Consider the following 138,891-nt stretch of genomic DNA (forward strand, 5'->3'; position numbering starts at 1 on the left):
CCTCTGCTCCCACAGCCGAAGAGCCAGGGCAAAAAACTTGAGCTGTGCCTCTTCTGCAGAAAGTCAGCTTTGCAACGGTGCCATCCGCATTGCTGTCGCTCCTCCATTTCCCAACTCAAAGTCCATTACAATGGAACCTCTTTGGCACCCGTGCTGGGCTGCCCAGCATCCCAGGGAGTAGAGCACGAACGGTTGGCCTCTGCTCCCACAGCCGAAGAGCCAGGGCAAAAAACTTGAGCTGTGCCTCTTCTGCAGAAAGTCAGCTTTGCAACGGTGCCATCCGCATGGCTGTCGCTCCTCGATTTCCCAACTCAAAGTCCATTACAATGGAATCTCTTTGGCACCCGTGCTGGGCTGCCCAGCATCCCAGGGAGTAGAGCACGAACGGTTGGCCTCTGCTCCCACAGCCGAAGAGCCAGTGCAAAAAACTTGAGCTGTGCCTCTTCTGCAGAAAGTCAGCTTTGCAGCAGTGCCATCCGCATTGCTGTCGCTCCTCGATTTCCCAACTCAAAGTCCATTACAATGGAACTTCTTTGGCACCCGTGCTCGGCTGCCCAGCATCCCAGGGAGTAGAGCACGAACATTCGGCCTCTGCTCCCACAGCCGAAGAGCCAGGGCAAAAAACTTGAGCTGTGCCTCTTCTGCAGAAAGTCAGCTTTGCAACGGTGCCATCCACATGGCTGTCGCTCCTCGATTTCCCAACTCAAACTCCATTACAATGGAACCTCTTTGGCACCCGTGCTGGGCTGCCCAGCATCCTAGGGAGTAGAGCACGAACAGTTGGCCTCTGCTCCCACAGCCGAAGAGCCAGGGCAAAAAACTTGAGCTGTGCCTCTTCTGCAGAAAGTCAGCTTTGCAACGCTGCCATCCGCATTGCTGTCGCTCCTCGATTTCCCAATTGAAAGTCCATTACAATGGAACCTCTTTGGCACCCGTGCTGGGCTGCCCAGCATCCCAGGGAGTAGAGCACGAACGGTTGGCCTCTGCTCCCACAGCCGAAGAGCCAGGGCAAAAAAATTGAGCTGTGCCTCTTCTGCAGAAAGTCAGCTTTGCAACGGTGCCATCCTCATGGTTGTCGCTCCTCCATTTCCCAACTCAAAGTCCATTACAATGGAACCTCTTTGGCACCCGTGCTGGGCTGCCCAGCATCCCAGGGAGTAGAGCACGAACATTTGGCCTCTGCTCTCACAGCCGAAGAGCCAGGGCAAAAAAATTGAGCTGTGCCTCTTCTGCAGAAAGTCAGCTTTGTAACGTTGCCATCCGCATAGCTGTCGCTCCTCGATTTCCCAACTCGAAGTCCATTACAATGGAACCTCTTTGGCACCCGTGCTGGGCTGCCCAGCATCCCAGGGAGTAGAGCACGAACGGTTGGCCTCTGCTCCCACAGCCGAAGAGCCAGGGCAAAAAACTTGAGCTGTGCCTCTTCTGCAGAAAGTCAGCTTTGCAACGGTGCCATCCGCATGGCTGTCGCTCCTCGATTTCCCAACTCAAAGTCCATTACAATGGAACCTCTTTGGCACCCGTGCTCGGCTGCCCAGCATCCCAGGGAGTAGAGCACGAACGGTTGGCCTCTGCTCCCACAGCCGAAGAGCCAGGGCAAAAAACTGGAGCTGTGCCTCTTCTGCAGAAAGTCGGCTTTGTAACGTTGCCATCCGCATTGCTGTCGCTCCTCGATTTCCCAACTCGAAGTCCATTACAATGAAACCTCTTTGGCACCCGTGCTCGGCTGCCCAGCATCCCAGGGAGTAGAGCACGAACGGTTGGCCTCTGCTCCCACAGCCGAAGAGCCAGGGCAAAAAACTTGAGCTGTGCCTCTTCTGCAGAAAGGCAGCTTTGCAACGGTGCCATCCGCATTGCTGTCGCTCCTCGATTTCCCAACTCAAAGTCCATTACAATGGAACCTCTTTGGCACCCGTGCTCGGCTGCCCAGCATCCCAGGCAGTAGAGCACGAACGGTTGGCCTCTGCTCCCACAGCCGAAGAGCCAGGGCAAAAAACTTGAGCTGTGCCTCTTCTGCAGAAAGTCAGCTTTGCAACGGTGCCATCCGCATGGCTGTCGCTCCTCCATTTCTCAACTCAAAGTCCATTACAATGGAACCTCTTTGGCACCCGTGCCCGGCTGCCCAGCATCCCAGGGAGTAGAGCACGAACGGTTGGCCTCTGCTCCCACAGCCGAAGAGCCAGGGCAAAAAACTTGAGCTGTGCCTCTTCTGCAGAAAGTCAGCTTTGCAACGGTGCCATCCGCATGGCTGTCGCTCCTCGATTTCCCAACTCAAAGTCCATTAAAATGGAACCTCTTTGGCACCCGTGCTGGGCTGCCCAGCATCCCAGGGAGTAGAGCACGAACGGTTGGCCTCTGCTCCCACAGCCGAAGAGCCAGGGCAAAAAACTTGAGCTGTGCCTCTTCTGCAGAAAGTCAGCTTTGCAACGGTGCCATCCGCATTGCTGTCGCTCCTCCATTTCCCAACTCAAAGTCCATTACAATGGAACCTCTTTGGCACCCGTGCTTGGCTGCCCAGCATCCCAGGGAGTAGAGCACGAACGGTTGGCCTCTGCTCCCACAGCCGAAGAGCCAGGGCAAAAAACTTGAGCTGTGCCTCTTCTGCAGAAAGTCGGCTTTGTAACGTTGCCATCCGCATTGCTGTCGCTCCTCGATTTCCCAACTCAAAGTCCATTACAATGAAACCTCTTTGGCACCCGTGCTGGGCTGCCCAGCATCCCAGGGAGTAGAGCACGAACGGTTGGCCTCTGCTCCCACAGCCGAAGAGCCAGGGCAAAAAACTTGAGCTGTGCCTCTTCTGCAGAAAGTCAGCTTTGCAACGGTGCCATCCGCATTGCTGTCGCTCCTCGATTTCCCAACTCAAAGTCCATTACAATGGAACCTCTTTGGCACCCGTGCTCGGCTGCCCAGCATCCCAGGGAGTAGAGCACGAACGGTTGGCCTCTGCTCCCACAGCCGAAGAGCCAGGGCAAAAAACTTGAGCTGTGCCTCTTCTGCAGAAAGTCAGCTTTGCAACGGTGCCATCCGCATTGCTGTCGCTCCTCCATTTCCCAACTCAAAGTCCATTACAATGGAACCTCTTTGGCACCCGTACTCGGCTGCCCAGCATCCCAGGGAGTAGAGCACGAACGGTTGGCCTCTGCTCCCACAGCCGAAGAGCCAGGGCAAAAAACTTGAGCTGTGCCTCTTCTGCAGAAAGTCGGCTTTGCAGCAGTGCCATCCGCATTGCTGTCGCTCCTCCATTTCCCAACTCAAAGTCCATTACAATGGAACCTCTTTGGCACCCGTGCTGGGCTGCCCAGCATCCCAGGGAGTAGAGCACAAACATTCGGCCTCTGCTCCCACAGCCGAAGAGCCAGGGCAAAAAACTTGAGCTGTGCCTCTTCTGCAGAAAGTCAGCTTTGCAACGGTGCCATCCGCATTGCTGTCGCTCCTCCATTTCCCAACTCAAAGTCCATTACAATGGAACCTCTTTGGCATCCATGCCCGGCTGCCCAGCATCCCAGGGAGTAGAGCACGAACGGTTGGCCTCTGCTCCCACAGCCAAAGAGCCAGGGCAAAAAACTTGAGCTGTGCCTCTTCTGCAGAAAGTCAGCTTTGCAACGGTGCCATCCGCATTGCTCTCGCTCCTTGATTTCCCAACTCAAAGTCCATTACAATGGAACCTCTTTGGCACCTGTGCTCGGCTGCCCAGCATCCCAGGGAATAGAGCACGAACGGTTGGCCTCTGCTCCCACAGCCGAAGAGCCAGGGCAAAAAACTTGAGCTGTGCCTCTTCTGCAGAAAGTCAGCTTTGCAACGGTGCCATCCGCATTGCTCTCGCTCCTCGATTTCCCAACTCAAAGTCCATTACAATGGAATCTCTTTGGCACCCGTGCTCGGCTGCCCAGCATCCCAGGGAGTAGAGCACGAACGGTTGGCCTCTGCTCCCACAGCCGAAGAGCCAGGGCAAAAAACTTGAGCTGTGCCTCTTCTGCAGAAAGTCAGCTTTGCAACGGTGACATCCGCATGGCTGTCGCTCCTCGATTTCTCAACTCTAAAGTCCATTACAATGGAACCTCTTTGGCACCCGTGCTGGGCTGCCCAGCATCCCAGGGAGTAGAGCACGAACGGTTGGCCTCTGCTCCCACAGCCGAAGAGCTAGGGCAAAAAACTTGAGCTGTGCCTCTTCTGCAGAAAGTCAGCTTTGCAACGGTGGCATCCGCATGGCTGTCGCTCCTCGATTTCCCAACTCAAAGTCCATTACAATGGAACATCTTTGGCACCCGTGCTGGGCTGCCCAGCATCCCAGGGAGTAGAGCACGAACGGTTGGCCTCTGCTCCCACAGCCGAAGAGCCAGGGCAAAAAACTTGAGCTGTGCCTCTTCTGCAGAAAGTCAGCTTTGCAACGGTGCCATCCGCATGGCTGTCGCTCCTCCATTTCCCAACTCAAAGTCCATTACAATGGAAACTCTTTGGCATCCATGCCCGGCTGCCCAGCATCCCAGGGAGTAGAGCACGAACGGTTGGCCTCTGCTCCCACAGCCAAAGAGCCAGGGCAAAAAACTTGAGCTGTGCCTCTTCTGCAGGAAGTCAGCTTTGCAACGGTGCCATCCGCATTGCTGTCGCTCCTCCATTTCCCAACTCAAAGTCCATTACAATGGAACCTCTTTGGCACCCGTGCTGGGCTGCCCAGCATCCCAGGGAGTAGAGCACGAACGGTTTGCCTCTGCTCCCACAGCCGAAGAGCCTGGGTAAAAAACTTGAGCTGTGCCTCTTCTGCAGAAAGTCAGCTTTGCAATGGTGCCATCCGCATGGCTGTCGCTCCTCGATTTCCCAACTCAAAGTCCATTACAATGGAACCTCTTTGGCACCCGTGCTCGGCTGCCCAGCATCCCAGGGAGTAGAGCACGAACGGTTGGCCTCTGCTCCCACAGCCGAAGAGCCAGGGCAAAAAACTTCAGCTGTGCCTCTTCTGCAGAAAGTCAGCTTTGCAACGGTGCCATCCGCATTGCTGTCGCTCCTCGATTTCCCAACTCAAAGTCCATTACAATGGAACCTCTTTGGCACCCGTGCCCGGCTGCCCAGCATCCCAGGGAGTAGAGCATGAACGGTTGGCCTCTGCTCCCACATCTGAAGAGCCAGGGCAAAAAACTTGAGCTGTGCCTCTTCTGCAGAAAGTCAGCTTTTCAACGGTGCCATCCGCATTGCTGTCGCTCCTCGATTTCCCAACTCAAAGTCCATTACAATGGAACATCTTTGGCACCCGTGCTGGGCTGCCCAGCATCCCAGGGAGTAGAGCACGAACGGTTGGCCTCTGCTCCCACAGCCGAAGAGCCAGGGCAAAAAACTTGAGCTGTGCCTCTTCTGCAGAAAGTCAGCTTTTCAACGGTGCCATCCGCATTGCTGTCGCTCCTCGATTTCCCAACTCAAAGTCCATTACAATGGAACCTCTTTGGCACCCGTGCTGGGCTGCCCAGCATCCCAGGGAGTAGAGCACGAACGGTTGGCCTCTGCTCCCACAGCCGAAGAGCCTGGGCAAAAAACTTGAGTTGTGCCTCTTCTGCAGAAAGTCAGCTTTGCAACGGTGCCATCCGCATTGCTGTCGCTCCTCGATTTCCCAACTCAAAGTCCATTACAATGGAACCTCTTTGGCACCCGTGCTCGGCTGCCCAGCATCCCAGGGAGTAGAGCACGAACGGTTGGCCTCTGCTCCCACAGCCGAAGAGCCAGGGCAAAAAACTTGAGCTGTGCCTCTTCTGCAGAAAGTCAGCTTTGCAACAGTGCCATCCGCATTGCTGTCGCTCCTCCATTTCCCAACTCAAAGTCCATTACAATGGAACCTCTTTGGCACCCGTGCTGGGCTGCCCAGCATCCCAGGGAGTAGAGCACGAACGGTTTGCCTCTGCTCCCACAGCCGAAGAGCCTGGGTAAAAAACTTGAGCTGTGCCTCTTCTGCAGAAAGTCAGCTTTGCAATGGTGCCATCCGCATGGCTGTCGCTCCTCGATTTCCCAACTCAAAGTCCATTACAATGGAACCTCTTTGGCACCCGTGCTCGGCTGCCCAGCATCCCAGGGAGTAGAGCACGAACGGTTGGCCTCTGCTCCCGCAGCCAAAGAGCCAGGGCAAAAAACTTGAGCTGTGCCTCTTCTGCAGAAAGTCAGCTTTGCAACGCTGCCATCCGCATTGCTGTCGCTCCTCGATTTCCCAACTCAAAGTCCATTACAATGGAACCTCTTTGGCACCCGTGCTCGGCTGCCCAGCATCCCAGGGAGTAGAGCACGAACGGTTGGCCTCTGCTCCCACAGCCGAAGAGCCAGGGCAAAAAACTTGAGCTGTGCCTCTTCTGCAGAAAGTCAGCTTTGCAACGCTGCCATCCGCATTGCTGTCGCTCCTCGATTTCCCAACTCAAAGTCCATTACAATGGAACCTCTTTGGCACCCGTGCTGGGCTGCCCAGCATCCCAGGGAGTAGAGCACGAACGGTTGGCCTCTGCTCCCACAGCCGAAGAGCCAGGGCAAAAAACTTGAGCTGTGCCTCTTCTGCAGAAAGTCAGCTTTGCAACGCTGCCATCCGCATTGCTGTCGCTCCTCGATTTCCCAACTCAAAGTCCATTACAATGGAACCTCTTTGGCACCCGTGCTCGGCTGCCCAGCATCCCAGGGAGTAGAGCACGAACGGTTGGCCTCTGCTCCCACAGCCGAAGAGCCTGGGCAAAAAACTTGAGCTGTGCCTCTTCTGCAGAAAGTCAGCTTTGCAACGGTGCCATCCGCATTGCTGTCGCTCCTCGATTTCCCAACTCAAAGTCCATTACAATGGAACCTCTTTGGCACCCGTGCTGGGCTGCCCAGCATCCCAGGGAGTAGAGCACGAACGGTTGGCCTCTGCTCCCACAGCCGAAGAGCCAGGGCAAAAAACTTGAGCTGTGCCTCTTCTGCAGAAAGTCAGCTTTGCAACAGTGCCATCCGCATTGCTGTCGCTCCTCCATTTCCCAACTCAAAGTCCATTACAATGGAACCTCTTTGGCACCCGTGCTCGGCTGCCCAGCATCCCAGGGAGTAGAGCACGAACGGTTGGCCTCTGCTCCCACAGCCGAAGAGCCTGGGTAAAAAACTTGAGCTGTGCCTCTTCTGCAGAAAGTCAGCTTTGCAATGGTGCCATCCGCATGGCTGTCGCTCCTCGATTTCCCAACTCAAAGTCCATTACAATGGAACCTCTTTGGCACCCGTGCTGGGCTGCCCAGCATCCCAGGGAGTAGAGCACGAACGGTTGGCCTCTGCTCCCACAGCCGAAGAGCCAGGGCAAAAAACTTGAGCTGTGCCTCTTCTGCAGAAAGTCAGCTTTGCAACGGTGCCATCCGCATTGCTGTCGCTCCTTGATTTCCCAACTCAAAGTCCATTACAATGGAACCTCTTTGGCACCCGTGCTCGGCTGCCCAGCATCCCAGGGAGTAGAGCACGAATGGTTGGCCTCTGCTCCCACAGCCGAAGAGCCAGGGCAAAAAACTTGAGCTGTGCCTCTTCTGCAGAAAGTCAGCTTTGCAACGCTGCCATCCGCATTGCTGTCGCTCCTCCATTTCCCAACTCAAAGTCCATTACAATGGAACCTCTTTGGCACCCGTGCTGGGCTGCCCAGCATCCCAGGGAGTAGAGCACGAACGGTTGGCCTCTGCTCCCACAGCCGAAGAGCCAGGGCAAAAAACTTGAGCTGTGCCTCTTCTGCAGAAAGTCAGCTTTGCAACGGTGCCATCGGAATTGCTGTCGCTCCTTGATTTCCCAACTCAAAGTCCATTACAATGGAACCTCTTTGGCACCCGTGCTGGGCTGCCCAGCATCCCAGGGAGTAGAGCACGAACATTCGTCCTCTGCTCCCACAGCCGAAGAGCCAGGGCAAAAAACTTGAGATGTGCCTCTTCTGCAGAAAGTCAGCTTTGCAACGGTGCCATCCTCATGGCTGTCGCTCCTCGATTTCCCAACTCAAAGTCCATTACAATGGAACCTCTTTGGCACCCGTGCTGGGCTGCCCAGCATCCCAGGGAGTAGAGCACAAACGGTTGGCCTCTGCTCCCACAGCCAAAGAGCCAGGGCAAAAAACTTGAGCTGTGCCTCTTCTGCAGAAAGTCAGCTTTGCAACGGTGCCATCCGCATTGCTGTCGCTCCTCCATTTCCCAACTCAAAGTCCATTACAATGGAACCTCTTTGGCACCCGTGCTGGGCTGCCCAGCATCCCAGGGAGTAGAGCACGAACGGTTGGCCTCTGCTCCCACAGCCGAAGAGCCAGGGCAAAAAACTTGAGCTGTGCCTCTTCTGCAGAAAGTCAGCTTTGCAACGGTGCCATCCGCATTGCTGTCGCTCCTCGATTTCCCAACTCAAAGTCCATTACAATGGAACCTCTTTGGCACCCGTGCTCGGGTGCCCAGCATCCCAGGGAGTAGAGCACGAACGGTTGGCCTCTGCTCCCACAGCCGAAGAGCCAGGGCAAAAAACTTGAGCTGTGCCTCTTCTGCAGAAAGTCAGCTTTGCAACAGTGCCATCCGCATTGCTGTCGCTCCTCGATTTCCCAACTCAAAGTCCATTACAATGGAACCTCTTTGGCACCCGTGCTGGGCTGCCCAGCATCCCAGGGAGTAGAGCACGAACATTCGGCCTCTGCTCCCACAGCCGAAGAGCCAGGGCAAAAAACTTCAGCTGTGCCTCTTCTGCAGAAAGTCAGCTTTGCAGCGGTGCCATCCGCATTGCTGTCGCTCCTCGATTTCCCAACTCAAAGTCCATTACAATGGAACCTCTTTGGCACCCGTGCTGGGCTGCCCAGCATCCCAGGGAGTAGAGCATGAATGGTTGGCCTCTGCTCCCACAGCCGAAGAGCCAGGGCAAAAAATTTGAGCTGTGCCTCTTCTGCAGAAAGTCAGCTTTGAAACGCTGCCATCCACATTGCTGTCGCTCCTCGATTTCCCAACTCAAAGTCCATTACAATGGAACCTCTTTGGCACCCGTGCTGGGCTGCCCAGCATCCCAGGGAGTAGAGCACGAACGGTTGGCCTCTGCTCCCACAGCCGAAGAGCCACTGCAAAAAAATTGAGCTGTGCCTCTTCTGCAGAAAGTCAGCTTTGCAACAGTGCCATCCGCATTGCTGTCGCTCCTCGATTTCCCAACTCAAAGTCCATTACAATGGAACCTCTTTGGCACCCGTGCCCGGCTGCCCAGCATCCCAGGGAGTAGAGCACGAACGGTTAGCCTCTGCTCCCACAGCCGAAGAGCCAGGGCAAAAAACTTGAGCTGTGCCTCTTCTGCAGAAAGTCAGCTTTGCAACGGTGCCATCCGCATGGCTGTCGCTCCTCGATTTCCCAACTCAAAGTCCATTACAATGGAACCTCTTTGGCACCCGTGCTCGGCTGCCCAGCATCCCAGGGAGTAGAGCACGAACGGTTGGCCTCTGCTCCCACAGCCGAAGAGCCAGGGCAAAAAACTTGAGCTCTGCCTCTTCTGCAGAAAGTCAGCTTTGCAACGCTGCCATCGGAATTGCTGTCGCTCCTTGATTTCCCAACTCAAAGTCCATTACAATGGAACGTCTTTGGCACCCGTGCTGGGCTGCCCAGCATCCCAGGGAGTAGAGCACGAACATTCGTCCTCTGCTCCCACAGCCGAAGAGCCAGGGCAAAAAAGTTGAGCTGTGCCTCTTCTGCAGAAAGTCAGCTTTGCAACGGTGCCATCCGCATTGCTGTCGCTCCTCGATTTCCCAACTCAAAGTCCATTACAATGGAACCTCTTTGGCACCCGTGCTGGGCTGCCCAGCATCCCAGGGAGTAGAGCACGAACGGTTGGCCTCTGCTCCCACAGCCGAAGAGCCAGGGCAAAAAACTTCAGCTGTGCCTCTTCTGCAGAAAGTCAGCTTTGCAACGGTGCCATCCGCATTGCTGTCGCTCCTCGATTTCCCAACTCAAAGTCCATTACAATGGAACCTCTTTGGCACCCGTGCTGGGCTGCCCAGCATCCCAGGGAGTAGAGCACGAACGGTTGGCCTCTGCTCCCACAGCCGAAGAGCCAGGGCAAAAAACTTGAGCTGGGCCTCTTCTGCAGAAAGTCAGCTTTGCAGCGGTGCCATCCGCATTGCTGTCGCTCCTCGATTTCCCAACTCAAAGTCCATTACAATGGAACCTCTTTGGCACCCGTGCCCGGCTGCCCAGCATCCCAGGGAGTAGAGCACGAACGGTTGGCCTCTGCTCCCACAGCCGAAGAGCCAGGGCAAAAAACTTGAGCTGTGCCTCTTCTGCAGAAAGTCAGCTTTGCAACGCTGCCATCCGCATTGCTGTCGCTCCTCCATTTCCCAACTCAAAGTCCATTACAATGGAACCTCTTTGGCACCCGTGCCCGGCTGCCCAGCATCCCAGGGAGTAGAGCACGAACGGTTGGCCTCTGCTCCCACAGCCGAAGAGCCAGGGCAAAAAACTTGAGCTGTGCCTCTTCTGCAGAAAGTCAGCTTTGCAACGGTGCCATCCGCATTCCTGTCGCTCCTCGATTTCCCAACTCAAAGTCCATTACAATGGAACCTCTTTGGCACCCGTGCTGGGCTGCCCAGCATCCCAGGGAGTAGAGCACGAACGGTTAGCCTCTGCTCCCACAGCCGAAGAGCCAGGGCAAAAAACTTGAGCTGTGCCTCTTCTGCAGAAAGTCAGCTTTGCAACGGTGCCATCCGCATTGCTGTCGCTCCTCGATTTCCCAACTGAAAATCCATTACAATGGAACCTCTTTGGCACCCGTGCTGGGCTGCCCAGCATCCCAGGGAGTAGAGCACGAACGGTTGGCCTCTGCTCCCACAGCCGAAGAGCCAGGGCAAAAAACTTGAGCTGTGCCTCTTCTGCAGAAAGTCAGCTTTGCAACGGTGCCATCCGCATGGCTGTCGCTCCTCGATTTCCCAACTCAAAGTCCATTACAATGGAACCTCTTTGGCACCCGTGCTCGGCTGCCCAGCATCCCAGGGAGTAGAGCACGAACGGTTGGCCTCTGCTCCCACAGCCGAAGAGCCAGGGCAAAAAACTTGAGCTCTGCCTCTTCTGCAGAAAGTCAGCTTTGCAACGCTGCCATCGGAATTGCTGTCGCTCCTTGATTTCCCAACTCAAAGTCCATTACAATGGAACCTCTTTGGCACCCGTGCTCGGCTGCCCAGCATCCCAGGGAGTAGAGCACGAACATTCGTCCTCTGCTCCCACAGCCGAAGAGCCAGGGCAAAAAACTTGAGATGTGCCTCTTCTGCAGAAAGTCAGCTTTGCAACGGTGCCATCCTCATGGCTGTCGCTCCTCGATTTCCCAACTCAAAGTCCATTACAATGGAACCTCTTTGGCACCCGTCCTGGGCTGCCCAGCATCCCAGGGAGTAGAGCACGAACGGTTGGCCTCTGCTCCCACAGCCGAAGAGCCAGGGCAAAAAACTTGAGCTGTGCCTCTTCTGCAGAAAGTCAGCTTTGCAGCGGTGCCATCCGCATTGCTGTCGCTCCTCGATTTCCCAACTCAAAGTCCATTACAATGGAACCTCTTTGGCACCCGTGCTGGGCTGCCCAGCATCCCAGGGAGTAGAGCATGAACGGTTGGCCTCTGCTCCCACAGCCGAAGAGCCAGGGCAAAAAACTTGAGCTGTGCCTCTTCTGCAGAAAGTCAGCTTTGCAACGGTGCCATCCGCATTGCTGTCGCTCCTCGATTTCCCAACTCAAAGTCCATTACAATGGAACCTCTTTGGCACCCGTGCTCGGCTGCCCAGCATCCCAGGGAGTAGAGCACGAACGGTTAGCCTCTGCTCCCACAGCCGAAGAGCCAGGGCAAAAAACTTGAGCTGTGCCTCTTCTGCAGAAAGTCAGCTTTGCAACGGTGCCATCCGCATGGCTGTCGCTCCTCGATTTCCCAACTCAAAATCCATTACAATGGAACCTCTTTGGCACCCGTGCTCGGCTGCCAGCATCCCAGGGAGTAGAGCATGAATGGTTGGCCTCTGCTCCCACAGCCGAAGAGCCAGGGCAAAAAACTTGAGCTGTGCCTCTTCTGCAGAAAGTCAGCTTTGCAACGCTGCCATCCACATTGCTGTCGCTCCTCGATTTCCCAACTCAAAGTCCATTACAATGGAACCTCTTTGGCACCCGTGCTGGGCTGCCCAGTATCCCAGGGAGTAGAGCACGAACGGTTGGCCTCTGCTCCCACAGCCGAAGAGCCAGGGCAAAAAAATTGAGCTGTGCCTCTTCTGCAGAAAGTCGGCTTTGCAACAGTGCCATCCGCATTGCTGTCGCTCCTCGATTTCCCAACTCAAAGTCCATTACAATGGAACCTCTTTGGCACCCGTGCTCGGCTGCCCAGCATCCCAGGGAGTAGAGCACGAACGGTTAGCCTCTGCTCCCACAGCCGAAGAGCCAGGGCAAAAAACTTGAGCTGTGCCTCTTCTGCAGAAAGTCAGCTTTGCAACGGTGCCATCCGCATGGCTGTCGCTCCTCGATTTCCCAACTCAAAGTCCATTACAATGGAACCTCTTTGGCACCCGTGCTCGGCTGCCCAGCATCCCAGGGAGTAGAGCACGAACGGTTGGCCTCTGCTCCCACAGCCGAAGAGCCAGGGCAAAAAACTTGAGCTCTGCCTCTTCTGCAGAAAGTCAGCTTTGCAACGCTGCCATCGGAATTGCTGTCGCTCCTTGATTTCCCAACTCAAAGTCCATTACAATGGAACCTCTTTGGCACCCGTGCTGGGCTGCCCAGCATCCCAGGGAGTAGAGCACGAACATTCGTCCTCTGCTCCAACAGCCGAAGAGCCAGGGCAAAAAACTTGAGATGTGCCTCTTCTGCAGAAAGACAACTTTGCAACGGTGCCATCCTCATGGCTGTCGCTCCTCGATTTCCCAACTCAAAGTCCATTACAATGGAACCTCTTTGGCACCCGTGCTGGGCTGCCCAGCATCCCAGGGAGTAGAGCACAAACGGTTGGCCTCTGCTCCCACAGCCGAAGAGCCAGGGCAAAAAACTTGAGCTGTGCCTCTTCTGCAGAAAGTCAGCTTTGCAACGGTGCCATCCGCATTGCTGTCGCTCCTCGATTTCCCAACTCAAAGTCCATTACAATGGAACCTCTTTGGCACCCGTGCTGGGCTGCCCAGCATCCCAGGGAGTAGAGCACGAACGGTTGCCCTCTGCTCCCACAGCCGAAGAGCCAAGGCAAAAAACTTGAGCTGTGCCTCTTCTGCAGAAAGTCAGCTTTGCAACGCTGCCATCCGCATTGCTGTCGCTCCTCCATTTCCCAACTCAAAGTCCATTACAATGGAACCTCTTTGGCACCCGTGCTCGGCTGCCCAGCATCCCAGGGAGTAGAGCACGAACGGTTGGCCTCTGCTCCCACAGACGAAGAGCCAGGGCAAAAAACTTCAGCTGTGCCTCTTCTGCAGAAAGTCAGCTTTGCAACGGTGCCATCCGCATTGCTGTCGCTCCTCGATTTCCCAACTCAAAGTCCATTACAATGGAACCTCTTTGGCACCCGTGCCCGGCTGCCCAGCATCCCAGGGAGTAGAGCACGAACGGTTGGCCTCTGCTCCCACAGCCGAAGAGCCAGGACAAAAAACTTGAGCTGTGCCTCTTCTGCAGAAAGTCAGCTTTGCAACGGTGCCATCCGCATTGCTGTCGCTCCTCGATTTCCCAACTCAAAGTCCATTACAATGGAACCTCTTTGGCACCCGTGCTGGGCTGCCCAGCATCCCAGGGAGTAGAGCACGAACGGTTGGCCTCTGCTCCCACAGCCGAAGAGCCAGGGCAAAAAACTTGAGCTGTGCCTCTTCTGCAGAAAGTCAGCTTTGCAACGGTGCCATCCACATGGCTGTCGCTCCTCGATTTCCTAACTCAAAGTCCATTACAATGGAACCTCTTTGGCACCCGTGCTCGGCTGCCCAGCATCCCAGGGAGTAGAGCACGAACGGTTGGCCTCTGCTCCCACAGCCGAAGAGCCAGGGCAAAAAACTTGAGCTGTGCCTCTTCTGCAGAAAGTCAGCTTTACAACGGTGCCATCGGAATTGCTGTCGCTCCTTGATTTCCCAACTCAAAGTCCATTACAATGGAACCTCTTTGGCACCCGTGCTGGGCTGCCCAGCATCCCAGGGAGTAGAGCACAAACGGTTGGCCTCTGCTCCCACAGCCGAACAGCCAGGGCAAGAAACTTGAGCTGTGCCTCTTCTGCAGAAAGTCAGCTTTGCAACGGTGCCATCCGCATTGCTGTCGCTCCTCGATTTCCCAACTCAAAGTCCATTACAATGGAACCTCTTTGGCACCCGTGCCCGGCTGCCCAGCATCCCAGGGAGTAGAGCACGAACGGTTGCCCTCTGCTCCCACAGCCGAAGAGCCAGGGCAAAAAACTTGAGCTGTGCCTCTTCTGCAGAAAGTCAGCTTTGCAACGGTGCCATCCGCATTGCTGTCGCTCCTCCATTTCCCAACTCAAAGTCCATTACAATGGAACCTCTTTGGCACCCGTGCTCGGCTGCCCAGCATCCCAGGGAGTAGAGCACGAACATTCGGCCTCTGCTCCCACAGCCGAAGAGCCAGGGCAAAAAACCTGAGCTGTGCCTCTTCTGCAGAAAGTCAGCTTTGCAACGGTGCCATCGGAATTGCTGTCGCTCCTTGATTTCCCAACTCAAAGTCCATTACAATGGAACCTCTTTGGCACCCGTGCTGGGCTGCCCAGCATCCCAGGGAGTAGAGCACGAACATTCGTCCTCTTCTCCCACAGCCGAAGAGCCAGGGCAAAAAACTTGAGCTGTGCCTCTTCTGCAGAAAGTCAGCTTTTCAACGGTGCCATCCGCATTGCTGTTGCTCCTCGATTTCCCAACTCAAAGTCCATTACAATAGAACCTCTTTGGCACCCGTGCTCGGCTGCCCAGCATCCCAGGGAGTAGAGCACGAACGGTTGGCCTCTGCTCCCACAGCCGAAGAGCCAGGGCAAAAAACTTGAGCTGGGCCTCTTCTGCAGAAAGTCAGCTTTGCAGCGGTGCCATCCGCATTGCTGTCGCTCCTCGATTTCCCAACTCAAAGTCCATTACAATGGAACCCCTTTGGCACCCGTGCTGGGCTGCCCAGCATCCCAGGGAGTAGAGCACGAACGGTTGGCCTCTGCTCCCACAGCCGAAGAGCCAGGGCAAAAAACTTGAGCTGTGCCTCTTCTGCAGAAAGTCAGCTTTGCAACGGTGTCATCCGCATTGCTGTCGCTCCTCCATTTCCCAACTCAAAGTCCATTACAATGGAACCTCTTTGGCACACATGCTCGGCTGCCCAGCATCCCAGGGAGTAGAGCACGAACGGTTGGCCTCTGCTCCCACAGCTGAAGAGCCAGGGCAAAAAACTTGAGCTGTGCCTCTTCTGCAGAAAGTCAGCTTTGCAACGCTGCCATCCGCATTGCTGTCGCTCCTCCATTTCCCAACTCAAAGTCCATTACAATGGAACCTCTTTGGCACCCGTGCTGGGCTGCCCAGCATCCCAGGGAGTAGAGCACGAACGGTTGGCCTCTGCTCCCACAGCCGAAGAGCCAGGGCAAAAAACTGGAGCTGTGCCTCTTCTGCAGAAAGTCAGCTTTGCAACGCTGCCATCCACATTGCTGTCGCTCCTCGATTTCCCAACTCAAAGTCCATTACAATGGAACCTCTTTGGCACCCGTGCTGGGCTGCCCAGCATCCCAGGGAGTAGAGCACGAACGGTTGGCCTCTGCTCCCACAGCCGAAGAGCCAGGGCAAAAAACTTGAGCTGTGCCTCTTCTGCAGAAAGTCAGCTTTGCAACGGTGTCATCCGCATTGCTGTCGCTCCTCCATTTCCCAACTCAAAGTCCATTACAATGGAACCTCTTTGGCACACATGCTCGGCTGCCCAGCATCCCAGGGAGTAGAGCACGAACGGTTGGCCTCTGCTCCCACAGCTGAAGAGCCAGGGCAAAAAACTTGAGCTGTGCCTCTTCTGCAGAAAGTCAGCTTTGCAACGGTGTCATCCGCATTGCTGTCGCTCCTCCATTTCCCAACTCAAAGTCCATTACAATGGAACCTCTTTGGCACCCGTGCCCGGCTGCCCAGCATCCCAGGGAGTAGAGCACGAACGGTTGGCCTCTGCTCCCACAGCCGAAGAGCCAGGGCAAAAAACTTGAGCTGTGCCTCTTCTGCAGAAAGTCAGCTTTGCAACGGTGCCATCCGCATTGCTGTCGCTCCTCGATTTCCCAACTCAAAGTCCATTACAATGGAACCTCTTTGGCACCCGTGCTGGGCTGCCCAGCATCCCAGGGAGTAGAGTACGAACGGTTAGCCTCTGCCCCCACAGCCGAAGAGCCAGGGCAAAAAACTTGAGCTGTGCCTCTTCTGCAGAAAGTCAGCTTTGCAACGGTGCCATCCACATTGCTGTCGCTCCTCCATTTCCCAACTCAAAGTCCATTACAATGGAACCTCTTTGGCACCCGTGCTGGGCTGCCCAGCATCCCAGGGAGTAGAGCACGAACGGTTGGCCTCTGCTCCCACAGCCGAAGAGCCAGGGCAAAAAACTTGAGCTGTGCCTCTTCTGCAGAAAGTCAGCTTTGCAGCGGTGCCATCCGCATTGCTGTCGCTCCTCGATTTCCCAACTGAAAGTCCATTACAATGGAACCTCTTTGGCACCCGTGCTCGGCTGCCCAGCATCCCAGGGAGTAGAGCATGAATGGTTGGCCTCTGCTCCCACAGCCGAAGAGCCAGGGCAAAAAACTTGAGCTGTGCCTCTTCTGCAGAAAGTCAGCTTTGCAACGGTGCCATCCGCATTGCTGTCGCTCCTTGATTTCCCAACTCAAAGTCCATTACAATGGAACCTCTTTGGCACCCGTGCTGGGCTGCCCAGCATCCCAGGGAGTAGAGCACGAATGGTTGGCTTCTGCTCCCACAGCCGAAGAGCCAGGGCAAAAAACTTGAGCTGTGCCTCTTCTGCAGAAAGTCAGCTTTGCAACGCTGCCATCCGCATTGCTGTCGCTCCTCCATTTCCCAACTCAAAGTCCATTACAATGGAACCTCTTTGGCACCCGTGCTGGGCTGCCCAGCATCCCAGGGAGTAGAGCACGAACGGTTAGCCTCTGCTCCCACAGCCGAAGAGCCAGGGCAAAAAACTTGAGCTGTGCCTCTTCTGCAGAAAGTCAGCTTTGTAACGGTGCCATCCGCATTGCTGTCGCTCCTCGATTTCCTAACTGAAAGTCCATTACAATGGAACCTCTTTGGCACCCGTGCTCGGCTGCCCAGCATCCCAGGGAGTAGAGCACGAACGGTTGGCCTCTGCTCCCACAGCCGAAGAGCCAGGGCAAAAAACTTGAGCTGTGCCTCTTCTGCAGAAAGTCAGCTTTGCAACGGTGCCATCGGAATTGCTGTCGCTCCTTGATTTCCCAACTCAAAGTCCATTACAATGGAACCTCTTTGGCACCCGTGCCCGGCTGCCCAGCATCCCAGGGAGTAGAGCACAAACGGTTGGCCTCTGCTCCCACAGCCGAAGAGCCAGGGCAAGAAACTTGAGCTGTGCCTCTTCTGCAGAAAGTCAGCTTTGCAACGGTGCCATCCGCATTGCTGTCGCTCCTCGATTTCCCAACTCAAAGTCCATTACAATGGAACCTCTTTGGCACCCGTGCTCGGCTGCCCAGCATCCCAGGGAGTAGAGCACGAACGGTTGGCCTCTGCTCCCACAGCCGAAGAGCCAAGGCAAAAAACTTGAGCTGTGCCTCTTCTGCAGAAAGTCAGCTTTGCAACAGTGCCATCCGCATTGCTGTCGCTCCTCGATTTCCCAACTCAAAGTCCATTACAATGGAACCTCTTTGGCACCCGTGCCCGGCTGCCCAGCATCCCAGGGAGTAGAGCTCGAGCGGTTGGCCTCTGCTCCCACAGCCGAAGAGCCAGGGCAAAAAACTTGAGCTGTGCCTCTTCTGCAGAAAGTCAGCTTTGCAATGGTGCCATCCGCATTGCTGTCGCTCCTCGATTTCCCAACTCAAAGTCCATTACAATGGAACCTCTTTGGCACCCGTGCTGGGCTGCCCAGCATCCCAGGGAGTAGAGCACGAACGGTTGGCCTCTGCTCCCACAGCCGAAGAGCCAGGGCAAAAAACTTCAGCTGTACCTCTTCTGCAGAAAGTCAGCTTTGCAACGGTGCCATCCGCATTGCTGTCGCTCCTCGATTTCCCAACTCAAAGTCCATTACAATGGAACCTCTTTGGCACCCGTGCCCGGCTGCCCAGCATCCCAGGGAGTAGAGCACGAACATTCGGCCTCTGCTCCCACAGCCGAAGAGCCAGGGCAAAAAACTTGAGCTGTGCCTCTTCTGCAGAAAGTCAGCTTTGCCACGCTGCCATCCGCATGGCTGTCGCTCCTCGATTTCCCAACTCAAAGTCCATTACAATGGAACCTCTTTGGCACCCGTGCTGGGCTGCCCAGCATCCCAGGGAGTAGAGCACGAACGGTTGGCCTCTGCTCCCACAGCCGAAGAGCCAGGGCAAAAAACTTGAGCTGTGCCTCTTCCGCAGAAAGTCAGCTTTGCAACGGTGCCATCCGCATTGCTGTCGCTCCTCCATTTCCCAACTCAAAGTCCATTACAATGGAACCTCTTTGGCACCCGTGCTGGGCTGCCCAGCATCCCAGGGAGTAGAGCACGAACGGTTGGCCTCTGCTCCCACAGCCGAAGAGCCAGGGCAAAAAACTTGAGCTGGGCCTCTTCTGCAGAAAGTCAGCTTTGCAACGGTGCCATCCGCATTGCTGTCGCTCCTCCATTTCCCAACTCAAAGTCCATTACAATGGAACCTCTTTGGCACCCGTGCTCGGCTGCCCAGCATCCCAGGGAGTAGAGCACGAACGGTTGGCCTCTGCTCCCACAGCCGAAGAGCCAGGGCAAAAAACTTGAGATGTGCCTCTTCTGCAGAAAGTCAGCTTTGCAACGCTGCCATCCACATTGCTGTCGCTCCTCGATTTCCCAACTCAAAGTCCATTACAATGGAACCTCTTTGGCACCCGTGCTCGGCTGCCCAGCATCCCAGGGAGTAGAGCACGAACGGTTGGCCTCTGCTCCCACAGCCGAAGAGCCAGGGCAAAAAACTTGAGCTGTGCCTGTTCTGCAGAAAGTCGGCTTTGCAACGGTGCCATCCGCATTGCTTTCGCTCCTCGATTTCCCAACTCAAAGTCCATTACAATGGAACCTCTTTGGCACCCGTGCCCGGCTGCCCAGCATCCCAGGGAGTAGAGCACGAACGGTTAGCCTCTGCTCCCACAGCCGAAGAGCCAGGGCAAAAAACTTGAGCTGTGCCTCTTCTGCAGAAAGTCAGCTTTGTAACGGTGCCATCCGCATGGCTGTCGCTCCTCGATTTCCCAACTGAAAGTCCATTACAATGGAACCTCTTTGGCACCCGTGCTGGGCTGCCCAGCATCCCAGGGAGTAGAGCACGAACATTTGGCCTCTGCTCCCACAGCCGAAGAGCCAGGGCAAAAAACTTGAGCTGTGCCTCTTCTGCAGAAAGTCAGCTTTGCAACGGTGCCATCGGAATTGCTGTCGCTCCTTGATTTCCCAACTCAAAGTCCATTACAATGGAACCTCTTTGGCACCCGTGCTCGGCTGCCCAGCATCCCAGGGAGTAGAGCACGAGCATTCGTCCTCTGCTCCCACAGCAGAAGAGCCAGGGCAAAAAACTTGAGCTGTGCCTCTTCTGCAGAAAGTCAGCTTTGCAACGGTGCCATCCTCATGGCTGTCGCTCCTCGATTTCCCAACTCAAACTCCATTACAATGGAACCTCTTTGGCACCCGTGCTGGGCAGCCCAGCATCCCAGGGAGTAGAGCACAAACGGTTGGCCTCTGCTCCCACAGCCGAAGAGCCAGGGCAAAAAACTTGAGCTGTGCCTCTTCTGCAGAAAGTCAGCTTTGCAACGGTGCCATCCGCATTGCTGTCGCTCCTCGATTTCCCAACTCAAAGTCCATTACAATGGAACCTCTTTGGCACCCGTGCCCGGCTGCCCAGCATCCCAGGGAGTAGAGCACGAACGGTTGGCTTCTGCTCCCACAGCCGAAGAGCCAGGGCAAAAAACTTGAGCTGTGCCTCTTCTGCAGAAAGTCAGCTTTGCAACGCTGCCATCCGCATGGCTGTCGCTCCTCCATTTCCCAACTCAAAGTCCATTACAATGGAACCTCTTTGGCACCCGTGCTCGGCTGCCCAGCATCCCAGGGAGTAGAGCACGAACGGTTGGCCTCTGCTCCCACAGCCAAAGAGCCAGGGCAAAAAACTTGAGCTGGGCCTCTTCTGCAGAAAGTCAGCTTTGCAACGCTGCCATCCGCATTGCTGTCGCTCCTCCATTTCCCAACTCAAAGTGCATTACAATGGAACCTCGTTGGCACCCGTGCTGGGCTGCCCAGCATCCCAGAGAGTAGAGCACGAACGGTTGGCCTCTGCTCCCACAGCCGAAGAGCCAGGGCAAAAAACTTGAGCTGTGCCTCTTCTGCAGAAAGTCAGCTTTGCAACGCTGCCATCCGCATTGCTGTCGCTCCTCCATTTCCCAACTCAAAGTCCATTACAATGGAACCTCTTTGGCACCCGTGCTCGGCTGCCCAGCATCCCAGGGAGTAGAGCACGAACGGTTGGCCTCTGCTCCCACAGCCGAAGAGCCAGGGCAAAAAACTTGAGCTGTGCCTCTTCTGCAGAAAGTCAGCTTTGCAACGGTGCCATCCGCATTGCTGTCGCTCCTCCATTTCCCAACTCAAAGTCCATTACAATGGAACCTCTTTGGCACCCGTGCTCGGCTGCCCAGCATCCCAGGGAGTAGAGCACGAACGGTTGGCCTCTGCTCCCACAGCCGAAGAGCCAGGGCAAAAAACTTCAGCTGTACCTCTTCTGCAGAAAGTCAGCTTTGCAACGGTGCCATCCGCATTGCTGTCGCTCCTCGATTTCCCAACTCAAAGTCCATTACAATGGAACCTCTTTGGCACCCGTGCCCGGCTGCCCAGCATCCCAGGGAGTAGAGCACGAACGGTTGGCCTCTGCTCCCACAGCCGAAGAGCCAGGGCAAAAAACTTGAGCTGTGCCTCTTCTGCAGAAAGTCAGCTTTGCCACGCTGCCATCCGCATGGCTGTCGCTCCTCCATTTCCCAACTCAAAGTCCATTACAATGGAACCTCTTTGGCAGCCGTGCTCGGCTGCCCAGCATCCCAGGGAGTAGAGCACGAACGGTTGGCCTCTGCTCCCACAGCCGAAGAGCCAGGGCAAAAAACTTGAGCTGTGCCTCTTCTGCAGAAAGTCGGCTTTGCAACGGTGCCATCCGCATTGCTGTCGCTCCTCCATTTCCCAATTCAAAGTCCATTACAATGGAACCTCTTTGGCACCCGTGCTGGGCTGCCCAGCATCCCAGGGAGTAGAGCACGAACGGTTGGCCTCTGCTCCCACAGCCGAAGAGCCAGGGCAAAAAACTTGAGCTGTGCCTCTTCTGCAGAAAGTCAGCTTTGCAACGGTGCCATCCGCATTGCTGTCGCTCCTCCATTTCCCAACTCAAAGTCCATTACAATGGAACCTCTTTGGCACCCGTGCCCGGCTGCCCAGCATCCCAGGGAGTAGAGCACGAACATTCGGCCTCTGCTCCCACAGCCGAAGAGCCAGGGCAAAAAACTTGAGCTGTGCCTCTTCTGCAGAAAGTCAGCTTTGCCACGCTGCCATCCGCATGGCTGTCGCTCCTCCATTTCCCAACTCAAAGTCCATTACAATGGAACCTCTTTGGCAGCCGTGCTCGGCTGCCCAGCATCCCAGGGAGTAGAGCACGAACGGTTGGCCTCTGCTCCCACAGCCGAAGAGCCAGGGCAAAAAACTTGAGCTGTGCCTCTTCTGCAGAAAGTCGGCTTTGCAACGGTGCCATCCGCATTGCTGTCGCTCCTCCATTTCCCAATTCAAAGTCCATTACAATGGAACCTCTTTGGCACCCGTGCTGGGCTGCCCAGCATCCCAGGGAGTAGAGCACGAACGGTTGGCCTCTGCTCCCACAGCCGAAGAGCCAGGGCAAAAAACTTGAGCTGTGCCTCTTCTGCAGAAAGTCAGCTTTGCAACGGTGCCATCCGCATTGCTGTCGCTCCTCCATTTCCCAACTCAAAGTCCATTACAATGGAACCTCTTTGGCAGCCGTGCTCGGCTGCCCAGCATCCCAGGGAGTAGAGCACGAACATTCGGCCTCTGCTCCCACAGCCGAAGAGCCAGGGCAAAAAACTTGAGCTGTGCCTCTTCTGCAGAAAGTCGGCTTTGCAACGGTGCCATCCACATTGCTGTCGCTCCTCCATTTCCCAACTCAAAGTCCATTACAATGGAACCTCTTTGGCACCCGTGCCCGGCTGCCCAGCATCCCAGAGAGTTGAGCACAAACGGTTGGCCTCTGCTCCCACAGCCGAAGAGCCAGGGCAAAAAAATTGAGCTGTGCCTCTTCTGCAGAAAGTCAGCTTTGCAACGGTGCCATCCGCATTGCTGTCGCTCCTCGATTTCCCAACTCAAAGTCCATTACAATGGAACTTCTTTGGCACCCGTGCTCGGCTGCCCAGCATCCCAGGGAGTAAAGCACGAACGGTTGGCCTCTGCTCCCACAGCCGAAGAGCCAGGGCAAAAAACTTGAGCTGTGCCTTTTCTGCAGAAAGTCAGCTTTGCAACGGTGCCATCCGCATTGCTGTCGCTCCTCGATTTCCCAACTCAAAGTCCATTACAATGGAACCTCTTTGGCACCCGTGCTCGGCTGCCCTGCATTCCAGGGAGTAAAGCACGAATGGTTAGCCTCTGCTGCAACAGCCGAAGAGCCAGGGCAAAAAACTTGAGCTGTGCCTCTTCTGCAGAAAGTCAGCTTTGCAACCGTGCCATCCGCATTGCTGTCGCTCCTCGATTTCCCAACTCAAAGTCCATTACAATGGAACCTCTTTGGCACCCGTGTTGGGCTGCCCAGCATCCCAGGGAGTAAAGCACGAATGGTTGGCCTCTGCTCCCACAGCCGAAGAGCCAGGGCAAAAAACTTGAGCTGGGCCTCTTCTGCAGAAAGTCAGTTTTGCAACGGTGCCATCCGCATTGCTGTCGCTCCTCGATTTCCCAACTCAAAGTCCATTACAATGGAACCTCTTTGGCACCCGTACTCGGCTGCCCAGCATCCCAGGGAGTAGAGCACGAACGGTTGGCCTCTGCTCCCACAGCCGAAGAGCCAGGGCAAAAAACTTGAGCTGTGCCTCTTCTGCAGAAAGTCAGCTTTGCAACGGTGCCATCCGCATTGCTGTCGCTCCTCGATTTCCCAACTCAAAGTCCATTACAATGGAACCTCTTTGGCACCCGTGCTGGGCTGCCCAGCATCCCAGGGAGTAGAGCACGAACGGTTGGCCTCTGCTCCCACAGCCGAAGAGCCAGGGCAAAAAACTTGAGCTGTGCCTCTTCTGCAGAAAGTCAGCTTTGCAACGGTGCCATCCGCATTGCTGTCGCTCCTCCATTTCCCAACTCAAAGTCCATTACAATGGAACCTCTTTGGCACCCGTGCTGGGCTGCCCAGCATCCCAGGGAGTAGAGCACGAACATTCGGCCTCTGCTCCCACAGCCGAAGAGCCAGGGCAAAAAACTTGAGCTGTGCCTCTTCTGCAGAAAGTCGGCTTTGCAACGGTGCCATCCGCATTGCTGTCGCTCCTCGATTTCCCAACTCAAAGTCCATTATAATGGAACCTCTTTGGCACCCGTGCTGGGCTGCCCAGCATCCCAGGGAGTAGAGCACGAACGGTTGGCCTCTGCTCCCACAGCCGAAGAGCCAGGGCAAAAAACTTGAGCTGTGCCTCTTCTGCAGAAAGTCAGCTTTGCAACGGTGCCATCCGCATTGCTGTCGCTCCTCGATTTCCCAACTCAAAGTCCATTACAATGGAACCTCTTTGGCACCCGTGCTCGGCTGCCCAGCATCCCAGGGAGTAGAGCATGAACATTCGGCCTCTGCTCCCACAGCCGAAGAGCCAGGGCAAATAACTTGAGCTGTGCCTCTTCTGCAGAATGTCGGCTTTGCAACGGTGCCATCCGCATTGCTGTCGCTCCTCGATTTCCCAACTCAAAGTCCATTACAATGGAACCTCTTTGGCACCCGTGCTCGGCTGCCCAGCATCCCAGGGAGTAGAGCACGAACGGTTGGCCTCTGCTCCCACAGCCGAAGAGCCAGGGCAAAAATCTTGAGCTGTGCCTCTTCTGCAGAAAGTCGGCTTTGCAACGGTGCCATCCGCATTGCTGTCGCTCCTCGATTTCCCAACTCAAAGTCCATTACAATGGAACCTCTTTGGCACCCGTGCTCGGCTGCCCAGCATCCCAGGGAGTAGAGCACGAACGGTTGGCCTCTGCTCCCACAGCCGAAGAGCCTGGGCAAAAAACTTGAGCTGTGCCTCTTCTGCAGAAAGTCAGCTTTGCAACGGTGCCATCCGCATTGCTGTCGCTCCTCCATTTCCCAACTCAAAGTCCATTACAATGGAACCTCTTTGGCACCCGTGCTCGGCTGCCCAGCATCCCAGGGAGTAGAGCACGAACGGTTGGCCTCTGCTCCCACAGCCGAAGAGCCAGGGCAAAAAACTGGAGCTGTGCCTCTTCTGCAGAAAGTCAGCTTTGCAACGGTGCCATCGGCATTGCTGTCGCTCCTCCATTTCCCAACTCAAAGTCCATTACAATGGAACCTCTTTGGCACCCGTGCTCGGCTGCCCAGCATCCCAGGGAGTGGAGCACGAACGGTTGGCCTCTGCTCCCACAGCCGAAGAGCCAGGGCAAAAAACTTGAGCTGTGCCTCTTCTGCAGAAAGTCAGCTTTGCAACGGTGCCATCGGCATTGCTGTCGCTCCTCCATTTCCCAACTCAAAGTCCATTACAATGGAACCTCTTTGGCACCCGTGCTCGGCTGCCCAGCATCCCAGGGAGTGGAGCACGAACGGTTGGCCTCTGCTCCCACAGCCGAAGAGCCAGGGCAAAAAACTGGAGCTGTGCCTCTTCTGCAGAAAGTCAGCTTTGCAACGGTGCCATCGGCATTGCTGTCGCTCCTCCATTTCCCAACTCAAAGTCCATTACAATGGAACCTCTTTGGCACCTGTGCTCGGCTGCCCAGCATCCCAGGGAGTAGAGCACGAACGGTTGGCCTCTGCTCTCACAGCCGAAGAGCCAGGGCAAAAAAGTTGAGCTGTGCCTCTTCTGCAGAAAGTCGGCTTTGCAACGGTGCTATCTGCATTGCTGTCGCTCCTCGATTTCCCAACTCAAAGTCCATTACAATGGAACCTCTTTGCCACCCGTGCTCGGCTGCCCAGCATCCCAGGGAGTGGAGCACGAACGGTTGGCCTCTGCTCCCACAGCCGAAGAGCCAGGGCAAAAAACTGGAGCTGTGCCTCTTCTGCAGAAAGTCAGCTTTGCAACGGTGCCATCCGCATTGCTGTCGCTCCTCGATTTCCCAACTCAAAGTCCATTACAATGGAACCTCTTTGGCACCCGTGCTCGGCTGCCCAGCATCCCAGGGAGTAGAGCACAAACGGTTGGCCTCTGCTCCCACAGCCGAAGAGGCAGGGCAAAAAAGTTGAGCTGTGCCTCTTCTGCAGAAAGTCGGCTTTGCAACGGTGCTATCTGCATTGCTGTCGCTCCTCGATTTCCCAACTCAAAGTCCATTACAATGGAACCTCTTTGCCACCCGTGCTCGGCTGCCCAGCATCCCAGGGAGTGGAGCACGAACGGTTGGCCTCTGCTCCCACAGCCGAAGAGCCAGGGCAAAAAACTGGAGCTGTGCCTCTTCTGCAGAAAGTCAGCTTTGCAACGGTGCCATCCGCATTGCTGTCGCTCCTCGATTTCCCAACTCAAAGTCCATTACAATGGAACCTCTTTGGCACCCGTGCTCGGCTGCCCAGCATCCCAGGGAGTAGAGCACGAACGGTTGGCCTCTGCTCCCACAGCCGAAGAGCCAGGGCAAAAAACTGGAGCTGTGCCTCTTCTGCAGAAAGTCAGCTTTGCAACGGTGCCATCCGCATTGCTGTCGCTCCTCGATTTCCCAACTCAAAGTCCATTACAATGGAACCTCTTTGGCACCCATGCTCGGCTGCCCAGCATCCCAGGGAGTGGAGCACGAACGGTTGGCCTCTGCTCCCACAGCCGAAGAGCCAGGGCAAAAAACTGGAGCTGTGCCTCTTCTGCAGAAAGTCAGCTTTGCAACGGTGCCATCCGCATTGCTGTCGCTCCTCCATTTCCCAACTCAAAGTCCATTACAATGGAACCTCTTTGGCACCCGTGCTCGGCTGCCCAGCATCCCAGGGAGTAGAGCACGAACGGTTGGCCTCTGCTCCCACAGCCGAAGAGCCAGGGCAAAAAACTGGAGCTGTGCCTCTTCTGCAGAAAGTCAGCTTTGCAACGGTGCCATCCGCATTGCTGTCGCTCCTCGATTTCCCAACTCAAAGTCCATTACAATGGAACCTCTTTGGCACCCGTGCTCGGCTGCCCAGCATCCCAGGGAGTAGAGCAGAAACGGTTGGCCTCTGCTCCCACAGCCGAAGAGCCAGGGCAAAAAACTGGAGCTGTGCCTCTTCTGCAGAAAGTCAGCTTTGCAACGGTGCCTTCGGCATTGCTGTCGCTCCTCCATTTCCCAACTCAAAGTCCATTACAATGGAACCTCTTTGGCACCCGTGCTCGGCTGCCCAGCATCCCAGGGAGTAGAGCACGAACGGTTGGCCTCTGCTCCCACAGCCGAAGAGCCAGGGCAAAAAACTTGAGCTGCGCCTCTTCTGCAGAATGTCAGCTTTGCAACGGTGCCATCCGCATTGCTGTCGCTCCTCGATTTCCCAACTCAAAGTCCATTACAATGGAACCTCTTTGGCACCCGTGCTCGGCTGCCCAGCATCCCAGGCAGTAGAGTACGAACGGTTGGCCTCTGCTCCCACAGCCGAAGAGGCAGGGCAAAAAACTGGAGCTCTGCCTCTTCTGCAGAAAGTCAGCTTTGCAACGGTGCCATCCGCATTGCTGTCGCTCCTCGATTTCCCAACTCAAAGTCCATTACAATGGAACCTCTTTGGCACCCGTGCTCGGCTGCCCAGCATCCCAGGGAGTAGAGCACGAACGGTTGGCCTCTGCTCCCACAGCCGAAGAGCCAGGGCAAAAAACTTGAGCTGTGCCTCTTCTGCAGAAAGTCAGCTTTGCAACGGTGCCATCCGCATTGCTGTCGCTCCTCGATTTCCCAACTCAAAGTCCATTACAGTGGAACCTCTTTGGCACCCGTGCTCGGCTGCCCAGCATCCCAGGGAGTAGAGCACGAACGGTTGGCCTCTGCTCCCACAGCCGAAGAGCCAGGGCAAAAAACTGGAGCTGTGCCTCTTCTGCAGAAAGTCAGCTTTGCAACGGTGCCATCCGCATTGCTGTCGCTCCTCCATTTCCCAACTCAAAGTCCATTACAATGGAACCTCTTTGGCACCCGTGCTGGGCTGCCCAGCATCCCAGGGAGTGGAGCACGAACGGTTGGCCTCTGCTCCCACAGCCGAAGAGCCAGGGCAAAAAACTGGAGCTGTGCCTCTTCTGCAGAAAGTCAGCTTTGCAGCGGTGCCATCCGCATTGCTGTCGCTCCTCCATTTCCCAACTCAAAGTCCATTACAATGGAACCTCTTTGGCACCCGTGCTCGGCTGCCCAGCATCCCAGGGAGTGGAGCACGAACGGTTGGCCTCTGCTCCCACAGCCGAAGAGCCAGGGCAAAAAACTTGAGCTGCGCCTCTTCTGCAGAATGTCAGCTTTGCAACGGTGCCATCCGCATTGCTGTCGCTCCTCGATTTCCCAACTCAAAGTCCATTACAATGGAACCTCTTTGGCACCCGTGCTCGGCTGCCCAGCATGCCAGGGAGTGGAGCACGAACGGTTGGCCTCTGCTCCCACAGCCGAAGAGCCAGGGCAAAAAACTGGAGCTGTGCCTCTTCTGCAGAAAGTCAGCTTTGCAACGGTGCCATCCGCATTGCTGTCGCTCCTCGATTTCCCAACTCAAAGTCCATTACAATGGAACCTCTTTGGCACCCGTGCTCGGCTGCCCAGCATGCCAGGGAGTGGAACACGAACGGTTGGCCTCTGCTCCCACAGCCGAAGAGCCAGGGCAAAAAACTGGAGCTGTGCCTCTTCTGCAGAAAGTCAGCTTTGCAACGGTGCCATCCGCATTGCTGTCGCTCCTCGATTTCCCAACTCAAAGTCCATTACAATGGAACCTCTTTGGCACCCGTGCTCGGCTGCCCAGCATCCCAGGGAGAAGAGCACGAACGGTTGGCCTCTGCTCCCACAGCCGAAGAGCCAGGGCAAAAAACTGGAGCTGTGCCTCTTCTGCAGAAAGTCAGCTTTGCAACGGTGCCATCCGCATTGCTGTCGCTCCTCGATTTCCCAACTCAAAGTCCATTACAATGGAACCTCTTTGGCACCCGTGCTCGGCTGCCCAGCATCCCAGGGAGTGGAGCACGAACGGTTGGCCTCTGCTCCCACAGCCGAAGAGCCAGGGCAAAAAACTTGAGCTGTGCCTCTTCTGCAGAAAGTCAGCTTTGCAACGGTGCCATCCGCATTGCTGTCGCTCCTCAATTTCCCAACTCAAAGTCCATTACAATGGAACCTCTTTGGCACCCCTTCTCGGCTGCCCAGCATGCCAGGGAGTAGAGTACGAACGGTTGGCCTCTGCTCCCAAACCCGAAGAGCCAGGGCAAAAAACTTGAGCTGTGCCTCTTCTGCAGAAAGTCAGCTTTGCAACGGTGCCATCCGCATTGCTGTCGCTCCTCGATTTCCCAACTCAAAGTCCATTACAATGGAACCTCTTTGGCACCCGTGCTCGGCTGCCCAGCATCCCAGGCAGTAGAGCACGAACGGTTGGCCTCTGCTCCCACAGCCGAAGAGCCAGGCCAAAAAACTTGAGCTGTGCCTCTTCTGCAGAAAGTCAGCTTTGCAACGGTGCCTTCGGCATTGCTGTCGCTCCTCGATTTCCCAACTCAAAGTCCATTACAATGGAACCTCTTTGGCACCCCTTCTCGGCTGCCCAGCATCCCAGGGAGTAGAGCACGAACGGTTGGCCTCTGCTCCCACAGCCGAAGAGCCAGGGCAAAAAACTGGAGCTGTGCCTCTTCTGCAGAAAGTCAGCTTTGCAACGGTGCCATCCGCATTGCTGTCGCTCCTCCATTTCCCAACTCAAAGTCCATTACAATGGAACCTCTTTGGCACCCCTTCTCGGCTGCCCAGCATCCCAGGGAGTAGAGCACGAACGGTTGGCCTCTGCTCCCACAGCCGAAGAGCCAGGGCAAAAAACATGAGCTGTGCCTCTTCTGCAGAAAGTCAGCTTTGCAACGGTGCCATCCGCATTGCTGTCGCTCCTCGATTTCCCAACTCAAAGTCCATTTCAATGGAACCTCTTTGGCACCCGTGCTCGGCTGCCCAGCATCCCAGGGAGTGGAGCACGAACGGTTGGCCTCTGCTCCCACAGCCGAAGAGCCAGGGCAAAAAACTGGAGCTGTGCCTCTTCTGCAGAAAGTCAGCTTTGCAACGGTGCCATCCGCATGGCTGTCGCTCCTCGATTTCCCAACTCAAAGTCCATTACAATGGAACCTCTTTGGCACCCGTGCTCGGCTGCCCAGCATCCCAGGGAGTGGAGCACGAACGGTTGGCCTCTGCTCCCACAGCCGAAGAGCCAGGGCAAAAAACTTGAGCTGTGCCTCTTCTGCAGAAAGTCAGCTTTGCAACGGTGCCATCCGCATTGCTGTCGCTCCTCCATTTCCCAACTCAAAGTCCATTACAATGGAACCTCTTTAGCACCCGTGCTCGGCTGCCCAGCATCCCAGGGAGTGAAGCACGAACGGTTGGCCTCTGCTCCCACAGCCGAAGAGCCAGGGCAAAAAACTGGAGCTGTGCCTCTTCTGCAGAAAGTCAGCTTTGCAACGGTGCCATCCGCATTGCTGTCGCTCCTCCATTTCCCAACTCAAAGTCCATTACAATGGAACCTCTTTGGCACCCGTGCTCGGCTGCCCAGCATCCCAGGGAGTGGAGCACGAACGGTTGGCCTCTGCTCCCACAGCCGAAGAGCCAGGGCAAAAAACTGGAGCTGTGCCTCTTCTGCAGAAAGTCAGCTTTGCAACGGTGCCATCCGCATTGCTGTCGCTCCTCGATTTCCCAACTCAAAGTCCATTACAATGGAACCTCTTTGGCACCCCTTCTCGGCTGCCCAGCATCCCAGGGAGTGGAGCACGAACGGTTGGCCTCTGCTCCCACACCCGAAGAGCCAGGGCAAAAAACTTGAGCTGTGCCTCTTCTGCAGAAAGTCAGCTTTGCAACGGTGCCATCCGCATTGCTGTCGCTCCTCGATTTCCCAACTCAAAGTCCATTACAATGGAACCTCTTTGGCACCCCTTCTCGGCTGCCCAGCATCCCAGGGAGTGGAGCACGAACGGTTGGCCTCTGCTCCCACAGCCGAAGAGCCAGGGCAAAAAACTTGAGCTGTGCCTCTTCTGCAGAAAGTCAGCTTTGCAACGGTGCCATCGGCATTGCTGTCGCTCCTCCATTTCCCAACTCAAAGTCCATTACAATGGAACCTCTTTAGCACCCGTGCTCGGCTGCCCAGCATCCCAGGGAGTGAAGCACGAACGGTTGGCCTCTGCTCCCACAGCCGAAGAGCCAGGGCAAAAAACTGGAGCTGTGCCTCTTCTGCAGAAAGTCAGCTTTGCAACGGTGCCATCCGCATTGCTGTCGCTCCTCGATTTCCCAACTCAAAGTCCATTACAATGGAACCTCTTTGGCACCCGTGCTCGGCTGCCCAGCATCCCAGGGAGTAGAGCAGAAACGGTTGGCCTCTGCTCCCACAGCCGAAGAGCCAGGGCAAAAAACTGGAGCTGTGCCTCTTCTGCAGAAAGTCAGCTTTGCAACGGTGCCTTCGGCATTGCTGTCGCTCCTCCATTTCCCAACTCAAAGTCCATTACAATGGAACCTCTTTGGCACCCGTGCTCGGCTGCCCAGCATCCCAGGGAGTAGAGCACGAACGGTTGGCCTCTGCTCCCACAGCCGAAGAGCCAGGGCAAAAAACTTGAGCTGCGCCTCTTCTGCAGAATGTCAGCTTTGCAACGGTGCCATCCGCATTGCTGTCGCTCCTCGATTTCCCAACTCAAAGTCCATTACAATGGAACCTCTTTGGCACCCGTGCTCGGCTGCCCAGCATCCCAGGCAGTAGAGTACGAACGGTTGGCCTCTGCTCCCACAGCCGAAGAGGCAGGGCAAAAAACTTGAGCTCTGCCTCTTCTGCAGAAAGTCAGCTTTGCAACGGTGCCATCCGCATTGCTGTCGCTCCTCGATTTCCCAACTCAAAGTCCATTACAATGGAACCTCTTTGGCACCCGTGCTCGGCTGCCCAGCATCCCAGGGAGTAGAGCACGAACGGTTGGCCTCTGCTCCCACAGCCGAAGAGCCAGGGCAAAAAACTTGAGCTGTGCCTCTTCTGCAGAAAGTCAGCTTTGCAACGGTGCCATCCGCATTGCTGTCGCTCCTCGATTTCCCAACTCAAAGTCCATTACAGTGGAACCTCTTTGGCACCCGTGCTCGGCTGCCCAGCATCCCAGGGAGTAGAGCACGAACGGTTGGCCTCTGCTCCCACAGCCGAAGAGCCAGGGCAAAAAACTGGAGCTGTGCCTCTTCTGCAGAAAGTCAGCTTTGCAACGGTGCCATCCGCATTGCTGTCGCTCCTCCATTTCCCAACTCAAAGTCCATTACAATGGAACCTCTTTGGCACCCGTGCTGGGCTGCCCAGCATCCCAGGGAGTGGAGCACGAACGGTTGGCCTCTGCTCCCACAGCCGAAGAGCCAGGGCAAAAAACTGGAGCTGTGCCTCTTCTGCAGAAAGTCAGCTTTGCAGCGGTGCCATCCGCATTGCTGTCGCTCCTCCATTTCCCAACTCAAAGTCCATTACAATGGAACCTCTTTGGCACCCGTGCTCGGCTGCCCAGCATCCCAGGGAGTGGAGCACGAACGGTTGGCCTCTGCTCCCACAGCCGAAGAGCCAGGGCAAAAAACTTGAGCTGCGCCTCTTCTGCAGAATGTCAGCTTTGCAACGGTGCCATCCGCATTGCTGTCGCTCCTCGATTTCCCAACTCAAAGTCCATTACAATGGAACCTCTTTGGCACCCGTGCTCGGCTGCCCAGCATGCCAGGGAGTGGAGCACGAACGGTTGGCCTCTGCTCCCACAGCCGAAGAGCCAGGGCAAAAAACTGGAGCTGTGCCTCTTCTGCAGAAAGTCAGCTTTGCAACGGTGCCATCCGCATTGCTGTCGCTCCTCAATTTCCCAACTCAAAGTCCATTACAATGGAACCTCTTTGGCACCCCTTCTCGGCTGCCCAGCATGCCAGGGAGTAGAGTACGAACGGTTGGCCTCTGCTCCCAAACCCGAAGAGCCAGGGCAAAAAACTGGAGCTGTGCCTCTTCTGCAGAAAGTCGGCTTTGCAACGGTGCCATCCGCATTGCTGTCGCTCCTCGATTTCCCAACTCAAAGTCCATTACAATGGAACCTCTTTGGCACCCGTGCTCGGCTGCCCAGCATCCCAGGCAGTAGAGCACGAACGGTTGGCCTCTGCTCCCACAGCCGAAGAGCCAGGCCAAAAAACTTGAGCTGTGCCTCTTCTGCAGAAAGTCAGCTTTGCAACGGTGCCTTCGGCATTGCTGTCGCTCCTCGATTTCCCAACTCAAAGTCCATTACAATGGAACCTCTTTGGCACCCGTGCTCGGCTGCCCAGCATCCCAGGGAGTAGAGCACGAACGGTTGGCCTCTGCTCCCACAGCCGAAGAGCCAGGGCAAAAAACTGGAGCTGTGCCTCTTCTGCAGAAAGTCAGCTTTGCAACGGTGCCATCCGCATTGCTGTCGCTCCTCCATTTCCCAACTCAAAGTCCATTACAATGGAACCTCTTTGGCACCCCTTCTCGGCTGCCCAGCATCCCAGGGAGTAGAGCACGAACGGTTGGCCTCTGCTCCCACAGCCGAAGAGCCAGGGCAAAAAACATGAGCTGTGCCTCTTCTGCAGAATGTCAGCTTTGCAACGGTGCCATCCGCATTGCTGTCGCTCCTCGATTTCCCAACTCAAAGTCCATTTCAATGGAACCTCTTTGGCACCCGTGCTCGGCTGCCCAGCATCCCAGGGAGTGGAGCACGAACGGTTGGCCTCTGCTCCCACAGCCGAAGAGCCAGGGCAAAAAACTGGAGCTGTGCCTCTTCTGCAGAAAGTCAGCTTTGCAACGGTGCCATCCGCATGGCTGTCGCTCCTCGATTTCCCAACTCAAAGTCCATTACAATGGAACCTCTTTGGCACCCGCGCCCGGCTGCCCAGCATCCCGGGGAGTGGAGCACGAACGGTTGGCCTCTGTTCCCACAGCCGAAGAGCCAGGCCAAAAAACTGGAGCTGTGCCTCTTCTGCAGAAAGTCAGCTTTGCAACGGTGCCATCCGCATTGCTGTCGCTCCTCCATTTCCCAACTCAAAGTCCATTACAATGGAACCTCTTTGGCACCCGTGCTCGGCTGCCCAGCATCCCAGGGAGTGGAGCACGAACGGTTGGCCTCTGCTCCCACAGCCGAAGAGCCAGGGCAAAAAACTTGAGCTGTGCCTCTTCTGCAGAAAGTCAGCTTTGCAACGGTGCCATCCGCATTGCTGTCGCTCCTCCATTTCCCAACTCAAAGTCCATTACAATGGAACCTCTTTAGCACCCGTGCTCGACTGCCCAGCATCCCAGGGAGTGAAGCACGAACGGTTGGCCTCTGCTCCCACAGCCGAAGAGCCAGGGCAAAAAACTGGAGCTGTGCCTCTTCTGCAGAAAGTCAGCTTTGCAACGGTGCCATCCGCATTGCTGTCGCTCCTCCATTTCCCAACTCAAAGTCCATTACAATGGAACCTCTTTGGCACCCCTTCTCGGCTGCCCAGCATCCCAGGGAGTGGAGCACGAACGGTTGGCCTCTGCTCCCACAGCCGAAGAGCCAGGGCAAAAAACTTGAGCTGTGCCTCTTCTGCAGAAAGTCAGCTTTGCAACGGTGCCATCCGCATTGCTGTCGCTCCTCCATTTCCCAACTCAAAGTCCATTACAATGGAACCTCTTTGGCACCCGTGCTCGGCTGCCCAGCATGCCAGGGAGTGGAGCACGAACGGTTGGCCTCTGCTCCCACAGCCGAAGAGCCAGGGCAAAAAACTGGAGCTGTGCCTCTTCTGCAGAAAGTCAGCTTTGCAACGGTGCCATCCGCATTGCTGTCGCTCCTCCATTTCCCAACTCAAAGTCCATTACAATGGAACCTCTTTGGCACCCGTGCTCGGCTGCCCAGCATCCGAGGGAGTGGAGCACGAACGGTTGGCCTCTGCTCCCACAGCCGAAGAGCCAGGGCAAAAAACTGGAGCTGTGCCTCTTCTGCAGAAAGTCAGCTTTGCAACGGTGCCATCCGCATTGCTGTCGCTCCTCGATTTCCCAACTCAAAGTCCATTACAATGGAACCTCTTTGGCACCCGTGCTCGGCTGCCCAGCATCCCAGGGAGTGGAGCACGAACGGTTGGCCTCTGCTCCCACAGCCGAAGAGCCAGGGCAAAAAACTGGAGCTGTGCCTCTTCTGCAGAAAGTCAGCTTTGCAACGGTGCCATCCGCATTGCTGTCGCTCCTCGATTTCCCAACTCAAAGTCCATTACAATGGAACCTCTTTGGCACCCCTTCTCGGCTGCCCAGCATCCCAGGGAGTGGAGCACGAACGGTTGGCCTCTGCTCCCACAGCCGAAGAGCCAGGGCAAAAAACTTGAGCTGTGCCTCTTCTGCAGAAAGTCAGCTTTGCAACGGTGCCATCCGCATTGCTGTCGCTCCTCGATTTCCCAACTCAAAGTCCATTACAATGGAACCTCTTTGGCACCCCTTCTCGGCTGCCCAGCATCCCAGGGAGTGGAGCACGAACGGTTGGCCTCTGCTCCCACAGCCGAAGAGCCAGGGCAAAAAACTGGAGCTGTGCCTCTTCTGCAGAAAGTCAGCTTTGCAACGGTGCCATCCGCATTGCTGTCGCTCCTCGATTTCCCAACTCAAAGTCCATTACAATGGAACCTCTTTGGCACCCGTGCTCGGCTGCCCAGCATCCGAGGGAGTGGAGCACGAACGGTTGGCCTCTGCTCCCAAACCCGAAGAGCCAGGGCAAAAAACTTGAGCTGTGCCTCTTCTGCAGAAAGTCAGCTTTGCAACGGTGCCATCCGCATTGCTGTCGCTCCTCCATTTCCCAACTCAAAGTCCATTACAATGGAACCTCTTTGGCACCCGTGCTCGGCTGCCCAGCATGCCAGGGAGTAGAGCACGAACGGTTGGCCTCTGCTCCCACAGCCGAAGAGCCAGGGCAAAAAACTGGAGCTGTGCCTCTTCTGCAGAAAGTCAGCTTTGCAACGGTGCCATCCGCATTGCTGTCGCTCCTCCATTTCCCAACTCAAAGTCCATTACAATGGAACCTCTTTGGCACCCGTGCTCGGCTGCCCAGCATCCCAGGGAGTAGAGCACGAACGGTTGGCCTCTGCTCCCACAGCCGAAGAGCCAGGGCAAAAAACTGGAGCTGTGCCTCTTCTGCAGAAAGTCAGCTTTGCAACGGTGCCATCCGCATTGCTGTCGCTCCTCGATTTCCCAACTCAAAGTCCATTACAATGGAACCTCTTTGGCACCCATGCTCGGCTGCCCAGCATCCCAGGGAGTAGAGCACGAACGGTTGGCCTCTGCTCCCACAGCCGAAGAGCCAGGGCAAAAAACTTGAGCTGTGCCTCTTCTGCAGAAAGTCAGCTTTGCAACGGTGCCATACGCATTGCTGTCGCTCCTCGATTTCCCAACTCAAAGTCCATTACAATGGAACCTCTTCGGCACCCGTGCTCGGCTGCCCAGCATCCCGGGGAGTGGAGCACGAACGGTTGGCCTCTGCTCCCACAGCCGAAGAGCCAGGCCAAAAAACTGGAGCTGTGCCTCTTCTGCAGAAAGTCAGCTTTGCAACGGTGCCATCGGCATTGCTGTCGCTCCTCGATTTCCCAACTCAAAGTCCATTACAATGGAACCTCTTTGGCACCCGTGCTGGGCTGCCCAGCATCCCAGGGAGTAGAGCACGAACATTCGGCCTCTGCTCCCACAGCCGAAGAGCCAGGGCAAAAAACTTGAGCTGTGCCTCTTCTGCAGAAAGGCAGCTTTGCAACGGTGCCATCCGCATTGCTGTCGCTCCTCCATTTCCCAACTCAAAGTCCATTACAATGGAACCTCTTTGGCACCCGTGCTCGGCTGCCCAGCATCCCAGGGAGTAGAGCACGAACGGTTGGCCTCTGCTCCCACAGCCGAAGAGCCAGGGCAAAAAACTGGAGCTGTGCCTCTTCTGCAGAATGTCACCTTTGCAACGGTGCCATCCGCATTGCTGTCGCTCCTCCATTTCCCAACTCAAAGTCCATTACAATGGAACCTCTTTGGCACCCGTGCTCGGCTGCCCAGCATCCGAGGGAGTAGAGCACAAACGGTTGGCCTCTGCTCCCACAGCCGAAGAGCCAGGGCAAAAAACTGGAGCTGTGCCTCTTCTGCAGAAAGTCACCTTTGCAACGGTGCCATCCACATGGCTGTCGCTCCTCGATTTCCCAACTCAAACTCCATTACAATGGAACCTCTTTGGCACCCGTGCTGGGCTGCCCAGCATCCCAGGGAGTAGAGCACGAACGGTTGGCCTCTGCTCCCACAGCCGAAGAGCCAGGGCCAAAAACTGGAGCTGTGCCTCTTCTGCAGAAAGTCAGCTTTGCAATGGTGCCATCCGCATTGCTGTCGCTCCTCCATTTCCCAACTCAAAGTCCATTACAATGGAACCTCTTTGGCACCCGTGCTCGGCTGCCCAGCATCCCAGGGAGTAGAGCACGAACGGTTGGCCTCTGCTCCCACAGCCGAAGAGCCAGGGCCAAAAACTGGAGCTGTGCCTCTTCTGCAGAAAGTCAGCTTTGCAATGGTGCCATCCGCATTGCTGTCGCTCCTCCATTTCCCAACTCAAAGTCCATTACAATGGAACCTCTTTGGCACCCGTGCTCGGCTGCCCAGCATCCCGGGGAGTGGAGCACGAACGGTTGGCCTCTGCTCCCACAGCCGAAGAGCCAGGGCAAAAAACTGGAGCTGTGCCTCTTCTGCAGAAAGTCAGCTTTGCAACGGTGCCATCGGCATTGCTGTCGCTCCTCGATTTCCCAACTCAAAGTCCATTACAATGGAACCTCTTTGGCACCCGTGCTCGGCTGCCCAGCATCCCAGGGAGTAGAGCACGAACGGTTGGCCTCTGCTCCCACAGCCGAAGAGCCAGGGCAAAAAACTGGAGCTGTGCCTCTTCTGCAGAAAGTCAGCTTTGCAACGGTGCCATCCGCATTGCTGTCGCTCCTCCATTTCCCAACTCAAAGTCCATTACAATGGAACCTCTTTGGCACCCGTGCTCGGCTGCCCAGCATCCCAGGGAGTGGAGCACGAACGGTTGGCCTCTGCTCCCACAGCCGAAGAGCCAGGGCAAAAAACTTGAGCTGTGCCTCTTCTGCAGAAAGTCAGCTTTGCAACGGTGCCATCCGCATTGCTGTCGCTCCTCGATTTCCCAACTCAAAGTCTATTACAATGGAACCTCTTTGGCACCCGTGCTCGGCTGCCCAGCATCCCAGGGAGTGGAGCACGAACGGTTGGCCTCTGCTCCCACAGCCGAAGAGCCAGGGCAAAAAACTTGAGCTGTGCCTCTTCTGCAGAAAGTCAGCTTTGCAACGGTGCCATCCGCATTGCTGTCGCTCCTCAATTTCCCAACTCAAAGTCCATTACAATGGAACCTCTTTGGCACCCCTTCTCGGCTGCCCAGCATCCCAGGGAGTAGAGTACGAACGGTTGGCCTCTGCTCCCAAACCCGAAGAGCCAGGGCAAAAAACTTGAGCTGTGCCTCTTCTGCAGAAAGTCAGCTTTGCAACGGTGCCATCCGCATTGCTGTCGCTCCTCGATTTCCCAACTCAAAGTCCATTACAATGGAACCTCTTTGGCACCCGTGCTTGGCTTCCCAGCATCCCAGGGAGTAGAGCACGAACGGTTGGCCTCTGCTCCCACAGCCGAAGAGCCAGGGCAAAAATTTGAGCTGTGCCTCTTCTGCAGAAAGTCAGCTTTGCAACGGTGCCATCCGCATTGCTGTTGCTCCTCGATTTCCCAACTGAAAGTCCATTACAATGGAACCTCTTTGGCACCCGTGCCCGGCTGCCCAGCATCCCAGGGAGTAGAGCACGAACGGTTGGCCTGTGCTCCCACAGCCGAAGAGCCAGGGCAAAAAACTTGAGCTGTGCCTCTTCTGCAGAAAGTCACCTTTGCAACGGTGCCATCCACATGGCTGTCGCTCCTCGATTTCCCAACTCAAACTCCATTACAATGGAACCTCTTTGGCACCCGTGCTGGGCTGCCCAGCATCCCAGGGAGTAGAGCACGAATGGTTGGCCTCTGCTCCCACAGCCGAAGAGCCAGGGCAAAAAACTTGAGCTGTGCCTCTTCTGCAGAAAGTCAGCTTTGCAGCGGTGCCATCCGCATTGCTGTCGCTCCTCCATTTCCCAACTCAAAGTCCATTACAATGGAACCTCTTTGGCACCCGTGCTTGGCTGCCCAGGATCCCAGGAAGTAGAGCACGAACGGTTGGCCTCTGCTCCCACAGCCGAAGAGCCAGGGCAAAAAGCTTGAGCTGTGCCTCTTCTGCAGAAAGTCGGCTTTGCAACGGTGCCATCCGCATTGCTGTCGCTCCTCCATTTCCCAACTCAAAGTCCATTACAATGGAACCTCTTTGGCACCCGTGCGCGGCTGCCCAGCATCCCAGGGAGTAGAGCACGAACGGGAGGAGCTGGGATGAGGACTCTTGTCCCTGCCTCTCACGGGGTTTAACACGTGGATACAGCGCGTGCGTTCACACCCGTTTCTATCCTCTCCCCCTTTCCCGTTCGACGGCACCAAAGGCGTGCGAGGAACGCCTGGAACGGAGCAGGGCTCCCGGCTCCAAACCGCGGCGTTGGGCGGCGTTCGGCAGCGCGAACGCAGCGGGAAACGCCGAAGGGACCGCGTTAAAACGGAGCCGCCCGAAGAGAGCCGAGCGGAGCCGAAGCCGCCCGAAGAGGACGGAGCCGCCCGAAGGGAGCCGAAAGGGACGGAGCCGCCCGAAGGGGACGGAGCCACCCGAAGGGAGCCGAGCGGAGCCGAAGCCGCCCGAAGGGGACGGAGCCGCCCGAGCGGAGCCGAAGTCGCCCGAAGGGGACGGAGCCACCCGAACGGAGCCGAAGGGGACGGAGCCGCCCGAAGGGAGCCGAGCGGAGCCGAAGCCGCCCGAAGGGGACGGAGCCGCCCGAACGGAGCCGAAGGGGACGGAGCCGCCCGAAGGGAGCCGAGCGGAGCCGAAGCCGCCCGAAGGGGACGGAGCCGCCCGAACGGAGCCGAAGGGGACGGAGCCGCCCGAAGGGAGCCGAGCGCAGCCGAAGCCGCTCGAAGGGGACGGAGCCGCCCGAACGGAGCCGAAGGGGACGGAGCCGCCCGAAGGGAGCCGAGCGCAGCCGAAGCCGCCCCCAGAGGGCGGAGCCGCCCGAAGGGACCCGAGTGGCTCCGAGGGGGTTCGAGAGGAGCCGATGCCTCCCATTGCCCCCCCATTGCCCCCCATTGCCCCCCATTGACTCCCTCTTTACCCCTATTAACCCCCATTGACTCGCTATTACCCCCCCATTGCCCCCCATTGACTCCCTATTACCCCCCCATTGCCCCCCATTACCCCCCCGGTCCCCCCTAAGGCCCCCCCATTGCCCCCAGCGCCCTTGCAGGGCAGAGGCCGCTGTGGGGCAGCGGCTCCGAGCGCTCCCAATGGCGCTGGCGGGGAAAGTGGCGGCGGTGACAGCGGCCACCGACGGGTGAGTGCCCCATAGAGACCCATAGGGACCCATAGAGACCCCATAGAGACCCATAGAGACCCCATAGGGACCCCATAGAGACCCATAGAGACCCCACAGAGGCCCATAGGGACCCATAGAGACTCATAGAGATCCCATAGAGACCCATAGAGACCCCATAGAGACCCATAGGGACCCATAGAGACCCCATAGGGACCCATAGAGACCCCATAGGGACCCATAGAGACCCCATAGAGACCAATAGAGACCCCATAGAGACCCATAGACACCCATAGAGACCCATAGGGACCCATAGAGACTCATAGAGACCCCATAGGGACCCCATAGAGACCCATAGGGACCCATAGAGACCCATAGGGACCCATAGAGACTCATAGAGACCCCATAGGGACCCATAGGAACCCATAGGGACCCATAGGAACCCATAGAGACCCATAGAGACCCCATAGAGACCCATAGGGACCCATAGAGACCCATAGGGAGCCATAGGGAGCCATAGGGACCCATAGAGAGAACCCCATAGCCCCCATGGGGACCCATAGAGGCCTCATGGAGCCCCCCCATAGAGCGGGGGGGCGTGCCCTCGGCTGACCCCGCCCCCTGCGGCACTATACCGCCCCCTGCTGGGCGCGCAGCAACGCGCTGCCTGGACCCCCCCCCATAGCCACTCACAGAGACCCCATAGAGCCCCATAGCGCCCCATAGCGCCCCATAGACACCCATAGCACCCCATAGAGCCCCATAGACACCCATGGAGCCCAATAGTGCCCCATAGCGCCCCATAGACACCCATAGCACCCCATAGAGCCCCATAGACACCCATGGAGCCCAATAGTGCCCCATAGCGCCCCATAGACACCCATAGCACCCCATAGAGCCCCATAAACACCCATAGAGCCCAATAGTGCCCCATAGCGCCCCATAGACACCCATAGCACCCCATAGCGCCCCATAGGTCCCCATAGAGCTCCATAGCACCCCATAGAGACCCATAGAGCCCCATAGACATCCACAGGTCCCCATAGAGCCCCATAGCGCCCCATAGAGACCCATAGAGCCCCACAGATCCCCATAGTACCCCATAGGCCCTCATAGAGCCCCATAGAGCCCCATAGGTCCCCATAGACACCCGTAGGTCACCATAGAGCCCCCATAGTACCCCATAGGCCCTTATAGAGCCCCATAGAGCCCCATAGGTCCCCATAGACACCCGTAGGTCCCCATAGTGCCCCATAGACCCCCATAGAGCCCCATAGAGACCCCATAGGGACCCATAGAGACCCATAGAGACCCATAGAGACCCCATAGAGCCCCATAGAGCCCCATAGAGCCCCATAGAGCTCCATAGAGACCCCACAGAGCCCCATAGAGACCCATAGAGACCCATAGAGACCCACAGAGACCCCATAGAGACCCATAGAGACCCATAGAGACCCATAGGGACCCCATAGAGACCCATAGAGACCCATAGAGACCCATAGGGACCCCATAGAGACCCATAGGGACCCCATAGAGACCCATAGAGACCCATAGAGACCCATAGAGACCCATAGGGACCCCATGGTTCCCCCCCCCCCCAGGATCGGGCTCGCGGTCGCGGCCGGGCTGGGCCGCGCGGGGGCGCGCCTGGTGCTGAGCTCGCGCCGGGCCGAGCACGTGGAGGCGGCGCTGGCGCGGCTGCGCGCGCTGGGGCTGGAGCACGTGACCGGCTGCGTGTGCCACGTGGGGCGGGCCGCGGACCGGGAGGCGCTCGTGCAGAAGGTGCGCGGTTGGGGGGGGGGGGGGGGGACGCTTGTGGGTCCCAGCCCCACACTTGTGGGTTCCAGCCCCACATTTATGGGTCCCAGCCCCACACTTGTGGGTCCCAGCCCCACATTTATGGGTCCCAGCCCCTCACTTGTGGGTCCCAGCCCCACACTTGTGGGTCCCAGCCCCTCACTTGTGGGTCCCAGCCCCACACTTGTGGGTCCCAGCCCCACACTTGTGGGTCCCAGCCCCTCACTTGTGGGTTCCAGCCCCACATTTATGGGTCCCAGCCCCACACTTGTGGGTCCCAGCCCCACACTTGTGGGTCCCAGCCCCACATTTATGGGTCCCAGCCCCTCACTTGTGGGTCCCAGCCCCACACTTGTGGGTCCCAGCCCCTCACTTGTGGGTCCCAGCCCCACACTTGTGGGTCCCAGCCCCTCACTTGTGGGTCCCAGCCCCTCACTTGTGGGTCCCAGCCCCACACTTGTGGGTCCCTGCCCCACATTTATGGGTCCCAGCCCCTCACTTGTGGGTTCCAGCCCCACATTTATGGGTCCCAGCCCCACATTTGTGGGTCCCAGCCCCACACTTGTGGGTTCCAGCCCCACATTTATGGGTCCCAGCCCCTCACTTGTGGGTTCCAGCCCCACATTTATGGGTCCCAGCTCCACACTTGTGGGTCCCTGCCCCACATTTATGGGTCCCAGCCCCACACTTGTGGGTCCCTGCCCCACACTTGTGGGTCCCAGCCCCTCACTTGTGGGTCCCAGCCCCACACTTGTGGGTCCCTGCCCCACACTTATGGGTCCCAGCCCCACATTTATGGGTCCCAGCTCCACACTTATGGGTCCCAGCCCCTCACTTGTGGGTCCCAGCCCCACACTTGTGGGTCCCAGCCCCACACTTGTGGGTTCCAGCCCCACATTTATGGGTCCCAGCCCCACACTTGTGGGTCCCTGCCCCACACTTATGGGTCCCAGCCCCTCACTTATGGGTCCCAGCCCCACACTTGTGGGTCCCAGCCCCACACTTATGGGTCCCAGCCCCACATTTATGGGTCCCAGCCCCACACTTGTGGGTCCCAGCCCCACATTTATGGGTCCCAGCCCCACACTTGTGGGTCCTGACCCCCCCCCCCCCCAGGCTCTGGACACTTATGGGGGCATCGACATCCTGGTGTCCAACGCGGCCACGAACCCCGTCATGGGCAGCACCCTCGAGGCCGAGGAGGAGGTGTGGGAGAAGGTGAGACCCATAGAGCCTGCCCCATAGATCCTGCCCCATAGATCCTGCCCCATAGAGCCTGCCCCATAGAGCCCTGCCCCATAGAGCCTGTCCCATAGAGCCCTGCCCCATAGAGCCCTGCCCCATAGAGCCTGTCCCATAGAGCCCTGCCCCATAGAGCCTGCCCCATAGAGCCCTGCCCCATAGAGCCTGCCCCATAGAGCCCTGCCCCATAGAGCCCTGCCCCATAGAGCCTGTCCCATAGATCCTGCCCTATAGATCCTGCCTCATCAATCCTGCCCTATAGATCCTGCCCTATAGACCCTGTCCCATATATCTGACCCATACATCATGCTCCATAGCTCCTGCCCCATAGCTCCTGCCCTATAGATCCTACCCATTACATCTGCCCCATAGCTCCCGCCCCATAGCTCCCGCCCCACAGATCTTCCAGGTGAACGTGACGGCGGCGGCCATGTTGATCCGCCTCGTGGTGCCCCACATGGAGAAAAGGGGGTGAGGAGGGGAGGGGGCGGGGCTTGGGGGGGGGGGAAGGAGGGGGGCGGGGCCACGCCTTGGCCACGCCCACCCCGCTGTGGCTCCTCCCCCAGGGGGGGCTCCATTGTGTTGGTGTCGTCGCTGGCCGGGTACAGGCCCTTCCCGGTGAGCTGGGGGGCGCTATGGGGCAGGGCGGGGGGGGGGGGGGGGCATGGGGTGTCTATGGGGCAGGCCATGGGGTGAGATCTGTGGGGCTGGACCCATGGCGTGGGGCCTGTGGGGTGGGATCCATGGGGCGGGATGTGGGGCTGGCTATGGGGGTGTGTGGGGTGTCTATGGGGCGGGATCTATGGGGCTGGACCCATGGCGTGGGGCCCATCGAGTGGGATCTATGGGGCGGGATCTATGGGGCTGGACCCATGGCGTGGGACCTATGGGGAGGGATCTCTGGGGCTGGCTGGGGGGATATGGGGTATCTATGGGGTGAGATCTATGGGGCTGGACCCATGGCGTGGGACCTATGGGGAGGGATCTATGGGGCGGGACCTATGGGGCAGGATGTGGGGCTGGCTATGGGGGTGTGTGGGGTGTCTATGGGGCGGGATCTATGGGGCTGGACCCATGGCGTGGGGCCCATCGAGTGGGATCTATGGGGCGGGATCTATGGGGCTGGACCCATGGCGTGGGACCTATGGGGAGGGATCTCTGGGGCTGGCTGGGGGGATATGGGGTATCTATGGGGTGAGATCTATGGGGCTGGACCCATGGCGTGGGGCCTATGGGGAGGGATCTATGGGGCGGGACCTATGGGGCAGGATGTGGGGCTGGCTATGGGGGTGTATGGGGTGTCTATGGGGCGGGATCTATGGGGTTGGACCCATGGCATGGGGCCCATCGAGTGGGATCCATGGGGTGGGATCCATGGGGCCGGCCCCACGGCGTGGGTCCCACTGAGGGGGGTCTATGGGGCGCTGTGGGGCAGGCGCTGGGGCCCTATAGCGTGAGCAAGGCGGCGCTGCTGGGGCTGGTGAAGGCGCTGGGCCCGGAGCTGCGGCCCCTCCGCATCCGCGTCAATGGGGTGGCGCCGGGGCTCATCCGCACCCGCTTCAGCAGGGCCGTGAGTGGGGGGACGTGGGGCGCTATGGGGGCTCTATGGGTCCCTATGGGTCTCTATGGGGTCTCTATGGGGTCTCTATGGGTCCCTATGGGGTCTCTATGGGTCCCTATGGGGTCTCTATGGGGTCTCTAGGGGTCTCTATGGGGTCTCTATGGGGCTCTATGGGTCTCTATGGGTCTCTATGGGTCTCTATGGGGTCTCTATGGGGTCTCTAGGGGTCTCTATGGGGTCTCTAGGGGTCCCTATGGGGTCTCTATGGGGTCTCTATGGGTCCCTATGGGGTCTCTATGGGTCCCTATGGGGTCTCTATGGGGTCTCTAGGGGTCTCTATGGGGCTCTATGGGTCCCTATGGGTCTCTATGGGTCTCTATGGGGTCTCTATGGGTCTCTATGGGTCCCTATGGGTCTCTATGGGTCTCTATGGGTCTCTCTATGGGTCCCTATGGGTCTCTATGGGTCTCTATGGCAGCTCTGGCAGGACGAGCCCACGCTGCAGCGCGTGATGGCGGCCATGGGCATCGACAGGTGGGTGCCGTCACGTGACCCCCCCCCCCTTCCCCACATGACCTCCCTCCCTCCCTCCCTCATCACGTGACCCCCGCAGGCCGGGCACCCCGGAAGACGTGGCCGGGGTCGTGACCTTCCTGTGCTCCCCCGCGGCCGCTTACGTCACCGGGGAGACCGTGGTGGTGGCGGGCGGCGCGGCCTCCCGCCTCTAGGGGGCGCCCGAGGGCGAGCACCAATGGCGGCGCGGCGGGAGCGTCACGTGGGCGCCGGGCAAGATGGCGGCGCCCAGTGGGGGCGGCCATCTTGGCCGCTCTGGGCGCCTGAATGAGACGCTCGGAGATGCAAATGAGATGCAAACGAGATGCAAACGAGATGCAAAGGAGATGCAAACGAGCTTTAACGCGGGGCTCAGCGCCGCCGATGGGCACCTATGGAGGAAACAAAGGTGGGGGGCGCTGTCATTGACCTCTATGGGGCAGGCAGCCCCAGGGCAGGCTGGGATAGGCCGGGCCTCACCCTTCCTCCGGCTGCGCCTCTTCCCATTGGCTGCCGCCTTCCTCCTCTTGGCGGGCGGCGCCTCCTGATTGGGCGGCTCCCAGAGGGCGGCCGAGGCCCCGAAGCACGTGATGGCGGCCAAGGCCCCGCCCCCCGATGACGTCAGGCGCTGCCGGCGCCGCCGCGCGGCCCGGGCCCGGCGGCTCTCGCTCAGGCGCAGGAACAGCGACTCCTCCAGGCGGGTCCTGACCCACAGAGACCCATAGGGACCCATAGGGACCCATAGAGACCCACAGAGAGACCCATAGAGACCCATAGAGACCCCATAGGGACCCATAGGGACCCATAGAGACCCATAGAGAGACCCATAGGGACCCATAGGGACCCATAGAGAGACCCAGAGGGACCCATAGGGACCCATAGAGACCCATAGAGAGACCCATAGGGACCCATAGGGACCCATAGAGACCCATAGAGCCCCCATAGAGCCCCCATAGAGACCCATAGGGACCCATAGAGACCCATAGAGAGACCCATAGGGACCCATAGAGACCCATAGAGACCCATAGAGACCCCATAGGGACCCATAGAGAGACCCATAGATACCCATAGGGACCCACAGAGAGACCCACAGAGAGCCATAGGGACCCCACAGGGACCAACAGGAACCCCATAACCCACAGCACCCCCTCTCCAGCCCCATAGCGACCCTAACCCCCCTCCAGCCCCATAGCGACCCTAACCCCCCTCCATCCCCATAGCGACCCTAACCCCCCTCCCCAGCCCCATAGCGACCCTAACCCCCCTCCATCCCCATAGCGACCCTAACCCCCCTCCCCAGCCCCATAGCGACCCTAACCCCCCCTCCATCCCCATAGCGACCCTAACCCCCCTCCCCAGCCCCATAGCGACCCTAACCCCCCCTCCATCCCCATAGCGACCCTAACCCCCCTCCATCCCCATAGCGACCCTAACCCCCCTCCCCAGCCCCATAGCGACCCTAACCCCCCCTCCAGCCCCATAGCGACCCAACCCCCCCCCAGCCCCATAGCGACCCTAACCCCCCCCAGCACCCCCCCTCCAGCCCCAAGCGACCCTAACCCCCCCCCCAGCCCCACCTCTCCAGGTCTCCGCTGTGGGGCCGCTCGCCCCCTGCCCCCCGGCTGCCCCACAGCTCCTGGGGGGCGTCGCTGAGCTCGTCCCGCAGCTCCCGCAGCACGGAGCTGCCGAGGGCCCGGCGCTGCGCCGCCTCCCGCGCCCGCTGCTCGCGCCCCACGGAATCTATGGGGCAGAGGCACCCGTCAGCCCCTCCGCTGAGCCCAATGGGGGGGGGGGGGGATGTGTGGGGCAGGGCCCGCACTCACCGAACTGCACGGGGAGGATGTGGGGCGGGACGTAACGGCGCCCGCCCCCTAAGCCGGGGGCCTTCGGAGCCGCTGCTTCAGGTTCCTATGGGGCAGAGGAGGCGTGAGCTGCCCCATAGCGCACCCGTAAGTGCCCCACAGCTGCCTGGGTCGCCCCATAGCTCACGTCGGCCATGTTGGAGGGCTCAGCATGGAAGGCTAAGGGGTGCTCGGCTCCTATGGAGAGGATCAGGAGTTATCTATGGGGCAGCCAAGACCCATAGGGAGCACTTGTGGGGCGCACTTATGGGGCAGGGCTCACCTGGGCCCCCCGTCATGGCCGCCCGGAGCAGCTTCTCCACTTGGTACTTGAGGCGGTGCTCGATGGGGCGCAGCTTCTCCAGCACCTATGGGGCAGCCCCATAGAGCCCAGCCCCATAGATCTGCCCCCCACCTCCCTTATAGCAACCCCCCCGAGCCCTCAGCCCCATAGAGCCCAGCCCCATAGAACCCAGCCCCATAGAATCCAGCCCCATAGAGCCCAGCCCCATAGAACCCAGCCCCATAGAGCCCAGCCCCATAGAGCCCAGCCCCATAGAACCCAGCCCCATAGAGCCCAGCCCCATAGAACCCAGCCCCATAGAGCTCAGCCCCATAGAACCCAGCCCCATAGAACCCAGCCCCATAGAGCTCAGCCCCATAGAACCCAGCCCCATAGAACCCAGCCCCATAGACCTGCCCCCGCCCCCCGCGCTGAGCCCCCACTGGGCGCTATGGGGCAGCCCCCCAAGTGTGGGGCAGGGCCCCCCCTCACCACGCGGCTCTCGAGCAGGCGGGGCAGGGCCGGCAGCGCCCCCAGGCTCCCCCCCCGGGCCTTGGCCCCCAGCACCAGGCCCAGGTCCTGCAGGTACTGAAGGAGCAGCTGAGCCCGGAGCGCCAGCACCGAGAGCCCCTGCAGGGACCCACAGGGACAGAGCCATTGGGACCCATTGGGACCCATAGGGAGCCATAGGGACCCATAGGGACCCATAGGGACACATAGGGACCCATAGGGACACATAGGGACCCATAGGGACACATAGCGACACATAGGGACCCATAGGGACCCCATAGGGACCCATAGGGACACATAGGGACCCCATAGGGACACATAGGGACCCATAGGGACACATAGGGAGCAATAGAGACCCATAGGGACCCCATAGGGACCCATAGGGACACATAGGGACCCCATAGGGACACATAGGGACCCCATAGGGACCCATAGAGACCCATAGGGAGCAATAGAGACCCATAGGGACCCATAGGGACACATAGGGACCCCACAGGGACCCATAGGGACCCCATAGGGACCCATAGTGACCCCATAGGGACCCATAGGGACCCATAGGGACCACATAGGGACCCCATAGGGACCCATAGAGAGCAACAGAGACCCATAGGGACCCATAGGGACCCATAGGGACCCCATAGGGACCCCATAGAGACCCATAGGGACCCATAGGGACCCCATAGGGACCCATAGGGACCCATAGGGACCCCATAGGGACCCCATAGGGACCCATAGGGACCCATAGGGACCCCATAGGGACCCATAGGGACCCATAGGGACCCATAGAGACCCATAGGGACCCCATAGGGACCCATAGGGACACATAGGGAGCCATAGGGACCCATAGGGACCCATAGGGACCCATAGGGACCCATAGAGACCCCATAGGGACGCCATAGGGAGCCATAGGGAGCCCTAGGGCCCGCTTTGGTACCTGCTCAGTGCGGAGCCTGCCCCCGCGCACCCTCTGCAGCAGCGCCCGCCCGTGCTCGGTCACCGCCGCCACCTGCAGCCAGCGGGGGGGTAAATGTGGGTCCGGGGGGGTAAATGTGGGTCCGGGGGGGTAAATGTGGGTCCGGGGGGGGGTAAATGTGGGTCCGGGGGGGGGTAAATGTGGGTCCGGAGGGGGGTAAATGTGGGTCCGGGGGGGGGTAAATGTGGGTCCGGAGGGGGGTAAATGTGGGTCCGGGGAGGGTAAATGTGGGTCCGGGGGGGGGTAAATGTGGGTCCGGGGGGGGGTAAATGTGGGTCCGGGGGGGGTAAATGTGGGTCCGGGGGGGTAAATGTGGGTCCGGGGGGGGTAAATGTGGGTCCGGGGGGGTAAATGTGGGTCCGGGGGGGGTAAATGTAGGCCCGGACCTGCCCCTGCAGAGCCTCCAGCAGCGCGACCGCCTCCACCGCCGCCATCTTGGAACTGAAGGCCTGCCGGGAGGAGGCAGCTGCCAATAGGAGCGCGGCGCTGGGGGTGCGAGCCAATGGGAGGGCGAGGAGGGAGAGGAAGTCCCGCCTCCCCGCCGCTGGGCGGGAGCGGGCCAATGGGAGGCGAGAAGGGAGATGCTGGCCTGCCCCCTGCGGGGCGGGGCTTAGGGCGGCGTGGACCAATGGGAGACCGAGGCGCGATTGAGCGGCGGTTGGCGCGACCAATGGGAGGGCCAGGAACGGCCATAGGCGCGCCAGAAAGCCCCCAGGGGCACATAGAGCCCCATAGAGCCCTATAGAGCCCCATAGACCCCCATAGACCTCTATAGAGCCCCATAGACCCCAATAGAGACCCCATAGACGCCAATAGAGACCCCCCAGACTCCTATGGACACCCCATAGACCCCTATAGACACCCCCCAGCCCCCTCTAGAGACCCCATAGACCCCTATAGAGACCCCATGGACCTGCCCCAGACCCCTATGGACACCCCATAGACCCCTCTAGACACCTCACAGAGCCCTGTAGAGACCCCACAGACCCCTATAGACACCCCCAGCCCCCTATAGAGACCCCATAGACCCCTATAGAGCCCCATAGACCCCTACAGACACCCCATAGACCCCTATAGAGCCCCACAGACCCCTACAGACACCCCATAGACCCCTATAGACACCCCACAGACCCCTACAGACACCCCATAGACCCCCTATAGAGCCCCATAGACCCCTACAGACACCCCATAGACGCCTATAGACACCCCACAGACCCCTATAGACACCCCATAGACCCCTATAGACACCCCCAGCCCCCTATAGAGCCCCATAGACCCCTACAGACACCCCATAGACCCCCTATAGAGCCCCATAGACCCCTACAGACACCCCATAGACCCCTATAGAGCCCCACAGACCCCTACAGACACCCCATAGACCCCTATAGAGCCCCATAGACCCCTATAGACACCCCATAGACCCCTACAGACACCCCATAGACCCCTATAGAGCCCCACAGACCCCTATAGAGCCCCCCCAGACCCCCCTAGAGACCCCACGGAAGCAGCAGCACCACCAGCACCATCTCCATCCTCCTCCTCCTCTTTATTCCCCCCCCCCTTTCACCGCCGCCCCCCGCGCTCCCTCAAAGGGGGGGTGCTCCGGCTCCGGCTCCTCCTCTTCTCCCCGCCCCGATCCCGATCCCGATCCCGGTCCCGATCCCGATCCCGGTCCCGGTCCCGGTCGGGGGCAGCGCCCCCCCTACGGTGATGGTGGTGGTGGTGGTGATGGTGATGATGGTGATGGTGCGGCGGGGAGGAAGAGCCCGCGCCCCCCCCGCCGGGGGCGGGGCCGGGGGGCGGGGCCCGCTTGCTGTCACGTGACGGGGGCGGGGCCCCGCGCTGCTGCTGCTGCTGGTGCTGCTGCTCCTCCTCCTGCTGCTGCTGCTGCTGCTCCTTGCGGCGCCGCTCCCGCTCCCGGGCCCGGGCCGCTCGCTCGGCCTGCTTCTGGGTGAACTGCGGGGGGAAACGGCACGGGGTTGGGGTGGAAACGGGGTTCGGGGGGGGGAAACGGCACGGGGTTGGGGTGGAAACGGGGTTCGGGGGGGGAAACGGCACGGGGTTGGGGTGGAAACGGGGTTCGGGGGGGGAACGGCACGGGGTTGGGGTGGAAACGGGGTTCGGGGGGGGGAAACGGCACGGGGTTGGGGTGGAAACGGGGTTCGGGGGGGAAACGGCACGGGGTTGGGGTGGAAACGGGGTTCGGGGGGGGGAACTGCGGGATTTGGGGCAAAATTGGGAGGTTTTGGGCAAAACTGGGGGGTTTGGGGTGAAACCGGGGGGGTTTGGGTCAATGGGAGGGGGCGTGGTCAGGGCGGAGGGGGCGTGGCCAACGGGAGCAGGGCTTGGGCCAACGGGGAGGGGTCGAGGCAAAGGGGGCGTGGCCGAGGTGGAAGGGGCGTGGCTTTGGGTGAATGGGAGGGGCCACGCGAAGGGGTGAGAGCCAATAGGAAGGGGTTCAGGGAAAGGGGGCGTGGCTCGGGTGAATGGGAGGGGCCACACAAGTGAGCCAATAGGAAGGGGCTCGGGCAAAAGGGGGCGTGGCCAATGGCAGCAGGGCTTGGGCCAATGGGGAGGGGTCGAGGCAAAAGGGGGCGTGGCTTAAGTGACAGGGAGGGGCCGCGCGAAGGGGTGAGAGCCAATAGGAAGGGGCTCAGGGAAAGGGGGCGTGGCCACGAGAAAGGGGGCGTGGTTAAGGCAAAGCAGAGGGGCTAAGGACAGGGTTGAGAGCCAATGGGAAGGGGTGGGGCTGAAGCAACGGGGTCGGGGGCAGCCAATGGGGAGCAGGGTCAGGGGTGTAGAGGCGCTGCCATTGGTGGGCGTGGGGTGAAGCCCCGCCCCCTGACCTGGGTGTCGGTCAGCGGCAGCCAATAGATGCAGGGCGCTGCCTTGGTCTTGCGGAAGAGGTCATCGAGCAGCTTGGCCGGGGGCTCCTCCGGGGGCTTCTCTATGGGGAAGGGGGCGGAGCAAAGGGGTCAGGGAGCCCTTTAGCCCCGCCCCCTGCCCCAGAACCCCCTCCCATTGGCCCGGCCCCCCCACCCCCCCGTCATTCAGCGCCGCCTCCCATTGGCCCCGCCCCCTCGAAGCCCCGCCCCTCACCTTTCTTCTCCCCCCTCCCCTCCCTGGAGCCCCGCCCCGCCCGCTCCTTCTCCGCCATTGGCTGCCGGTGCCGGGGGCGGGGCTCCCGCGCCGAGGGGGCGTGGCCGGCGCCCAGCGGGCGCGTCCCCGCGGCCGGGGGGGCGTGGCCCGGGCTGGAGGGGGCGTGGCCGGCGGGGGGCGGGGCCGGCGGGGCCGCGCCCTTGTCGCGGTCCCACTCCCGCTCCCCGCGCGCCCGCTCCCGCCGCTCCATCTCCCGCTCGCGCTCCGCCCACTGCGATTGGCTGCGGGCCGCCGCGGCCACGCCCCCCGGGCACGCCCCCCGCCCTTGGGGGCACGGCCCCGCAGGAGGCTCCTCCCCGGCGTCCGGGCGGTCCCCGAGCAGCCCCCGGTGGAAGTCGAGCTGTGGGGAGAGAGAGAGAGCCCTAAGTGACCCATAGGGACCCATAGGGACCCATAGTGACCCATAGGGACCCATAGGGACCCATAGGGACCCATAGAGACCCATAGAGACCCATAGGGACCCATAGGGACCCATAGTGACCCATAGAGACCCATAGGGACCCATAGTGACCCATAGGGACCCATAGGGACCCATAGGGACCCATAGAGACCCATAGGGACCCATAGGGACCCATAGTGACCCATAGGGACCCATAGGGACCCATAGGGACCCATAGGGACCCATAGAGACCCATAGTGACCCATAGGGACCCATAGGGACCCATAGTGACCCATAGAGACCCATAGGGACCCATAGTGACCCATAGAGACCCATAGAGACCCCATAGAGACCCATAGGGACCCATAGAGACCCATAGAGACCCATAGAGACCCATAGGGACCCATAGGGACCCATAGGGACCCATAGGGACCCATAGAGACCCATAGAGACCCATAGGGACCCATAGGGACCCATAGAGACCCATAGAGACCCATAGGGACCCATAGAGACCCATAGGGACACATGGAGACCCATAGGGACCCATAGAGACCCGTAGAGACCCATAGAGACCCATAGAGACCCATAGAGACCCATAGAGACCCATAGAGACCCATAGGGACCCATAGGGACCCATAGGGACACATGGAGACCCATAGGGACCCATAAGTGACACACAGGGACCCACAAATACCCATAAGTGACGAACAGACAAGCACAGGTACTCGTAAGTCACACCCAGGCCCCATACTTGACCCATAGAGACCCACAGAACCCCACAGAGACCCGTAAGCAACCCACAAAGAGCCATAGCACCCATAAGTGACCTATAGAGACCCACAGAGCCCCATAAGTGACCCACAGACACCCACAGAGACCCACAAGTGACCCATAGAGCCCCATAAGCCACCCACAAAGAGGCATCGCACCCATAAGTGACCCATAGAGACCCACAGAGCCCCATAAGTGACCCACAGAGCCCCATAAGTGACCCATAAGTGACCCACAGAGCCCCATAAGTGACCCATAAGTGACCCACAGAGCCCCATAAGTGACCCATAAGTGACCCACAGAGCCCCATAAGTAACCCATAGAGACCCATAGAGCCCCATAAGTGACCCATAAGTGACCCACAGAGCCCCATAAATGACCCATAAGTGACCCACAGAGCCCCATAAGTGACCCATAAGTGACCCACAGAGCCCCATAAGTGACCCATAAGTGACCCACAGAGCCCCATAAGTGACCCACAGAGCCCCATAAGTGACCCACAAGTCCCCCCTCCGACCCCTAAGCGCCGCCCCACACCTCCTCCTGCTCGGCGAAGTCAGCCACCAGCACTTTGGGGTTGGACTGAGGCCACTTGACCCCGTGCAGGGCGTTGCGGGTGGCCACGGCCTCCTCCACGGAGCAGTACTGGGGGCAAAGGCAGAGGTGAGGCCCCATAGGGCCCCATAGCGCCCCATAGAGCCCCATAGCGCCCCATAGCGCCCCATACCGTGACGTAGCAGTGGGACTTGATGCGGTCGATCCAGAAGCCGTCCTCCTGCAGCCGCCCCGTGCGGCCCAAGAGCTCCTTCAGCTGCCCCAGGGTGAAGGGGCGTACCTGGGGGGGGGGGGGGATGTGGGGCAGAGCTGTGGGGCAGCTCCGCCCCATAGGGACCCATAGAGAGCCACAGAGACCCATAGGGACCCACAGAGCCTCCATAGAGACCCATAGAGCAGAGGGGGCGTGTCCTCGGCTGACCCCGCCCCCTGCGGCACTATACCGCCCCCTGCTGGATGCGCAGCAACGCGCTGCCTGGACCCCCCATAGACGCCCTTTATCACCCCATAGCGCCCCATAGACACCCCATAGCGCCCCATAGACACCCCATAGTGCCCCATAGACACCCTATAGTGCCCCATAGACACCCTACAGTACCCCATAGTGCTCCACAGACACCCCATAGCGCCCCATAGACACCCTACAGTACCCCATAGTGCCCCATAGACACCCCATAGCACCCCATAGACACCCCATAGACACCCTATATCACCCCATAGCACCCCATAGACGCCCTCTATTACCCCATAGCGCCCCATAGACACCCCATAGCACCCTATAGACACCCCATAGACACCCCATAGCACCCCATAGACCCCCATAGCACCCCATAGACACCCCATAGACGCCCCATAGACCCCCATAGCACCCCATAGCACCCCATAGACACCCCATAGACACCCCATAGACCCCCATAGCACCCCATAGACGCCCCATAGACCCCCATAGCACCCCATAGACACCCCATAGACACCCCATAGACGCCCCATAGACGCCCCATAGACGCCCCATAGACGCCCCATAGACCCCCATAGCACCCCATAGACACCCCATAGCACCCCATAGCACCCCATAGACACCCCATAGACACCCCATAGCGCCCCATAGCGCCCCATAGCCCCCCATAGACACCCCATAGACACCCCATAGCGCCCCATAGACACCCCATAGCACCCCATAGCACCCCATAGCACCCCATAGACACCCCATAGACACCCCATAGCGCCCCATAGACACCCCATAGCACCCCATAGCACCCCATAGACACCCCATAGCACCCCCATAGCACCCCATAGCACCCCATAGACACCCCATATTGCCCCATAGCGCCCCCCAGGCCCGGTGCCGTCACTCACGAGGTTGCAGAGGTGCACGATGGGGGAGGGGCGGGCGCGGGGGGGGGAGGGGCGGTTGGGCCCCGCCCGCACGGGGTCATCCACGGGCAGCACCAGCCCCAGCCCGCCCCGGGCCCGGCGGGGGGGGTCCCCTGGAGGAGAGACCCCATAGGGGCCGGTATAGACCGGTATAGACCAGCATAGACCAATATAGACCAGTATAGACCAGCATAGACCAGTATAGAGCAGCATAGACCCACTGTAGACCTCTCACAGACCATTACAGACCCATTATAGACCTGTTATAAGCCGTTATAGACTCATTATATGCCATTATACACCCATTATAAACCATAATATGCCTGTATAGACCCCTTATATGCCACTATAAACCCATTATATGCCACTACAGACCTGCCATATGCCCCTGTAGACCTATTACACGCCGCTATAGACCCGTTCTATGCCACTATAGACCCATTATACGCCGCTATAGACCCGTTACTTGCCCCTATAGACCCATTATACGCCATTATAGACCCATTACATGCCACTACAGACCCATTATAAGCTATTACAGACCCATTCTATGCCATTATAGACCCATTATATGCCCCTATAGACCTATTACATTCCAGTATAGACCTGTTCTATGCCACTATAGACCCATTAGATGCTATTACAGCGCCGTTACATGCTACTATAGACCCATTATACACCACTATATACTCACTATATGCTATTGTAGACCCATTATATGCCATCACAGCCCCACTGCAGACCATTATACGCCCTTATAGACCCATTATAGACCGCTGCAAACCCCTACAGACCCACTAGCCCCCTCACAAAGGCAGCGTAACGCCATTACACACCAGTATAGACTGCTATGGACCCATTATAGACCCTTATAGACCCGTATAGGGCACGAACCATTACAGACCCACTATGCACCTATCGTACATCACCCCAGACCCCTTACAAACCCATCACAGAGCGCCCCAGACCCCTTAGGGCTATTCCAGCCCCATAGAGCCCCATAGAGCCCCACAGCGCCCCACAGAGCCCCCCCCCCCCTCACCTCGCTTCCCTTCCCCCTCCGTGCCTGCAGGGGGCGCGGCTCCCTCCGCGGGGGGCGTGGCCTGCGCCGAGGGGGCGGGGCCAGCGCCGGCCGGGGGCGGGGCCTCCGCTCGGCTCCGCCCCTCCTCCTCCGCGCCCTCGGGGTCGTTGTCATGGCGACGGCCGTTCTCAGGGGGCACATCCTAACGGGGGGGGGGGGGGGGGGGGGCAGAGTCACGTGACCAACGGCGCTGATGGGGGCCTATGGGGGGGCTATGGGGGGGGCTATGGGGGGCTATGGTGGGGTTATGGGGGGGTTATGGGGGTGGCTAAGGGGGCTATGGGGGGGCTATGGGGGGGCTACGGTGGGGTTATGGGGGTGGCTATAGGGGGCTATGGGGGGGTTATGGAGGGGCTATGGGGGGGCTATGGGGGTGGCTATGGAGGGGCTATGGGGGGGCTATGGGGTGGCTATGGGGGGCTATGGGGGTGGCTATGGAGGGGCTATGGGGGGGCTATGGGGGGGCTATGGGGGTGGCTATGGGAGGCCTATGGGGGGGTTATGGGGGGGGTTTATGGGGGGGTTATGGGGGGGCTATGGGGGGGGTTTATGGGGGGGGCTACAGGGGGGCTATGGGGGTGGCTATGGAGGGGCTATGGGGGAGGCTATGGGGGTGGCTATGGGAGGCCTATGGGGGGGTTATGGGGCGGCTATGGGGGGGGTTTATGGGGGGGTTATGGGGAGCTATGGGGGTCGCTATGGGGTGGCTATGGAGGGGCTATAGGGGGGGCTATGTGGGGCTATAGGGGGTCTATGGGGGGGGTTATGGGGGTCACTATGGGGGGTCTATGGCAGGGGCTATGGGGGTGGCTATGGGGGGGCTATGGGGGCACTATGCGGGGGGCTATAGGGAGGCTATAGGGGGTCTATGGGGCCGCGGTTACCTGGGTGACGGTGCGGCAGATCTTGAGGGGGGGGTTGTTGCCATGGTGATGGTGCAGGTGATGGTGATGGTGGTGGGGCAGCCCCAGCAGCAGCGGGGGGGGCGGCGGGAGGGGCAGGGGGTGCCCCGAGGCCACGCCCCCTCCTCCTCCTCCTCCTCCTCCGGCCCCCCCGCCTTTGCCCCCCCCTTCCTCTTCCTCCATCTCCATCGCCCGCTCCTCTTCCTCCTCGTCCTCGTCCTCCTCCTCCTCCGGGTGCAGCTCCACCACCGCTTCCGCCTTCATCTCCGGGATCAGGCTCTGCCATTGGGGGGGGGGGGGCAGTTATAGAGGGGGGGGTGTCTATAGGGGGGGTTGTCTATAGGGGGGGGGGAGGAAGGACCCTATAGGGCGCCTTTACCTTGAGGCTCTCGGTGGTGATGCTGATGGACGGGCGCTTGGGGGCGCCGGTGCTGCTGCCCCAGCGCCGCTTCCGGGTGCCCCCCGGCGCCGACCCGGCCCCCCCCTCTGCTTCCGAGCTCCCCCTGGAGGCCGCTGGATGCACACAGACATAAAGGGGCGGGGGGGGGGGGGGGGGGGTATAGAAAGGGGGCGGAGCTTTGCTATAGGGGGCCCCTATAGACCAGCGCACCCCCTATAGGGCCGCAGCGGCGCCCGCCCGCCCTCCGCCATTGTAGCGCCCCCTGGTGGAGACGCGCCGAAGCCGCGCTCCCATTGGCCGGCGCGCGGAGCCCCACCCACACCCCCCCCTTAAGCCACGCCCCCTCCTCCGCCTCCTCCCGCACCCCATTGGCCCTCCCCTTGGCCACGCCCCCGCCAGGCCCCGCCCCCTGCTCACAGACGACGCTGATCTTCCTCTTGAAGGCCTTGGGCCGGGCGGGGCTCTGGGGACAGAGGGGGGGGGGGGGGGGGGAGACACGCCCCAATCAGGAGCGAGGGCGGGGCTGACGTCAGCGCGGGGGGGCGTGGCCACGCAGGCTCCGCCCCCTCTTCGCTCACTCCTCCTTCCCCGCTCCCCCCCCCCCCCCCCCCCCAATCCTTCCCCTTGGCCCCCCCCGCCCTCCCCTCTATGGGGCTGCCCCATAAGTGACCTCCGGTGTGGGAGGGGCGTCCGGCGCGTCCGTGGGGTGCCCCATAAGTGAACTTGGGGGTCACTGAGGTCCAATGGGTGCCCCATAAGAGAAGATGGGGGTCAGAGATGTCCATGTGCTGCCCCATAAGTGAGGTGGGGGGGTCACTAAGGTCCGTGGGCTGCCCCACAAGTGGGGGGTGAAGGGTCAGTGAGGTCCATAGGGTGCCCCATAAGTGAGCTGGGGGGTCACTGAAGTCCACAGGGTGCCCCATAAGAGGAGATGGGGGGTCGCAAGCATCCGGAGGGCGCCCCATAAGTGAACTTGGGGGTCACTGAGGTCCATGGGCTGCCCCAGAAGTGTGGGGTGAATGAAGAAGGGTCCCTGAGGTCCATTGGCTGCCCCATAAGTGGGGTCGGGCGTTGCGGAAGTCCATTGGCTGCCCCATAAGTGAATTCGGGGGGGGGGGGGGGGGGACGGAGGTCCATTGGCTGCCCCCTAAGTGAGCTGCTGGGTTGCGGAGGCTCCATGGGCTGCCCCATAAGTGACTCGCGGGGTCACTGAGGTCCACTGGCTGCCCCACAAGTAGCGCTGAGCGTCACGGAGAGACCATGGGGCGCCCCATAAGTGAGACTGGGGGGGGGGGGCGTCCAAGTCCATTGGCTGCCCCACAAGTGCGGTTGGGGGTCACAGCGTCCATGGGGTGCCCCATAAGTTAACTCAGGGGTCTCGCAGTATCCCTGGCGTGCCCCACAGGCGAGGTTGGGGGTCGCAAGCGTCCACAGCTGCCCCATAAGTCAGGTTGGGGGTCACTGAGGTCCATGGGCTGCCCCCTAAGTGAAGCTGGGGGTCACCCCATAAGCGAACGTGGGGGTCGCGGGTGCCCAGCGGCCGCGCCACGTGCGGGCTATGGGGCGCCCCACAAGTGGGCTTGCGGGGGCTGAAGTCCGTAGCCTGCCCCATACGTGAGCTTGGGGGTCCCAGACGTCCATAGGCTGCCACAGAGGGGAGGCGTGGGGTGCCCCACACGGCACTTGTGGGTCCCGCAGGTCCATCGGCTGCCCCCTAAGTGAGCTTGGGGGTCACGGGTGTCCGTAGGGTGCCCCACATGGCACTTGGGGGTCACGGGCTGACTGATCCATGCAGTGCCCCATAGGGCTTGTTATGGGTCCCAGAGGTCCATCGGCTGCCCCATAAGCGAGGTTGAAGGGCAGACGCCCATAGGGTGCCCCACATGGCACTTGTGGGTCCCAGAGGTCCGTAGGCTGCCCCATAGGAGATCCGTGGGGTGCCCCACACATCCGTAGGCTGCCCCATAGGAGATCCGTGGGGTGCCCCACACATCCGTAGGCTGCCCCATAGGAACTGATATGGGCGCAGAGCTCCGCAAGCTGCCCCACGCGGCACTTGTGGGTCCCAGCTTGATCCATAGGGCGCCCCATAGCATTAGGTAGGGGTCCCAGAGGTCCATCGGCTGCCCCACACATCCATAGGGCGCCCCATACGCGATCCACGGCCTGCCCCACACGGCACTTATGGGTCCCAGCCACCGCTGGGGTGCCCCCCATGGCACTTGTGGGTCCCGGCCTGCTCCGTGGGGTGACCCCCCACACTTGGGGGTCCCGCGGCTCCATCGGGTGCTGGGTGCCCCCCAAGTGAGGCCTTGGGGGGGGTCCGGGGGGTCCTTTGAGCCAGCGCTGGGTGCCCAAAAGAGAGACGTTGGGGGGTCCTGACTTGGGGGGCGCCCCCCAAGTAAGGGGGCTCGGGGGGGGGCATGTGTGGGGCGCCCCAGAAGTCAATGGGGTGTTGCTGTGGGGCGACTGTGGGGCTCAGGCCGCTGTGGGGCACCCGTTAAGGCATGGCGGGGGCTGCCCCCCCGAGTGGAGACGGGCCCCATAAGTGTGGGGCGCCCCCCATAAGTGGTTACGGAGGGGGGCTCGTGCTATGGGGCACCCCATAAGTAATGGTGGGGGGGTTGGTGCTGCCAGGGGGTGCCCCATAAGCGACTACGGGGGGGGCACTGACGCTATGGGGTGCCCCATAATTGGCTCTAGGAGCCCCCAGTGCTATGGGGTGCCCCATAAGTGACCCTCTGGGCCTCACTGGGCGCTGTGGGGTGCCCCATAGGGAGCTATGGGGGTGCTGCGTCCGTGACGTACCCCATAGGTGACTCTTTAGGCTGCAACGGGCGCTATGGGGCGCCCCATAAGTGACACAAGGGGTTGGTTATGGGGCAGGGCCCGTCCCCCCCCCTCTGCCCCACATCTCCCCCCCCCCCCCCCGTGTTACCTCAGGGTCCGGGGGGCGCTCGGGGGGGGCGCTCGGGGGGGGGGAGCCCCCGCTTGGGGGGGGAGGTCCCGGCTCCATGGGCACCGGCGGCTCCTCGCTGTGGGGCAGAGATCAGTGGGGCTGCCCCATAGGTACCCTATGGGGGGGGGGGGGCCTCTGCCCCATAGATGGGCTCCAGAGGGGCTTCCTGCCCCATAGGAGCGCCAAGTGGGGGTCCCAGCCCCACACATTCCCCACACAAGCCCTTTAACAGTGGATCCCTGCCCCACTGCCCCCCATAGAGCCGCTGAACAGGAGCTTCCTGCCCCATAGAGCCTCTGAATGGGGCTCCCTGCCCCACACATCCCCCACAGAACCCCTCAGAGAGGCCCCATACACACCCCAGAGCAGCGCACCCCTGCCCCACAGACACCCCAGGGCCCCTTCCCAGCCCCATACATCCCCCATAGGAACACCCCTGCCCCATAGCGCCCCATAGCAACACCCCTGTCCCATAGCGCCCCATACGAACACCCCTGCCCCATAGCGCCCCATAGGAACACCCCTGCCCCATAGCACCCCATAGGAACACCCCTGCCCCATAGCGCCCCATAGGAACACCCCTGCCCCATAGCACCCCATAGGAACACCCCTGCCCCATAGCGCCCCATAGGAACACCCCTGCCCCATAGCGCCCCATAAGAACACCCCTGCCCCATAGCACCCCATAGGAACACCCCTGCCCCATCGCCGCCCCATACGAACACCCCTGCCCCACAGCGCCCCATACGAACACCCCTGCCCCATAGCACCCCATAGGAACACCCCTGCCCCATAGCGCCCCATAGGAACACCCCTGCCCCATAGCACCCCATAGGAACACCCCTGCCCCATAGCGCCCCATAGGAACACCCCTGCCCCATAGCGCCCCATAAGAACACCCCTGCCCCATAGCACCCCATAGGAACACCCCTGCCCCATCGCCGCCCCATACGAACACCCCTGCCCCACAGCGCCCCATACGAACACCCCTGCCCCATAGCACCCCATAGGAACACCCCTGCCCCATAGCGCCCCATAGGAACACCCCTGCCCCATCGCCGCCCCATAGGAACACCCCTGCCCCATAGCGCCCCATAGGAACACCCCTGCCCCATAGCGCCCCATAAGAACACCCCTGCCCCATAGCACCCCATAGGAACACCCCTGCCCCATCGCCGCCCCATACGAACACCCCTGCCCCACAGCGCCCCATACGAACACCCCTGCCCCATAGCACCCCATAGGAACACCCCTGCCCCATAGCGCCCCATAGGAACACCCCTGCCCCATCGCCGCCCCATAGGAACACCCCTGCCCCATAGCGCCCCATAGGAACACCCCTGCCCCATCGCCGCCCCATAGGAACACCCCTGCCCCATCGCCGCCCCATAGCGCCGCGGGGCACTCACCCCCTCCCCTCTCTATTGTGTGGGGCCGGCGCAGGCGGGCGCGGCCGCCATCTTGAGCCCTTCCCAGCAGCCCCCGCGGTTGGGGGGGGGGGGGGGGGGGAGGGGAGGGGCTGGGGGAGGGGCTGCGGTTGGGAGCCATGGAGACAGAGACCCTATAGAGACCCTATAGGGACCCTATGGGCACCTATAGATACCTGCAGCGACCCATACAGACCCTATAGAGACCCTATAGGGACCCTATGGGCACCCATAGATACCTGCAGCAACCCATACAGACCCTATAGAGACCCTATAGGGACCCTATGGGCACCTATAGATACCTGCAGCAACCCATACAGACCCTATAGAGACCCTATAGGGACCCTATGGGGACCCATAGATACCTGCAGCAACCCATACAGACCCTATGGAGACCCTATAGGGACCCTATGGGCACCCATAGATACCTGCAGCGACCCATACAGACCCTATAGAGACCCTATAGGGACCCTATGGGCACCTATAGATACCTGCAGCAACCCATACAGACCCTATAGAGACCCTATAGGGACCCTATGGGGACCCATAGATACCTGCAGCAACCCATACAGACCCTATGGAGACCCTATAGGGACCCTATGGGCACCTATAGATACCTGCAGCAACCCATACAGACCCTATAGAGACCCTATAGGGACCCTATGGGCACCTATAGATACCTGCAGCAACCCATACAGACCCTATAGAGACCCTATAGGGACCCTATGGGCACCTATAGATACCTGCAGCAACCCATACAGACCCTATGGAAACCCTATAGGGACCCTATGGGCACCTATAGATACCTGCAGCAACCCATACAGACCCTATAGAGACCCTATAGGGACCCTATGGGCACCTATAGATACCTGCAGCAACCCATACAGACCCTATGGAGACCCTATAGGGACCCTATGGGCACCCATAGATACCTGCAGCAACCCATACAGACCCTACGGAGACCCTATAGGGACCCTATGGGCACGTATAGATACCTGCAGCGACCCATACAGACCCTACGGAGACCCTATAGGGACCCTATGGGCACCTATAGATACCTGCAGCGACCCATACAGACCCTATAGAGACCCTATAGGGACCCTATGGGCACCTATAGATACCTGCAGCAACCCATACAGACCCTATGGAGACCCTATAGGGACCCTATGGGCACCCATAGATACCTGCAGCAACCCATACAGACCCTATAGAGACCCTATAGGGACCCTATGGGCACCCATAGATACCTGCAGCGACCCATACAGACCCTATAGAGACCCTATAGGGACCCTATGGGCACCCATAGATACCTGCAGCGACCCATACAGACCCTATAGAGACCCTATAGGGACCCTATGGGCACCCATAGATACCTGCAGCAACCCATACAGACCCTATAGAGACCCTATAGGGACCCTATGGGCACCCATAGATACCTGCAGCAACCCATACAGACCCTATAGAGACCCTATAGGGACCCTATGGGCACCTATAGATACCTGCAGCAACCCATACAGACCCTATAGAGACCCTATAGGGACCCTATGGGCACCCATAGATACCTGCAGCAACCCATACAGACCCTATGGAGACCCTATAGGGACCCTATGGGCACCTATAGATACCTGCAGCAACCTATACAGACCCTATAGAGACCCTATAGGGACCCTATGGGCACCCATAGATACCTGCAGCAACCCATACAGACCCTATGGAGACCCTATAGGGACCCTATGGGGACCCATAGATACCTGCAGCAACCCATACAGACCCTATGGAGACCCTATAGGGACCCTATGGGCACCTATAGATACCTGCAGCAACCCATACAGACCCTATGGAGACCCCATAAGGACCCTATGGGAACCTACAGAAACCCATACAGACCCTATGGAAACCCTATAGGGACCCTATGGGCACCTATAGATACCTACAACAACCCACACAGACCCTATGGAAACCCTATAGGGACCCTATGGGAACCTACAGAAACCCATACAGACCCTATGGAGACCCTATAGGGACCCTATGGGCACCTATAGATACCTGCAGCAACCCATACAGACCCTATGGAGACCCTATAGGGACCCTATGGGAACCTACAGAAACCCATACAGACCCTATGGAGACCCTATAGGGACCCTATGGGGACCTATAGATACCTACACCAACCCACACAGACCCTATAGATGCTCCATGGAAAGCCACACGTACCCATAACGACCCCATAAACACCCCCAACAACCCACACAAGTCCTATAGATACCCTATAGAAATCTATAGACCCCTCTGAGTACCCTGTAGATGCTCATGTGAATCCCCTAGAGACCCATAGACACCCATGGGAACCCTCTAGAGACCTATAGACGTCTATAGGAACCCATCCATACCCTATAAACACCGCATAGAAACCCATAAACACCTGCAGGGACCTTGTAGGTACCCTTAAAGATCCTATACGTGCCAATAGACAGCCACAAGAGCCCCATAGACACTTACAATGACTCTAAAAGCACCCTATAGAGATCTATAGGCACCCATAAGACCCTATAGACATCCCTAAGGAACGTACAGACTCATAGGCCCATTCAACAACAAACACAAACTCTGCCCGTACCCTATAGAAACCCCCAACGGACCCTACAGACAACCATAGGCGCCTATAGGGGACCCGAACACCTACAAGGACCCTACAGACACTCATAAGCACCCTATAGACACCCCTGGGGACCCTACGGACACCAACGACAACCTACACAGGCTCCATAAGCACATTATGCACACCTATAGGAACCAATAGAGACCCCACAGGCACCTATAGACACCCTATAGACACCCACAAGCACCCCTGGGGACCCATACAGACCCCATAGGAGATCTATACAGACCCCATAGGGCACATATAGGTGGAACCCTGGCGCATACACACCCCATAGAACCCCATAGAGACCCCATAGGGGATCTATACAGACCCCATAGGGCACATATAGGTGGAACCTTGGCACATACACACCCCATAGAACCCCATAGAGACCCCATAGGGGATCTATACAGACCCCATAGGGCACATATAGGTGGAACCCTGGCGCATACACACCCCATAGAGCCCCATACAGACCCCATAGGGGATCTATACAGACCCCATAGGGCACATATAGGTGGAACCCTGGCACATACACACCCCATAGAGCCCCATACAGACCCCATAGGGGATCTATACAGACCCCATAGGGGACATATAGGTGGAACCCTGGCGCATACGCACCCCATAGAGCCCCATACAGACCCCATAGGGGATCTATACAGACCCCATAGGGCACATATAGGTGGAACCCTGGCGCATACACACCCCATAGAGCCCCACACAGACCCCATAGGGGATCTATACAGACCCCATAGGGCACATATAGGTGGAACCCTGGCACATACACACCCCATAGAGCCCCACACAGACCCCATAGGGGATCTATACAGACCCCACAGGGCACATATAGGTGGAACCCTGGCACATACACACCCCATAGAGCCCCACACAGACCCCATAGGGGATCTATACAGACCCCACAGGGCACATATAGGTGGAACCCTGGCGCATACACACCCCATAGAACCCCATAGAGACCCCATAGGGGATCTATACAGACCCCATAGGGCACATATAGGTGGAACCCTGGCACATACACACCCCATAGAGCCCCATACAGACCCCATAGGGGATCTATACAGACCCCATAGGGCACATATAGGTGGAACCCTGGCGCATACACACCCCATAGAGCCCCATACAGACCCCATAGGGGATCTATACAGACCCCATAGGGCACATATAGGTGGAACCGTGGCACATACACACCCCATAGAACCCCACACAGACCCCATAGGGGATCTATACAGACCCCATAAGGCACATATAGGTGGAACCCTGGCGCATACACACCCCATAGAACCCCACACAGACCCCATAGGGGATCTATACAGACCCCATAGGGCACATATAGGTGGAACCCTGGCACATACACACCCCATAGAGCCCCACACAGACCCCATAGGGGATCTATACAGACCCCATAGGGCACATATAGGTGGAACCCTGGCACATACACACCCCATAGAGCCCCACACAGACCCCATAGGGGATCTATACAGACCCCACAGGGCACATATAGGTGGAACCCTGGCGCATACACACCCCATAGAACCCCATAGAGACCCCATAGGGGATCTATACAGACCCCATAGGGCACATATAGGTGGAACCCTGGCACATACACACCCCATAGAGCCCCACACAGACCCCATAGGGGATCTATACAGACCCCACAGGGCACATATAGGTGGAACCGTGGCACATACACACCCCATAGAGCCCCATACAGACCCCATAGGGGATCTATACAGATCCCATAGGGCACATATAGGTGGAACCCTGGCACATACACACCCCATAGGGCCCCATACAGACCCCATAGGGGATCTATACAGACCCCATAGGGCACATATAGGTGGAACCGTGGCACATACACACCCCATAGGGCCCCATACAGACCCCACAGGGGATCTATACAAACCCCATAGGGCACATATAGGTGGAACCGTGGCACATACACACCCCATAGAGCCCCACACAGACCCCATAGGGGATCTATACAGACCCCACAGGGCACATATAGGTGGAACCCTGGCACATACACACCCCATAGAGCCCCATACAGACCCCATAGGGGATCTATACAGACCCCATAGGGCACATATAGGTGGAACCCTGGCACATACACACCCCATAGGGCCCCATACAGACCCCATAGGGGATCTATACAGACCCCATAGGGCACATATAGGTGGAACCGTGGCACATACACACCCCATAGGGCCCCATACAGACCCCACAGGGGATCTATACAAACCCCATAGGGCACATATAGGTGGAACCCTGGCGCATACACACCCCATAGAGCCCCATACAGACCCCACAGACCCCCCTAGGTCCATACAGGGACCCCACAGCCCCCCCTTGACACCCCCACAGATGCCCCATAGACCCCTATAGAAGCCCTAACATCCTATAGCTCCCCATGCCCCACAGACCCCGTAACCCCCCCATAGACCCCATATATATCCCCCCCCCAGCCCTATAGAAGCCCCCCCAAGCCCCATAGGCCCCCCCCATCTCTCACCTATGGGGCTCCACAGGGGCTCCGGGGGTCTCAGCCCCCCCCTCACCCTCGGCTCCATCCTGGGGGACACACACACACACAGAGTCAGTGCGGTCACATGACCCAGGTGAGGTCACATGAGCGCCCCCCCCCCCCCCCCCAGCACTCACCTTCCTCCCTGGGGACGAGGCTGAAGACGGCGGCCGGGGGGGGGACAAAGATGGCGGCCGGGGGGGGCCCCCCCCTTCCCCTTCTCCTTCCCCTTCCTCCTCCTCCTCCTCCTTGGGGGCTCCCTCCCCACCATGGGGGGGGCTTGGGGGGGGCTCCTGTTGGGGGGGGGCCGGGTCCGGCTGGGGGGGGGCCCCCTGTGGGGGGGGCTCCTCCTCCTCTTCCTCCTCTTCCTCGCCCCCCCCTTCCTCCTCCTCCTCCTCCTCCTCGTCCTCCTCTTCCTCCTCGCCCCCCCCTGCGGGAGCAGGGGCCTGGGAGGGGGGCAAATGGGGTTTAATGGGGGTAAATTGGGGTCTGGGGGGGTCTAAATGGGGACGAATGGGGTTAAATGGGTGCTGGGGGGGGCTAAAGTGGGGTTTAGTGGGGTCTGAATGGGGCTCAATGGGATTCAAGGGGCTCTAAATGGGATTCAATGGGGCTCAATGGAGTCCAAATGGGGTTCAATGGGGCTCAATGGAATCTAAATGGGGTTCAATGGGGCTCAATGGAGTCCAAATGGGGTTCAATTGGGTCTAACGGGGCTCAATGGGGTCTAATAGGGTGCAAATGGGGCCTTAATGGGGTCTAATGGGGTTCAATGGGATTCAATAGGTCTTAAATGGGGCTCAGGGGGGTTCAATGGGGTCTAAATGGGGTTCAATTGGATCTAATGGGGTTCCATGGGGTTTAATGAGATCCAATGGGGCTCAATGAGGTCTAACGGGGTGCAAATGGGGGCTCAATACAGTCTCAATGGGGTTCAACGGCGTGTAAATGGGGGTTCAATAGGGTTCTATGGGGTTCAACTGGGTCTAAATGGGGTTCAGCGTGGCTCTATGGGGTGCAATGGGGGTTCAAGTGGGACTAAATGGGGTCTAATGGGGTTCAATGGAGCTCAATGGGGGTTCAATGGGGCTCTATGGGGCTCTATGGGGGTTCAACAGGGTTCAATGGGGCTCCATGGGGGTTCAATGGGGCTCTATGGGGGTTCAATGGGGTGCAATGGGGGCTCAATGGGGCTCAATGGGGGCTCAATGGGGCTCCATGGGGGTTCAGTGGGGTGCAATGAGGGTTCAATGAGGCGCAGTGGGGGTTCAATGGGGTGCAACGGGGGTTCAATGGGGTGCAATGAGGGTTCAATGGGGCGCAGTGGGGGTTCAATGGGGCGCAATAGGAGTTCAATAGGGCTCCATGGGGGCTCAATGGGGCTCCATGGGGGTTCAGTGGGGTGCAATGAGGGTTCAATGGGGCGCAGTGGGGGTTCAATGGGGTGCAATGGGGGTTCAATGGGGTGCAACGGGGGTTCAATGGGGCTCTATGGGGGCTCAATGGGGCTCCATGGGGGTTCAGTGGGGTGCAATGAGGGTTCAATGGGGCGCAGTGGGGGTTCAATGGGGTGCAACGGGGGTTCAATGGGGCTCTATGGGGGCTCAATGGGGCTCCATGGGGGTTCAGTGGGGTGCAATGAGGGTTCAATGGGGTGCAATGGGGGTTCAATGGGGTGCAACGGGGGTTCAATGGGGCTCCATGGGGGGAGCTCCCTTCACCTTCCTCTCCCCTTCCTCCTCCTGCTGCTCCTTCGCCGCGGGGCCGCTCTTCCCAGCTCCTGTTTTGGGGCCATCCCCAGAAGGATCGATTTTGGGGTGATTCGGGGGGGTTTGGGGTGATTGGGGGGGGTTTGGGGTGATTGGGGGGGTTTGGGGTGATTGGGGGGGTTTGGGGTGATTGGGGGCAGGTTTGGGGGTTGGGTTTGGGGTGATTTGGGGGCGGGTTTGGGGTGATTGGGGGCGGGTTTGGGGTGATTGGGGGGGGTTTGGGGTGATTGGGGGGGTTTGGGGTGATTGGGGGGGGTTTGGGGTGATTGGGGGGGGTTTGGGGTGATTGGGGGGGGTTTGGGGTGATTGGGGGGGGGTTGGGGTGATTTGGGGTCGGGTTTGGGGTGATTGGGGTCGGGTTTGGGGTGATTTGGGGTCGGTTTTGGGGTGATTGGGGTCGGGTTTGGGGTGATTGGGGGGCGGGTTTGGGGTGATTGGGGCGGGTTTGGGGTGATTGGGGGGGGTTTGCGGTGATTGGGGCGGGTTTGGGGTGATTGGGGGGGGGTTTGGGGTGATTGGGGGGGGTTTGGGGTGATTGGGGGTCGGGTTTGGGGTGATTGGGGGTCGGGTTTGGGGCTGCGCTGACCCTCGGCCTCGGCCTCGCGCGCCTCCCGCTCCAGGCGCTGCTGCAGCAGCTCCTGCTGCTTCTCCAGGTACTCCTTGATGAAGCTGTTCTGGCTCATCTCCTCGCCCATCTTTGGGGGCAAAAGCAGCCGTTTGGGAGCCTCCCGGGGGGGGGGGGGGTGGGTTTTGGGGTGCCATTGGGGGGGGGCCCTTGGGGGCTCCTCTCACCTGCGAATTGGGCTGGAAGGTGGCGTGCGGGGTCGAGTGCTTCTGCAGGTTCTCCAGCATCAGCGCCTGGTGTGGGGCCGGGCGGGCTCGTGTGGGGCCTCTCTGCCCCTTCCGCACCCACCCTCCATGGAGCGAACCCCAAACGCCAGCCCCCGCGCCCCCGAAAATGGGGTTTGCAATGCAAAAGGCCGAGAGCTGGGCCTCCAAAGGCCGAAACCCGCACCGAAAGGCTGGGGTTTCCCCTCAGACTGAGCCCAAACGGAGCTTTTGGCTCGAATCCGCCCCAAAAGCAGGGATTTGGGCTCGAATTCACCCCAAAACCAAGGATTTGGGCTCGAATCCGCCCCAAAACCAAGGATTTGGGCTCAAATTCGCCCCAAAACCAAGGATTTGGGCTCAAATTCACCCCAAAACCAGGGATTTGGGCTCGAATTCACCCCAAAACCAGGGATTTGGGCTCGAATTCACCCCAAAACCAGGGATTTGGGCTCGAATTCGCCCCAAAACCAGGGATTTGGGCTCGAATTCACCCCAAAACCAGGGATTTGGGCTCGAATTCACCCCAAAACCAGGGATTTGGGCTCAAATTCACCCCAAAACCAGGGATTTGGGCTCGAATCCGCCCCAAAACCAGGGATTTGGGCTCAAATTCGCCCCAAAACCAGGGATTTGGGCTCGAATCCGCCCCAAAAGCAGGGATTTGGGCTCGAATTCACCCCAAAACCAAGGATTTGGGCTCGAATTCACCCCAAAACCAGGGATTTGGGCTCGAATTCGCCCCAAAACCAGGGATTTGGGCTCGAATTCACCCCAAAACCAGGGATTTGGGCTCGAATTCACCCCAAAACCAGGGATTTGGGCTCAAATTCACCCCAAAACCAAGGATTTGGGCTCAAATTTGCCCCAAAACCAAGGATTTGGGCTCAAATTCCAGCCCAAGCTGCCAAAACCACCCAAATCCCTACACAGATTGGCTAAAAATGGGGGGGTTTTACCTCAAATTCCCCCAAATCCTGCTCAAACTGCTCTAAATCCGCAACTTTGGGCCCAACTTTGGGCCCGAAGTGGCCAAAATCGGGCTTTTTTCAGCTCAAAACGCTCTAAACCCGAGGGTTTGAGCTCCGCAAACATCGGTGTGAGATCAAACCCGGGCCCCCATTGTCCAAAATGACACTTTTTCCCCTCAAATCCCGCCCGCAATCCCCCCCAAATCGGGAGTTCCACCCCAAATCCCAGCTCACGCTGCCAAAAACCCCCCGCTTTTACCTCGCAAAACCCAAACCCCTCCACTTTCCCCTCAAAAGAGCCCCCAAACCGCTGCTTTCACCCCAAAATCACCCTCAGCCCCCCCAAAATCTCCCTCCTGAACCCAAGCGCCTCAAAACCCCCGCTTTTCCCCCAAAAACCTTCTCAAGCCCCCCAAAAGGGCAACTTTTCCCTCAAAATCCTCCCAAAGCTCGCCAAAAGCACCCTTTTTCCCCCAAAACTTCCACTTTTTACCTCAGATTCCACCACTTTTCCCCCAAACTCCCCGCTTTTACCCCAAAACTACCATTTTTTACTCCAAATCCCCCACTTTTACCCCAAATCCCCCACTTTTACCCCAAATTCCCTCACTTTTACCCCAAATTCCCCCACTTTTACCCCAAACCGCCCACTTTTCCCCCCAAACTACCATTTTTTACCCCAAATCCCCCCACTTTTCCCCCAAACCGCCGACTTTTACCCCAAAACTACCATTTTTTACCTCAAATTCCACCACTTTTCCCCCAAACCCCCCACTTTTACCCTAAAAACTACCATTTTTTACCCCAAATCCCCCCACTTTTACCCCAAATCCCCCATTTTTACCCCAAATCCCCCACTTTTACCCCAAATCCCCCCACTTTTACCCCAAATCCCCCATTTTTTACCCCAAATCCCCCACTTTTACCCCAAATCCCCCACTTTTACCCCAAATCCCCCCACTTTTCCCCCAAAACTACCATTTTTTACCTCAAATTCCACCACTTTTCACCTCACTCCCGCCTTGGCGGGAACCCGGCTCCTGGCCTGAGGCGAAGCGGCCGCCCATGGCGCATGCGCAGCCGTTCCCCCCCCCCCCCCCGTTCCCGCTCCCCGCTCCCGTTCCCCGCTCCCCGCTCCCGTTCCCCGCTCCCCGCTCCCGTTCCCCGCCGCTCACCCCGCGCAGCCGCTTCACGAGCGCGCTCTTCTGCCCGCTCTTGGCCAGGCCCCGCTGCTCCAGGGCCGCCTTCAGGTCCGCGACGCGCAGCAGATGCAGCGGCCGCCCGTCCAGCGTCACCTCCTCCCCGTCCGCCATCTTGAGCCTGCCGTGGCGCCGATGGGGCCCTCTCCCGGCAGCGCTTTCGCCCGCTTCCGGCCAAGCTTCGGCTCTTTCCGGAAACGCTTCGGCTCCCGCCGACGCCGCTCGGCCGCCCCCCCCCCCCACCCGCTCCGCTTCGGGTGTTTCCGGCCGCTCTTCGGCTGTTTCCGGAGCTGCTCCGCTCCCGACCGGACACCACCACCACCCCCCCCCCCGTCCTCCGGCTCCTTCCGGGATCGCTTCGGCTGTTTCCGGACTCGCTTCGGCTCCTTCCGGACTCGCTTCGGCTCCTTCCGCTTCCCCCCCTTCGGCTCCTTCCGGACTCGCTTCGGCTGTTTCCGGACTCGCTTCGGCTCCTTCCGGACTCGCTTCGGCTCCTTCCGCTTCCCCCCCTTCGGCTCCTTCCGGGATCGCTTCGGCTCCTTCCGGCCCCTCTCCTCCGGCTCCTTCCCCCCCCCCCCCCCCTCGTTTGTCGACGTCATCACGCACGCCTCCTCTGCGAACGCCTTTATTGACGTCAGGCCGTGACATCACGGCCCCCCCCCCCCGTGGCCCCGCCCTCGTAACGATGACGTAACGAGCGTACGGATAAGGGGGCGGGGCCACTGTTGGCCACGCCCCTCCGGGGGGCGGCGCTTGGAGGATCTGTGGGGAGAGATGGGGCAGGACCTATGGGGCGGGATCTATGGGGCAGGATACAGGGGGCTATGGGGCGGGATCTATGGGGCAGGATACAGGGGGCTATGGGGCGGGATCTATGGGGCAGGATACAGGGGGCTATGGGGCGGGATCTATGGGGCAGGATACACGGGGCTATGGGGCAGGATCTATGGGGCGGGATATAGGGGGTATGGGGCGGGATCTATGGGGCTGGATACAGGGGGTATGGGGCGGGATCTATGGGGCAGGATACAGGGGGCTATGGGGCGGGATCTATGGGGCTGGATACAGGGGGTATGGGGCGGGATCTATGGGGCAGGATACAGGGGGCTATGGGGCGGGATCTATGGGGCTGGATACAGGGGGTATGGGGCGGGATCTATGGGGCAGGATACAGGGGGTATGGGGCGGGATCTATGGGGCAGGATACAGGGGGCTATGGGGTGGGATCTATGGGGCGGGATACAGGGGGCTATGGGGCGGGATCTATGGGGCGGGATACAGGGGGCTATGGGGCGGGATCTATGGGGCAGGATACAGGGGGCTATGGGGCGGGATCTATGGGGCAGGATACACGGGGCTATGGGGCAGGATCTATGGGGCGGGATACAGGGGGTATGGGGCGGGATCTATGGGGCAGGATACAGGGGGCTATGGGGCGGGATCTATGGGGCTGGATACAGGGGGTATGGGGCGGGATCTATGGGGCAGGATACAGGGGGCTATGGGGTGGGATCTATGGGGCGGGATCTATGGGGCGGGATCTATGGGGCGGGATCTATGGGGCACATCCTTACCTGCAGTCTCCTCCAGGGGGCAGCCCCTCACGCGCCGGGGGATGGGGGCAGAGCCAAGGCACTGGGGCAGCGCTATGGGGCAGGGGAAGGCACTTGTGGGGCAGCCCCACGGGGCTCAGGTGTGGGGCTGGCACGTGAGGGGCTGCTGCTGCTGCTGGAGGTCGCTATGGGCCCCGCTATGGGGCTGGAGGTCGCCATGGGGCTCGCTATGGGGCTCGCTATGGGGCTCGCAGTGGGGGTACACGACGAGGCAGAGCTGCTGCCCAAAGCGCGTCAGCGAGGCTGCGGAGAGAGGTTGTGCCCCATAGAGCCCCATAGAGCCCCATAGCCCCCCCATAGAGCCCCATAGCCCCCCATAGCCCCCCCATAGCCCCCCATAGAGCCCCATAGCCCCCCCATAGCCTCCCCATAGCCTCCCCATAGCCCCCCCATAGCCCCCCATAGAGCCCCATAGAGCCCCATAGAGCCCCATAGCCCCCCCATAGCCCCCCCATAGAGCCCCATAGCCCCCCCATAGCACCCCATAGCCCCCCATAGAGCCCCATAGAGCCCCATAGAGCCCCATAGCCCCCCATAGCCCCCCATAGAGCCCCATAGCCCCCCATAGCCCCCCCATAGCCCCCCATAGACCCCCATAGCCTCCCCATAGCCTCCCCATAGCCCCCCCATAGCCCCCCATAGAGCCCCATAGAACCCCATAGAGCCCCATAGAGCCCCATAGAGCCCCATAGCCCCCCATAGCCCCCCATAGCCCCCCATAGACCCCCATAGCCTCCCCATAGCCCCCCATAGAGCCCCCATAGCCCCCCATAGAGCCCCATAGAGCCCCATAGACCCCCATAGCCCCCCCATAGAGCCCCATAGAGCCCCATAGCCCCCCATAGCCCCCCCATAGCCCCCCCATAGAGCCCCATAGCCCCCCGGAGCGGGCCGTACCCACGGCGCGGCGCAGGGGGGGGGCGCGGGCCCCCCATCGCTCCACCATCAGGTAGAGGGGGGCCCCGGTGGCCATGACCCCCAAGCCCACCCCACAGACCAGGGGCTCGGCCCACAGCGAGAAGAGCAGCAGCAGCGCCCAGAGCCCCACGTAGAGCACGGGCACCCACAGCCACACCTGGGGGGGGGGCAGGCGGCGTCAGTGGGGCAGCTATGGGGCAGCTATGGGGCAGCTATGGGGCGCTATGGGGCTCTATGGGGCGCCTATGGAGGGCTACGGGGGGGCGCGTTGCGGCGCGGCCACCAGGGGGCGGTATAGTGCCGCGGGGGGCGGGGTCAGCCGAGGGCACGCCCCCCTCCGCTCCCGGAGTCCCTATGGGCTGCAAGGGGGGGGGGGCGTGGCTTGGCAGGGGCGGGGATGCCTTATATGGTGGGGGCGTGGCTTAGCGTCAGCACCCGTTCCGTATATGGGGTGGGCGTGGCTTAGGGGTAAAGGACCTTCCCTATATGGTGGGGGCGTGGCTTAGCGGCAATGGACCTTCCTTATATGGTGGGGGCGTGGCTTAGCGGCAATGGACCTTCCTTATATGGTGGGGGCGTGGCTTAGCGGCAATGGACCTTCCTTATATGGTGGGGGCGTGGCTTAGCGGCAATGGACCTTCCTTATATGGTGGGGGCGTGGCTTAGCGGCAATGGACCTTCCTTATATGGTGGGGGCGTGGCTTAGCGGCAATGGACCTTCCTTATATGGTGGGGGCGTGGCTTAGGGCCACAGTAGCCCCCTCCTGGAGCAGCTCCATGGGCGCGCGTGTGCGCCTGAGCCCTATGGGGCAGGGCTCTATGGGGCAGATCTATGGGTCGGAGCTCTGTGGGGCAGGGCTCTGTGGGGCAGGGCTCTATGGGGCAGTGCTCTATGGGGCAGATCTATGGGTTACAGTGCTATGGGTCAGATCTCTATGGTCCACTGCTCTATGAGGCAGCGCTATGGGTCATGGTGCTATGGGGCAGGTCTCTATGAGGCAGGTCTGTATGGGTCCGGGCTCTATGGGGCAGGTCCCTATGGGTCCCAGGTCCCTATGGGTCTCAGGTCGCTGTGGGTCCGGTCCCTATGGGTCCCAGGTCTCTATGGGATTCAGGTCGCTATGGGTCCCGGGTCGCTATGGGTCTGGGCTCTATGGGTCCCTATGGGGTCTCTATGGGGTCTCTATGGGTCCCTATGGGTCTCTATGGGTCCCTATGGGTCTCTATGGGTCTCTCTCTATGGGTCTCTATGGGTCCTTATGGGTCTCTATGGGTCTCTCTCTATGGGGTCTCTATGGGTCCCTATGGGGTCTCTATGGGTCTCTATGGGTCCCTATGGGGTCTCTATGGGTCTCTATGGGGTCTCTATGGGTCTCTATGGGTCTCTCTCTATGGGTCTCTATGGGTCCCTATGGGTCTCTATGGGTCTCTCTCTATGGGTCTCTATGGGTCCCTATGGGGTCTCTATGGGTCTCTATGGGTCTCTATGGGGTCTCTATGGGTCTCTATGGGTCTCTATGGGTCTCTATGGGTCTCTCTCTATGGGTCCCTATGGGTCTCTATGGGTCCCTATGGGTCTCTATGGGGGTCATGGCTTGGTCCAGGCAGCGCGTTGCCGCGCATCCACCAGGGGGCGGTATAGTGCCGCAGTGTGCTCTATGGCTCCCTATGGGTCGCTATGGGTCGCTATGGGTCCCTATGGGTCGCTGTGGGTCGCTGTGGGTCGCTGTGGGTCCCTATGGGTCGCTATGGGTCCCTATGGGTCCCTATGGGTCGCTGTGGGTCGCTATGGGTCGCTGTGGGTCGCTGTGGGTCGCTGTGGGTCCGGGCTCACCCTCATTGGCGCCCGCTGGGGCCGGCGGCGCAGGGCCAGGAGCGCGCTCACGCCCAGCCCGTACCAGAGCAGGTTCATGAACCCCACGTAGCTCAGCAGCGTCCCCGTGTCCCCGGTCACGAGCATCAGCAGCGTGGACGCGCACTGCCGGGAGGGGCGGGGCTTAGCGGCGGAGCTCGGCCAATGGGAGCGCGGGGGGGGGGGGGGGGGGGGGAGCGGACCAATGGGGGTGAGGGAAGGGGGCGTGTCTATAGGGTATATTAGGGGGGGGGGGGTGTCCGTAGGGGCTATAGGGGGGCTATAGGAGGCTCTGTAGGGGCTATGGGGGGCTCTATTGGGGCTGTAAGGGTGTCTATACGGGCTATGGGTGGCTCTATAGGGGCCATGGGTGGCTCTTTAGGGGTGTCTATAGGTGCCTCCATAGGGTCTCTATAGGGATGTCTATAGGTGCCTCCATAGGGGCTCCTTAGGGGTGTCTATGGGTGCCTTCTTAGGGTCTCTATAGGGATGTCTATGGGTGCCTCCATAGGGGCTCCATAGGGGCTCTATAGGGGTGTCTATAGGTGCTTCCATAGGGTCTCTATAGGGGGGTCTCTATAGGTTCGTCTCTATAGGGGGGTCTCTATAGGGGGGTCTCTATAGGGGTCTCTATAGGGGGGTCTCTATAGGAGGGTCCCTATAGGGGGGTCTCTATAGGGGTCTCTATAGGGGGGTCTCTATAGGAGGGTCTCTATAGGGGGGTCTCTATAGGGGGGGTCTCTATAGGGGTCTCTATAGGAGGGTCTCTATAGGGGGGTCTCTATAGGGGGGGTCTCTATAGGGGTCTCTATAGGAGGGTCTCTATAGGGGGGTCTCTATAGGGGGGTCCCTCCATAGGGGGGTCTCTATAGGGGGGGTCTCTATAGGGGGGTCTCTATAGGGGGGTCCCTCCATAGGGGGGTCTCTATAGGGGGGTCTCTATAGGGGGGGTCTCTATGGGGGGGTCTCTATAGGGGTCTCTATAGGGGGGTCTCTATAGGGGGGGTCTCTATAGGGGTCTCTATAGGGGGGTCTCTATGGGGGGGTCTCTATAGGGTCTCTATAGGGGGGTCTCTATAGGGGGGGTCTCTATGGGGGGGTCTCTATAGGGGTCTCTATAGGGGGATCTCTATAGGGGGGGTCTCTATGGGGGGGTCTCTATAGGGGTCTCTATAGGGGGGTCTCTATAGGGGTCTCTATGGGGGGGTCTCTATAGGGGTCTCTATAGGAGGGTCTCTATAGGGGGGTCTCTATAGGGGGGTCTCTATGGGGGGGTCTCTATAGGGGTCTCTATAGGGGGGTCTCTATGGGGGGGTCTCTATAGGGTCTCTATAGGGGGGTCTCTATAGGGGGGGTCTCTATGGGGGGGTCTCTATAGGGGTCTCTATAGGGGGATCTCTATAGGGGGGGTCTCTATGGGGGGGTCTCTATAGGGGTCTCTATAGGGGGGTCTCTATAGGGGTCTCTATGGGGGGGTCTCTATAGGGGTCTCTATAGGAGGGTCTCTATAGGGGGGTCTCTATAGGGGGGTCTCTATGGGGGGGTCTCTATAGGGGTCTCTATAGGGGGGTCTCTATAGGGGGGTCTCTATGGGGGTCTCTCCATAGGGGGGTCCCTCCATAGGGGTCCCTCACGGTGAGGACGAGCGCGGGCACGGGCGTCCTCCGCTCCACGTGGATCATGGCCAGCAGCGGCGGGAGCTGCCCCTCGCGCGCGCCCGCGTAGAACAGCCTGCGGGGGGCGCCGCCGTGACGTCACAGAGCCGCCGCCGTGACGTCACCGGAGGGCGGGGGGGGGGACACACGGACGCGCCCTTCCTCTTAAAGGGACACACACACACACACACACACACACACACACCCCCCCCCCCCGCGGTGTGAAGGGGGCCCTATGGGGCGGGCGCTCGCTATGGGGCAGGGGCTCGCTATGGGGCAGGGGCTCACCTGGAGCAGGTGAAGAGGGAGCCATTGACCCCCCCGAAGGTGGAGAGGGCGACGGCCACGGGCATGGTCCAGGCCAGGGAGCCCAGGGCCCGCTCCCCAAAGGTCTGTGGGGCAGGAGACGGGGGGCAGGTTATGGGGCAGGAGATAGGGGCCAGGTTATGGGGCATGAGATAGGGGCAGGTTATGGGGCAGGACATAGGGGTCAGGTTATGGGGCAGGAGATAGGGGCCAGGTTATGGGGCAGGAGATAGGGGCCAGGTTATGGGGCACGACATAGGGGCCAGGTTATGGGGCAGGAGATAGGGGCCAGGTTATGGGGCAGGAGATAGGGGCCAGGTTATGGGGCACGACATAGGGGTCAGGTTATGGGGCAGGAGATAGGGGTCAGGTTATGGGGCAGGAGATAGGGGGCAGGTTATGGGGCAGGAGATAGGGGGCAGGTTATGGGGCAGGAGATAGGGGGCAGGTTATGGGGCAGGACATAGGGGTCAGGTTATGGGGCAGGACATAGGGGCCAGGTTATGGGGCAGGAGATAGGGGCCAGGTTATGGGGCAGGAGATAGGGGCAGGTTATGGGGCAGGACATAGGGGTCAGGTTATGGGGCAGGAGATAGGGGCAGGTTATGGGGCACGACATAGGGGTCAGGTTATGGGGCAGGAGATAGGGGGCAGGTTATGGGGCAGGAGATAGGGGCAGGTTATGGGGCACGACATAGGGGTCAGGTTATGGGGCAGGAGATAGGGGTCAGGTTATGGGGCAGGAGATAGGGGTCAGGTTATGGGGCAAGACATAGGGGTCAGGTTATGGGGCACGACATAGGGGTCAGGTTATGGGGCAGGACATAGGGGTCAGGTTATGGGGCAGGAGATAGGGGTCAGGTTATGGGGCAGGACATAGGGGTCAGGTTATGGGGCAGGAGATAGGGGCAGGTTATGGGGCACGACATAGGGGTCAGGTTATGGGGCAGGAGATAGGGGTCAGGTTATGGGGCAGGAGATAGGGGCCAGGTTATGGGGCAGGAGATAGGGGTCAGGTTATGGGGCAGGAGATAGGGGTCAGGTTATGGGGCAGGAGATAGGGGCCAGGTTATGGGGCAGGAGATAGGGGCAGGTTATGGGGCACGACATAGGGGTCAGGTTATGGGGCAGGAGATAGGGGCAGGTTATGGGGCACGACATAGGGGCCAGGTTATGGGGCAGGAGATAGGGGGCAGGTTATGGGGCAGGACATAGGGGGCAGGTTATGGGGCAGGACATAGGGGTCAGGTTATGGGGCAGGAGATAGGGGGCAGGTTATGGGGCAGGACATAGGGGGCAGGTTATGGGGCAGGACATAGGGGTCAGGTTATGGGGCAGGACATAGGGGGCAGGTTATGGGGCAGGACATAGGGGTCAGGTTATGGGGCAGGACATAGGGGCCAGGTTATGGGGCAGGAGATAGGGCCAGGTTATGGGGCACGACATAGGGGTCAGGTTATGGGGCATGAGATAGGGGCCAGGTTATGGGGCAGGAGACAGGGGCCAGGCTATGGGGGGGAGATAGGGGACACGCAGGGGGCGTGGCTTCGCGCACAAGGGGGCGTGGCTTGAGGCACGCGTGGGGGGGGCGTGGCTCGGCGCGCGCAAGGGGGGCGTGTCCTGAGGCGCACGGGGGGTGGGGGCGTGGCTCGGCGCGCGCAAGGGGGGCGTGTCCTGAGGCGCACGGGGGGGGGGGCGTGGCTCGGCGCGCGCAAGGGGGGCGTGTCCTGAGGCGCGCGCGCGCGCGGGGGGGGAGGAGGGGGGGAGGGGGCGTGGCTTACGACGGCGACGGCCTCCGATTGGAGGATCTCGCGCGGGTCGACGGCGGTGACGTAGGCGGCGTTGGCGGCCACGTAGAGGGCGGTGACCAAGGGGATGGAGATGAAGATGGCGCGGGGCAGGTTCCTTGACGGGGGGGGGGGGGGGGTGTGATGGAAACGGCTCAAAACGGCCCAAAACGGCCCAAACGGCCCAAAATGACCCAAACCGGCCCGGATTTGGCCCAAAAGGCGCTCACTTGTGGGGCTCGATGAGCTCCTCGGTGACGTAGTTGAGGAAGTTCCAGCCCCCGTAGGCGAAGGAGCCCTGCAGGAAGGCCAGGGCCAGGCCCCCCCCCGTCGGGGCCGCCCAGGACACGAAGGCCCGGGCCGGGCTGAGCCACCCGGGCTGCCCTGGGGGGGGGGGGACACAGAGGGGGTCCATAGGGGATATAGGGGGGCTATGGGGGGGTTATAGGGGGTCCATAGGGGATATGGGGGGGCTATGGGGGGGTTATAGGGGGTCCATAGGGGATATAGGAGGGCTATGGGGGGGTTATAGGGGGTCCATAGGGGATATAGGGGGGCTATGGGGGGTTATAGGGGGTCCATAGGGGATATAGGGGGTCTATGGGGGGTTATAGGGGGTCCATAGGGGATATAGGAGGGCTATGGGGGGTTATAGGGGGTCCATAGGAGATATAGGGGGGATATGGGGGGGTTATAGGGGGTTATAGGGGGTCCATAGGGGATATAGGGGGGCTATGGGGGGTTATAGGGGGTCCATAGGGGATATAGGGGGTCTATGGGGGGGTTATAGGGGGATTATAGGGGATATAGGAGGGCTATGGGGGGTTATAGGGGGTCCATAGGGGATATAGGAGGGCTATGGGGTGTTGTAGGGGGATTATAGGGGGTTATAGGGGGTCCATAGGGGATATGGGGGGGCTATGGGGGGGTTATAGGGGGTCCATAGGGGATATAGGAGGGCTATGGGGGGTTATAGGGGGTCCATAGGGGATATAGGGGGGCTATGGGGGGTTATAGGGGGTCCATAGGGGATATAGGAGGGCTATGGGGGGTTATAGGGGGTCCATAGGGGATATGGGGGGGATATGGGGGGGTTATAGGGGGTCCATAGGGGATATGGGGGGGATATGGGGGGTTATAGGGGGTCCATAGGGGATATAGGGGGTCTATGGGGGGGTTATAGGGGGTCCATAGGGGCTATGGGGGGGTTATAGGGGGTCCATAGGGGATATAGGGGGGCTATGGGGGGGTTATAGGGGGTTATAGGGGGTCCATAGGGGATATAGGGGGGCTATGGGGGGGTTATAGGGGGTCCATAGGGGATATAGGGGGGCTATGGGGGGTTATAGGGGGTCCATAGGGGATATAGGGGGTTATGGGGGGTTATAGGGGGTCCATAGGGGATATAGGAGGGCTATGGGGGGTTATAGGGGGTCCATAGGGGATATAGGGGGTTATGGGGGGTTATAGGGGGTCCATAGGGGATATAGGAGGGCTATGGGGGGTTATAGGGGGATTATAGGGGGTCCATAGGGGATATAGGGGGGCTATGGGGGGTTATAGGGGGTCCATAGGGGATATAGGGGGTTATGGGGGGTTATAGGGGGTCCATAGGGGATATAGGAGGGCTATGGGGGGTTATAGGGGGATTATAGGGGGTCCATAGGGGATATAGGGGGGCTATGGGGGGTTATAGGGGGATTATAGGGGGTTATAGGGGGTCCATAGGGGATATAGGGGGGATATGGGGGTCTATGGGGGGGCTATAGGGTGTCTATGGAGTGTTATAGGGGGTCCATAGGGGTTATAGGGGGGATATGGGGGGATATAGGAGGAATATAGGGGTCTATGGGGGGGTTATAGGGGGCTATGGGGGGTTATATGGGGTCCGCAGGGGATATAGGGGGGCTATGGGGGGTTATAGGGGGTCCGTAGGGGATATGGGGGGATATGGGGGGGCTATAGGGTGTCTATGGGGTGTTATAGGGGGTCCATAGGGGTTATAGGGGGTCCATAGGGGGTCTATGGGGTGTTAGACGGGGTCTATGGGATATAGGGGGTCCATGGGGTGCTATAGGGGGGCTATGGGGAGTTATAGGGGATATAGGGGATATAGGGCCAATGCGGTAGAGGTGTCTGGGCTGATTTTGGGCTGATTTTGGCCAGTTTTAGGCCAGTTTTTGGCCCGTTTTTGGCCGGTTTTCGGCCGGTTTTGCCCGTTTTTTGGCCGTTTCGGCCCGTTTTCGGCCGGTTTTGCCCGGTTTTTGCCCGTTTCTGCCCTTTTTTGCCCGTTTTTTGCCCGTTTTTTGCCCGTTTTTGCCCGTTTCTGCCCTTTTTTGCCCGTTTTTTGCCCGTTTTTTGCCCGTTTTTTGCCCGTTTTTGCCCGTTTCTGCCCTTTTTTGCCCGTTTTTTGCCCGGTTTTGCCCGTTTTTTGCCCGTTTTTTGCCCGGTTTTGCCCGTTTTTTGCCCGTTTTTTGCCCGTTTTTGCCTGTTTCTGCCCGTTTTTGCCTGTTTTTTGCCCGGTTTTTGCCCGTTTTTTTGCCCGTTTTTTGCCCGTTTTTGCCCGTTTTTTGCCCGTTTTTTGCCCGTTTTTGCCCGTTTCTGCCCTTTTTTGCCCGTTTTTTGCCCGTTTTTGCCCGTTTTTGCCCATTTTTGCCCATTTTTGGCCCGTTTTTGCCCGTTTTTGCCCGTTTTTTGCCCGTTTTTTGCCCGTTTCTGCCCTTTTTTGCCCGTTTTTTGCCCGTTTTTGGCCCGGTTTTGGCCCGTTTTTGCCCGTTTTTCGCCCGTTTTTGGCCCGTTTTTGCCCGTTTTTTGCCCGTTTCTGCCCTTTTTTGCCCGTTTTTGGCCCGTTTTTGGCCCGTTTTTTGCCCGTTTCTGCCCTTTTTTGCCCGTTTTTTGCCCGTTTTTGGCCCGTTTTTTGCCCGTTTTTGGCCCGTTTTTGGCCCGTTTTTGGCCCGTTTTTGCCCGTTTTTCGCCCGTTTTTGGCCCGTTTTTTGCCCGTTTTTGGCCCGTTTTTTGCCCGTTTCTGCCCTTTTTTGCCCGTTTTTTGCCCGTTTTTGGCCCGTTTTTTGCCCGTTTTTTGCCCGTTTTTCACCCGTTTTTGCCCGTTTTTCGCCCGTTTTTGCCCGTTTTTGCCCGTTTTCGGCCCGTTTTTTGCCCGTTTTTCCCGTTTTTCGCCCGTTTTTGCCCGTTTTTCGCCCGTTTTTGCCCGTTTTTGCCCGTTTTTGGCCCGTTTTTGCCCGTTGTTGCCCGTTTTTTGCCCGTTTTTGGCCCGGTTTTTGCCCGTTTTTGCCCGTTTTCGGCCCCCGTTTCGGCCGGTTGCGGGCGCGCGCTGACCGGTGGCGACGCGGTGCAGGCCGGTGGCGATGACGATGCCGAGCGCCCCGAGCTTGGCGGCCGTGCACAGGTCCTGGACGCGCGTGGCCCAGCGGGCGCTGCTGCAGCTCACCCAGGTCAGCAGCACTGCGGGGGCACCGGGGGGGGACCCACACATGGGGGGGGGGAATGGGGGTAAGGGGGGGGATAGGGGGGAATAGAGGGGTGCTAAGGGGGGGTATAGAGGGGAATAGGGGGGGATAGGGGGATAGGGGGGTGCTAAGGGGGGGTATAGAGGGGAATAGGGGGGGATAGGGGGGTGCTAAGGGGGTATAGGGGGGGATAGATGGGGTATAGAGCGGGTATAGGGGGGAATAGGGGGATAGGGGGGTGCTAAGGGGGAATAGCGGGGGATAGGGGGTATAGAGCGGGTATAGGGGGGATAGAGGGGTGCTAAGGGGGTATAGGGGAGGTATAGGGGGTAGAGAGGGGTATAGGGGGGAATAGGGGGGGATAGGGGGTATAGAGCGGGTATAGAGGGGAATAGGGGGTATAGAGGGGAATAGGGGGATAGGAGGGTGCTAAGGGGGGGTATAGGGGGCATAGAGGGGAATAGGGGAATAGAGGGGTGCTAAGGGGGTATAGGGGGGAATAGGGGGGGATAGGGGGTATAGAGCGGGTATAGGGGGGATAGAGGGGTGCTAAGGGCGGTATAGGGGGTAGAGAGGGGTATAGAGGGGAATAGGGGGATAGAGGGGTGCTAAGGGGGGGAATAGGAGGTATAGGGGAGGTATAGAGGGTAGAAAGGGTTATAGGGGGGTAGAGGGGTGCTAAGGGGGGGTATAGGGGGTAGAGAGGGGTATAGGGGGGTATGGGGGGGGATAGAGGGGGTATAGAGTGGGTATAGAGGGGATAGAGGGGTGCTAAGGGGGGGTATAGGGGAGGTATAGGGGAGGTATAGGGGTAGAGAGGGGTATAGGGGGGGATAGGGGGTATAGAGCAGGTATAGAGGGGGATAGGGGGGTGCTAAGGGGGGGTATATGGGGGAATATGGGGGTATAGAGGGGAACGGGGGGGATAGAGTGGGTATAGGGGGATAGGGGGGTGCTAAGGGGGGGTATGGGGGGCATAGGAGAGGTATAGAGGGGGATAGGGGGTATAGAGCGGCTATAGAGGGTTATAGGGGGATAGAGGGGTGCTGAGAGGGGTATAGGGGGGAATAGGGGGGTGCCAAGGGGGGGTACAGGGCGCAATTTCCCCGATTTTGGTGAAAATTTGTGCAATTTGGGGTGAATTTCCCCAATTTCACGAGGGTTTCACCCACTCGGGGCGCAAATTCCCCCATTTTGGCGCCAATTCCCCCAATTTTGGCGCAAATTCCCCAATTTTGGCGCAAATTCCCCAATTTTGGCGCCAATTCCCCCATTTTGGCGCAAATTCCCCCAATTTTGGCGCAAATTCCCCAATTTTGGCGCAAATTCCCCAATTTTGGCCCAAATTCCCCAATTTTGGCGCAAATTCCCCCATTTTGGCACAAATTCCCCCAATTTTGGCGCAAATTCCCCAATTTTGGCGCCAATTCCCCCAATTTTGGCGCCAATTCCCCCAATTTTGACGCCAATTCCCCCAATTTTGGCGCAAATTCCCCAATTTTGGCGCAAATTCCCCCAATTTTTGTGTCAATTTTTGTGTAAATTCTGCCAAGTTTGGTGCAAATTTCCCTGATTTTGGCGCAAATTCCCCCAATTTTGGCGCAAATTCCCCCAATTTTGGCGCAAATTCCCCAATTTTGGCGCAAATTCCCCCAATTTTGGCGCAAATTCCCCAAATTTGGCGCAAATTTCCCCAAATTTGGCGTAAATTCCCCCCCGTTTTGGGCTGAATCCCCCCGGGTTGGGGTCACTCACGCAGCGCGGCCGCCGCCAGCAGCCTGAGGGCGGGCTCGGGCACGGTGCAGCCGCGCGGCGCCAGCGGCGCCAGGACCGAGGCGGCGAAGGTGAGGGCGATGACGGCCTGGTTGGTGGGGAAGATGACGAGGAGCGAGATCCAGAGCCGCAGGAACCTGCCATAGGGAGCAACGGAGCCGCTATGGGGCAGCCCCATGGATGCTATGGGGCAGCCCTATGGATGCTACGGGGCAGCCCTATGGATTCTGTGCGGCAGCCCCATGGATGCTATGGGGCAGCCCTATGGATGCTATGGGGCAGCCCTATGGATTCTGTGGGGCAGCCCCATGGATGCTATGGGGCAGCCCTATGGATGCTATGGGGCACCCCTATGGACTCTATGGGGCAGCCCCACAGATTCTATGGGGCACCCCTATGGACGCTATGGGGCACCCCCACGGACGCTGTGGGGCACCCCTATGGACGCTATGGGGCACCCCCACGGACGCTGTGGGGCACCCCCACGGATTCTATGGGGCACCCCTATGGACTCTATGGGGCACCCCTATGGACGCTATGGGGCAGCCCCACGGATTCTATGGGGCACCCCTATGGACGCTATGGGGCAGCCCCACGGATTCTATGGGGCACCCCTATGGACGCTATGGGGCAGCCCCACGGATTCTATGGGGTACCCCTATGGACGCTATGGGGCAGCCCCACGGATTCTATGGGGCACCCCTATGGACTCTATGGGGCAGCCCCATGGATTCTATGGGGCACCCCTATGGACGCTGTGGGGCACCCCTCTGGACGCTCTGGGGCAGCCCCACGGATTCTATGGGGCACCCCTATGGACGCTATGGGGCAGCCCCATGGATTCTATGGGGCACCCCTATGGACGCTGTGGGGCAGTCCCACGGATTCTATGGGGCACCCCTATGGACTCTATGGGGCAGCCCCACGGATTCTATGGGGCACCCCTCTGGACTCTATGGGGCAGCCCCACGGATTCTATGGGGCACCCCTCTGGACTCTATGGGGCAGTCCCACGGATTCTATGGGGCACCCCTATGGACTCTATGGGGCAGCCCCACGGATTCTATGGGGCACCCCTCTGGACTCTATGGGGCAGCCCCACGGATTCTATGGGGCACCCCTATGGACGCTGTGGGGCAGCCCCACGGGCGCCGCTCACCCCACGAGGCCGCCGAAGACGTCCTTGACGTAGGCGTAGTCGCCGCCGGCGCGGGGGATGGCTCGGCCCAGCTCGGCGTAGCAGAGCGCCCCCATGGCCGTGAGCGCCCCCGCCGCGCCCCACACCAGCAGCGCCAGCCCCACGGAGCCCGCGTGCAGCAGCACCCCCCGCGGGGACACGAAGATCCCCGAGCCAATGATGTTCCCTGGGGGGGGGGGATGAATGAACGGGGGTCAATGGGGGTGGGAATGGGGTGGGAATCAATGAATGGGGGTCAATGGGGGTGGGAATGGGGATGGGGATGAATGGGGATGGGGTGGGAATCAATGAATGGGGGTCAATGGGGGTGGGAATGGGGATGGGGATGAATGGGGATGGGGTGGGAATCAATGAACAGGGGTCAATGGGGGTGGGGATGGGGATGGGGATGAATGGGGATGGGGTGGGAATCAATGAATGGGGGTCAATGGGGGTGGGAATGGGGATGGGGATGAATGGGGATGGGGTGGGAATCAATGAATGGGGGTCAATGGGAGTGGGAATCAATGAATGAATGGGGGTTAATGGGGATGAATGAGTAGGGATGGGGATGAATGGGGCGCAATGGGGATAGGGATGAATGGGGGAATGGGGGTGGGAATGGGGATAGGGATGAAGGGGAATGGGAATCAATGAATGGGGGTCAATGGGTGTGGGAATAGGAGTGGGAATGAATGAATGAAGGGGGGGGAATGGGGGTGGGAATGAATGGGGATGGGGATGAATGGGGGTCAATGGGGATGAATGGGGGTCAATGGGGATGAATGGGGGTCAATGGGGGTCAATGGGGATGAATGGGGGAGTGGGGATGAGCGAGGATGGGGGGTAATGGGAGTGAATGGGGGAGAACTGAGCAAAGGTGAGCCCCAAAGTGTGAATAACAGCGGGAACTGCAGGAATGGACCCCAAAGAGAGGGAATGGACCCCAAAGGAAGGGAATGGACCCCAAAGGGAGGGAATGGACCCCAAAGGGAGGGAATGGACCCCGAAGGGAAGGGAATGGACCCTAAAGGGAGGGAATGGACCCCAAAGGGAGGGAATGGACCCCAAAGGGAGGGAATGGACCCCAAAGGGAAGGGAATGGACCCCAAAGGAAGGGAATGGACCCCAAAGGGAAGGGAATGGACCCCAAAGGGAGGGAATGGACCCCAAAGGGAAGGGAATGGACCCCCAAATGAAGGAATATGACCCCCAAATGAAGGAATATGACCCCAAATGAAGGAATATGACCCCAAATGAAGGAATATGACCCCAAATGAAGGAATATGACCCCCAAATGAAGGAATATGACCCCCAAATGAAGGAATATGACCCCCAAATGAAGGAATATGACCCCTATGACCCAAATGAAGGAATATGACCCCCAAATGAAGGAATATGACCCCAAATGAAGGAATATGACCCCAAATGAAGGAATATGACCCCAAAATGAAGGAATATGACCCCAAATGAAGGAATATGACCCCAAATGAAGGAATATGACCCCAAATGAAGGAATATGACCTCAAATGAAGGAATATGACCCCAAATGAAGGAATATGACCCCAAATCAGCGGGAATTGGCCCCAAAGCGCCGCTCACCCACGATGAGGCCGCAGGCGCTCAGGAGCCCGATCTCCTTCCTCAGGGACACCCCCACGCCGCCAGGGGGCGCCCCCCGCTGCGGCGTCCCCTCCGGCATGGCCGCCGTGGGGGGGGCTTGGGGCTGCCATGGGGGGGAAATGGGGTTAAATGGGGGGGGAATGGGGTTAAATGGGGGGGGAATGGGGTTAAATGGGGGGGAATGGGGTTAAATGGGGGGGAATGGGGTTAAATGGGGGGGAATGGGGTTAAATGGGGGGAAATGGGGTTAAATGGGGGGGAATGGGGTTAAATGGGGGGGAAATGGGGTTAAATGGGGGGGAATGGGGTTAAATGGGGGGGGAATGGGGTTAAATGGGGGGGGAATGGGGTTAAATGGGGGGGAAATGGGGTTAAAGGGGGGGGAATGGGGTTAAATGGGGGGGAAATGGGGTTAAATGGGGGGGAAATGGGGTTAAATGGGGGGGAATGGGGTTAAATGGGGGGGAAATGGGGTTAAATGGGGGGGGAATGGGGTTAAATGGGGGGGAATGGGGTTAAATGGGGGGGAATGGGGTTAAATGGGGGGAATGGGGTTAAATGGGGGGGAAATGGGGTTTTAAATGGGGGGGAATGGGGTTAAATGGGGGGGGAATGGGGTTAAAGGGGGGGGAATGGGGTTAAATGGAGGGGAATGGGGTTAAATGGGGGGGGAATGGGGTTAAATGGGGGGGAAATGGGGTTAAATGGGGGGGGAATGGGGTTAAATGGGGGGGGAAATGGGGTTAAATGGGGGGGAAATGGGGTTAAAGGGGGGGGAATGGGGTTAAATGGGGGGGGAATGGGGTTAAATGGGGGGGGAATGGGGTTAAATGGGGGGGAATGGGGTTAAATGGGGGAAATGGGGTTAAATGGGGGGAAATGGGGTTAAATGGGGGGGGAATGGGGTTAAAGGGGGGGGAATGGGGTTAATGGGGGGGAAATGGGGTAAATGGGGGAGAAATGGGGTTAAAGGGGGGGAAATGGGGTTAAATGGGGGGGAATGGGGTTAAATGGGGGGAATGGGGTTAAATGGGGGGGAATGGGGGAAATGGGGTCCAAAGGGGGTTTAAGGGGGTCTATGGGGGGAAAAGAGGGGTTTAAGGGGGTCCCAAGGGGTTCCAATGGGGTTTAAGTGGGCCTAAAGAGGGGATTTAAGGAGGTTTAAGGGGTTCCAAGGGGGTTTAAGGGGCCCGAAGGGCCCCTTAAAGGGGATTTAAGGTGGTTTAAGGGGTTCCATATGGGTCCATATGGTCCAAGTGGGGGCCTTAAAGGGGTTTTAAGGTGGTTTAAGGGGTTCCATATGGGTCCATATGGTCCAAGTGGGGGCCTTAAAGGGGTTTTAAGGTGGTTTAAGGGGTTCCAATGGGGTTTAAGGGCGCCTTAAAGGGGTTTTAAGGTGGTTTAAGGGATTCCAATGGGGTTTAAGGGCGCCTTAAAGGGGTTTTAAGGTGGTTTAAGGGGTTCCATAAGGGTCCATAAGGTCCAAGGGGGGCCTTAAAGGGGTTTTAAGGTGGTTTGAAGGGTTCCAATGGGGTTTAAGGGCGCCTTAAAGGGGATTTAAGGTGGTTTGAAGGGGTTCCAATGGGGTTTAAAGGCGCCTTAAAGGGGATTTAAGGTGGTTGAAGGGGTTCCATAAGGGTCCATAGGGGTCCAAGGGGGGGTTTAAACCGGTTTTAAGGTGGTTTGAAGGGTTCCAATGGGGTTTAAGGGCGCCTTAAAGGGGATTTAAGGTGGTTTAAGGAGTTCCAATGGGGTTTAAGGGCGCCTTAGAGGGGATTTAAGGTGGTTGAAGGGGTTCCATAAGTGCCCATATGGTCCAAGGGGGGCCTTAAAGGGGATTTAAGGTGGTTTAAGGAGTTCCAATGGGGTTTAAGGGCGCCTTAGAGGGGATTTAAGGTGGTTGAAGGGGTTCCGTACGGATCCATGCGGTTCCAAAGGGGGTTGAAGGGGGTCCCAAGGGATCCCGAAGGGGTTTAAGCCCCCATAGCCCCCCATAGCCCCCCATAGGGGTGTCCGTACCGTGTCCGGGACCTTCGCCCTCAGGTGCGGCTCCGGGAGGAGGGAGGAGGAGGAGGAGGAGGAAGGAAGGGAACGGGGGTCACGTGGGGCCGGGCCGCCATTCCCGCTGGGAAGAGCCGGGACGCGCCCCCCCCCCCCCCCCCCCCGCCCTTATAGGGAGCTGCGGGCGCCTATGGAGGCCCCTATAGAGCCCCATAAAGCCCCTGTATCCGCTAATGCACCCCTTAATGCCCGTTGTATCCCGTTATATAGCGCGGTATCTGCTTTATATCCCGTTATACACCCGTTTATCCCCCCTATATCCCGTTATACACCCGTTTATGCCCCCTATATCCCATGATACACCCGTTTATCCCCCCTATATCCCGTTATACACCCGTTTATGCCCCCTATATCCCATGATACACCCGTTTATCCCCCCGTATCCCATTATACACCCGTTTATCCCCCCTATATCCCGTTATACACCCGTTTATCCCCCCTATATCCCATGATACACCCGTTTATCCCCCCTGTATCCCGTTATACACCCGTTTATCCCCCCTGTATCCCATTATACACCCGTTTATCCCCCCTATATCCCGTTATATACCCGTTTATGCCCCCTATATCCCATCATATACCCGTTTACCCCCCCTATATCCCATTATATACCCATTTATCCCCCATATATCCCATTGTATGCCCTTTTGTGCCCCCCATATCCCATTATATGCCCGTTTATCCCCCATATATCCCTTTATATGCCCGTTTATGCCCCACACATCGGGTTACATACCCCTTTATCCCTTATATATCCGATTATATGCCTATTTAGCCCCCGTACATCCCATTATATGCTCATCATGCCATGTATATCCTGTTATATACGCCTTTATCTTCCCTATATTCCATTGTATGCCTGCTTGTTTGCCTATATCCCATTATATCCCTCTATATCCCCCCTATATAGCATTATATACCCCTATATACCCCTTTATCCCTCCTATATGCCCTTATACGCCCCTTTATCCCCCCCCATTCCCCCCCATCCCAATGCACCGAGGTGCAAAATGCGCCAAAACCCCTCCAATTGGGGACTTTCGGGGGTAAAAAGGGGTGGGAAAGGGGGCAAAGGGGCGAAAATGGGTAAAAACCGGTCAAAAATGGTAAAAACCGGTTAAAAACGGGTAAAAACCGGTCAAAAATGGTAAAAACAGGTTAAAAACGGGTAAAAACCGGTCAAAAATGGTAAAAACAGGTTAAAAATGCTAAAAACAGGCTAGAAATGGGTAAAAAGGGCTTTCAGAAGGTGCGGGGGGGGGGTCCCATTGACTGTAAAACGCGTGGAAAGGCATTTGGGCGGCTAAAATGGGGCAAAATCCATCGAAAGGGTGATTTTCGGAGGTCGAAAGTGTCGGGAAATGGGTCAAAAGGGTTTAGAACTGTTAAAAACGGGGTAAAAATCACTTATAAAGGTTAAAAACGGGCTAAAAAGCATTCATAAAAGTTAAAATTTGGGCAAAAATCGTTTATAAAGGGTAGAAACGGGGTAAAAATCACTTATAAAGGTTAAAAATGGGGCAAAAATCGTTTATAATGGTTAAAAATGGGTCAGAAAAGGTTAAAACGCGTTACAAAAGCTCAAAAAACGCTTTAAAATGGGGTTTAGAAAGGCTTAAAATGCGAAAGACGGCTCCGAAGGCTTTCAAAGGGGTAAAAACGGCTTAAAATCGGGTTTAAATTTAAGAAACGGGTCAAAAACGGTTAAAAACGGGTCGAAAACGGTTAAAAACGGGTCGAAAACGGTTAAAAACGGGTCAAAAACGGTTAAAAACGGGTGTATGGAGACCTTTAAGAGCAGGAAACCGCCTGGAAAGGGTTTCTTTACGCTAAAAACGACTTTTAAACGCTTAAAACCGGGTGAAAACCGGGTTCAAACCGGTTCAACCCGGTTCAACACACACCCCCCCCCCCCCCCCCAAAAACGCCCCCCGACGACCGGACCCCTCCGCGCCCCCCCGCCCCGCGCGCCCCCTTTAAGCGCAAGCCCCGCCCCTTCCCCGCCCCTCCCCTTCCCATTGGCCCCTTTCCCGTCGCGCCCCGCCCCTCCCCGCCGTCCGCGCTCTCCCATTGGCCCTCCCCTCAGGGCGGCCCGCGCCTGCGCAGTCGGGCGCTGGGAGGGGGGGGTTGTGCGGCGGCCATGGCGGCGCTGCGGGGCGGCGGCGGTGCGGGGCAGCGCGGGGCCGAAGCGGCGGCGGCGGCGGCGGCGGCGGCCGGGAGCGGCTCCTCGGCGGCCGGGCCCGCGGGGGACAGCGGCGCCCACTACGGCAACGGGCTGGGGGCGGGAGCGGGGGGGCCGGACGAGGCCGCGGCCCTCGGTAGGGCCTCAGGCGGCGGCGGAGGAGGAGGAGGCGGCGGCGGCGGAGGAGGAGGAGGAGGAGGAGGCCGCGGGGCCGGGCCGCTGGGAGCCGGGGGGGCCGCGTTGGGGAGCGGCGGGGTCGGAGGGGGGGATCCGGTCGGTGGAGCCGGAGGAGGCGGGGGGGTGGCCGGGGCCGGGGCCGCCGCCGGGGCCGCCGCCGCTCCGCACCCGCCGCAGGAGGGCGCCGAGGAGCTGGAGGAGGAGGAGGCCGGGTTAGGGGATGGGGACGCCGGGGACGCCGCCATTGAGGACCCGGTAGCGTGGGGGGGGGGGGGGGGGGGGGGGGGGGCACGTGGTTGGGGGTGGGACACGTGGTTGGGGGTGAGGGCGGGAAAGGGGTCACGTGGGGAGGGGTGGGGCGGTGGGGCGGATGTGGGGCGCTTTGTGGGGCTATAGGGGGGGGTTATGGGGGGGATATGGGGCTATAGGGGACTATAGGGGGGATATGGGGGTCATAGGGGGGATATGGGGGTTATAGGGGGGATATGGGGCGCTTTATGGGGATATAGGGGGTTATAGGGGGGATATAGGGGGTTATAGGGGGGATATGGGGCGCTTTATGGGGATATAGGGGGTTATAGGGGGGATATAGGGGGTTATAGGGGGGATATAGGGGGTTATAGGGGGGATATGGGGCGCTTTATGGGGATATAGGGGGTTATAGGGGGGATATGGGGCGCTTTATGGGGCTATAGGGGGCATATGGGGGTTATAGGGGGGATATGGGGTGCTTTAAGGAGTTGTAGGGGGGATATAGGGGGCATATGGGGCGCGTTATGGGGTTATAGGGGGGATATGGGGGTTATAGGGGGGATATGGGGGTTATAGGGGGGATATGGGGCGCTTTATGGGGCTATAGGGGGTTATAGGGGTGTCTGTGGGGCGCTATGGGGTGGTTATGGGGCTCTATGGGTGTCTGTGGGGCTCTATGGTGTCTATGGGGCTCTTTGGTGTCTATGGGGCGCTCTGGGTCCCTATGGGGTGCTCTATGGGTCTCTATGGGTCGCTCTGGGGGCGCTCTATGGGTCCCTATGGGGGCTCTGTGGGGTCTCTATGGGGGGGCTATGGGGCTCTATGGGTCGCTCTATGGGTCGCTGTGGGGCGCTCTGTGAGTGTCTATGGGGCTCTATGGGTCCCTATGGGGTGCTCTATGGGTCCCTATGGGGCGCTCTGGGTCCCTATGGGGCTCTATGGGGCGCTCTGTGGGTTGCTCTGGGGCTCTATGGGGCACTCTGGGTTGCTCTGGGTCCCTATGGGGCGCTCTATGGGTCCCTATGGGTCTCTATGGGGTCTCTATGGGTCCCTATGGGTCTCTATGGGTCGCTATGGGGCGCTCTATGGGTCCCTATGGGGTGCTCTATGGGTCCCTATGGGGCGCTCTGGGTCCCTATGGGGCGCTCTGTGGGTCGCTCTGGGGCTCTATGGGGCACTCTATGGGTTGCTATGGGGCGCTGTGTGGGTCGCTCTGGGGCTCTATGGGGCACTCTATGGGTTGCTATGGGGCGCTCTATGGGTCGCTATGGGGCGCTCTGGGTTGCTCTGGGTCCCTATGGGGCGCTCTATGGGTCCCTATGGGTCTCTATGGGTCGCTATGGGGCGCTCTATGGGTCCCTATGGGTCCCTATGGGGTCTCTATGGGTCCCTATGGGTCCCTATGGGGCGCTCTATGGGTCCCTATGGGTCTCTATGGGGTCTCTATGGGTCCCTATGGGTCTCTATGGGGTCTCTATGGGTCCCTATGGGTCTCTATGGGTCCCTATGGGTCTCTATGGGGCGCTCTATGGGTCCCTCTGGGTCTCTATGGGGCGCTCTATGGGTCGCTGTGGGGCGCGTGCCCCCCCCTGCCCGCAGGAGCTGGAGGCCATCAAGGCCCGGGTGCGGGAGATGGAGGAGGAGGCCGAGAAGCTCAAGGAGCTGCAGAACGAGGTGGAGAAGCAGATGAACATGAGCCCCCCCCCGGGCAACGGTGCGGCTGGGGGGCTATGGGGTCCCTATGGGTCTCTATGGGTCTCTATGGGTCTCTGTGGGTCCCTATGGGTCTCTATGGGTCTCTATGGGTCTCTGTGGGTCCCTATGGGTCTCTAGGGGTCTCTATGGGGTCTCTATGGGTCCCTATGGGTCTCTCTATGGGGTCTCTATGGGTCTCTCTATGGGGTCTCTATGGGGTCTCTATGGGTCCCTATGGCTCCCTATGGGTCCCTATGGGTCCCTGTGGCTCTCTATGGGTCCCTATGTGTCCCTATGGGGTTTCTATGGGTTTCTATGGGTCCCTATGGCTCTCTATGGGTCCCTATGTGTCCCTATGGGGTCTCTATGGGTCCCTATGGTGTCTCTATGGGTCCCTATGGGGTCTCTATGGGTCCCTATGGTTCTCTATGGGTCCCTATGGGGTCTCTATGGGTCCCTATGGGGTCTCTATGGGTCCCTATGGGGTCTCTATGGGTCCCTATGGAGTCTCTATGGGTCCCTATGGGGTCTCTATGGGTCCCTATGGTTCCCTATGGTTCTCTATGGGTCCCTATGGTGTCTCTATGGGTCCCTATGGGGTCCCTATGGCTCCCTATGGCTCTCTATGGCTCTCTATGGGTCCCTATGGTGTCTCTATGGGTCCCTATGGGGTCCCTATGGCTCCCTATGGCTCTCTATGGCTCTCTATGGGTCCCTATGGCTCTCTATGGCTCCCTATGGGGTCTCTATGGGTCCCTATGGGGTCTCTATGGGTCCCTATGGGGTCTCTATGGGTCCCTATGGGGTCTCTATGGGTCCCTATGGCTCCCTATGGCTCTCTATGGCTCCCTATGGCTCTCTATGGGTCCCTATGGCTCTCTATGGCTCCCTATGGGTCGCTATGGCTCCCTATGGCTCTCTATGGGTCCCTATGGCTCTCTATGGCTCCCTATGGGTCGCTATGGGTCCCTGCACGCTGTCCCCCGCAGCCGGCCCGGTCATCATGTCCCTGGAGGAGAAGATGGAAGCCGACGCTCGCTCCATCTACGTGGGCAACGTGAGTCCGGCCCCTTTACCCCCTAAGCGCTATGGGGCTGCCCCCCAAGTGCCATGGGGCTCACTGGCGGCGCCCCCCCCCCCCCCATCCCCATCTCCATAGGTGGACTATGGGGCCACGGCCGAGGAGCTGGAGGCGCACTTCCACGGCTGCGGCTCGGTGAACCGCGTCACCATCCTGTGCGACAAGTACAGCGGGCACCCCAAAGGGTGGGTATGGACCCGAAACGGCCCCCATTCACCCCAAAACGGGGTCCGGGGACCCAAAACGGCCCCGATTCACCCCAAAACGGGGTCCAAAGGACCCAAAACGGCCCCGATTCACCCCAAAACGGGGTCCAAAGGACCCAAAACGGCCCCCATTCACCCCAAAACGGGGTCCGGGGACCCAAAACGGCCCCGATTCACCCCAAAACGGGGTCCGGGGACCCGAAACGGCCCCGATTCACCCCAAAACGGGGTCCAAAGGACCCGAAACGGCCCCCATTCACCCCAAAACGGGGTCCAAAGGACCCAAAACGGCCCCCATTCACCCCAAAACGGGGTCCGGGGACCCGAAACGGCCCCGATTCACCCCAAAACAGGGTCCAAAGGACCCGAAACGGCCCCGATTCACCCCAAAACGGGGTCCGGGGACCCAAAACGGCCCCGATTCACCCCAAAACGGGGTCCAAAGGACCCAAAACGGCCCCGATTCACCCCAAAACGGGGTCCAAAGGACCCAAAACGGCCCCCATTCACCCCAAAACGGGGTCCGGGGACCCAAAACGGCCCCGATTCACCCCAAAACGGGGTCCGGGGACCCAAAACGGCCCCGATTCACCCCAAAACGGGGTCCGGGGACCCAAAACGGCCCCCATTCACCCCAAAACGGGGTCCAAAGGACCCAAAACGGCCCCGATTCACCCCAAAACGGGGTCCGGGGACCCAAAACGGCCCCGATTCACCCCAAAACGGGGTCCAAAGGACCCAAAACGGCCCCGATTCACCCCAAAACGGGGTCCAAAGGACCCAAAACGGCCCCGATTCACCCCAAAACGGGGTCCAAAGGACCCAAAACGGCCCCGATTCACCCCAAAACGGGGTCCGGGGACCCAAAACGGCCCCGATTCACCCCAAAACGGGGTCCGGGGACCCAAAACGGCCCCGATTCACCCCAAAACGGGGTCCGGGGACCCAAAACGGCCCCGATTCACCCCAAAACGGGGTCCGGGGACCCAAAACGGCCCCGATTCACCCCAAAACGGGGTCCGGGGACCCAAAACGGCCCCGATTCACCCCAAAACGGGGTCCGGGGACCCAAAACGGCCCCGATTCACCCCAAAACGGGGTCCAAAGGACCCAAAACGGCCCCGATTCACCCCAAAACGGGGTCCAAAGAACCCAAAACGGCCCCGATTCACCCCAAAACGGGGTCCAAAGGGACCCAAAACGGCCCCGATTCACCCCAAAACGGGGTCCGGGGACCCAAAACGGCCCCGATTCACCCCAAAACGGGGTCCAAAGGGACCCAAAACGGCCCCGATTCACCCCAAAACGGGGTCCGGGGACCCAAAACGGCCCCGATTCACCCCAAAACGGGGTCCGGGGACCCAAAACGGCCCCAATTCACCCCAAAACGGGGTCCGGGGACCCAAAACGGCCCCGATTCACCCCAAAACGGGGTCCAAAGGACCCAAAACGGCCCCGATTCACCCCAAAACGGGGTCCGGGGACCCAAAACGGGGTCCAAAGGGACCCAAAACGGCCCCGATTCACCCCAAAACGGGGTCCAAAGGACCCAAAACGGCCCCGATTCACCCCAAAACGGGGTCCAAAGGACCCGAAACGGCCCCGATTCACCCCAAAACGGGGTCCAAAGGACCCAAAACGGCCCCGATTCACCCCAAAACGGGGTCCGGGGACCCAAAACGGCCCCGATTCACCCCAAAACGGGGTCCAAAGGACCCGAAACGGCCCCCATTCACCCCAAAACGGGGTCCAAAGGACCCAAAACGGCCCCCATTCACCCCAAAACGGGGTCCAAAGGACCCAAAACGGCCCCGATTCACCCCAAAACGGGGTCCGGGGACCCAAAACGGCCCCGATTCACCCCAAAACGGGGTCCAAAGGACCCAAAACAGCCCCCATTCACCCCAAAACGGGGTCCAGGGACCCAAAACGGCCCCGATTCACCCCAAAACGGGGTCCAAAGGACCCAAAACGGCCCCGATTCACCCCAAAACGGGGTCCGGGGACCCAAAACGGCCCCGATTCACCCCAAAACGGGGTCCAAAGGACCCAAAACGGCCCCGATTCACCCCAAAACGGGGTCCAAAGGACCCAAAACGGCCCCGATTCACCCCAAAACGGGGTCCGGGGACCCAAAACGGCCCCGATTCACCCCAAAACGGGGTCCAAAGGACCCAAAACGGCCCCGATTCACCCCAAAACGGTTCCCCCCCCCCCTTTCCAGCTTCGCCTACATCGAGTTCTCGGACAAGGAATCCGTGCGCACCTCCATGGCCCTGGATGAGTCCCTCTTCCGGGGGAGGCAGATCAAGGTAGGCAGCCCCTATGGGGCGTCTATAGGGTGTCCATGCTGTTCTATAGGGTGCCTATGGGGTGTTTATGGAGCTCTATAGGGTGCTTTTGGGGCGCTATAGAGACCCTCCCCTATGGAGCCCTTCCCCTATGGAGCCCTCCCCCTATGGAGCCCTTCCCCTATGGAGCCCTTCCCCTATGGAGCCCTTCCCCTATGGAGCCCTTCCCCTATGGAGCCCTCCCCCTATGGAGCCCTTCCCCTATAGAGCCCTTCCCCTATGGAGCCCTTCCCCTATGGAGCCCTTCCCCTATGGAGCCCTCCCCCTATGGAGCCCTTCCCCTATGGAGCCCTTCCCCTATGGAGCCCTCCCCCTATGGAGCCCTTCCCCTATGGAGCCCTTCCCCTATGGAGCCCTCCCCCTATGGAGCCCTCCCCCTATGGAGCCCTTCCCCTATGGAGCCCTCCCCCTATGGAGCCCTTCCCCTATGGAGCCCTTCCCCTATGGAGCCCTCCCCCTATGGAGCCCTCCCCCTATGGAGCCCTTCCCCTATGGAGCCCTCCCCCTATGGAGCCCTCCCCCTATGGAGCCCTCCCCCTATGGAGCCCTCCCCCTATGGAGCCCTTCCCCTATGGAGCCCTTCCCCTATGGAGCCCTCCCCCTATGGAGCCCTTCCCCTATGGAGCCCTTCCCCTATGGAGCCCTTCCCCTATGGAGCCCTCCCCCTATAGAGCCCTTCCCCTATGGAGCCCTCCCCCTATAGAGCCCTTCCCCTATGGAGCCCTCCCCCTATGGAGCCCTCCCCCTATGGAGCCCTCCCCCTATGGAGCCCTCCCCCTATGGAGCCCTTCCCCTATGGAGCCCTTCCCCTATAGAGCCCTTCCCCTATAGAGCCCTTCCCCTATGGAGCCCTCCCCCTATGGAGCCCTCCCCCTATGGAGCCCTTCCCCTATAGAGCCCTTCCCCTATGGAGCCCTTCCCCTATGGAGCCCTTCCCCTATGGAGCCCTTCCCCTATAGAGCCCTCCCCCTATAGAGCCCTTCCCCTATGGAGCCCTCCCCCTATAGAGCCCTTCCCCTATAGAGCCCTTCCCCTATAGAGCCCCCCCCCGTAGCCTCACCATATATGGCTAAACCGCCCCGCTGTTAGCATCACCATATATGGGCAGGCCACGCCTCTTCACGCGGTAGCATCGCCATATATGGCTAAACCACGCCCCTTTACGGGCCAATCACTCCCGCCCGCTAGCCTCACCCATACATGGCCAAGCCACGCCCCTCCCGCCCTCGCCGCCCCCCATATATGGCCAAGCCCCGCCTCCCGGTGCGTGGCTGAGCCCGGCGCCTGCGCGCTGGCGCCCCCTGCCCGCCGCAGGTGATCCCGAAGCGCACGAACCGGCCCGGGATCAGCACCACGGACAGGGGCTTCCCCCGCAGCCGCTTCCGGGGCCGCGCAGGCGCCTTCAGCGCCTCCCGAGCCCGCTTCTACAGCGGCTACAGCCGGGCCCGCGGCAGGGCCTACAGGTGCCTATGGGGGGGATAAAGGGGGGCTATGGGGGGGATAAAGGGGGTCTATGGGGGGATAAAGGGGGGCTATGGGGTCTTAAAGGGGGTTTGGGGGGATAAAGGGGGTCTATGGGGTCTTAAAGGGGGGCTATGGGGTCCGAAAGGGGGTTTGGGGGGGATAAAGAGGGGCTATGGGGGGATAAAGGGGGTCTATGGGGTCTTAAATGGGGTTTGGGGGGGATAAAGGGGGCCTATGGGGTCTGAAAGGGGGTTAACAGGTGGCTATGGGGTCTGAAAGGGGGATAAAGGGGGGCTATGGGGGGATAAAGGGGGTCTATGGGGTCTTAAAGGGGGTTTGGGGGGGATAAAGGGGGGCTATGGGGGGGATAAAGGGGGGCTATGGGGGGCTGAAAGGGGGGGTACAGGGGGGCTATGGGGTCTGAAAGGGGGATAAAGGGGGGCTATGGGGGGATAAAGGGGGTTTATGGGGTCTGAAAGGGGGATAAAGGAGGGCTATGGGGGGATAAAGGGGGTCTATGGGGAGATAAAGGGGGGCTGTGGGGTCCTAAAGAGGGTTTACAGGGGCCTACAGGGGGTCAGTGGGGGTCTATGTGGGGTTTTGGGGGCACTAAATGGTGTTTGGGGTTTCATATCCCCCCCATCACCTGCCTATGTCCCTCTTCCATGTGTACCTCTATACACCCTTTATCCACCCCTATTCCCCGCTATAGACCCCCCTATATCCCCCTATAGAACCCCTATAACCCCCCCCTATATCCCCCCCCCCCATAACCCTCCTGTTCCCCCCACAGGGGCCGGGCCAGAGCCACCTCCTGGTACTCCCCATATTGACCCCTCTGGACCCTTGGACGCTCCCATCTCGGATATGGGGGGGGGGGGTTGGGTTGGTTGGTTGTCAATGGGGGGGGGGGGGCGGTTGTCTCGTCCCCCCCTCCTCTTTTAACCCCCCCACTCCCGTAGGCCTTTTGGTACCCCCCCATTGACCCCTATTGGGCCCCATGGACCATACCATGTCGCGTTGGGGGGGGTCCACCCCCACTGACACCCGTTGGAGTGTTCCCCCCATTGAGCCCTATTTGACCCCACGGACCATACCATGTCGCGTTGGGGGGGGTCCACCCCCATTGACCCCTATTGGACCCCAAGGACCGTACCATGTTGCGTTGGGGGGGAGTCCACCGCCATTGACACCCGTTGGAGTGTTCCCCCCATTGACCCCTATTGGACCCCACGGACCATACCATGTTGCGTTGGGGGGGGTGTCACCCCCATTGACGCCTATTGGAGGGTCCCCCGCCCATTGACACCCCCCCATTGGAGGGCTGCCCCCTTATTGACCCCTATTGGCGCCATGGACCATACCATGTTGCGTTAGGGGGGGTTCACCCCCATTGACACCCGTTGGAGTGTTCCCCCCATTGACCCCTATTGGCGCCATGGACCATACCATGTTGCGTTGGGGGGGGTTCACCCCCATTGACACCCATTGGAGTGTTCCCCCCATTGACCCCTATTGGCGCCATGGACCATACCATGTTGGATTGCGGGGGGGTCCACCCCCCCCCCCCATTGACACCCATTGGAGGGCTGCCCCCTTATTGACCCCTATTGGCGCCATGGGTCGTACCATGTTGGATTGCAGGGGGTTTTCCCCCCCTCCCCATTGGCCCCCATGGACCGTACCATGTTGGATTGTGGGGGGATCTGCACCCCGTTGGCACCCATTGGTGTGTATCCCCCCATTGACACCCATTGGGGGGTCCCTGCCCATTGACACCCGTTGGCCCCATGGACCGTACCATGTTGGATTGCCGGGGGGATCCGCGCCCCATTTGCCCCCATGGACCAAACTATGTCGGGTTGCGGGGGGGAATCTGCCCCCCATTGACACCCATTGGAGGGTCCCTGCCCATTGACACCCATTGGCCCCATGGACCGTACCACGTTGGAGATAGGGGGGGTCCATGGGGGGGGGGGGGGGCCTCCCCCCCATAGACCTTCAGTGTCTTTATCGTTGCAGGTGGTGGACCCCATGGAGGACGTCGCCGTGGGGCGGGAGGGGGGGGTTGGTTATGGTGCAGCCCCACATCAATGGGGGGGGTGGGTGGTGGTTGTTGGGGGGGGGGGTAATAAAGTGGCCCCGGGGGGAGATGATGGCGTTTGTGTGTGGTTATGGGGTAGATATGGGGTGGATATGGGGCGCTATGGGGTGGTTATGGGGCGCTATGGGGTGGATATGGGGCGCCTATGGGGCCGTATTTGTCCCTGTGGGGCGCATGCGCACTAGCCCTGCCCTCAGTTCTGCCCGGGCTCCGGGCGTCCCGACGCTCCCCGCGCATGCGCAGACGCCATTTCTTCCGCCCCTCAGCCGCTGCGGCCGCAACCGGGGTGTTGGGGGGGGGGGGGGGGGGGGGGGCGGCTTTTCTCCTCTTTAATTCATTAACACTCCTTAATTAGCGGCTCTTAATGAACCCCGGCCCATTCATTAAAGCCCCCGCTGTTCATTGAGCCCTTCCGGAGCGGGTTCCGAGCCCCGTTTGGGGCCGCGAATGGGGGCCGAAGCGCTGCGTTATGAGGTAAAGGAGCGGTGCCCCCCGCTCCCGCCATGAGGGGCCCCATAAGTGCTTATGGGGGGGGGTGTGTGTGTGTGTGTGTGCTGCGAGCCCCATAACCACTTGTAGGGCCTTATGGGGCGCCCCATAAGCGCTCTGAGAGGGTTTACAGCTGCCCCACAGCCACTTATGGGGCGCCCCATACCCCCCCCCCCCATTGATTTCCAAGCGGCCCTACACAAACACGGGCCCAAGGCCGCGGCTGTGACGTCAGCGGGGGGGGGGGCGTGGCCTCGCCAGGCCACGCCCCCTCCGCCCTCCCCCCCTCCCATAGGGGTCTATAAGGGGTGACCCCCCCCCCCCCCCCCCCCCATCACCACTTGTGGGGCAGAGCAGGGGCCATGCACAGGGTCCTCAGCAGGCTGCGGGGGTGAGTGCGGCCCTATGGGGCGCTATGGGGTGGCTATGGGGGTCTAGGGGGTGGTTATGGGGCGCTATGGGGGTCTATGGGGGTCTATGGGGTGTCTATGGGGTGCTATGGGGGGTCTATGGGGGGCTATGGGGTGTCTATGGGGGGTCTATGGGGTGTCTATGGGGTGCTATGGGGGTCTATCGGGTACTATGGGGGTCTATGGGGTGTCTATGGGGCACTATGGGGGGCTATGGGGGGTCTATGGGGTGTCTATGGGGCTCTATGGGGTGTCTATAGGGTGGTTATGGGGTGCTATGGGGGTCTAGGGGGGTCTATGGGGTGGTTATGGGGCGCTATGGGGTGTCTATGGGGCTCTATGGGGTGTCTATGGGGCGGTTATGGGGCGCTATGGGGGGCTATGGGGGTCTATGGGGTGGTTATGGGGTGCTATGGGGGGCTATGGGGGTCTATGGGGTGGTTATGGGGTGCTATGGGGGTCTATCGGGTACTATGGGGGTCTATGGGGTGTCTATGGGGCACTATTGGGGGCTATGGGGGGCTATGGGGTGTCTATGGGGGGCTATGGGGTGTCTATGGGGTGGTTATGGGGCACTATGGGGGTCTATGGGGGGTCTATGGGGGGTCTATGGGGGTCTATGGGGTACTATGGGGGTCTATGGGGGGCTATGGGGTGTCTATGGGGGGCTATGGGGTGCTATGGGGGTCTATGGGGGTGCTATGGGGGTCTATGGGGGTGCTATGGGGTGTCTATGGGGTGGTTATGGGGTGCTATGGGGGTCTATGGGGGGTCTATGGGGCGCTATGGGGGATCTATGGGGTGTCTATGGGGTGTCTGTGAGGTGCTATGGGGTGTCTATGGGGTGGTTATGGGGTGCTATGGGGGTCTAGGGGGTGCTATGGGGGTCTATGGGGGGTCTATGGGGTGTCTATGGGGTGCTATGGGGGTCTACGCGGCTACTTGGGGGGTAAATGGGGTGTTGTGGGTCTACTTATGGGTCCTGTGGGGCCTATATATGGTTCCTGTGGGTGTCTTTGGGGCCCCTATGGCCCCTATGGGGCTCTATGGCCCCTATGGGTCTCTATGGGTCTCTATGGGTCTCTATGGGTCTCTATGGGTCTCTATGGGGCTCTATGGGGCTCTATGGGGCTCTATGGGGCTCTATGGGGTCTCTATGGGGCTCTATGGGTCCCTATGGGTCTCTATGGGTCCCTATGGGGCTCTATGGGGTCTCTATGGGTCTCTAGGGGTCTCTATGGGGTCTCTATGGGGCTCTATGGGGCTCTATGGGGTCTCTATGGGGCTCTATGGGTCCCTATGGGTCCCTATGGGGCTCTATGGGGCTCTATGGGGCTCTATGGGGCTCTATGGGGTCTCTATGGGTCTCTATGGGTCTCTATGGGTCCCTATGGGGCTCTATGGGGCTCTATGGGGCTCTATGGGTCCCTATGGGTCTCTATGGGGTCTCTATGGGGTCTCTATGGGGCTCTATGGGGCTCTATGGGGCTCTATGGGGCTCTATGGGGTCTCTATGGGGCTCTATGGGTCCCTATGGGTCCCTATGGGGCTCTATGGGTCCCTATGGGTCCCTATGGGTCTCTATGGGGTCTCTATGGGTCTCTATGGGGTCTCTATGGGGTCTCTATGGGTCCCTATGGGTCCCTATGGGTCTCTATGGGGTCTCTATGGGGCTCTATGGGGTCTCTATGGGGTCCCTATGGGTCTCTATGGGGTCTCTATGGGGTCTCTATGGGTCCCTATGGGGCTCTATGGGGCTCTATGGGGCTCTATGGGTCCCTATGGGGCTCTATGGGGCTCTATGGGGCTCTATGGGTCAGCCCCCCGTGCCCCACTGCCCTTTGCCCCTGTTGCTCTCCCCACCTTCCCATCACCCCCTGCGGCAGCCAAAGTCCACTTCCAGGCCTCGCCCCCCCCCATGGGGCTGCCCCACACCCCCCAGCCCAAGGGCTGGCTATGGGGCGCTATGGGGTGTCAATGGGGTGTCAATGGGCGTCAATGGGGTGTCAATGGGGTGCGAGGGGCGTCTATGGGGTGTCAATGGGGTGCTATGGGCATCAATGGGGTGTCAATGGGGTGCAATGGGCGTCTATGGGGCGCAATGGGGGTCAATGGGGTGTCAATGGGGCACTGTGGGGTGTCTATGGGGGGCTATGGGGGTCTATGGGGTGTCAATGGGGCGTCTATGGGGTGCTATGGGCGTCAATGGGGCGCTATGGGCGTCAATGGGGCGCTATGGGGGTCAATGGGGCGCTATGGGAGTCAATGGGGCGCTATGGGGGTCAATGGGGCGCTATGGGAGTCAATGGGGCGCTATGGGTGTCAATGGGGCGCTATGGGGGTCAATGGGGCGCTATGGGCGTCAATGGGGCGCAATGGGGGTCAATGGGGCGCTATGGGAGTCAATGGGGCGCTATGGGTGTCAATGGGGCGCTATGGGGGTCAATGGGGCGCTATGGGAGTCAATGGGGCGCTATGGGTGTCAATGGGGCGCTATGGGCGTCAATGGGGCGCTATGGGAGTCAATGGGGCGCTATGGGGGTCAATGGGGCGCTATGGGTGTCAATGGGGCGCTATGGGGGTCAATGGGGCACTATGGGCGTCAATGGGGTGTCACTGGGGTGTCTATGGGGTGCTATGGGGATCATTGGGGTGTATGGGGAGGCTGTGGGGGGCAGTGAGGGGTCTGAGGGGGTCAATGGGGTGGCTATGGGGCCTCTATGGGGGTCAGTGGGGTCCCTATGGGTCCCTATGCGTCCCTATGGGTCTCTATGGGTCCCTATGGGTCTCACTGTCTCTCTATGGGTCCCTATGGGTCTCGGTCTCTATGGGTCCCTATGGGGTCTCTATGGGGTCCCTATGGGTCTCTATGGGGTCTCTATGTGGTCTCTATGGGTCCCTACGGGGTCTCTATGGGTCTCTATGGGTCTCTATGGGGTCCCTATGGGTCTCTATGGGTCTCTATGGGTCTCTATGGGTCCCTATGGGTCCCTATGGGTCCCTATGGGGTCCCTATGGGGTCTCTATGGGGTCTCTATGGGGTCCCTATGGGGTCCCTATGGGTCCCTATGGGGTCCCTATGGGGTCCCTATGGGTCCTTATGGGTCTCTATGGGGTCTCTATGGGGTCTCTATGGGTCCCTATGGCTCCCTATGGGGTCTCTATGGGTCCCTATGGGGTCTCTATGGGTCTCTATGGGTCCCTATGGGGTCCCTATGGGGTCCCTATGGGTCCCTATGGGTCTCTATGGGGTCTCTATGGGGTCTCTATGGGGTCTCTATGGGTCCCTATGGCTCCCTATGGGTCTCTATGGGGTCTCTATGGCTCCCTATGGGTCTCTATGGGGTCTCTATGGGGTCTCTATGGGTCCCTATGGGGTCCCTATGGGGTCCCTATGGCTCCCTATGGGTCCCTATGGGTCTCTATGGGGTCTCTATGGGTCTCTATGGGTCTCTATGGGGTCCCTATGGGTCTCTATGGGGTCTCTATGGGTCTCTATGGGGTCTCTATGGGTCCCTATGGGTCTCTATGGGTCTCTATGGGTCCCTATGGCTCCCTATGGGTCCCTATGGCTCCCTATGGGTCCCTATGGGGTCTCTATGGGTCTCTATGGGTCCCTATGGCTCTCTATGGGTCTCTATGGGGTCTCTATGGGTCCCTATGGCTCTCTATGGGTCTCTATGGGTCTCTATGGGTCCCTATGGGTCTCTATGGGTCTCTATGGGTCTCTATGGGTCTCTATGGGTCTCTATGGGGTCTCTATGGGTCCCTATGGGTCCCTATAGGTCCCAATGGCTCCCTATGGGTCTCCCGCAGCTCCCCGCCCGCTCCGAGCCCTTCCCGCTCGCTGGGCGAGGGCCGTGCCCCCCCGGACGCGTCCATCGTGGCCGCTCTGGCGGGGGGAGCCGAGGCGCTGCGGGCGCTGCCCCCGGCGGCGCAGGCGTTCGTGGCGCGGGCCGTGCGGCTCTGCCGCCCCCGCGCCCTGTGCCTGTGCCGAGGCTCCGGGCAGCAGCAGAGCGCCCTCCTGCGGCACCTGCGGGACTGCGGCACCGTGCGGGACCTGCCCGCCAGGGACGGCTGGTGAGGGGCGGGGCGGGGGGAATGGGGGCGCTATGGGGCTCTATGGGTCTCTATGGGGGCTCTATGGGGCTCTATGGGGGCTCTATGGGGCTCTATGGGGGCTCTATGGGTCTCTATGGGGGCTCTATGGGGCTCTATGGGTCTCTATGGGTCTCTATGGGTCCTGCCATGGGTCTCTATGGGTCCCTATGGGTCCCGCTATGGGTCTCTATGGGTCCCTATGGGTCCCGCTATGGGTCTCTATGGGTCCCTATGGGTCTCTATGGGTCCCGCTATGGGTCCCTATGGGTCTCTATGGGTCCCTATGGGTCCCTATGGGTCTGTATGGGTCCCGGTATGGGTCCCTATGGGTCGCTATGGGTCCCGCCATGGGTCTCTATGGGTCTCTATGGGGTCTCTATGGGGTCTCTATGGGTCCCTATGGCTCTCTATGGGTCTCTATGGGGTCTCTATGGGGGCTCTATGGGGCTCTATGGGGCTCTATGGGGGCTCTATGGGGGCTCTATGGGTCTCTATGGGGGCTCTATGGGGCTCTATGGGGGCTCTATGGGGCTCTATGGGGGCTCTATGGGGCTCTACGGGGGCTCTATGGGGCTCTATGGGGGCTCTATGGGGGCTCTATGGGGCTCTATGGGTCTCTATGGGTCTCTATGGGGTCTCTATGGGGTCTCTATGGGGTCTCTATGGGGGCTCTATGGGGTCTCTATGGGGCTCTATGGGGTCTCTATGGTCTCTATGGGGCTCTATGGGTTCTCTATGGGGCTCTATGGGGTCTCTATGGGGTCTCTATGGGTCTCTATGGGGGCTCTATGGGTCTCTATGGGGTCTCTATGAGGTGTTTATGGGTCTCTATGGGTCTCTATGGGGTCTCTATGGGTCCCTATAGGGTTTCTATGGGTCTCTATGGGGTCCCTATGGGTCTGTATGGGTCCCGGTATGGGTCCCTATGGGTCGCTATGGGTCCCGCCATGGGTCCCTATGGGTCCCTATGGGTCTCTATGGGTCTCTATGGGGTCCCTATGGGTCTCTATGGGTCCCTATGGGTCCCTATGGGTCGCTATGGGTCCCGCCATGGGTCTCTATGGGTCCCGCCCCCAGCTGGCTGGCCTGCACGGACCCGCGGGACGTGGCGCGGGTCGAGGCGCGCACGGTGCTGGTGACGCCGCGGCCCGAGGACGCCGCGCCGCGGGCCTCCCCCGCAGCAGGGGGCGCTGTGGCGCACAGCCCCCTGGGCAACTGGATGAGCCCCGCCGAGCTGGAGCGCGCCATCGACGCCCTCTTCCCGGGCTGCATGGAAGGTGCGGGCCCCGACACGCGTGTCCAGGCGTGTCCAGGCGTGTCCAGGCGTGTCCAGGCGTGTCCAGGCGTGTCCCTTCGCGCAGGCCCCGGCTCCCCCTCCTTCCCCCATGGAATCCCCCCCTTTTCCCCGTTTTCTCCCCGATTTTCCCCAAATTTTCCCCGTTTTCGCGAAATTCTCCCCAGGTTTCCCCCGAATGCCCTCGATTTTCCCCACTTTGTCCCCGAGGTTCACCCAGTTCTCGTCGTGGTTCCCCGAATCCGACCGATTTCCCCCCCAAACCCACCGAGTTTGCCCAGATCTTACCGGATTTTCTTAACAATTCCTCAAAATATACGAGATTTTCTCAAAATTTCCCCCAATTCCCAATATTTTCCCAAATTTTCCCCAAAATTTTCCAAATTTCCTCCAAAACTTCCTAAATTTTCCGATTTTTTCCCAAAATTCCCCCAAAATTTCTTAATTTTCCAAAAAAATTCCCAAAAATGTCTTAATTTTTCCCAAAATTTTTCCACATTTTCCCCAAAATTTTCCAATTTTTCCCAAATTTCCCAAAAAAATCCTACTTTTTCTGAAATTTCCCCCAAAATTTCCCAATTTTCCCCAAAATTTCCTAAATTTCCTAAATTTCCCCAAATTTCCCCCAAAATTTTCCTAATTTTCCTGAAATTTTCCCCCAAATTTCCCTAAAATTTTCCCCAAATTTTCCCAATTTTCCCAAATTTCCCCAAATTTTCCCAAAATCTCCCAAATTTCCCAAAATTTCCCCAAATTTCCCCAAAATTTCCCCAAAATTTCCCAAATTTCCCAAATTTCCCAATTTTCCCCCCAAATTTCCCAAATTTTCCCAAATTATCCCCAAAATTTCCCAATTTTCCCCAAAATTTCCTAAATTTCCCCAAATTTCCCCCAAAAATTTCCTATTTTTTCTGAAATTTCCCCCAAATTTTCCCCAAATTTCCCAATTTTCCCCAAAATTTCCTAAATTTCCCCAATTTCCCCCAAAAATTTCCTAATTTTTCTGAAATTTCTCCGCAAATTTCCCCAAAATTTCCCAAATTTCCCCAAAATTCCCCAAATTTCCCCCAAATTTCCTAAATTTCCCCAAATTTCTCCAAAATTTCCCCCCAATTTCCCCCCAACCCCGCTCCCCCCCCAACCCGCCGTGCCCCCCAGGCCGCACCATGTACGTGATCCCGTTCCTGATGGGCCCCCCCGGGTCCCCGCTGGCCCGCGCCGGGCTGCAGCTCACCGACTCTGCCTACGTGGCCGTCTCCATGAACATCATGACCCGCGTCGGGCCCCAGTTCCTGCCTTCAGCCCCGGCCTCCTCCTCATCCTCCTCGACCGACGACTTCGTCCGCTGCCTGCACTCAGTGGGGAGGCCTCGTGACGGTGAGCGACCCCCAGAAACGGGCTTAGCGACCCCCAAAACGGGCTTATTGACCCCAAAAACGGGCTTAGTGACCCCAAAAACGGGGCTATTGACCCCAAAAACGGGCTTAGTGACCCCAAAAACGGGGTTATTGACCCCAAAAACGGGCTTAGTGACCCCAAAAACGGGGCTATTGACCCCAAAACGGGCTTCGTGACCCCAAAAATGGGCTTATTGACCCAAAAAACGGGCTTAGTGACCCCAAAAACGGGCTTAGTGACCCCAAAAACGGGGTTATTGACCCCAAAAACGGGCTTAGTGACCCCAAAATGGGCTTCGTGACCCCAAAAATGGGCTTATTGACCCCAAAAATGGGCTTATTGACCCCAAAAACGGGCTTAGTGACCCCAAAAACGGGCTTAGTGACCCCAAAACGAGCTTAGTGACCCCCCAAAACGGGCTTAGTGACCCCCAAAACGGGCTTAGTGACCCCAAAACGGGCTTAGTGACCCCAAAAACGGGCTTATTGACCCCAAAAACGGGCTTAGTGACCCCAAAAACGGGCTTAGTGACCCCAAAACGGGCTTAGTGACCCCAAAAACGGGGTTATTGACCCCCAAAACGGGCTTATTGACCCCAAAAACGGGCTTAGTGACCCCAAAAACGGGGTTATTGACCCCCAAAACGGGCTTAGTGACCCCCAAAACGGGCTTAGTGACCCCAAAAACGGGCTTAGTGACCCCAAAAACGGGGTTATTGACCCCCAAAACGGGCTTAGTGACCCCCAAAACGGGCTTAGTGACCCCAAAAACGGGCTTAGTGACCCCCAAAACGGGGTTATTGACCCCCAAAACGGGCTTAGTGACCCCCAAAACGGGGTTATTGGACCCCAAACCACCCCAGAAACGGCTTCATTTCATTTTTAGCCATTTTTAACCTCTTTCTTGCCCGGTTTTGGTCCCTTTTAAGTCGCTTTTCTCCCCCATTTCCAACCCATTTTTCTCCATTCCCCCCATTTCTAACCCATTTTTGCCCATTCCCCCCCATTTCTGCCCCATTTTTGCCCATTCCCCCCCATTTCTACCCCATTTTTGCCCATTCCCCCCATTTCTACCCCATTTTTGCCCATTCTCCCCCGTTTCTACCCCATTTTTGCCCATTCTCCCCCATTTCTACCCCATTTTTGCCCATTCTCCCCCATTTCTACCCCATTTTTGCCCATTCCCCCCCATTTCCCCCCCATTTTTGCCCATTCTCCCCATTTCTAACCCATTTCTACCCCATTTTTGCCCATTCTCCCCCATTTCCACCCCGTTTTTGCCCATTTCCCGCCCATTTTTGCCCATTCCCCCCCATTTCCACCCCGTTTTTGCCCATTTCCCGCCCATTTTTGCCCATTCCCCCCCATTTCCACCCCGTTTTTGCCCATTTCCCGCCCATTTTTGCCCATTCCCCCCCATTTCCACCCCGTTTTTGCCCATTTCCCGCCCATTTTTGCCCATTCTCCCCCATTTCCCCCCCATTCCTAACCCATTCCCCCCCATTTTTGCCCATTCTCCCCATTTCTAACCCATTTCCCGCCCATTTTTGCCCATTCTCCCCCATTTCCACCCCGTTTTTGCCCATTTCCCGCCCATTTTTGCCCATTCCCCCCATTTCCACCCCGTTTTTGCCCATTTCCCGCCCATTTTTGCCCATTCCCCCCCATTTCCACCCCGTTTTTGCCCATTTCCCGCCCATTTTTGCCCATTCCCCCCCATTTCCACCCCGTTTTTGCCCATTTCCCGCCCATTTTTGCCCATTCTCCACCATTTCCACCCCGTTTTTGCCCATTTCCCGCCCATTTTTGCCCATTCCCCCCATTTCCACCCCGTTTTTGCCCATTTCCCGCCCATTTTTGCCCATTCTCCCCCATTTCCACCCCGTTTTTGCCCATTTCCCGCCCATTTTTGCCCATTCCCCCCATTTCCACCCCGGTTTTGCCCATTTCCCGCCCATTTTTGCCCATTCTCCCCCATTTCCACCCCGTTTTTGCCCATTTCCCGCCCATTTTTGCCCATTCCCCCCATTTCCACCCCGTTTTTGCCCATTTCCCGCCCATTTTTGCCCATTCCCCCCATTTCCACCCCGTTTTTGCCCATTTCCCGCCCATTTTTGCCCATTCCCCCCATTTCCACCCCGTTTTTGCCCATTTCCCGCCCATTTTTGCCCATTCCCCCCATTTCCACCCCGTTTTTGCCCATTTCCCGCCCATTTTTGCCCATTCCCCCCATTTCCACCCCGTTTTTGCCCATTTCCCGCCCATTTTTGCCCATTCCCCCCCATTTCCACCCCGTTTTTGCCCATTTCCCGCCCATTTTTGCCCATTCTCCCCCATTTCCACCCCGGTTTTGCCCATTTCCCGCCCATTTTTGCCCATTCCCCCCCATTTCCACCCCGTTTTTGCCCATTTCCCGCCCATTTTTGCCCATTCCCCCCCCATTCCCCCCCCATTCCCCCCCCATTCCCCCCATCCCGTTGGCGCTGGGCAGGCGCGGTGCCGGTGCCGTCGTGGCCCTGCGACCCCGGGCGCACGCTCATCGCGCACGACGCGCGCCGCGGCCTCATCGTCTCCTACGGCTCCGGCTACGGCGGCAACTCCCTGCTGGGCAAGAAGAGCTTCGCGCTGCGCGTGGCCGCCGCCATGGCCCGCTCGCAGGGCTGGCTGGCGGAGCACATGCTGGTGCGGCACAGCGAGGGGGGTACAGCGGGGGTACAATGGGGTACAATGCGGTTATAATGGGGTATAATGGGGTATAATGGGTTATAATGGGGTATAATGGGTTATAATGGGGTATAATGGGGTTATAATGGGGTATAATGGGGTTATAATGGGTTATAATGGGGTATAATGGGGTATAATGGGTTATAATGGGGTATAATGGGTTATAATGGGGTACAATGGGTTATAATGGGGTATAATGGGGTTATAATGGGTTATAATGGGGTATAATGGGTTATAATGGGGTTATAATGGGGTTATAATGGGGTATAATGGGTTATAATGGGGTTATAATGGGGTTATAATGGGTTATAATGGGGTATAATGGGGTATAATGGGTTATAATGGGGTATAATGGGGTATAATGGGGTTATAATGGGGTTATAATGGGGTTATAATGGGGTTATAATGGGGTTATAATGGGGTTATAATGGTTATAATGGGTTATAATGGGGTATAATGGGTTATAATGGGGTTATAATGGGGTATAATGGGGTTATAATGGGTTATAATGGGTTATAATGGGTTATAATGGGTTATAATGGGTTATAATGGGGTTATAATGGGGTTATAATGGGGTATAATGGGTTATAATGGGTTATAATGGGTTATAATGGGTTATAATGGGGTTATAATGGGTTATAATGGGTTATAATGGGGTTATAATGGGTTATAATGGGTTATAATGGGTTATAATGGGTTATAATGGGTTATAATGGGTTATAATGGGTTATAATGGGGTTATAATGGGGTACAATGGGTTATAATGGGGTACAATGGGATATAATGGGTTATAATGGGATATAATGGGGTATAATGGGTTATAATGGGGTATAATGGGTTATAATGGGTTATAATGGGTTATAATGGGGTTATAATGGGTTATAATGGGGTATAATGGGTTATAATGGGTTATAATGGGGTATAATGGGTTATAATGGGTTATAATGGGGTATAATGGGGTATAATGGGTTATAATGGGGTATAATGGGTTATAATGGGTTATAATGGGTTATAATGGGTTATAATGGGTTATAATGGGGTATAATGGGTTATAATGGGTTATAATGGGGTTATAATGGGTTATAATGTGTTATAATGGGGTTATAATGGGGTTATAATGGGGTTATAATGGGGTTATAATGGGTTATAATGGGTTATAATGGGTTATAATGGGGTATAATGGGTTATAATGGGTTATAATGGGTTATAATGGTTTTTGCTGGTTCCTGCTGGTCCCTGGCTGATTCGGGGGTGGTTCCCGCGTCTCGCCCCTCCCTCCCTCCCTCCCTCCGTCCCTGCCCGTTCCCCACCCCGTGCCCCGTCCCTGCCCCATAGATCATGGGGGTCCAGGACCCGCGGGGCCGCAAGCGGTACCTGGCGGGCGCCTTCCCCAGCGCCTGCGGCAAGACCAACCTGGCCATGATGCGCGCGGCGCTGCCCGGCTATCACGTGACCTGCGTGGGCGACGACATCGCCTGGATGCGCTTCGACGCCGACGGTGCGCCCGGCCCGCGCGCGTGGGGCTCGGCGCCTGCGGGCCGCTCCCCTCCGCCCCATTGAGCCCCATTGAGCCCCATTGAGCCCCATGGATCGCCATTGATCGCCATTGATTCCCATTGATTACCTTTGATTGCCATTGACCCCATTGATTGCCATTGATCCCATTGACCCCATTGACCCCATTGATTGCCATTGATCCCATTGACCCCATTGATTCCCATTGATTCCCATTGAACCCTATTGATTCCCATTGACCCCATTGATTCCCATTGAGCCCCATTGATTACCATTGATTGCCATTTAGCCCATTGAGCCCATTGAACCACATTGATTGCCATTGACCCCATTGATTCCCATTGATTCCCATTGACCCCATTGATTCCCATTGACCCCCATTGATTCCCATTGAACCCCATTGATTCCCATTGAACCCCATTGATTCCCATTGACCCCATTGACCCCATTGACCGCATTGATTCCCATTCACCCCATTGATTCCCACTGATTCCCATTGAACCCCATTGATTCCCATTGACCCCCATTGATTCCCATTGAACCCCATTGATTCCCATTGAACCCCATTGATTCCCATTGACCCCATTGACCCCATTGACCGCATTGATTCCCATTCACCCCATTGATTCCCACTGATTCCCATTGAACCCCATTGATTGCCATTGATCCCATTTATCCCCATTGATCCCATTGATTGCCATTGATTGCCATTGATTGCCATTGACCCCATTGATTCCATTGATCCCCATTGACCCCATTGATCGCCATTGATCGCCATTGATTCCCGTTGATTGACATTGACCCCATTGATTCCCATTGATTGCCATTGACCCCATTGATTCCATTGATCCCCATTGACCCCATTGATTGCCATTGATCCCCATTGATTCCCGTTGATTGACATTGACCCCATTGATTCCCATTGATTGCCATTGACCCCATTGATTCCATTGATTCCCATTGACCCCATTGATTCCATTGATTCCCATTGACCCCATTGGTCCCCATTGATCCCATTGAACCCCATTGATTCCCATTGATCCCATTGACCCCATTGATTCCCATTGGTCCCCTTTGATCCCATTGAACCCCATTGATTCCCATTGACCCCATTGATTGCCATTGATCCCATTGACCCCATTGAACCCCATTGATTCCCATTGATCCCATTGACCCCATTGATTGCCATTGATCCCATTGACCCCATTGATTACCATTGACCCCATTGATTCTCGTTGATTCCCATTCACCCCATTGACCCCCATTGACCCCATTGACCCCATTGATTCCCACTCACCCCATTGATTCCCACTGATTCCCATTGAACCCCATTGATTGCCATTGATCCCATTGACCCCATTGAACCCCATTGAACCCCATTGATTACCATTGACCCCGTTGATCCCCATTGAAATCATTGATTGCCATTGATCCCCATTGATTGCCATTGATCCCCATTGACCCCATTGATTCCCATTCACCCCATTGATCCCGATTGACCCCGTTCACCCCATTGATTCCCACTGATTCCCATTGAACCCCATTGATTGCCATTGATCCCATTGATCCCCATTGACCCCATTGAACCCCATTGAACCCCATTGATCCCCATTGACCCCATTGATTGCCATTGATCCCCATTGACTCCCATTGATCCCCATTGACTCCCATTGATTCCCATTCACCCCATTGATCCCCATTGATTCCCATTGCCCCCCATAGCCCCCCATCACCCCCATTGCCCTCATTACCCCATCACCCCCATCACCCCCATCACCCCCATTGCCCCCATCACCCCCATTACCCCATCGCCCCCCATCACCCCCCATCACCCCCTATTTCCCCCAGGCCGCCTCCGCGCCATCAACCCTGAGCGCGGCTTCTTCGGGGTGGCTCCGGGCACGTCGGAGGCCACCAACCCGGTGGCCATGGCCACCATCCGCCGCGACACCCTCTTCACCAACGTGGGGCGCACCAGCACCGGCGACGTCTATTGGCAGGGCATCGGCCAATCCCTGCCGCCCGGCGTCACCGTCACCTCCTGGCTCGGCCAACCCTGGGCGCCCGGTGAGGCTCCGCCCCCCTGGCCCCCCACCCCCCGCCCCCCCGTGGCAATGGGGCTGCTCTCTGATTGGTCCGTTCCCTCCATCCATGCTCTCTGATTGGTCCGTTCCCTCCATTGCTGCTCTCTGATTGGTCCCTCCCTCCCCTCTCTCTCATTGGCACCTCCCTCCCCTCCCCGCTCTCTCATTGGTCCCTCCCTCCCCTCTCTCTCATTGGTCCCTCCCTCCCCTCCCCTCTCTCTCATTGGTCCCTCCCTCCCCTCCCCTCTCTCTCATTGGTCCCTCCCTCCCCTCTCTCTCATTGGTCCCTCCCCTCCCCTCTCTCTCATTGGTCCCTCCCTCCCCTCTCTCTCATTGGTCCCTCCCCTCCCCTCTCTCTCATTGGTCCCTCCCTCCCCTCCCCTCTCTCTCATTGGTCCCTCCCTCCCCTCCCCTCTCTCTCATTGGTCCCTCCCCTCCCCTCTCTCTCATTGGTCCCTCCCCTCCCCTCTCTCTCATTGGTCCCTCCCTCCCCTCCCCTCTCTCTCATTGGTCCCTCCCCTCCCCTCTCTCTCATTGGTCCCTCCCCTCCCCTCCCCTCTCTCTCATTGGTCCCTCCCCTCCCCTCTCTCTCATTGGTCCCTCCCCTCCCCGCTCTCTCATTGGCCCCTCCCTCCCCTCCCCTCTCTCTCATTGGTCCCTCCCTCCCCTCCCCTCTCTCTCATTGGTCCCTCCCCTTCCCTCTCTCTCATTGGTCCCTCCCTCCCCTCTCTCTCATTGGTCCCTCCTCTCCCCTCCCCTCTCTCTCATTGGTCCCTCCCCTCCCCTCTCTCTCATTGGCCCCTCCCTCCCCTCCCCTCTCTCTCATTGGTCCCTCCCTCCCCTCCCCTCTCTCTCATTGGTCCCTCCCCTCCCCTCTCTCTCATTGGTCCCTCCCTCCCCTCCCCTCTCTCTCATTGGTCCCTCCCCTTCCCTCTCTCTCATTGGTCCCTCCCTCCCCTCTCTCTCATTGGTCCCTCCCCTCCCCTCCCCTCTCTCTCATTGGCCCCTCCCTCCCCTCCCCTCTCTCTCATTGGTCCCTCCCTCCCCTCCCCTCTCTCTCATTGGTCCCTCCCCTCCCCGCTCTCTCATTGGCCCCTCCCTCCCCTCCCCTCTCTCTCATTGGTCCCTCCCTCCCCTCCCCTCTCTCTCATTGGTCCCTCCCCTTCCCTCTCTCTCATTGGTCCCTCCCTCCCCTCTCTCTCATTGGTCCCTCCCCTCCCCTCCCCTCTCTCTCATTGGTCCCTCCCCTCCCCTCTCTCTCATTGGTCCCTCCCTCCCCTCCCCTCTCTCTCATTGGCCCCTCCCTCCCCTCTCTCTCATTGGTCCCTCCCTCCCCTCCCCTCTCTCTCATTGGTCCCTCCCTCCCCTCCCCTCTCTCTCATTGGCCCCTCCCTCCCCTCCCCTCTCTCTCATTGGTCCCTCCCCTCCCCTCTCTCTCATTGGTCCCTCCCTCCCCTCCCCTCTCTCTCATTGGTCCCTCCCTCCCCTCCCCTCTCTCTCATTGGTCCCTCCCTCCCCTCCCCGCTCTCTCATTGGCCCCTCCCTCCCCTCTCTCTCATTGGTCCCTCCCTCCCCTCCCCTCTCTCTCATTGGTCCCTCCCTCCCCTCCCCTCTCTCTCATTGGTCCCTCCCTCCCCTCTCTCTCATTGGTCCCTCCCCTCCCCTCTCTCTCATTGGTCCCTCCCCTCCCCTCTCTCTCATTGGTCCCTCCCCTCCCCTCTCTCTCATTGGTCCCTCCCCTCCCCTCTCTCTCATTGGTCCCTCCCCTCCCCTCTCTCTCATTGGTCCCTCCCTCCCCTCTCTCTCATTGGTCCCTCCCTCCCCTCCCCTCTCTCTCATTGGTCCCTCCCCTCCCCTCTCTCTCATTGGTCCCTCCCCTCCCCTCTCTCTCATTGGTCCCTCCCTCCCCTCCCCTCTCTCTCATTGGTCCCTCCCCTCCCCTCTCTCTCATTGGTCCCTCCCTCCCCTCTCTCTCATTGGTCCCTCCCCTCCCCTCTCTCTCATTGGTCCCTCCCTCCCCTCCCCTCTCTCTCATTGGTCCCTCCCTCCCCTCCCCTCTCTCTCATTGGTCCCTCCCTCCCCTCCCCTCTCTCTCATTGGTCCCTCCCTCCCCTCCCCTCTCTCTCATTGGTCCCTCCCTCCCCTCTCTCTCATTGGTCCCTCCCTCCCCTCTCTCTCATTGGTCCCTCCCTCCCCTCCCCTCTCTCTCATTGGTCCCTCCCTCCCCTCCCCTCTCTCTCATTGGTCCCTCCCCTCCCCTCTCTCTCATTGGTCCCTCCCTCCCCTCTCTCTCATTGGTCCCTCCCCTCCCCTCTCTCTCATTGGCCCCTCCCCTCCCAGGTGACCCCGAGCCCTGCGCCCACCCCAACTCCCGCTTCTGCGCCCCGGCCTCCAACTGCCCCTCCCTGGACCCGGCCTGGGAGGACCCCGAGGGCGTCCCCATCGACGCCATCATCTTCGGGGGGCGGCGCCCCCACGGTGAGGCTCCGCCCCCCCGCCCGCCCCCGCCGGCCAATGGGCTGCCGGCGCGCCGCTGACGTCATCCCCGCTGCCAGGCGTCCCATTGGTGTTCGAGGCCTTCAGCTGGCAGCACGGCGTCTTCCTGGGCAGCGCCATGCGCAGCGAGGCCACCGCCGCCGCCGAGCACAAGGGTACGGACCCATAACCGGGGCCCAGTGCCCCATAACCGGGGCCCAGTGCCCCATAACTGGGGCCCAGTGCCCCATAACTGTGTCCCAGTGACCCATAACTGTGCCCCAGTGCCCCATAACTGTGCCCCAGTGACCCATAACTGGGGCCCAGTGACCCATAACTGGGGCCCAGTGACCCATAACTGTGCCCCAGTGCCCCATAACTGTGTCCCAGTGACCCATAACTGTGCCCCAGTGCCCTATAACTGTGTCCCAGTGCCCCATAACTGTGTCCCAGTGACCCATAACTGTGCCCCAGTGCCCCATAACTGTGCCCCAGTGACCCATAACTGTCCCCCAGTGCCCCATAACTGTGCCCCAGTGCCCCATAACTGTGTCCCAGTGACCCATAACTGTGTCCCAGTGACCCATAACTGTGCCCCAGTGCCCCATAACTGTGCCCCAGTGCCCCATAACTGTGCCCCAGTGACCCATAACTGTGCCCCAGTGCCCCATAACTGTGCCCCAGTGACCCATAACTGTGCCCCAGTGCCCCATAACTGTGTCCCAGTGCCCCATAACTGTGCCCCAGTGCCCCATAACTGTGTCCCAGTGACCCATAACTGTGCCCCAGTGACCCATAACTGTGCCCCAGTGACCCATAACTGTGCCCCAGTGACCCATAACTGTGTCCCAGTGCCCCATAACTGTGCCCCAGTGCCCCATAACTGTGCCCCAGTGACCCATAACTGTGTCCCAGTGACCCATAACTGTGTCCCAGTGACCCATAACTGTGCCCCAGTGACCCATAACTGTGCCCCAGTGCCCCATAACTGTGCCCCAGTGACCCATAACTGTGCCCCAGTGCCCCATAACTGTGCCCCAGTGCCCCATAACTGTGCCCCAGAGCCCCATAACTGTGCCCCAGTGCCCCATAACTGTGCCCCAGTGACCCATAACTGTGCCCCAGTGACCCATAACTGTGTCCCAGTGCCCCATAACTGTGCCCCAGTGCCCCATAACTGTGTCCCAGTGCCCCATAACTGTGCCCCAGTGACCCATAACTGTGCCCCAGTGACCCATAACCGGGGCCCAGTGCCCCATAACTGTGACCCAGTGCCCCTCATAACCCCCCCATAACCCCCCCATCACCCCCCATCACCCCCCCATAACCACCCCATCACCCCCCCATAACCCCCCATCACCCCCCTATCACCCCCCATAACCACCCATAACCCCCCCATCACCGCCCCATAAGTGCCCCATAACCCCCCCATCACCGCCCCATAACTGCCCCATAACCCCCCCATCACCCCCCCATAACCCCCCCATAACCCCCCCATCACCCCCCATCACCGCCCCATAACCCCCCCATCACCCCCCCATAAGTGCCCCATAACCCCCCCATCACTGCCCCATAAGTGCCCCATAACCCCCCATCACTGCCCCATCACTGCCCCATAACCCCCCCATAACCCCCCATAACCCCCCCATCACTGCCCCATAAGTGCCCCATCACCCCCCCATCACCCCCCCATCACCCCCCCATCACCCCCCGTAACCCCCCCATCACCCCCCCATCACCGCCCCATAAGTGCCCCATAACTGCCCCATAACCCCCCCATCACCCCCCCATCACCGCCCCATAACCCCCCCATCACCCCCCCATCACTGCCCCATAAGTGCCCCATCACCCCCCCATCACCCCCCCATCACTGCCCCATAAGTGCCCCATCACCCCCCCATCACCCCCCCATCACTGCCCCGTAACCGCCCCATCACCGCCCCATAACTGCCCCATAACCCCCCCATAACCCCCCCATCACCGCCCCATAAGTGCCCCATCACCCCCCCATCACCCCCCCATCACCGCCCCATCACCCCCCCATCACCCCCCCATAGGCCAGCAGCTGCTGCACGACCCCTTGGCCATGCGCCCCTTCTTCGGCTACAACGCGGGCCAACACCTCCAGCACTGGCTGGACCTGGGCGCCCGCCCCGGCGCCCGCCTGCCCCGCATCTTCCACGTCAATTGGTTCCTGCGCGACCAATCGGGCGCCTTCTTGTGGCCGGGCTTCGGCCACAACGCCCGCGTCCTCGCCTGGATCTGCGCCCGCGTCGGCGGCGAGGCCGGCGCCGTCGCCAGCCCCATCGGCCTCCTGCCCCCCGAGGGGGCCTTGCCCCTCGGGGGGCTGCCCCACGCCCGCCTGTTCCCCGTGGAGCCGGGCTTCTGGCGCCGCGAGTGCCGCCAGCTCCGCGCCTTCTACGGCGAGCACTTCGGCAGCCACCTGCCCGCCGAGCTGTGGCGGGAGCTGGGGGCCCTCGAGGACAGGCTCCGCAAGGCCTAGGCTGCCCATTGGCTGCTGGGGGAGACGGCGGGGCCGGGGGGGGGGGGGGGGGGGGCCAATCGGAAGGCGGTGGGTAGCGTGGTTGGCCAATGGGGATGGGGAACATCGTGGTTGGCCAATGGGGATGGGGGACATTGTGGGTGGCCAATCGGAAGGCGTTGGGTAGCGTGGTTGGCCAATGGGGATGGGGAACATCGTGGTTGGCCAATGGGGATGGGGAACATCGTGGTTGGCCAATGGGGATGGGGGACATCGTGGTTGGCCAATGGGGATGGGGAACATCGTGGTTGGCCAATGGGGATGGGGGACATTGTGGGTGGCCAATCGGAAGGCGTTGGGTAGCGTGGTTGGGCGATGGGGATGGGTATCAGCATGGTTGGCCAATCAGAAGGCATTGCGCACCGTGGTTGGCCAATGGGGATGGGGGACATTGTGGGTGGCCAATCGGAAGGCGGTGGGTAGCGTGGTTGGCCAATGGGGATGGGGAACATCGTGGTTGGCCAATGGGGATGGGGAACATCGTGGTTGGCCAATCAGAAGGCGTTGCGCACCATGGTTGGCCAATGGAGGTGGGCAATGGGTGGGCGTCAGAGTGGGGGGCCAATCAGCACCCATTGGACACCATGGGTTGACCAATGGGGACGGTCCATGGGCGCCATCCTGCTCACACCCCATTGGCCGCTGCGTGCCCAGCGCCCCTCCTCATTGGCCAGCCGCCGCCTTGGCCCCTGCGTCACCCCAACCCCTGCCGCGCTCTGATTGGCCCGAGCTCCACGCGCCCCATTGGCCGAGAGGTGGCCCCGCCCTCCCATTGGCCAATGGCGGGGGGAGGAGGCAGCGCTTGCATGGACCAATAAAAGAGCCCCTTGGGGGGGGGGGTGACTTTGAACCGCGGTCACGTGTCCTTATTGGGGCGGGGACTACGGTGACGTCAGAGGGGGCGGAGCTACGCTGCGGGGGGGGGGTGTCCAAAGGCCACGTGGGGGGCGCCAAGAGGGCGGGGCCAACACCCACCCACCCCACCCCCCCCCCGCGCAGCAGCCAATCAGGAGGAGCCTCTACACCTTTGTCAGCCAATCAGGAGCCGCCTGGCCGACGCACCTTGAACAGCCAATCAGCAGCCGCCTCTTATCGCTCTCCCCCCCCCACCCCCTTTATGGAGCCAATCAGCAGCCGCCTCTTATCGCTCTCTGCCCCCCCCTGTACAGAACCAATCAGGAGCCGCCTCTTATCGCTCTCTGCCCCCCCCCCTTTACAGAACCAATCAGGAGCCGCCTCTTATCGCTCTCTGCCCCCCCCCTTTACAGAACCAATCAGCAGCCGCCTCTTATCGCTCTCTGCCCCCCCCTTTACAGAACCAATCAGCAGCCGCCTCTTATCGCTCTCTGCCCCCCCCCTTTACAGAACCAATCAGGAGCCGCCTCTTATCGCTCTCTGCCCCCCCCCCTTTACAGAACCAATCAGCAGCCGCCTCTTATCGCTCTCTCTCCCCCCCCCCACCCTTTGCCCCGCGCACGTGGCCTCCCCTCGTCCAATCAGCGCTCGTTCCACCGCCGGGCCCCCCCCCCCCCCCCCCCAGTGGCCACGCCCCCATCGCGTCGCTCCGCGACGCAAAGCGAGCGGCGGCCGGGCCGGGCGCGCGCGCGGGCGCGGTGGGCTCTGATTGGTCAGCGGTAACCAAGGGGGGGGGGGTGGAGGGAGCGGAGGGAGCGGGGCCGGCTCCTGATTGGTCGGGGAGGGGGAGGCCCGGGGGTGCGGGGGGGGGGGGTGGGGGGGTGTTTGCGCGGGAAGCGGCAGGGGGCGCCAAGCGGAGCCCCTCGGCTTCTGATTGGCTGAGGAGCGCGGGAAACGGGGGTCGGGGGGGTCGGGGGGGTGGGGTGGGGGGGGGGGTGGTGTTGTTGCTACGGTAACCGGAAGCCCCGCCCCTCCCCTCCGCAGGCAGCCAATGGGGTCGCAGAGCAGCAGCGGGGGGGCGGGGCCGGAAGAGGAGGAGAGGGGGGAGGGGCAGGAGGACGATGACGTCGACCTGAGGCGGGTCCTGGCCCTGCTGCTGGGGAGGTGAGGGGGGGGCGGGGGGGGCTGTGGGGCGCTATGGGGGGGTCTATGGGTGTCTATGGGGCACTATGGGGCTCTATGGGTGCCTATGGGGCTCTATGGGGCTCTATGGGTCTCTATGGGGTCTCTATGGGGTCCCTATGGGTCCCTATGGGTCTCTATGGGGTCTCTATGGCTCCCTATGGGCTCTCTATGGGGTCTCTATGGGTCTCTATGGGGTCTCTATGGGGTCTCTATGGGTCTCTATGGCTCCCTATGGGTCTCTGTGGGTCCCTATGGGTCTCTATGGGGTCTCTGTGGGTCTCTATGGGGTCTCTATGGGGTCTCTATGGGTCTCTGTGGGTCTCTATGGGTCTCTATGGGTCTCTATGGGTCTCTATGGGGTCTCTATGGGTCTCTGTGGGTCTCTATGGGGTCTCTATGGGTCTCTATGGGTCCCTATGGGTCTCTATGGGGTCTCTATGGGTCTCTGTGGGTCTCTATGGGGTCTCTATGGGTCTCTATGGGGTCTCTGTGGGTCTCTATGGGGTCTCTATGGGTCCCTATGGGTCTCTATGGGTCTCTATGGGTCTCTTTGGGTCTCTATGGGTCTCTATGGGGTCTCTATGGGTCTCTGTGGGTCTCTATGGGGTCTCTATGGGTCTCTATGGGGTCTCTATGGGTCTCTGTGGGTCTCTATGGGGTCTCTATGGGGTCTCTATGGGTCTCTGTGGGTCTCTATGGGGTCTCTATGGGTCTCTATGGGGTCTCTGTGGGTCTCTATGGGTCCCTATGGGTCTCTATGGGGTCTCTATGGGTCCCTATGGGGTCTCTATGGGTCCCTATGGGTCTCTATGGGGTCTCTATGGGTCTCTATGGGGCTGCCCCACAGGGGCCGGGCCGAGCGGGATGCCCCGGATGAGGAAGAGGACGAGGAAGAGCCCTGGGGGTGGGGCGGCGTTGACGTCACGGCCCCCGGTAGGAGGGGGCGGGGCTTGAGGGGGGAGGGGGCGGGGCTTAAGGGGGTTTTCCTTATAAGGGAGGAGGAGGGGTAGGGGCCTCGGCCCCGCCCCCCTCTCTGACGTCACGCCCCTAAGCCCCTCCCCCTCCGGACACGCGGGCTCTGGACGGGCACGAGCTGAAAGCTCAGCTCCTATTGGCCCGCGGGAAAGGGGCGGGGCCGGGCCCCACCGAGGAGAACCTGCCCCGGCTGCTGCGGCAGGTGAGGGCCATGGGGGGCTGTGGGGTCCCTATGGGGCTCTATGGGGTCCCTATGGGGCTCTATGGGGTCCCTATGGGGCTCTATGGGGGGGCTATGGGGGGCTAGGGGGTCCCTATGGGGCTCTATGGGGGGGCTATGGGGGGCTATGGGGGGTCTATGGGGCTCTATGGGGTCCCTATGGGGCTCTATGGGGGGGCTATGGGGGGCTATGGGGGGGGGATATGGGGGTCTATGGGGGGCTATGGGGGGGCTATGGGGGGCTATGGGGGGTCTATGGGGGGCTGTGGGGGGCTATGGGGTGTCTATGGGGGGGCTATGGGGGTCTATGGGGGGCTATGGGGGGGCTATGGGGGGCTGTGGGGGGCTATGGGGTGTCTATGGGGGGGCTATGGGGGGCTATGGGGTGGCTATGGATCTCTCTCTATGGGTCTCTCTCTATGGGGTCTCAGTGGGGCTCTATGGGTCCCTACGGGTCTCTATGGGTCCCTATGGGTCTCTATGGGGTCTCTATGGGTCTCTATGGGTCTCTATGGGTCTCTATGGGTCCCTATGGGTCTCTATGTGGTCTCTATGGGTCTCTATGGGTCTCTATGGGGTCTCTATGGGTCTCTATGGGGTCTCTATGGGTCCCTGTGGGTCTCTATGGGGTCTCTATGGGGTCTCTATGGTCTCTATGGGTCCCTATGGGTCCCTATGGGTCCCTATGGGTCTCTATGGGGTCTCTATGGGTCTCTATGGGGTCTCTATGGGTCCCTATGGGTCTCTATGGGGTCTCTATGGGTCCCTATGGGTCTCTATGGGGTCTCTATGGGTCCCTATGGGGTCTCTATGGGTCCCTATGGGGTCTCTATGGGTCCCTATGGGTCTCTATGGGGTCTCTATGGGTCCCTATGGGTCTCTATGGGGTCTCTATGGGTCCCTATGGGTCTCTATGGGTCCCTATGGGTCTCTATGGTCTCTATGGGTCCCTGTGGGTCCCTATGGGTCCCTATGGGTCTCTATGGGGTCTCTATGGGGTCTCTATGGGTCTCTATGGGTCTCTATGGGTCCCTATGGGTCTCTATGGGTCTCTATGGGTCCCTATGGGTCTCTATGGGTCTCTATGGGTCCCTATGGGTCTCTATGGGGTCTCTATGGGTCCCTATGGGTCTCTATGGGGTCTCTATGGGTCCCTATGGGTCTCTATGGGGTCTCTATGGGGTCCCTATGGGTCTCTATGGGGTCTCTATGGGTCCCTATGGGTCTCTATGGGGTCTCTATGGGTCCCTATGGGTCGCTCCCTCCCCGCAGCGCGAGTGGGGCCGGTGCCGCAACAGCAGCTTCTCCTATGGGGAGCGCTCCCTGCTCAGCTCCCAGTGAGTCCTATGGGGGGGGGGGGGGGGGGGTGTGCAATGGGCACTTATGGGGCGCCCCATAACCGCCCCCCCCCCTCTGCCCCCCAAGTTTCCTGCCCAATCACGAGGCCTTCGCTGACTCCTACCCCCAAAAGGCTTTTTGTGGCCTCTTCTCCCCCGATGGCTCCCTCTTCGTCTCGGCTTGCCAAGGTGGCTATGGGGCGCTATGGGGTGGCTATGGGGGGCTATGGGGTGCTATGGGGTGGCTATGGGGTGGCTATGGGGCGCTATGGGGTGGCTATGGGGTGGCTATGGGGTGGCTATGGGGCGCTATGGGGTGGCTATGGGGTGCTATGGGGTGGCTATGGGGTGGCTATGGGGTGCTATGGGGTGGCTATGGGGCGCTATGGGGTGGCTATGGGGTGCTATGGGGTGGCTATGGGGTGCTATGGGGTGGCTATGGGGTGCTATGGGGTGGCTATGGGGTGGCTATGGGGCGCTATGGGGTGGCTATGGGGTGCCTATGGGGCGCTATGGGGCGCTATGGGGTGGCTATGGGGTGGCCATGGAGGGCTATGGGGCGCTATGGGGTGGCTATGGGGTGCCTATGGGGCGCTATGGGGCGCTATGGGGTGGCTATGGGGTGGCTATGGGGTGGCCATGGAGGGCTATGGGGCGCTATGGGGTGCCTATGGGGCGCTATGGGGCGCTATGGGGTGGCTATGGGGTGGCTATGGGGTGGCCATGGAGGGCTATGGGGCGCTATGGGGTGGCTATGGGGTGTCTATGGGGTGTCTATGGGGCACTGTGGGGTGTCTATGGGGTGCTATGGGGTGTCTATGGGGTGGCTATGGGGCGCTATGGGGTGTCTATGGGGGGCTATGGGGTGTCTATGGGGCGCTATGGGGTGTCTATGGGGTGCCTATGGGGCGCTATGGGGTGCTATGGGGTGTCTATGGGGGGCTATGGGGTGTCTATGGGGCGCTATGGGGTGTCTATGGGGGGCTATGGGGTGTCTATGGGGTGTCTATGGAGTGCCTATGGGGTGCCTATGGGGCGCTATGGGGTGTCTATGGGTCTCTATGGGGTCTCTATGGGGTGCTGTGCGGTGTCTATGGGGCGCTATGGTTCTCTATAGGGTCCCTATGGGGCACTATGGGGATCTATGGGGTCCCTGTGGGGCTCTATGGGGTGTCTATGGGGTGCTGTGGGGTCCCTATGGGTCTCTCTCTATGGGTCTCTATGGGGTCTCTATGGGGCTCTATGGGTCTCTATGGGTCTGTATGGGTCTCTATGGGTCTCTATGGGGTCTCTATGGGGTCTCTATGGGGTCTCTATGGGTCTCTATGGGGTCTCTATGGGGTCTCTATGGGTCTCTATGGGGTCTCTATGGGCTCTCTATGGGGTCTCTATGGGGCACTATGGGGCTCTATGGGGTCCCTGTGGGGCTCTATGGGGTGTCTATGGGGTGCTGTGGGGTCTCTATGGGTCTCTATGGGTCTCTACGCATGCACCCCTCACCACCCCCCCGCCCGCCGCCGGCCCCGCCCCCCGCAGACCACACCCTGCGCTTCTATTGGTCGAGGGAGGGCTCCCGGCTCCGCCCCTTCCGCTCCGCCCGCGCCCGCGACGTCGGCTGGAGCATCCTGGACGTGGCCTTCAGCCCCGACGCGGCGCAGTGCCTCTACTGCAGCTGGTCCAACTACGGTCTGCCCCAGGGCCGCTATGGGGCTGCCCCATAGAGAGGGGGGGTCTGCCCCATGGCCGCTATGGGGCTGCCCCATAGAGAAGGGGGGTCTGCCCCAGGGCCGCTATGGGGCTGCCCCATAGAGAAGGGGGGTCTGCGCCAGGGCCGCTATGGGGCTGCCCCATAGAGAGGGGGGATCTGACCCATGGAGAGGGGGGATCTGACCCAGGGCCGCTATGGGGCTGCCCCATAGAGAGGGGGGGGTCTGCGCCGGGGTCGCTATGGGGCTGCCCCATAGAGAGGGGGGGGTCTGCCCCATGGCCGCTATGGGGCTGCCCCATAGAGAGGGGGGGTCTGACCCATAGAGAGGGGGGGTCTGCCCCAGGGCCGCTATGGGGCTGCCCCATGGAGAGGGGGGGTCTGACCCATAGAGAGGGGGGATCTGACCCATAGAGAGGGGGGATCTGCGCCAGGGCCGCTATGGGGCTGCCCCATAGAGAGGGGGAGTCTGACCCATAGAGAGGGGGGATCTGACCCATAGAGAGGGGGGATCTGCCCCAGGGCCGCTATGGGGCTGCCCCATGGAGAGGGGGGGGTGACCCATAGAGAGGCGGGATCTGCCCCATAGAGAGGGGGGGAACTGCCCCATGGCCGCTATGGGGCTGCCCCATGGAGAGGGGGGATCTGACCCATAGCCAGCGGGGGGGTGACCCATAGAGAGGGGGGGGTGACCCATAGAGAGGGGGGGATCTGCCCCAGGGCTGCTATGGGGCTGCCCCATAGAGGGGGGGGGTCTGCCCCAGGGCCGCTATGGGGCTGCCCCATGGAGAGGGGGGGTCTGCCCCAGGGCCGCTATGGGGCTGCCCCATGGAGAGGGGGGGTCTGACCCATGGAGAGGGGGGATCTGACCCATAGAGAGGGGGGATCTGACCCATGGCCGCTATGGGGCTGCCCCATGGAGAGGGGGGGGTGACCCATAGAGAGGCGGGATCTGCCCCATAGAGAGGGGGGGAACTGCCCCATGGCCGCTATGGGGCTGCCCCATGGAGAGGGGGGATCTGACCCATAGCCAGCGGGGGGGTGACCCATAGAGAGGGGGGGTGACCCATAGAGAGGGGGGGATCTGCCCCAGAGCTGCTGTGGGGCTGCCCCATAGCCAACATGGGGGGTGACCCATAGAGAGGGGGGATCTGCCCCATAGCCACCATGGGGCTGCCCCATAGAGAGGGGGGATCTGCCCCACAGAGAGAGATTCCAGCCAATGAGAGTGGAGCTTGACCCCCCCATTGAGGTTATTGGAGGGGGGGCGTGGCTTAGGGGGATGGGGACGTGGTGACGTCATAGGGGGTGGCCAGCCAATAGGAGCAGGGCTTCAGGGGTTGGGGGCGTGGCTTGTGTTGGACACGCCCCCTATCCCCCCCCCCCCCCCCCCCAGTCCATGTCTATGACATCTATGGGGACGGAGACACCCACACGGCCCTGGACCTGAGGTATGGGGGGCTATGGGGCTCTATGGGGGGCTATGGGGTGGGTTATGGGGTCTATGGGGCTCTATGGGGTGGGTTATGGGCTCTATGGGGTGTGTTATGTGCTCTATGGGGCTCTATGGGGCGGGTTAAGTGCTCTATGGGGCTCTATGGGGTGCGCTATGTGTTCTATGGGGCTCTATGGGGCGGGCTATGGGGCTCTATGGGGTGGGTTATGGGGCTCTATGGGGCGGGTTATGTGCTCTATGGGGCTCTATGGGGTGCGCTATGTGTTCTATGGGGCTCTATGGGGCAGGCTATGGGGCTCTATGGGGTGGGTTATGGGGCTCTATGGGGCGGGTTATGTGCTCTATGGGGCTCTATGGGGTGCGCTATGTGTTCTATGGGGCTCTATGGGGTGCGCTATGTGTTCTATGGGGCTCCATGGGGCTCTATGGGGTGCGCTATGTGTTCTATGGGGCTCTATGGGGCTCTATGGGGTGCGCTATGTGTTCTATGGGGCTCCATGGGGCTCTATGGGGTGCTCTATGTGTTCTATGGGGCTCCATGGGGCTCTATGGGGTGCTCTATGTGTTCTATGGGGCTCTCTGGGGCTCTATGGGGTGCGCTATGTGTTCTATGGGGCTCTCTGGGGCTCTATGGGGCTCCATGGGGTGCTCTATGTGTTCTATGGGGCTCTCTGGGGCTCTATGGGGTGCGCTATGTGTTCTATGGGGCTCCATGGGGGTCTATGGGGTGCTCTATGTGTTCTATGGGGCTCCATGGGGCTCTATGGGGTGCTCTATGTGTTCTATGGGGCTCCATGGGGCTCTATGGGGTGCTCTATGTGTTCTATGGGGCTCTCTGGGGCTCTATGGGGTGCGCTATGTGTTCTATGGGGCTCCATGGGGCTCTATGGGGTGCGCTATGTGTTCTATGGGGCTCCATGGGGCTCTATGGGGTGCGCTATGTGTTCTATGGGGCTCCATGGGGCTCTATGGGGTGCGCTATGTGTTCTATGGGGCTCCATGGGGCTCTATGGGGTGCTCTATGTGTTCTATGGGGCTCTATGGGGCTCTATGGGGCTCTATGGGGTGCTCTGTGTGTTCTATGGGGCTCCATGGGGCTCTATGGGGTGCTCTATGTGTTCTATGGGGCTCTATGGGGCTCTATGGGGCTCTATGGGGCTCTATGGGGTGCTCTGTGTGTTCTATGGGGCTCCATGGGGCTCTATGGGGTGCGCTATGTGTTCTATGGGGCTCCATGGGGCTCTATGGGGTGCTCTGTGTGTTCTATGGGGCTCCATGGGGCTCTATGGGGTGCTCTATGTGTTCTATGGGGCTCCATGGGGCTCTATGGGGTGCTCTATGTGTTCTATGGGGCTCTATGGGGCTCTATGGGGTGCTCTGTGTGTTCTATGGGGCTCTATGGGGTGCACTATGTGTTCTGTGGGGCTCCATGGGGCTCTATGGGGTGCTCTATGTGTTCTATGGGGCTCCATGGGGCTCTATGGGGTGCTCTATGTGTTCTATGGGGCTCTATGGGGCTCTATGGGGTGCTCTGTGTGTTCTATGGGGCTCTGTGTGGCTCTGTGCCCACCGCCAGGCCCCCCCCCCCCGGGTGCCTGTGGGGTCCCAGCCCCACACATTGCCCCCCCCCGCAGGCCGGAGGAGCGCCGCTTCGCCGTCTTCTCGTTGGCCGTGGGGCCGGACGGGCGCGAGGTGCTGGGGGGCGGCAGCGACGGCTGCGTTTACCTCTATGACCGCGAGGTGCAGCGCCGCACGCTCCGGGTCAGCGCGCGTGTGGGGCAGGGGCGGCTGTGGGGCTGGGCCCCGCGCACCGGGGCGGGGGGGGGGGGGGTTAAGGGGCTCTGTGGGGCAGCTGAGCCTCTGTTATCTATGGGGTTGCCGGAGGCTTGTGGGCTTGAGGCGCGCTTATGGGTCTGCGCCACCTTTGGGGGTCTGCCCCACCCTTATGGGTCTGCCCCACATCTGTGGGTGTGTCCCACACTTATGGGTCTGCCCCACATCTATGGGTGTGTCCCACACTTATGGGTCTGCCCCACATCTATGGGTCTGTCCCACACTTATGGGTCTGTCCCACACTTATGGGTCTGCCCCACATCTGTGGGTGTGTCCCACACTTATGGGTCTGCCCCACATCTATGGGTGTGTCCCACACTTATGGGTCTGCCCCACATCTGTGGGTGTGTCCCACACTTATGGGTCTGCCCCACATCTGTGGGTGTGTCCCACACTTATGGGTCTGCCCCACATCTATGGGTGTGTCCCACACTTATGGGTCTGCCCCACATCTGTGGGTCTGCCCCACACTTATGGGTCTGCCCCACATCTGTGGGTGTGTCCCACACTTATGGGTCTGCCCCACATCTATGGGTGTGTCCCACCCTTATGGGTCTGCCCCACATCTATGGGTGTGTCCCACACTTATGGGTCTGCCCCACCCTTATGGGTCTGTCCCACATCTATGGGTCTGTCCCACACTTATGGGTCTGCCCCACACTTATGGGTCTGCGCCCCATCTATGGGTCTGCCCCCCCTTTATGGGTCTATCTCCTACTTATGGGTCTATCCCACATCTATGGGTCTGCCCCCCACTTATGGGTCTACCCCCTATCTATGGGTCTGCCCCCCACTTATGGGTCTGCCCCCCACTTATGGGTCTGCCCCCCATGTATGGGTCTGTGCCCTATCTATGGGTCTGCCCCCCACTTATGGGTCTGCCCCGCAGGTGGAGGCCCACGAGGACGACGTGAACGCGGTGGCGCTGGCGGACGCGGGGGGGCAGCTCCTGCTCTCGGGGGGGGACGACGGCGTCACCCGCGCCTGGGACCGGCGCTGCCTGGGGCAGGATCGGGCCCGCCCCGTGGGGCTGCTCACGGGGCACCGCGACGGCGTCACCTTCCTGCACCCGCGGGTGGGCCATGGGGGGCAGTGGGGGGCAATGGGAGGGAATGGGGGTCAATGGGAGGGAATGGGGGTCAATGGGAGGGAATGGGGGTCAATGGGAGGGAATGGGGGTCAATGGGAGGGAATGGGGTCAATGGGGGTGAATGGGGCTCAGTGGGGTCAATGGGAGTGAATGGGGGTCAATGGGAGGGAATGGGATCAATGGGAGGGAATGGGGCTCAGTGGGGTCAATGGGAGTGAATGGGGGTCAATGGGGGTGAATGGGGCTCAGTGGGGTCAATGGGAGTGAATGGGGTCAATGGGGGTGAATGGGGCTCAGTGGGGTCAATGGGTGTGAATGGGGTTCAATGGGAGTGAATGGGCTCAATGGGAGTGAATGGGTTCAGTGGGGTCAATGGGAGTGAATGGGCTCAATGGGAGTGAATTGGGGTCAGTGGGTGTGAATGGGGCTCAATGGGAGTGGATGGGGTCAATGGGTGTGAATGGGGGTCAATGGCGCTCAATGTGTCCAATGGGAGTCAATAGGAGTGAATGGGGGTCAATGGGAGTGAATGGGGGTCAATGGGTGTGAATGGGGCTCAATGGTTGTGAATGGGAGTCAATGGCGCTCAGTACGTTCAGTGGGGGTCAATGGGTGTGAATGGGGCTCAGTGGGAGTGAATGGGGTCAATGGGAGTCAATGGGGGTCAATGGGTGTGAATGGGGCTCGGAGTGAATGGGGTCAATGGGAGTCAGTGGGGGTCAATGGGTGTGAATGGAGCTCAATGGGTGTGAATGGGGTCAATGGGAGTCAATGGGGGTCAATGGCGCTCAATGGGTTCAACGGGCTCAATGGGAGTGAATGGGGGTCAGTGGGAGTCAATGGGATTGAACGGGTTCAATGGTGCTCAATGGAGCTCCATGGGAGTCAACGGGCTCAATGGGTTCAGTGGTGCTCAATGGGAGTCAATGGGCTCAATGGGAGTCAATGGGATTGGATGGGTTCAGTGGGAGTCAATGGCACTCAATGGGGTTCAATGGGAGTGAATGGGCTCAATGGGAGTCAATGGGTTTGAATGGGTTCAATGGCGCTCAATGGGAGTCAGTGGTGCTCAATGGCGCTCAGTGGGTTCAATGGGAGTCAATGGGTGTGAATGGGGCTCAATGGGAGTGAATGGGTTCAATGGGGGTCAATGGGCGTGAATGGGGCTCAATGGGAGTCAATGGCGCTCAATGGGAGTCAATGGGATTGAATGGGTTCAGTGGGAGTCAGTGGGTGTGAATGGGAGTCAATGGGATTGAATGGGTTCAATGGGAGTCAATGGTGCTCAATGGGGTTCAATGGAGCTCCATGGGAGTCAGTGGTGCTCAATGGCGCTCAGTGGGTTCAATGGGAGTCAATGGGGACAAGGGCTGTCAATGGGGGTCAATGGCACTCAGTGGCTCCCACTGGCCCTCAATGGCTCCCAGTGGTTCGCAATGCCTCTTTATGGGTCCCAATGGGTCCCAATGTCTCTATGGGTGCCAATGGGTCCCTATGGGTCGCTATGTGTCTCAATGGGTCCCTATGGCTCTCTATGGGTCCCAATATCTCTATGGGTGCCAATGTGTCCCTATGGCTCCCAATGGCCCCCAATGGCTCTCTATGGCCCCAATGGCTCTCAATGGCCCCCAATGGCTCTCAATGGCCTCAATGGCTCTCTATGGCCCCCAATGGCTCTCAATGGCCCCAATGGCTCTCTATGGCCCCAATGGCTCTCAATGGCTCCCAATGGCTCTCAATGGCCCCAATGGCTCTCTATGGCCCCAATGGCTCTCTATGGCCCCAATGGCTCTCAATGGCCCCCAATGGCTCTCAATGGCCCCAATGGCTCTCTATGGCCCCAATGGCTCTCTATGGCCCCCAATGGCTCTCAATGGCCCCAATGGCTCTCTATAGCCCCAATGGCTCTCAATGGCCCCCAATGGTTCTCTATGGCCCCAATGGCTCTCTATGGCCCCAATGGCTCTCTATGGCCCCCAATGGCTCTCTATGGCCCCAATGGCTCTCAATGGCCCCCAATGGTTCGCAATGGCCCCAATGGCTCTCTATGGCCCCAATGGCCCCAATGGCTCTCAATGGCTCTCAATGGCCTCAATGGCTCTCAATGGCCCCAATGGCTCTCTATGGCCCCAATGGCTCTCTATGGCCCCAATGGCCCCAATGGCTCTCAATGGCCCCAATGGCTCTCTATGGCCCCAATGGCTCTCTATGGCCCCAATGGCTCTCTATGGCCCCAATGGCCCCAATGGCTCTCAATGGCCCCAATGGCTCTCAATGGCTCTCTATGGCCCCAATGGCCCCCAATGGCTCGCAATGGCCCCAATGGCTCTCAATGGCACCCAATGGCCCCAATGGCTCTCAATGGCTCTCAATGGCCCCAATGGCTCTCAATGGCACCCAATGGCTCTCAATGGCCCCCAATGGTTCGCAATGGCCCCAATGGCTCTCTATGGCCCCAATGGCTCTCTATGGCCCCAATGGTTCTCTATGGCCCCAATGGCTCTCAATGGCCCCAATGGCTCTCTATGGCCCCAATGGCTCTCTATGGCCCCAATGGCTCTCAATGGCCCCCAATGGCTCTCAATGGCCCCAATGGCTCTCAATGGCCCCAATGGCTCTCTATGGCCCCAATGGTTCGCAATGGCCCCAATGGCTCTCTATGGCCCCAATGGCTCTCTATGGCCCCCAATGGTTCGCAATGGCCCCAATGGCTCTCTATGGCCCCAATGGCTCTCTATGGCCCCAATGGCTCTCAATGGCTCCCAATGGCTCTCAATGGCCCCCAATGGCTCTCTATGGCCCCAATGGCTCTCAATGGCCCCAATGGCTCTCTATGGCCCCAATGGCTCTCAATGGCACCCAATGGCCCCCAATGGCTTGCAATGGCCCCAATGGCTCTCAATGGCACCCAATGGCCCCCAATGGCTCTCAATGGCCCCAATGGCTCTCAATGGCCCCCAATGGCTCTCTATGGCCCCAATGGCTCTCTATGGCCCCAATGGCCCCAATGGCTCTCAATGGCCCCAATGGCTCTCAATGGCTCTCTATGGCCCCAATGGCCCCCAATGGCTCGCAATGGCCCCAATGGCTCTCAATGGCACCCAATGGCCCCAATGGCTCTCAATGGCTCTCAATGGCCCCCAATGGTTCGCAATGGCCCCAATGGCTCTCTATGGCCCCAATGGCTCTCTATGGCCCCAATGGTTCTCTATGGCCCCAATGGCTCTCAATGGCCCCAATGGCTCTCTATGGCCCCAATGGCTCTCTATGGCCCCAATGGCTCTCAATGGCCCCCAATGGCTCTCAATGGCCCCAATGGCTCTCAATGGCCCCAATGGCTCTCTATGGCCCCCAATGGTTCGCAATGGCCCCAATGGCTCTCTATGGCCCCAATGGCTCTCTATGGCCCCCAATGGTTCGCAATGGCCCCAATGGCTCTCTATGGCCCCAATGGCTCTCTATGGCCCCAATGGCTCTCAATGGCTCCCAATGGCTCTCAATGGCCCCCAATGGCTCTCTATGGCCCCAATGGCTCTCAATGGCCCCAATGGCTCTCTATGGCCCCAATGGCTCTCAATGGCACCCAATGGCCCCCAATGGCTTGCAATGGCCCCAATGGCTCTCAATGGCACCCAATGGCCCCCAATGGCTCTCAATGGCCCCAATGGCTCTCAATGGCCCCCAATGGCTCTCTATGGCCCCAATGGCTCTCAATGGCCCCAATGGCTCTCAATGGCACCCAATGGCCCCCAATGGCTCTCTATGGCCCCAATGGCTCTCAATGGCACCCAATGGCCCCCAATGGCTCTCTATGGCCCCAATGGCTCTCTATGGCCCCAATGGCTCTCAATGGCCCCCACTGGCCCCCAATGGCTCTCAATGGCACCCAATGGCCCCCAATGGCTCTCTATGGCCCCAATGGCTCTCAATGGCCCCCAATGGCTCTCAATGGCCCCCAATGGCTCTCAATGGCCCCCAATGGCTCTCAATGGCCCCAATGGCTCTCAATGGCTCCCAATGGCTCCGTGTGGCGCAGGGCGACGGGCGCTACGTGGTCTCCAACTCCAAGGACCAGACGGCCAAGCTGTGGGACCTGCGGCGCCCGGCGGGGCCCGGCGGCCTCGAGGCCACGCGCAGGGCGGTGGCGCAGCAGAGCTGGGACTACCGATGGCAGCGCGCCCCGCGCAGAGGTGCCTCGGCGGCGCTAGGGGGCGCTAGGGGGTGGATATGGGGGTCTATGGGGGGGCTATGGGGGTCTATGGGGGGCTATGGGGGGGATATGGGGGGCTATGGGGGGGATATGGGGGTCTATGGGGGGCTATGGGGGTCTATGGGGGGCTATGGGGGGGATATGGGGGGCTATGGGGGGGATATGGGGGTCTGTGGGGGGGGATATGGGGGGGATATGGGGGGTCTGTGGGGGGGATATGGGGGGCTATGGGGGTCTATGGGGGGGATATGGGGGGCTATGGGGGGGCTATGGGGGGGCTATGGGGGGCTATGGGGGGGCTAGGGGGCGCTATGGGGGGGATATGGGGGGCTATGGGGGGTCTGTGGGGCTCTATGGGGGGCTGTGGGGGGGGATATGGGGGTCTATGGGGGGGCTATGGGGGTCTATGGGGGGATATGGGGGGTCTATGGGGGGGCTAGGGGGGTCTATGGGGGGGATATGGGGGTCTATGGGGGGGCTATGGGGGTCTATGGGGGGGCTATGGGGGTCTATGGGGGGCTATGGGGGGATATGGAGGGCTATGGGGGTCTATGGGGGGCTATGGGGGGGATATGGGGTGCTATGGGGGTCTATGGGGGGCTATGGGGGGGATATGGGGGGCTATGGGGGTCTATGGGGGGCTATGGGGGGTCTGTGGGGCTCTATGGGGGGCTGTGGGGGGACGATGGGGGTCTATGGGGGGGCTATGGGTGGTCTGTGGGGGGACGATGGGGGTCTATGGGGGGGGATATGGGGGTCTATGGGGGGTCTATGGGGGGCTATAAGGTGTCTATGGGGTCTCTATGGGGCTCTATGCAGTGTCTATGGGGGGCTATAAGGTGTCTATGGGGTCTCTATGGGGCTCTATGCAGTGTCTATGGGGGGCTTTGTGGTGGCTATGGGGTGTCTGTGGGGCTCTATGGGGGGCTATGGGAGCTGGGGGGGCTATAGGGTGTCTATGGGGGAGCTATGGGGGGGCTATGGGGGGTCTGTGGGGTCTCTATGGGTCCCTATGAGTCTCTATGGGGTCTCTATGGGGTCCCTATGGGTGTCTATGGGTCTCTATGGGTCCCTATGGGTCCCTATGGGTCTCTATGGGTCCCTATGGGTCCCTATGGGTCTCTATGGGTCTCTATGGGTCCCTATGGGGTCTCTATGGGGTCTCTATGGGTGCCTATGGGTCTCTATGGGGTCTCTATGGGTCTCTATGGGTCTCTATGGGTCCCTATGGGTCTCTATGGGTCCCTATGGGTCCCTATGGGTCTCTATGGGTCCCTATGGGTCTCTATGGGTCCCTATGGGTCTCTATGGGGTCTCTATGGGTGCCTATGGGTCTCTATGGGGTCTCTATGGGTCTCTATGGGGTCTCTATGGGGTCTCTATGGGGTCTCTATGGGTCTCTATGGGTCCCTATGGGTCCCTATGGGGTCTTTATGGGTCCCTATGGGTCCCTATGGGTCCCTATGGGTCTCTATGGGTCTCTATGGGTCCCTATGGGGTCTCTATGGGGTCTCTATGGGTGCCAATGGGTCTCTATGGGTCTCTATGGGTCTCTATGGGTCCCTATGGGTCTCTATGGGTCCCTATGGGTCCCTATGGGTCTCTATGGGTCCCTATGGGGTCTCTATGGGGTCTCTATGGGTGCCTATGGGTCTCTATGGGGTCTCTATGGGTCTCTATGGGGTCTCTATGGGGTCTCTATGGGGTCTCTATGGGTCTCTATGGGTCCCTATGGGTCCCTATGGGGTCTCTATGGGTCCCTATGGGTCTCTATGGGTCCCTATGGGTCTCTATGGGGTCCCTATGGGTCCCTATGGGTCCGTATGGGTCTCTATGGGTCCCTATGGGTCCCTATGGGTCTCTATGGGTCTCTATGGGTCTCTATGGGGTCCCTATGGGTCCCTATGGGGTCCCTATGGGTCCCTATGGGTCCCTATGGGGTCCCTATGGGTCTCTATGGGGTCTCTATGGGTCTCTATGGGTCTCTATGGGTCTCTATGGGTCCCTATGGGTCCCTATGGGTCTCTATGGGTCCCTATGGGTCTCTATGGGGTCTCTATGGGGTCTCTATGGGTGCCTATGGGTCTCTATGGGGTCTCTATGGGTCTCTATGGGTCTCTATGGGTCCCTATGGGTCTCTATGGGTCCCTATGGGTCCCTATGGGTCTCTATGGGTCCCTATGGGGTCTCTATGGGGTCTCTATGGGTGCCTATGGGGTCTCTATGGGGTCTCTATGGGTCTCTATGGGTCCCTATGGGTCCCTATGGGGTCTCTATGGGGTCCCTATGGGTCCCTATGGGTCCCTATGGGTCCCTATGGGTCTCTATGGGTCCCTATGGGTCCCTATGGGTCCCTATGGGTCTCTATGGGTCTCTATGGGGTCCCTATGGGTCCCTATGGGTCCCTATGGGTCTCTATGGGTCCCTATGGGTCCCTATGGGTCCCTATGGGTCTCTATGGGTCCCTATGGGTCCCTATGGGTCCCTATGGGTCCCTATGGGTCCCTATGGGTCTCTATGGGTCCCTATGGGTCCCTATGGGTCCCTATGGGTCCCTATGGGTCTCTATGGGTCCCTATGGGTCCCTATGGGTCCCTATGGGTCCCTATGGGTCCCTATGGGTCCCTATGGGTCGCTGACATCCCCCCCCCCCCCCCGCCGCCCAAGCTCTGACGTCACCGCCGTTGCCGGGCGACAGCTCGCTGATGACGTTCCGCGGCCACGTGGTGCTGAACACGCTGCTCCGCTGCCGCCTGGCCCCGCCCCCGGGCGACGGCGGCGGCCAATACCTGAGCGCGGGCTGCGCCACGGGGGCCGTGATTGGTGAGCGCCGCCGCCAATGGGGAGGGGGCCGCGCCCACGTGGTGGTGGGGGGGGGGGGGGGGGGAGTGGTGGCGGCGGCGGCGGCCAATGGGGAGCGAGGAGGCGTGACTCCGCCTCCTGCCATTGGCAGTTTACGACGTGCTGAGCGGGAGGCCCGTGCGGCGCCTGACCAATCACAGCGGCTGCGTGCGTGACGTCAGCTGGCACCCGCAGGGCGGCGCCCTCGCCAGCGCCTCGGTGGGCGGGGCTTGGGGGGGCAGGGGGCGGGGCCTGGGGGGGGCTATGGGGCTCTATGGGGTCTCTATGGGGTCTCTATGGGGTCTCTATGGGTCTCTATGGGGGCTCTATGGGGTCTCTATGGGTCTCTATGGGTCTCTATGGGGTCTCTATGGGGTCTCTATGGGTCTCTATGGGTCCCTATGGGGTCTCTATGGGTCTCTATGGGGTCTCTATGGGTCTCTATGGGGTCTCTATGGGGTCTCTATGGGTCTCTATGGGTCTCTATGGGGCTCTATGGGGCTCTATGGGGTCTCTATGGGGTCTCTATGGGGCTCTATGGGGTCTCTATGGGGTCTCTATGGGGTCTCTATGGGTCTCTATGGGGTCTCTATGGGGCTCTATGGGGCTCTATGGGGTCTCTATGGGTCTCTATGGGGTCCCTATGAGGGTCTCTATGGGTCTCTATGAGGTCTCTATGGGGTCCCTATGGGGTCTCTATGGGTCTCTCTCTATGGGGTCTCTATGGGTCTCTATGGGGTCTCTATGGGTCTCTATGGGGTCTCTATGGGGTCTCTATGGGTCTCTATGGGGTCTCTATGGGTCCCTATGGGTCTCTATGGGGTCTCTATGGGTCCCTATGGGGTCTCTATGGG

The 138,891-nt window shown here is 59.3% G+C and overlaps 7 protein-coding genes across 10 annotated transcripts in view; 4 read left to right on the top strand and 3 right to left on the bottom strand.

Annotated features, from left to right (window-relative positions):
• Window positions 1–39,810: 39,810 nt before the first annotated feature.
• LOC308228514 (dehydrogenase/reductase SDR family member 4-like) lies at window positions 39,811–45,180 on the top strand (the record flags this gene model as incomplete). The annotated part of the gene is made up of 8 exons (XM_080631898.1): window positions 39,811–39,857; window positions 41,438–41,618; window positions 42,750–42,851; window positions 43,276–43,346; window positions 43,442–43,493; window positions 44,311–44,445; window positions 44,915–44,970; window positions 45,050–45,180. 8 exons carry the CDS (start codon window positions 39,811–39,813, stop codon window positions 45,162–45,164), a joined length of 759 nt encoding a protein of 252 aa, XP_080488024.1. The 3' UTR covers window positions 45,165–45,180.
• Window positions 45,181–45,227: 47 nt separating this feature from the next.
• Window positions 45,228–49,416, bottom strand: NGDN (neuroguidin). The gene is made up of 9 exons (XM_080631878.1): window positions 48,982–49,416; window positions 48,557–48,628; window positions 47,605–47,742; window positions 47,113–47,197; window positions 46,978–47,027; window positions 46,812–46,896; window positions 46,566–46,728; window positions 45,469–45,692; window positions 45,228–45,380 (listed from the first exon to the last, which is right to left on the bottom strand). The coding sequence occupies exons 1-9, from the start codon at window positions 49,027–49,029 to the stop codon at window positions 45,361–45,363; spliced, it is 885 nt and encodes a 294-aa protein (XP_080488004.1). The 5' UTR covers window positions 49,030–49,416; the 3' UTR covers window positions 45,228–45,360.
• Window positions 49,417–50,153: 737 nt separating this feature from the next.
• Window positions 50,154–71,817, bottom strand: ACIN1 (apoptotic chromatin condensation inducer 1). The gene is made up of 17 exons (XM_080631826.1): window positions 71,532–71,817; window positions 69,350–69,415; window positions 69,144–69,252; window positions 68,510–68,568; window positions 66,926–67,234; window positions 66,777–66,835; window positions 60,155–60,251; window positions 57,634–57,679; window positions 57,196–57,329; window positions 56,799–57,095; window positions 55,876–56,056; window positions 54,816–54,946; window positions 53,632–53,739; window positions 53,442–53,549; window positions 51,695–52,094; window positions 51,442–51,542; window positions 50,154–50,551 (listed from the first exon to the last, which is right to left on the bottom strand). The coding sequence occupies exons 1-17, from the start codon at window positions 71,667–71,669 to the stop codon at window positions 50,159–50,161; spliced, it is 2,736 nt and encodes a 911-aa protein (XP_080487952.1). The 5' UTR covers window positions 71,670–71,817; the 3' UTR covers window positions 50,154–50,158.
• A 1,427-nt stretch (window positions 71,818–73,244) lies between these two features.
• On the bottom strand, window positions 73,245–87,805 carry LOC308228515 (large neutral amino acids transporter small subunit 2-like; the record flags this gene model as incomplete). The annotated part of the gene is made up of 11 exons (XM_080631899.1): window positions 73,245–73,411; window positions 74,066–74,243; window positions 75,921–76,064; window positions 77,573–77,669; window positions 77,882–77,985; window positions 79,681–79,804; window positions 79,917–80,070; window positions 81,955–83,148; window positions 84,909–85,063; window positions 86,086–86,290; window positions 87,706–87,805. The coding sequence occupies 11 exons, from the start codon at window positions 87,803–87,805 to the stop codon at window positions 73,245–73,247; spliced, it is 2,622 nt and encodes an 873-aa protein (XP_080488025.1).
• A 4,464-nt stretch (window positions 87,806–92,269) lies between these two features.
• On the top strand, window positions 92,270–100,118 carry PABPN1 (poly(A) binding protein nuclear 1). 2 transcript variants are annotated; one of them, XM_080631834.1, is made up of 7 exons: window positions 92,270–92,401; window positions 93,998–94,112; window positions 95,083–95,150; window positions 95,253–95,359; window positions 97,605–97,692; window positions 99,046–99,194; window positions 99,989–100,118. In XM_080631834.1, exons 2-7 carry the CDS (start codon window positions 94,031–94,033, stop codon window positions 100,026–100,028), a joined length of 534 nt encoding a protein of 177 aa, XP_080487960.1. In that variant the 5' UTR covers window positions 92,270–92,401; window positions 93,998–94,030; the 3' UTR covers window positions 100,029–100,118. The 2 variants fall into 2 exon arrangements, with proteins under 2 accessions (XP_080487960.1, XP_080487959.1); XM_080631833.1 differs by lacking the exon at window positions 92,270–92,401 and having other exon boundaries at window positions 93,260–94,112.
• Window positions 100,119–101,644: 1,526 nt separating this feature from the next.
• On the top strand, window positions 101,645–120,291 carry LOC308228470 (phosphoenolpyruvate carboxykinase [GTP], mitochondrial-like; the record flags this gene model as incomplete). Its single annotated transcript, XM_080631828.1, has 10 exons — window positions 101,645–101,773; window positions 106,015–106,278; window positions 107,377–107,576; window positions 108,752–108,970; window positions 111,482–111,672; window positions 113,050–113,212; window positions 115,078–115,296; window positions 117,654–117,791; window positions 117,869–117,964; window positions 119,846–120,291. The coding sequence occupies exons 1-10, from the start codon at window positions 101,769–101,771 to the stop codon at window positions 120,289–120,291; spliced, it is 1,941 nt and encodes a 646-aa protein (XP_080487954.1). The 5' UTR covers window positions 101,645–101,768.
• A 1,579-nt stretch (window positions 120,292–121,870) lies between these two features.
• DCAF11 (DDB1 and CUL4 associated factor 11) overlaps window positions 121,871–138,891 on the top strand; it is a 17,451-nt gene continuing 430 nt past the window's right edge. The window contains exons 1-13 of one of the 3 annotated variants that reach the window (XM_080631830.1): window positions 121,871–121,957; window positions 122,230–122,349; window positions 123,218–123,303; window positions 123,423–123,547; window positions 124,838–124,902; window positions 124,991–125,091; window positions 126,439–126,588; window positions 128,004–128,058; window positions 129,698–129,824; window positions 130,786–130,971; window positions 135,023–135,176; window positions 137,864–138,019; window positions 138,150–138,256. In XM_080631830.1, coding sequence (XP_080487956.1) covers window positions 122,237–122,349; window positions 123,218–123,303; window positions 123,423–123,547; window positions 124,838–124,902; window positions 124,991–125,091; window positions 126,439–126,588; window positions 128,004–128,058; window positions 129,698–129,824; window positions 130,786–130,971; window positions 135,023–135,176; window positions 137,864–138,019; window positions 138,150–138,256 — 1,425 coding nt within the window. In that variant the 5' untranslated portion in view covers window positions 121,871–121,957; window positions 122,230–122,236. Of the gene's footprint in view, window positions 121,965–122,229; window positions 122,350–123,217; window positions 123,304–123,422; window positions 123,548–124,837; window positions 124,903–124,990; window positions 125,092–126,438; window positions 126,589–128,003; window positions 128,059–129,697; window positions 129,825–130,785; window positions 130,972–135,022; window positions 135,177–137,863; window positions 138,020–138,149; window positions 138,257–138,891 lie in introns of those variants that run through there. The other 2 variants (XM_080631831.1, XM_080631832.1) reach the window with 2 other exon arrangements.

The sequence above is a fragment of the Psittacula echo genome (assembly GCF_963264785.1).
Source record: "Psittacula echo genome assembly, chromosome: 19".
NCBI lineage: Eukaryota > Metazoa > Chordata > Aves > Psittaciformes > Psittacidae > Psittacula > Psittacula echo.

Coding starts and splice junctions, on each gene's coding strand:
- NGDN (XM_080631878.1), bottom strand. CDS start 49,029: ATGGCGGCGGTGGAGGCGGTCGCGCTGCTGGAGGCTCTGCAGGGGCAG. Junction 47,028..47,112: donor GGCCATGACGGGGGGCCCAG/GTGAGCCCTGCC, acceptor TCCTCTCCATAG/GAGCCGAGCACCCCTTAGCC. Junction 45,693..46,565: donor CACAGCGGAGACCTGGAGAG/GTGGGGCTGGGG, acceptor TCTGTGGGTCAG/GACCCGCCTGGAGGAGTCGC.
- ACIN1 (XM_080631826.1), bottom strand. CDS start 71,669: ATGGCGGACGGGGAGGAGGTGACGCTGGACGGGCGGCCGCTGCATCTG. Junction 57,330..57,633: donor GAGGAAGATCAGCGTCGTCT/GTGAGCAGGGGG, acceptor GTGTGCATCCAG/CGGCCTCCAGGGGGAGCTCG. Junction 50,552..51,441: donor TGCCGCTGACCGACACCCAG/GTCAGGGGGCGG, acceptor TTCCCCCCGCAG/TTCACCCAGAAGCAGGCCGA.
- PABPN1 (XM_080631833.1), top strand. CDS start 93,275: ATGGGTCCCTATGGGGTGCTCTATGGGTCCCTATGGGGCGCTCTGGGT. Junction 95,151..95,252: donor GCTCCATCTACGTGGGCAAC/GTGAGTCCGGCC, acceptor CCATCTCCATAG/GTGGACTATGGGGCCACGGC. Junction 99,195..99,988: donor GCCCGCGGCAGGGCCTACAG/GTGCCTATGGGG, acceptor TTCCCCCCACAG/GGGCCGGGCCAGAGCCACCT.